We start from the raw sequence: 109873 nt of genomic DNA on the forward strand, positions 1-109873 counted from the left end.
AGATTTGGGTTAACAAAGATTCCTTTTATACCACTTAATGTTCGTCAGATAATCTGCACAAATAATTCTTTTAAAGAATTGTTGACAAGATATCCACAACCTTTTCGGGTTTGTGGGGTCCTGTTGAGTGTCCTATAATTCCAACCTTAAAAAAAATGAGATTCCTCTTTGATGTTGAAAAGAAAAATATTTGCCCCCTAAACCGCCCCCCCCCCCAAAAAAAAAGAAGTAAAATGAATACCCCCCCCCCCCTTGTATACAAAAAACCCACAGACAGACATACAAACAACCGCCACTACACCCCAACAAGCAAACCAGAACCATACTAACAAACTCAAAATAGGACCTATACTTGGTCTCGGAATTTAAGAAAAGGGGTTGGGGCTTCTTTGTTGTGCAGGTAAACCCGGTGTGGCGGTTTCAGTCTTCCGCCGTGTTCAGTTTTCCGGGTGACGTAGTCGGACATATCAAAACGCTGTTCGAACGGTTTTAGCTTTCCGGCGTGTTCAGTTTTCCGGGTGACCTGTCAGATACCGGCGCGAGTACCCTGGCGAGTACTGTAGTTCTCTCAGCAGTGACCCCCAAATTGTTTATATTACGATTCTTTTCTGTGTAGTCACATAATCTTGCCCCATCTTTACATGTATTCATTGGTACAACTTTAGGCAGGTCACACTCTGCTTGCATAAAAAACAACTCGTACGATCCACGCGTTTGCCGCTAGTTGTATTAAATGGTGTTAACTTGCAAAAAGTAAAAAGTACAAAATTTCTAGGCATTTATATTGACGAAAATCTTAACTGGAAGAGTCACGTTGATGTAGTGTCAAGCAAAATATCAAAAACCATCGGTATAATGAATCGCTTGAGGTTTTTCTTACCAAAGAATATCTTAATAACTCTTTACAACTCATTAGTCCTCCCATATTTAAATTACTCAATTCTCACTTGGGGTGGCTCTTCATCCTGTGATAAACTTCTTATTTTACAAAAACGAGCTGTTCGAATAATTTTCAACGCTCATTATCGGGACCATACCTCTCCTTTGTTTGCCGAACTGAAACTACTACACTTTAATGATCTCTATAACCTCAACCTTGGAAAATTCATGTACAGGTATATAAATAATTTGTTACCTTCCTGTTTTAGTTCATGTTTTACTCTCACTTCAGATGTGCATTCTTATAACACTAGAAGCAGCTCGAACAAGAACATTTATGTTAGTTTTAACAGAACGTCAATGTTTAAAAATGGCCTCGTTCAACGAGGTACACATTTTTGGAATAGTCTACCCACCCCTCTTAAAACATCATTAAGTTTATCTACATTCACCAAACAACTAAAAACACAACTGCTCCAATCATATTCTTAATCTGTAATGGAAAAATTGTCATTTAGCAATAGCTCAATTATGCTCCTATATGTCTGTCATTGTCCTTTTTTCGTTTGTCATTTGCCAGTCTGTGTTTGTCTGTCAAGGGTACGGGTACAAAAGCTTTGCTTCACCCTTTGCCCAATGTTGTTATGTGAATAATGTTTAAACTAAGCTTCGTTAAGTTAATATTGTTATAAATGATTATTTCGTCTTTTAAAATATGTTGTTATAATAGTGTTAACTTAATGGTGTATGTATTATGTATTATCATAACAATGTTGAAATAAATGTTCTATGATTGATTGATTGATTGACTCGTGGACGCCGCCATGACAGCTACCGGAGGGTAATGGATAACTCAATACGGCACTAAAAATGGACTACTTTCGCTTGCTGTGCGCAGGCATCGCATGACGTAATGCTACCGTATTTGGTCATTCGGAAAACTGAACACAGCGGAAAGTTGAAACCGCCACACCGGGGTGTATGGACTTGCTGGGGATTCTTAAATTGAGTTTAAGTTGGGATGCAAGCTTCTGTTGGCTTGATTGACAACATCTCATTTCATTGTATAATAATATAGCTTTTTATAGACAGGGCCTCAACTGTAATGTTCGATGAGTGGGCCCGATGACTGACGGATTTAGCCCAATTAGACTTGACACAGTCGCTTTTATCTCTGACGTCTTTGTTTTTAATTGAATCAGCAAGATTAAAAAATGGCACGTATAACTTAAAGGCAAAGATACCTTTGGTTTTTGAACCGTTCAATTTACCTATATGTTAATGTAGCCTAGATAGTACAAACAGCGTGAAAAGCATTAAATACCAAATCTGTGAACATTTGGACTCATTTGGTTGGGAATCGAAGTTTCAAGAAAATAATACAAGAACAAACATGTTGCACGTGCTTTCAGATCCTTAAAAGGGCTTCAGGCTTGAAGTTGTTGTTTATACTTGATCACAATGTTGTATACACCAACGGCTCCCCATTGCTCGTTACCAAGTAAGTTTTTATCCTAACAATTATTTTGAGTAATTACCAATAGTGTCAAGTGCCTTTAAGAAGGGTTTTCGGCAAAATTGTTTCGAGTTTCTCGAACATAGCCACGGGCTGCCATCTTTGTTTTACAGCCGTGCACCGCCATTGATTGCTATAGAGATCTAGCCCTTTGTCGCCAACTTGATACATTCTATCTGTCATGAATATTGATTAAGTATTTGCCTTATACAGTGTTACTGCGACACCTACAGTGCAAGCAAACACCCCATTAATAAAATGTCAATCATTAACACACATTCATTAACACATGTTATTAACACAGGGTTTCAAGGATGAGCGGTTTGTGGCGTTGGATTCAAGTTCTGGTGGTCAAGTCATTGGGGCGTGTGTTCGAATCCTGGTCGTGACACTTTTGTCATTTGAGCAATATGCATCACCATAGTTGCTTCTCTTCACCCATGGGTAAATGCGTACCTGTGAGGGGAGGTTGATGTTGTGAATGCAAAAGCCTTTGGAGCGCAACGGACGGCATGCCGCGGCAGCCCGGCGCTGTACTCCTCTATGAGCTGAGAAAGATAACAATAATGTCAGTGACTTCTGTGTATTCATGTGTTATGTTTATGCTTGTATGGAAATATAGTGTTGATTGAAAACGAAATGTTGATTGAAATCAACAATTTTACTTCGCAGCATACTAGTGCATTACCCAATCAACTCACTCTGCAGATTCGTAAAAACTCTTAATCTTAACGAATGGGCTATTAAAATTGTTTGAAATGTTTCGCTCTTAAAGCATTCATAGTTGGGTTCTCCAGTATGTAACTCTAGCTAAGTTTGAGAAACACACTGGTGAAAAGTAGTTTGTTATCCGAACTAAGGACCGCCGTTATAACCAAATTGTACAAAATTTGGATACAGCGACGTTCTCTCCATCTTTACAGAACATAGTGTTAAGAACTTTCACTCTGGCCTCAAAAGTTCATATAGCCGTTTGACCTTTTGATACTTGAGTGAAGTAGGCCTATAGAAGAAGTCAATACGTGATGTACTCGGCTTACATTTCTAGCAGTGCTACTCTGCGCTTACACCACATTCCATCAAGTCATTTCAACGGGCAAACAATTTTCCAGCCAGACCGCCATTTTCTAGAGTCAACACGGTCGCGTGTGAATTCTGTTACGCGAGACGATGAAGTGATTTACACAAGTAGGAATAAATGGTGTTTTCCTGGGGTGATGTGTTGACTATGGGCTTCTAGCAAAGCAGGGGAAATCAGTAAACATCCCGATGTAGGGACAAAGCTGCGAGTTTCTAGACACAATACACAGGCTCCGATTCGCTCCATTTACAGTGAAGTGTCACTCTAGATCTTAGAAACAACGCCAAGCTAGACCACCTACTTTACATCGAAACAGATCAGTGAGGGTCCGGGAAAAGGTGAACGCGCTTTAGCATTTTAATACAGAGGCCCTGAAGGGACAGGTAAAACATATTGAACAGGTTACACAAAAAGTCAACATTATTTCGTTTTGTGGAAATATTATTTCGTACCCCTCGAGATTTTATTTCGTCACTTGGCAATAATTGGTTGCTTTTGACGTACATAAAACTGCGGTAAAGAACTTTTGAAAATATTGAACCAAAGTTAAACGGAGGAAAGCAGTTTCAGACTGGGGGATGCGCAACATTAGTGGGATGACGTAAACCCGGAACGAGAATAAACCCTAATGGCCATGATCGAGTTGCGGCGGGAAAACACGAACTGGTTTGAAGTGCACGTGCATTTATATCGTCTGCTTTCATGCACCCTAAGAATCATTATATACTGTGCAAGTATCGGAGACTTGGCGTCAGTTCAATGGTCTAGCAAGATCGGGGGTTCCTTAAACTGGGATTCCTCTCCTTAACACACGAGTATCCCTCTCTGGTTTTGCAGATGACATTGATTTAAAGAGTGTCTTGGGCATGGAGAGACATCAAAGTGCCATTTTATATTGTGACTTTAACCATGCTCCCATCGATCAATGGAAGAGGCATTTGGTTGTTTGTTGCGTTCTCTAACGAATTACAGGAGGAAAGATATCCGTATCACACAAACATCTGATGAGATCCAGATAAGCCGCAGACTTGCCAAGTCCCTCCGAGCCAGGAGTCAATGTTGCGCCCTCTACTGGTGACTAATTCTAAACTAGTGTCGCCATTCAAGACGTACAACATGGGCGATATGAGACAGAACTACAAACGGGTCAGGTTCGACTCAGATTATGGGTTCCATTAAGCCTGAGTAAGGCTGACCATGAATAATGAGATTTTTACTTGGATTTGCGTGACTTGGACCAATTTCTTGGTAGATTTGACACAAAGTCAACTGGAATTTCTGGAAATAGAATTTTCTTCTTCAAACATTAGAGTAAATGTTTCTGAACAATAATTTTTCTTTTCAGTAATTGTTTTTAACGATTTATGATATGTTTAAAAAAATAAACAAAGTTGTGTGGGGGTGACTCCGCCTACCCCTTTTGTGACGTCAATCGAGGCAGACTTTGCCTCGATCGAGCATCAAACACACGTACGTGCAAGTACATTCAAGTCCTAGTCGTGAGTTTGTACGTTTCGAAAAAGGTTTTTTTCTTGCATTTTCCGGCAATGTCGACCACGTGTATTGTTGCTGGATGCAGCAAAACAACTAAATATGGGGTCAGTTTGCAAGTCTTTTCCAGCGCTGTGCAGCAAACACTACACATTTTGACATGAAGAGAAAAGTTCTTTTCTAAAACATGACGACATCCTTTCAACTTTGAGGGCACACTTTTAGCTTTCGCCAAGCGTCACTATCTGTGTTGGCACTGCATGTGAGTCATCGTGCCTCGATTGACGTCACGAACAGCGCCCTCTCGGGTCGGGCTTGTTTCAAATTTGTAAATAACATGGAAACTAATTATTTTAAAACAAAATTGTTTATTCATATTCCACTCATCAAAACACTTATTTAGTGACAAAAGCTTTATTTTGACAAAATACCACTTCCAGGTGACTTTAAGGGCCTACTGATAAAGGGGCCAGGCTTCACGGGACCCGATATAGGTAAATTCTGCCCCGGAATTCATTGATTGTATGTTATAAACTCTCCCTCTATTGTACCCAATCCCAGTGAACGATGGGGTACACACTGGACGGGAATATTGTGCTTTAAAAACTGTTCGAAAGTTTACTTGATATGCACATTGACTTAATAAACATTGTGAACCACGTGTCTCATAAGAATGATTCTCATTATCAAAAAGATGAACAAGAAAACAAAAACAAATCCAAACACATGTGTGAAATAAGTCAGTAATGTGTGGTCAGACGCGTCACCCCTCTGGGGGCTACAGACCCCCCTTAAATCACCATGGTTGTTGACTTCAAGAGCCTCGCTATTTCTCATGCCATTATTGCCTTCAAGAAAGGCTCCTGGGTAGGCCTGAATAGAGACCCTTGCAGCACTTAGGTCTGGATCAGCACCTGCTGAGTAGCCTACGTAAACCCTTTCAAGATTGTGTCAAGTGTTGGAAAGGGACATCCGGGCCGGGGTAATTTATGCATGGATTCGAGGCGATGAGCTCTGGCTATAATTATACAGTTTTAGGATTACGGTATATTTCAGTTTATGAGGCGAGGTGCGAGATTTGTCCCCAGCTTACACCGGGTTCTAGTGCAGGGTGATGTCACTGGATGCATTATGTATTATGGTTTGATGCCTCCTTGTTCTCCTATGGGAGATGCTGGCTTCTAATGAGGGGAATTATTGATGGCAAGATATTAAAAAGCCACGTCGGGACGATTCTGGAGGAGGATGTTGACAATATTTTATGAAAATCGCAGTGAGATTTTAAATGTTGGAATTGAGGACAGTTAGGAGGGAAAGAAAACCATTTCCAGGGATGTTGAGTTGATGGAAGTGTTGATGAGGTTTTCTTATCATATCATTCACCAGCAGAAATAAAGGGATAATGATAATGGAGATGTGAGGGATGTTGATGATTATTTACTGATGATATAGTCTTGTGTTGGCGCTGACTAAAGTGCCAACATCGGCAAACAACAACACATAAACCGTGGTGATAAATGATGTAATTTCTACTGCTATTGCTTGCTACCTAAAGAGTGCAGCCTCTGCTGAAACACAGTTCAACCTTTGCTGCCGTACATAATATCGCTGCTGCTGCTGCTCACAGTTTATGCTGCTGTTGCTGATACTATTTAGAATTGCCAGCATTGATGCTGTTGCAAGATGTGCTGCTGCTGCACTACGCTATAAGATGTTGCTGTTGTTTACTGATGCTATCCAAGCTGCTCTTGTTGAACCTTTCTTTTTGGCGCTGGTGCAACATGTGCTGCTGCTACGCTTTTTTAACTGTGATGTTCCTGTTGTATGCTACCTGCTCTTTTGTTTTGCTGCAACTCTTTTTTTTGTGCTGCTGAAAGACGTGCTGGCGCTACTTAAAGTTGGCAATGCTGCTACTTCTACTAATGCAGTGATGCTTGCTTTTGCTGATCCCCTGGTTTGGAAACACCCGGGTTGTGATAACTATGATGGAACGGGGTAGGGGTAGGGGTGGCGCGGAGTAACGGTGATGATCTATGACGACTTCAAGTCGATTTGCAACGTTCAACAAACCGAATCGCGAACTTTTGTCCTGATGATACTCAATAATCTCAAATGACGGTAACCAGTAACTTTAATGTCACGGTCTTCTAGGAAGTAAGAGCGTTTTGGCACGATGCTAAGGGGTTGTAAGGGCTTGGGGAGGGCTCCCTAAGGTACGGGCAATTAAGAAGTCTGTTTGTTGCATCAAGTGGAGCTCTGAGTCTCACAGGGGATCTTGCAAATGGAATAACGTCGGTTGCATAAAGGTGTGCCCTGCCATTACTCTGTCAGATACGTTGACAGAGAGGGGAGGGAGGGGGGGGGGGGTAGGAAAAATGGTTATTGAACTATAATATCAATGAGTGATTTGATCGTTGTGAGGTATCAATGTATAATATTTTGGTTATCACAATTTGTAGATAACAACGAAGTCCCAATTCAAGTCCCTTCCCACTAAGCAAATGTAGTAGTCCCTGCAGATCGCTGCTTTCGCCCAAGTAGTAGGCCCTAGTTAATAAATAAGCAGGACAGTTCAGTTCAGAAGTGAAGTCTCCTGAAATCCGAAAAAAATATACTCGGTGTATGGGGCTGGGATGGGGGGGGGGGGGGTCTGGAGGGGTGCGTTATGGCGGAGAACAAATAAAGAGAAGCATTATACTACGTACTTTTGCACTTCACCACTAGACTTTGTTTTTGAAGAATTCAAGCTGAGTTCTGTGAAATCCCAGGGGTTGAAAGTTTTTAACTCTGTCTAGAAGCACGCCTTATAAATTACATGAAGTGTTTGGGTCCAGAAAGTCTGACTCCTAAGACATGTCAGCCCTGTTATCTTCTCCTTCATAATGGCCAATAATTCCAGCTCAATGCTTTCATTTCGTCACATCTCGACCTATAATTGTGCGAATAATGTCCTCCTTTTTTTTTCAAGATGAACTTAACAATTTTAGCAAAGAAACAAGTCTGCAACGTATTTTATTTTAATGGGTCTGTGGTCACGCACTGGGCTTGTTTACGTCGACACTGAATCGGTTTCCAGTCATTGTTTTAAAGGCACTGGACACTTTTTTGTAATACTGAAAACAATTGTTAGCGTAAAAACAACGTTGGTAACGACCAATGGAGGGATGTTTATAGTTAAACGGCTCCCTCTGATTTTGAGAAAGATGGATCTTCTCACTCAAATAATAAAATACACCAGCTTTTAGCAGGCATCTGAAAGCAAACAAAGTAATGCAACAAAGATATTTTTCAGTTATTATTCTCTTGCAACCTCGATGACTGATTGAGCCAAAATTTTCAAAGGTTTGTTAATTAGTTTTATGCATGATGGGATACTTCAAGTAAAAATACTGGTATTTGATAACTATCAAAGGTTGACATGCCTTTAAGAGAATGTGGCAAATCACTCGCATTAAAGCTATGAGCCAAGATCTTTCTCTTCCTTTCTACTGTGGTGGAGGAGTGAGCCTGTGGGGGAGGAGGGGGGGGGGTGGCTTTTGATCTAGCACCCGACTTATGTCGATGTCAGAATAAGTTATGTACTCCCATGCTGGGATTTAGAGAAACCCGGTCCCCAGGGACAAATAACATAAGCTGAATTAAGAAGATTGATGATTTTTTACGGAAAACAAATGAGACACTGCTCTTTAGTTTGCCAACAAAATTCAAAGGCCTATATTATTCAATTAAAATGCCAGTTTTAGAATTCTTTCAATAAATGTTTTTGTTTGATTGAATAAAGCCTGTGTTTTTCAAATTAGGTCTGCAGGGGATTAACTATTCATTTTTTCAGTTACAAGAAACAGTTTGTACAACAGGCTCCCTTTGAAATAATTTGTTTTTTCAGTAGTAATTTTTAATAATAAGTGTTTCATATAAAGACAAAGTGTTTCCTATTGCGTTTCACTATCTCAATGTTTTTGCAGTAAAGATACTCCATAACAAAGAGCCGGCATTCAAATTCGGCCTGCGTTTTGTTTCAAGAGTTGTCGTCTGTATATCTGGCTTCGGAATATATCCATTGTGGCGATTAACATAAACTTGTTGTTGTGGTCTCTAAGGTAATTTTCTGGACATCAAAAGGAAATATACGTTTGGTAATACTCTTTGGTTCGAATCCCACCCGAGTAATACTAATATGCCTGTGATTTTTTCTCACAGAACTCGGAAAGTACTGAGTATTGGTGAAACCAAAGCTAAAGTATACAATCCCTTTAACAAAATGTAAAGACATATCACTGGACTTTTGCCTTCCGGATAATAATTGTGCTGGATGGCGGTCTATATGGAGGGCTATCTAGTCCCATTGTCTTCCTAAGTTGTCAACATCTTTGTTCTTTAGTGCCATCAGTCAGAAGACATTCAACCTGTTACAGCCATGTTTCCGGGGCTCACTGTCAAGTTTAAGAGACAACAAGGAAGTGGCAGGGGAGAAGTCACATTAAGGGGATGCGACTTTTCCTTCTTCAAAGATCAAGTTATAAACCACAAGGGAAAACTTACCCTGCTAGCTTCCTTTGATATTTGTTACTTGATGAACTCGTGGGCAAGGGTAGCCAGACATGCATAGAAACACAAACTTAATATTTATTGTCCGTGAGGTCTTCAGATTGGTTCTACTTGTTATTGACAGATAATTGATCTAAAAATATGGGCTTAAACACCAAAAACAAAAACCTGATACCATTGCAAGTAAAGATTGTGATGTCTCGAGCCAAAATAAAGCATTTCTCGCCAGTATGACATTTTCTGCCATAATTGATACTTTTTTGGTAAGATTGATGTAGGATTTTTGTGGAATTCAAGCTAAAAGACAAAACCCACGCACGCAATTCCGTATAAAAACACTCCACATAATGTTTCAAAATCTGCCTTCTCTCATGTCAATTAAAAAAAAAAAAAAAAAAAATCAAAAATAAACCAAACATCAAATTGCATGAAGAAGTCAAGTGCGTTTCTAGGAAACATGTTGTTTTTAAGTGTTCGTTTACGAGAAGACCATGCAAAATCTTGAAAAATCGACAAGGTGGGGGGTCAGCGATTTAAACTCAAATCTTGGCTATTTGATCCCCACCTGGGACCATAACACCTGGTGGAGCAGCTCGCTCAAAAATCTTCCAGTGGCCGAGTACGGGCACCAACTAGTTTCAGCGCAAAATTGACACTTCCAGGGAGTTAATTTGTAGTGTTTTTGTCGTACAGTTAGAGCCCCGTTAACTCCATTAAACTTTATCAATTTTTGTTGACTTATACATCAAAAGAAAGAGCTCATCGTCCTCTTCACGATGAAATTTTAAAAAAAATTGTGAAAATGTTCACTTTAGATATCTAGGCATTAGGAAAACACTTGACAGTTCTACTAAGGAAATAAGCCATCTACGCAGTTAACCACAACTTAATTAGTGCAGGGCTGAGTGTCAACAAACTTGGTCCAAATATAGTTTAGATATCCAACTACAATAATAAAAAATAAAAACATTGCCAGCTCTTCTTGATTTTGATTGCCAGGGTTCAACAAAGATGGAAAAGTTCATAAATATCTGTATCAAACCTACATACAGTCATGAGTAAAGTATTGCTTGCCCTTAATTCACGTCTGGAATAGGATGTTATTATAACATTAAACAAATACATCAACAAAGATGAAACATAAGTTTTTGCAAATTTTGTGTATTAAGGTGGATGGGAGAGTTTTGTTTGCAGCAACAACCGTGATATTATCGAAGTGGAACGTCCAGAACCGCCACCCAGCTAGCGCGAAGTACCGCAAGAGGGCGCCCCACATTGCATTGCAACCCCCCCCCCCCCCCCCCCCCCCAGTCGCGAGCGATGTCAACATGTCAGCCATGGATATGGCGGCTGTATCGCTGCAGTGTGATTTTTATAATCTTGAGCATTGCAAAGACATCGAGTGTGGTGTATATCCCTCTTATCCGCATGAGAGCAATACCGTGCATCTTCGTCAATGCACAAAAAACATACGAAGCCATTTGCAGAAGTGGAAAGTTGCTGCACATGATGTGAATGTCGAGTGGAAGTTGATCCTCCTGCGATGTGGGTTATTCGACGTTGATGCTTACCACATGTTCAGTGATAAGACAATATGCCCGGCACATCGGTACAAGTTAGGGTTGAGTTGGACATCAACAAGGAAATGCTGTCATCCACTCCATGAAGGGAAAGGCAAACCATATCGTGGTGCGAATAAAACAACTAGTCGTGAGGTGTTTGTTCGATGGGGTACCCTGATACCAGTCGGAACAGGTAAGAAAACAATTATAATGTGTATAAAAATAAATCAAACCCAATGCTTTCCATTGCATTTTTGTTTTCTATATGCGTAAAGTTAGATCTGATCAGCCTTTTGTTCTTCCTTTCTGGGTAATTTATGTACTTGAACATTGAACATTGATTACATCCCTTAACATGCAGTCGACTTGGTATCATTTATATTTAATATTGTCTAAAAGGGTTATATTAATACTGCTGGTTGCAGTTAAGTTGAGACAGCCCTGGATCACAGTTAATTCTCACTGTTTATTCGGGTTTCAGGTATCTGTAGAGGTTGTTTATCTAAGCACCCACTAGCAGTAGCAGTTACACAACGGACAGCGGAACAACTACCACCTGGTGATATGCCCTCTAATAAGGTGTGTGTGCTCCCTTCACTTAAAAAAACAGTACATGCATATATGTTTATGTTCTCTTGGTTTATCAACGTTTGTAACAAAATAAAAAAAAAACTCTTGACTTGTTGTTTTATAAACAGGAAGAGCAGCAGCGCACAGTCAGTGATTTCTCATTGCCGGCTGGTGGACTCCTATCTCTCCAGTCCACTGACACAGAGTGCACTCAAATTCAAGAGGTATAATTAAAGGGGGACCACAAATTGAACTCTTATAGCTGGCATTTCATTTATCATATGAATTATAACGGGTTATGAATTATAACGGGTTCTCCGTTACTTTATTGTTTGGATTCCGCAAACAGGACAAAGGCTACAACGGATTTGATAATTACAATAATTACAGATGATTTATTATATACATGTACCTGTGCTCAGCTCACAGGAGCCATCTTGTCAACACCGTGTATTCAATCCCACAATGCATTTGGCATTCATGGTGCGCCTAATGGGCAAGTACCTCTCAATAGCAAAGTATGAATACAAAGTGTCCGTTACAGAATTGTAAACACACTTCTTCATAAGCACATACTTGTTTCATCCTTGCTTTATGCAGCATATCTCACTGGATTTATTCAATTTCTCAAATTTTCAGCAAACGCGTGAGTCTTCATCAACTGATGACAATGTTACACAGGATCTGGGTGCATTTGACTCTTCTTGGGCTCCAACCCCCCGACCAAAGAATGTGGAGTTGCAATCCCTGAACTCTTTCCTTATCCAGAGTGGAAGGTCTTCTGTTGATGGACAACTTCGTCGACCATTAGAAGAAGCATCTGATAGTACCGTCCGTTATTATAGAAGAAAGGCAAAGGAAGCTTTTGGTTTAGTTCTCCATTGTTTGGCACCTGGTCAAGAAGATGAGCTTATGAAGACCACAGTTGGTGAAAAAGCTGCTGACTTATCACAAAGTGATCAAGATGTTGCGCAGTACCAGCTCTCTAGTTGTGTGCTATCAAGCTGCAGACAACTGGTGTACCAAACGACAGATTTTATCAATATTGGCCCACAACATGACAAAGCAAAGACTCATGGTAAGATATTATTTGAATTTCCTTTTATGCTATTTGATCCGTTTTGTCAAAGACTACATACAAAAAGTTTACAAAAGTTTGCCACCTTACTGCATAGTGGTCCTTTTTGTGATTGATTGTATTTTTCTTGAAACTTGATGTTTTTTGTTCCATTGTTACAGCAACTGATTCCGGGGCTCACCATCTACAGGATAGATGCAGCAAGAAAGCATGCTAAGGAAAGTGGTGGAGGGCAACCAGTAGAGTTGGAGCCAATAACAAGACTACAGAAGAGCAAGGTTGATCACTTTATTCAATTCATCTCACGCCCAGAGTTTGTTCAAGACGTTGCATTTGGGACCAGGAGACTGAAGCTCAGTCATGGAGAAAAGATTGAAATCCCAAATGTTGTTCGAACCGTCGTCGTGTCTCGTCTTGTTGATTTATATCAAGTTTACTGTCAAGAGATTGGAATCACTCCACTTGGTCGTAGCTCACTGTTCAGTATCACTCAGGTGAGAATTATGTGTTATTCAATCTTGCCAGTTGCATCAATTTTTTGTTAATTCTTTTGTTTATAGTATGGATCGATTATGTACAGCATCGATATGGTCAATGAGTTGCACATTGTAAAAGTGCAGTTTAATTCTTTCACAGGTGTGTGCTGCTGCCAATACCTGAAATCGGACTTCAAACTCCATTTTCAGGAAAACAATTCCTGTCCTGATCACTGTTGGACTTATGCACTGAGTCCTAAAGATTCTTGCAACCATCCTCATGACGTCCACTGTGAGGTATGTGACGACCTACGTCTTCTGCTAAATGAAGTTGAGTTCTCCATATCAAGTGTCGACACAAAGTACAAGTAAGTTTCTTAGGATGGGTTATGGAACCTCTCCGACATCAATTCTTAGAGAGTACAATTTGTGTGCACAATGGTTCATACTCATGACATTAATTTTATTGTGAGGATCTATGTTTTATTCCAGGTACCCATCACAGAAGGACGAAGTAGCATATGATTTTGAGTCCGCCAAGGACCGTATCATTGGTCTAAAAAATCATCTTGTGCGTACAATGGCTCAGGAAAAGTGCAAAGAGGATATTCTTTCGAACCTTACCTCTTCCCAAGCACTTTTGACTATGGATTGGGCAATGAAGTATTTGCCGAGACGATTTAGAGAAGCTCAACAAGATTGGTTTGGCAAGAAAGGGATATCCTGGCATGTGACGGTTGCTGTGATGAAATCTGGCAGTGAATTTGAGGTAAAAAGTTTGATCATGATACAAATCACTAAAAAGCCATAATTTGTCATTCACATTTTTATTTTATTTGTTTAATGACTCAGCAGATTTAACAAATAAAATACACAAAGACCTGTGCGAAAGAAGCACTCATGATGAATTGTGAATAATAACTTGTATAACCATGTGTTATCCTTGGTTCATCACTTGAAGGGAATGATACTTGTTACTTACACAGATGTGTGGTAAGCAACACATATACTTGGTGTTTTTTATGAGATGAAAAAGAAAAAGAAAAAAGCAACAACACATGCGTGTCACATGGGACTCATATTGTTCAAAAACCACCGACTTGACTGCATTTTTCTTTCACACATCGGTATACAACAAAAATTAGAAATACTTTATCTTGATGCAAATCTTACATCATTAAAATAACATTCATGTCTTTCTTGTTATCTTCAGATTTTGTGCTTCGTCCATCTAATCCAGCCATGTGTCCAGAATTGGTGGAGCGTACTGTTAGTACTAGAAGCCTCGTTGCTTGAGCTGAAACGAAGGCGTCCAAACATCACCGAAGTCTCTCTTAGGTCTGATAATGCAGGATGTTACCACTGTGCACCTCTTATCCTGTCTATGGCAGATCTTGCTAAAAAAGTGGACATCATCATTTCAAGGTATGATTTCTCTGAGGTACAGGCCGGTAAAGACATATGTGATCGTAAGATAGCACCGATGAAGGCCCATATGGAGCGGTACGTCAATGAAGGCAACGACGTACTCACTGCTGAAGACATGCACACTGCCTTAGAGTCATACAATGGTGTGAGAGGATGCTATGCATCTGTTCTGAAGATTGGAGACATGCCCTCTTCTGATGAAACTCTGAAATGGCCAGGTGTCACCAACTTTACCAATTTCTCCTTTGAGGAAGGTGGTGTGCGCTCCTGGCTCGCTTACAGCATTGGCAACCAATTCCATCCCTACGCTAAATTGATCAAGCAACCACCTGGACCACTGATCACCACTTACACAGTTGGACATTATACTGAGCCCAAAGTCTTGACGGGAGCAATTCGTCAACAAAGGGATGATGTTCAGTTCTCCTGTACAGAATCAAACTGTGTCAAAACTTTCCCCACCGATGAGCTCCTAACACATCATTTGGCAGCTGGACGGCATATGTTTCGTCCCCTTAAGGAATCTCGTCAGTGGGCTGAAAAGATTGGCGAGATGCAAGCTGGCCCTTCTTGTTCCAGTAAAGGTGTTGAGACTGTCGGTTTGGGAACAGCTTCGGCCTCTATGTCGCAGGCAATCCTTTCTGGCTGGGCTCGCAAGATTTCCAAGGCAAGGAAGAGGTTTTCACAGCAAGTGAAGGATTTTTTGCTAGCTCAGTTCATGATTGGCGCCAATACAGGAAAAAAGGAAAACCCAGAAACTGTGTCCCGGCGATTGAAAAGTCACTTTCACAGAGATGACTGCTTGACTACCCAACAGATAGCCAGCTATTTTTCACGTCTTGCTCTCCTACACAAATCTGGGACACTGCCATCAAAGAGCTGGACTGATGTGCAAAATAATGCTGTAGAATTGGTAGAAAGGCAGGTTCTCGTGGATGCTGTACTGAACCAGTGTGAGCTTTGAGGCATTTAAATGCATGATGCCATCGGACGCTTATCAAGTGTTCGTTTTTGATTAAACAGTCAGTACTACTCTTCCATTTTTTTATTTTTGTTAATCTCAAAATGTTGATGTTCCCAAACTACACCTAGCCAATTAGCTTTCTAATTGTCTCGTTACCATCAGGGCTGATTTTCACACCCCAAAAATCCATAATGGCCAGTACTGCTTTCAACTGTGATGCCGTTTGAGTATTATCTATGGTGTAATACTTGTACCACTCTATCTTGTGTGAAGGTAAAAACTAAAACATATTGAACATATTCCACTCATTATGTCAATAAATAAAACCATTGACACTTATTGTGTTATTATCTAAACTATAATAAAGTCCTGGTGTGTTTATTTTGTTATCTAATGTTTTCTAATTACCTTATTCTGAAGAGGATCTTGGCTTTGCAGTACTGCAAATGCCTGACAAGGACCAAATAACTTGCACTGATAGCTACTCATGTGATCATACAAATCAGAAAGGGTGAAAGGCTTGCAGGAAGGGGGATATAATTAAAATATGAATCAGGATTTGAGTATGACAAACTAAACAAAACATTTAAATATAAGGTCAGTGTCTGAATCCTGAGGAAATTGGTCATGTTTACCAAAAACACTTAATTAAGGATTCAAGGACCAACATAATTGTTTCATGTAGGGTGATGAGAGGTTTGCTTCATGTCCAATGCATCGAGACTACCGTTGAAAACAAACCACAACAGGTACCAGTTTAGAACGATGCAATGCTAAACCGCCATTATAAGGCAAAAACAGGCACCTGCCATTTCAAAAAAAAAACTGCTGGCAAATATTTTATTGATGCTACCTAAGGGCCATAATAAGACCTCTCTTTCACCCAAATGTCATTGCTCACAGACCTGCACTAATGACTCTACAGCGACTCAAAGATGTGACGCAAATTTGGGGGTACCCTTAAATGAAGAAGTACTGTTGCCTCTTAAGAGTCTTGGTTTTTCAAAATTTTGAGTTCTTGGTTTAGGTCAGGATACTAACTAAAGACCCTGCAAATTTCATTGCTCTACTGTATTCCACCTTTTAGCAGCAAGCGTTTAAACTTTTGTAGTCAAAAATCATCAAAAACGCAATTTTCCCACTAAAAAACACATTTTTGCTATTTTTTCTTCTAGGGAGGTCGGATTGGCCAAATATTGTGCACAGCCTCAAGGCTACCTATGACCCACCTACCACCAAAATTTCAGCCAAATCCGTTGACCCCCACCTTATCACTGTCTGCATGGTCCTCTCGTGGACAGGCTCTTAAGACTATAGCTGGAAATAATATGATTTGGTATTGAAAAGATTTAGAGATAGTTTCATTCTTGTCAAACCCCAGAGCATTTAAAATGTACATTTCTCATAGCAATTGGTCTTACCCTAGAAAAAAAAAGTAATTTGAAACTTCAATGGATCTACCACTATATGAACGAGAAGGCCTTCGCGTTCACTTCTTCGTCAGTTGATTTTGTTTTTGTCGAATCCATTTTGCATTTAAAGACACTGGATACTATTGGTTATTACTCAAAATAAGTATAAGCATACAGACTTTTACTTGGTTACGAGAGAATGGGGAGCTGTTGATAGCATAACACATTGTGAGAAACGGCTCCCTCTGAAGTGACGTAGTTTTTTTTAGAAAGATCTAACTTCTCACTCAATAATAGTAAAAGACTTCAGGCCTGAAGCCCTATTTTATTAGGTATCTGAAAGCGCACAAATTTGTGCAACAATGGCGTTATTTCATTTGTCTGAATAGTCCAATTCGATTAAAATGTACACAGATTTGTAATTTTAATTCTAATATGTTGGTATACACCATGTGAGGTTAATACTGGTCTTTGACATATTACTACCAATCGTATCCAGTACCTTTAAACTGCAACGCCACGTGAGTTGTTTTCCCTTTTTCTTCTGTACGTTGTGGTGGACTTACACTTCAATCATTCAATTGTAATGAAATGTTGATTAAAGATTACGGAACCCGACCATCGGACTTTAAGAGATAAATGTGAACGTTATTACGTTACCTTGTGGGTTCCCGTGGGATCTCGCGGGTTTGTAGCGGTTTCTCGCGTGGTTTGATTGGGGAACTTAGAGGCTATGACATATCGAAGCCCTTGATGCCATCATAGGCCCTTTTCGAATCCACTTCAGGCTCCGTCCTCTCGTCTAAAGCGCTGAGCACGTACGGAAAACACGCACAATAATGTCAAATAAACCGTGTGGGGCCAAGCTAGCCTGAGCTGAATCTGGAGCCGAAGCCGTGGTTTCGAAAAGGGCCATATTCGCGCACAACCGATTGCTCATTTGCCTGTTTTGCTCAAACATTTTACTGAACATCAGTTGGTTTCGGCAATGGGCTGTACTGCGACGTAGGACAAATTGCGAGAAGTTAAGACTTTCTGACCTTTAGACATTATAAGTTAGTCTAATAGATGAAAACGAGAACTTAATGATAGCACTTAAAGAGCTGAGAAAAACTGCATGAGCTTTCGTAGCAACTTCTTCATCAGATACTTTTATACGAAATGGTGATCTTTACTTGTTGATTTACACTGACTTGGCCCCCTATTTATTATCCACAGACCAGAACATCAAGTGGACGACATTTGAATGGTTTGTGGAATTTGAATGGCTAGTGGAATTTGAACCAATTTGAATTTGGGCCTACGCTGAAAACGACAAATGACAAATTGAACTAGGGGTAAGAACACATTTTGACTTCGAATCCACCTTCCTAATTTTCTTACCAAGTTCTTTCTTTTCAAAACAACAAAACAGTTGACGTCTCTACCTTTACCCGATAGCTAGAGACAGCTCTATCAGCCCGAGAGTTTAGAAGCGGGTACCGCAACGATTTAATATGTATATGTATATAACATTTGCATTGAAAATAAACAATAATAGTTGTTTTTTCCCTATAACCGATATGTGTAAGCAGTGTATTCTCGCTACTTTAAGGTGTTCTGGTCAAAACAAATCACAGGCATACTTCTCGTTGGAATTCGAACCCATGCACGAAATTTGGCCAATTCTAGCGCAGATGACTTACCAACGAGACCACCGAGATTGCCCGGTAGCTAGAGGCAGTTCGAATCCTATATTTTAGCAGTGGTAAACGCAAAGAGTTTATAGACGTGTTATTTACATCCGGAATTAAGAGTGTTATTGATTTCACTCTTCTAAATAAAACCACTTGTCGATCCATCATGCAGGCTTCATATAAACCGTACACAAATCTCTAAATCACATGAGAAGGAGTTGTCATTACAAACATGGCAAGAGGTATCCATTAAACATTGACATCAATCTGCGCTTCCAAATAACGTTGGAAATTACTGCTCTGAAGTAATTAGCGCCCTCCATCGACGATGCCTGCAATTCCATTAAAGGCCTATTTTTCAATTTTAAATGTTGACTTTCAATTTGAAGAAATGTTAACTCTTGATTTGTTACTCTTAAAGGGAAGGTTTACGCTTAGCCCTTAATATGACTGGCAATACAAATAATTTGGTTATCTGCCTACAGCAGCATCATTATTTTGAGTAATGTGGTTATGTAAAAAGATAACAGTTTCAATGCCATAAAAGGCACTGTACCGCAAGGTCATTTATCCGCTGGATTTGTACAACATAGACGTGTCCGCTGTCTCTAAAAGGAAAGTTTCCCATTAACTTATACGAACACGAGCCTTGTGTCCGTCGTATGAGAAATAATATTGTTGGACACACCAGACCACACCCTTGCGAATATTCATGGGCCTGCCCCTGGAATTGTATACAAATATTGAGTGGCTCAGAGTGAAATGGGAGGAATTTTACCGAGCGATAATATTCCTTCAATTCCACGAATTAAAGCCACTAAATATTTGTTTTATATAACTGACATGTAGATCCTTGTCATTTGATATATTTTAAAAGTGTAACATGAAAAATCACAAAAATTACTGACAACCAAAAATCATATAGCGCCGCGTAGCGGCAACAATGCACAAATCGGATCACAACCTTTTGCACAGGTGCAGTTTCTTTGTTTTGGCAGCGGCGCGGCGGCGCTGTACTGCTAAAAAAACATTGGGAACAAGGATGATCACTGTTGAATGGGAAATGCTATTCCCCATGGGCGAATAGGTATTTTTGATCGCCGGTAATGATGGGAGTATTAGTGAATGTCACGTGAAGTAAGTTCCACCAATCAAATGACAAGGATCTGTATGTCAGTTATATAATAACAAATAATAGAACCTCTGGAATACTGTGGGATTGCTACCAGTTATAGTTTATCCGTTGGTGTCCTATATTATGACTTATATATCGTGATAAACATTGCCAGTTGTCAAAGGGTAGGGTTTTATTGTAGGTTCAATATAATTCGCAACATTAAAACGTTCCATATAAGCAGGTCCCGATGCTCTTAAAATGCAACAGTAAGTAAATCCGGATATAGCTGAATGCTCATTTTGCGACCGGATCAATTTGGTTTGATTTATGACCATGTTGATTGGACAATGCTTTGAATCCTTTACGTCATAGTGACGCACACGGATGGAATTACGAGGCCAAAGCGTGTGACCATTCAACCATCACTGGGAACTATGTTGTGGCGACAGTTGATTCGATAATGGAAGGTAAATGGAACATTGAATTGCGACTTTCAATCACGCCCATTAATTAAATTGTTTTGGTAATGAAACTTTTGACCTTTAAAGGGACCATTTAAAATAAATTAAACATACACAGTGGAAGTCTCAAGCGCACTTTGAACTTTTTAAACAGTTGCTCTCTTTAAACTTTATCAAACGAGTCATTGTATTCCCCATATCAATTTATGTTAAATTAACCATTTCAGTGGTTACCCCGTAAGCTGGCACAAAGTCACCGAAAGATTATAAAACGTTGTTTTTTGTGCTTTTCGAAATACGTGACCACCAACTTGTAAGGGTTGTGCAGTATAGCATGCATTAAAGAGGATTCCATCGTTTCAACAAAGGGTATATCATGCCTTTAAGGTTCCCGACGATGAAACAAAACAACCCAAAGTAAAACAAACAAAAAAACGAAAAAAATTATCCTCGATCATTAGCCTAGTAGCCTAGATCTGCAAATATTTCCTGCCTAAATACATACAGATTAGGAACTGACATACAATACTGACTGCGTATCGCACCAATATTCATTAACCTTAATTGCTGTCGAAGGGGCTGGCAACACGGCGGGGCATGCTAACCCCGACATCGAGTATACGGAAAGTGGGGAGGAGAGATGAGGGGGGGGGGGATGTGAAAAATCACCGCCAAAGAACCCCCAGAATATTGACCAATATCAGAAACATCTCGTGATCATACTGTGCAATGACGATTTACCCTGTGGTATTAAACCGGTTTGTTATAATCCGCACTACATTTAGTCCCTCACGTTCCTTGGGGTTTCTTTGAACAATAAACACTGATGAGAGATTTCCGGACGCTTGTTTCTTCTTTAAACTCTTCTTATAAAACACAATCTGAAGCAATGGTGGGGCTATATATATCTAAATCAAGTCAATATTCTTTGAGCGTACCAATTACAAGTCGATGACGTATCTAAGGTGAATTCTGTTCTCTCAACTTTGTTCTTTTTATAAGATTCACTCTGCGAGCTTTGATAGAGCGGAGTAATTTAATACAGCGCACGGGCACTGCATTAAGACGAGTTTGAAATTGGCAAAATCCACCGTAGCTATTTGGAGGACTTTTTTAAAGAAAGCTTTGTAGTGGGGGTCTAAAAGAGCTCCCCGTTCAATGTTTTTTAAACGGTTAATAAGGCTTGCAGTTATTCAATTTCTGTTGATTTGCAGTATTGTAATTGTTTTTTTACTTGTGGAGAAAGCTTGTATGACTTGTTTTATGTGATGTGGACTGTATACTTTTTACAGCATACCGATTTACGTTTTGAATAAGTGTGATTGTTTGTACTTGACAAACGGTTTTATTAATGACGAGAATGAAACATTAGTGTTTACTCCTAAACCATCGGCTTGTTTTCTCAGTATTTTTGACTCACTGTTTCAAATATTTCTATGATAACTTTTTGACAAAATACTCATTTGGAGAGGAAAAAGGAAGTTAACATCTTCCGTTTTACTTTTTTACTGACATATTCGAGTAAAAAGCATTGGTTTAAACAAAATATAAAATTAAATGTAAGCATAGTTTAAGCTATTTTGTATAAATTTATCAAGTACAAACTTGAAAACTGGAGACTTCCATTTGCAATTAAATGAAAATCTTGCAAATACTGTTAAAGAAGGAAATATTCGGCTTGGTTCGTATTAGAAATATGGACGTCTTAAACCTACTTCTTAATATTGCCTACACACGTTTCACATTCTGGGTTCTTGTAGAATATCAAATGATCAGGTACAATCGTCATTTATGCTCATGGCAATCTTTTTATTGCGAATGGCATACAAAACAACAGCGCATGTTGAAAAACAAATCAAGTTGTAAAAGGCTCTCGTGGCACTCTGTGCGTGGTCTCGTCTCCAAGTCGCTTGCAAGCCACGAAGGCCTCGACAAAAAAGAAGAAGAAGCGGATGTTACAGTTTGACGTGGCGTCCGTCGACTAGCGGTTTAGAGCATTCACCGGACTCAACTTTGGTGTTTCTGAGATTCGAGTCCCAGTCGTGACACTTGTGTCGATGAACAAGATAAGTAATAATTTTTTGCTGCGTTTAAAAGCATACAAGACACACACCCGGACTGACGATCAAGATTTACGTTTTGCTGTTTTGAAGAAACAAAAATGAAAGGCTTTCTCGTTCATATTTTTGTTTACTAAGGAAGGTTACGGGAGGTGAAGGAATTGAGAGAGGTGGGGTTAAGTTGCGTTAAAAGGAAGCTTCTTTAGACAGAGTTAAAGCCATTGGACACTTTCGGTAAACGGTATTGTCCAAGGCCCACACTTCGTGTATCACAACTTATATAAAATAACAAACCTGTGAAAATTTAAGCTCAATCGGTCATCGGAGTCGGGAGAAAACAATGGGAAAACCCACCCTTGTTTCCGCACGTTTCGCCGTGTCATGACATGTGTTTAAAATAAATCCGTAATTCTCGCTATCGAGAATTGATATTGTTTTAATGTTTTCTCAAAAAGTAAAGCATTTCATGGATTAATATTTCAAGATAAGTCTTTCACCATTACCTTCTGTAAACCATGTCAATTATTTGTAAATCTGTGAACTTTTTATTTTTTGTCTGTACCGAAAGTGTATAATGGCTTTAATCGAAACAAGTAATTTGGATTCGAGAGGCCCCTCAATTGTATTGCGTTACAAACCTTTCTCAAGTATTTCAACACAGGGATATTTCTCTTTAGGATTTGTACTGCATGTATGTTTAACGAGTGAATAAGATAAACGTCAAGTATCCTTAGGTAATTACACATTCTGCACTTTGTCTGTAAGTAATATTTTGTTAAGAGCCATTTTTCCATTTATATCCTCGTCATGCGTCATCATTTCTATGTACTGTACGTTTAACTCCTACCTCAGACAATAAGTCAGCCAATTGTCCCCGTCGTTCATTCCACTCAGCTAATACGTATATGTCATCGGGCAGCCTTAAACGTGAGATGTGTGCCCAGAGAACAGAAAATCACTCTCCCGATAGCTAGTTAAAAACACCCGATGACCTCTATGTCTAACACGTCATTTGCATATTTAATGACTAGTTAAAACTGTTCCGATAGCGTTTCATTAAAAACAACCGAGGACCTCTGACACGTCATTTGCATATTTATGACGCGTGGCTTAGGATTGAAATGCGTCCCATATCGAGTTAAAAAAAACAACCAATAACCTTTGACATAATATTTGCATATTAATGACGCGTAGCTGAGGAGTGAAACGCGTTCCTCCTGAGGCGAGGTTCTGCGTTTCCACTGGAGATTGATGTCGTACATTGTTCAAAGAAGTTCATTATCATTAAACCAGCAGTGGACATTCTACTTTGCAACGTCTTCGGCTCGTTGTCTAACAAGGATAAGCTTTGGGTTAATAGTGATTCGTTTTGTGATGCACACTGTCACCTAGCCCATCAATGGATTGCCCCACACATGTTCTTTTTGTGTTTCTCGGGGAGGAGGTGATGGGCTCGTTATTTTGTCTCATGGATTTGACTTCTGATTTCAGCCTGAAGTAGTCAGTTCAGGTTTCGTATACGTCGTGTGGATATACGGGGTTTAAGTTACGCACATGACGGCGTTGCTCACATGTGGCGGAGGGTGTTTTACGGACTTCGAGTGTGTTCGATCTACATTCTAAAGGGTCGGTTGTCTTAGCTTGCACTGTAGGAGGGGGAAGGTATAGGTAAGTTGTCTCGCTCGGACATTGGAAATAAATGAGGGTTTTATTGGAGTACTTCCTTTTGTATATGATTATGGCTTCTTGACCATGGTGTCATGTTCGTACATCGTCAGGGACAAGGTGTTTAGTACTTTGTTGAACGTAAAGTCACAGTACAGTGTTAACATTCACACAAACAGAATATGCTTTACGCATGTCTGCTTAGCAGAAATGAGCAGAAATTGGGTTTCTTTTGAGGCAGGATGCAAGACACAAATTTAACATGTGGCATTGTTGTTTGGCTGGTAACCATACTGCGGTAAGGGTAAATTCTTGTGCGTAGCTACTTTTTTAAGCTTAAAAAACAGCTTTATAAAATTGGGCCCTGGTAGAAATGTACGCTGGAGATCATGTATGCTTGAAATAATAGTCTAGTCAATCTATGCAGAACAATATGACTTGACCTGGACACAGCTGCAACATAAATCATTTCTGTTGCAATAAGGTCAAACCACAGATTGACTAGACAAATAATTGATGTAGGGTGAGGGGTAGGATGTACTGCTGGTTATAGGAAAGAGGAGCAATGCAATTTGTACCTACTAACATAGTTTTCGGTGAATATTTTTACGTTCTATTGAAACTTGAAATTTTGACAAAGGGTCGAAGATTAAGAAACGCAATACTACAAACATTGACGACCAGTCAAGCTGAGCCAACATGGCGAGTCAGGTTTACACTGTGGTTTCTTTCCTGCCTTGCACCTTTATGGACCCTGGTTCGAATCCCGGACTGGAGTATTGCATGTGTATTGGTTTTCAGTCCCTACATGACTGCTAGGGCTTTCCCTTTGTGGTTTTCCTTACACCACTACAACTGAAAGTTGTCATTGTCTTCTTAAAAAGGTTTTGCTCTAGGATTCAGATTTGGACTTAGAACACAACATAGTGGAGTGTCGAGGCCGAGCGGTCTAGTTCACTGGACCCGAGCTCTCTTGTTGTCAGCTGCAGAGTGTGGGTTCAAATCCCGGCCATGACATTGTGCCCTTGATCAATGCACTTAACCGTAACTGCTTCCTGGAAAGTTTGGAAGGTAGTGCCCTCTGCTCTACCCACCCAAAGAGACGATACCCACGATATCCCTGCCTTTGCATCAATACGGACTGCGAAGGTGTTCATAGGCCCAAAGTAATTTTTTTGTTTACAATAAGTATGAACATAAATTATGAATAACATGTAACATATCCAGCTTTATATGAATGTATCGAGGAAGCGTGTGACTTCAAAATGGATGTCAAATCATGTTGATCGAACAGATAGTTAAAGCTTTCGGTCAGGGCCGGAAATCCCTGCGTGCGAGAAACCAAGCTTAAGTGATTCTCTTGTCTGGTAAAGAATGTATGCCGGAAAATCTGTGTTTTGCACGGCACGATGGGGTCGACGGGCTGAGCGTTCATGATATAGATCCTTGTTCATGCTTTACACTGGCAAACGTTTCCTTGAATGTTTTGAAATTGTCCTATGAGGTCAAATTGGTTGCTTTTATTTTTGAGGCTTGGTGATCCGAAACTCTTCTTTTTTTGCCTTTTTGGTGACAGTGTGGGAGGATAATTTGTTAAAAAGAAATACGTTGCTTTAGATCGGCCGAGTTGGTCTACAGAAAGCGTTTGTAATCGTTTGTTATAAAATGTATATGGTTAGAAAGATCTTTTAAAAGTAGAATACAATGATCCACACAAGTTTACCTCGAAATTACGTGGTTTTCCTTCTACTTTACGAACTAACCCGGTCGGCCATTTATTGGAGTAAACAAATTGACTCCCACAAATGGCCGACTGTGTTTGTCGACGAGGTAAAAAGAAAACAACGCAATTTCGAGTAATCTTTGTGTGGATCATTATATTCTACTTTTAAAGGCACCTGGAAGTAGATTTTGTTTTCTTCAAACATTATAGTATATGTTCCTGAACAATACAATCATTTTTTGAGTAATTGTTTTTGACGATTTAGGCCTATATGTTTAAAAAATTAAATAAAGTTGTGTGGCGGTGACTCCGCCTACCCATTTTGTGACGTCAATCGAGGAAGACTTTGCCTCGATCGAACATCGAACACACGTACGTGCAAGTACATTCAAGTCTAAGTCGTGAGTTTTGTTCTTGCATTTTTCCGGCAATGTCGACCGGGTGTATTGCTCCTGGATGCAGCAAAACAACTAAAGATGGTGTCAGTTTGCCAAGTTGTCCGGTCCGACGTCTTTTCCAGCGCTGTGCGGCCAACACTTCGAGCCGTCGTGCTTCGAGAATCCGGAATTCACAGCACATTTTGACATAAAGAGAAAAGTTCTTTTCTAAAACATGACGCCATCCCAATAGTTTTTCCAGCTAGTGGAGAAGTCGAAGAAGGTACCTGAAAGACGTAACGAACCTAAAGGAGCAATTGCCTAACGTGAACAAAATCAGGTATTGTTTCAACTTTGAGGACATGTTTTTAGCTTGCGCCAAGCGTCACTATGCTGTGTTGGCACTGCAATTCATCGCGCCTCGATTGACGTTACGGGTCGTTTTTTTTTTTTTTTTCCATGTTATTTGTCAATAACATGGAAATTAATTTTTGTAAACCTTAGTTAATTGTTTATTCATATTCCACAAAACACAAATTTTAGTGACAAAAAGCTTTATTTTGACAAAATACCACTTCCAGGTGACTTTCAAACATTTTTCTAATCATATGCATTTGATAACAAACGGTTACAAACGCTTTTCAAAGACCAACTCGACCGATCGAAGGGAACGTGTTCCTCTAATACTTCATAGCATGATTTCAGTATTTTGCTTAACACATGTAGGTTAAACTATATTCCTATTGTCTTAAAGGCTCTGGACACTTTTGGTAATTACTTTAAATGTATAAGCATACAAAGTTACCAGTAAATGAGGGAAGGAGAGCTGTTGATATTATAAAACATTGTGAGAAACGGCTCCCTCTTGAGTAACGCAGTTTTTAAGAAAGATGTGATTGCTCACATCACAAGACATCCCGATGCCCCTTTTCGGCATCTGAAAGCATACACAATTGACAAATTGAGCTCAAATGTCCACTATTTCCATTTTATTTTATACACGTATGTTGAGATACGTCAAGTGAGAAAACTGAGCTATGACAAATTACCAAACGTTTCCAGTGCCTCACTTGTCAGTTCATAATGGCATGCACATTCAAATAATTGGTATCCCAGCCCCAAGTGCGATGTGGGATGTGTGATTCATAATGTCTTGTGATTTGTTGTGAACATGAAACTAATTTAAAGCCATTGGACACTTTCGGTTAACAGTATTGTCCAAGGCCCACACTTCGTGTATCACAACTGCTGTATAAAATAACAAACCTGTGGAAATTTAGGCTCAATCGGTCATCGGAGTCGGGAGAAAATAACGGGAAAACCCACCCTTGTTTCCGCACGTTTCGCCGTGTCATGACATGTGTTTTAAAACAATTCGTAATTCTCGTTATCGAGAATTGACATTGTTTTGATGTTTTCTCAAAAAGGAAAGAATTTCATGGAATAATATTTCAAGAGAAGTCTTTCACCATTACCTTCTGTAAACCCTGTAAGTTATTGGAAATTGTGAACTTTTTTTCTTTTTTTTTTCTTTACCAAAAGTGTCCAATGGCTTTAAACAATAACGTAGAGGTTTACATCATGAGCCCCAATGCCCCCCATATTGCTGTTGGCGACAGCCATGCTTATAGTGCCAGAGTGAGTCTCAAAAAGGCCTATACCCATCTCAGCTTATTTATGTAAATGACAAAGGTGTACAATATTGCTTCATAGTCACCAACAACGACAGAGCATACATGCCCGTGTTCTCTCTTGATGGAGTGGTCTCGGGCTCGTGTGGCCAATGTCTGATCGATGTCAACCACAATTTGAAGCTCAGCTACTCTGAGGAATTCGAGAGTCTAAACTAATCATAAGAATGGCGTCCAGAAGGACTTATACTAGGAGAGTACACTCTGGTGGGAATGCAACTTGTCCTAATTATGGACGTAATATCGGAGATAACAGTTAGAAAACTCCAAGGGGAATTAGCATTATTGCTTATTTTGATGATTTTTTTAACGAAGAACCAGGACTTCACATACTAAAAATTCAACACCGAAATAAGGTTTTGAAAATTGCGGGAAATTAAATCGAAAACTATATCCAGTGAACATCATGAGCTTTGTGCTCTCAGCTTTTAGGCCCCCTTTGTAGGGAAAATTCTCGCAAATTTGTCTCTTTTTAATATTTTTGTTATCAATGGACCTTATTTTAAGATGCTATTTACCAACTTAGCATGACAAGCATTATACTACATAATTGTCTCGACAAAATAACAAATATAACCGGAAGACAACTTTCTCGCTTCGAGATGTCGTCATGCCGAGATAAGATGATGAAATCCTACATTCAGGATGTCGACAAGCTGACATTTCTTTTAATGGAACGACGATAACCTACTTTCATAAAGTCGCATCCGAGATATCATCCCATGCATGAAATGTGGATTCTACGTTAATAATATAATCATCATCTTAGGAGGAGTAAATATCTCAACGAGTCGGATATACCTCAAATGCTCTGTACTTTACACAACTTTTTTGTTTAACCAATTGTAGAAATTTCATAGGTTTCGAATGATTCCTAATATCCAATCACCCTGGGGTATCAATTACATAGTAGAACAGTGATCAGCCAGCCCTTCAGTGGAAGTTTTGAAACTGTGCTCGTTTCTCGTATAGTCTAACAGTACAATGCTCCTGTAACCATCGCTAATAATATTCCCTAGTTGCGAGCTTCTATTTAGGGATCGACTACCTACAGTACGTGATGAACATAATTAACGGATTGTAGTGAGTGCAAGTACACGTCTTCACATCACGTAGCATTGGTGCTCACTGGGTCACTTTGTGTCCAGTGTGGCGTTCACCAGACTACCCACACGACTCTCACGTCACTTTGTGCCCAGTGTGGCGTGCACCAGACTACCCACACGGCGCTCTCTATGTGATATGCTGTAAACACCTATACCTCAAAGCCCTTTTCATACGACAACAATTTAGCAAGGGTCCCTTGCTTATTTTAAAAAAGGTTTCAAAATTGAACTTCAAGTGAAAGGACAACGATGTTTTACTGTCAGTAAAAGACAGCAAATGAGATTGGAGATTGGGGACGTTGGATAGTCCAAACATTGTTATCCGTTCACACAAGTGCTAGCTATGATATTTCACAACCATGCTAAAATTAAGCAAGGGACCCCTGCTTAATTGCTGTTGTGTGAAAGGGTTTTAGTCTCACGTCTCGGTCGATGACTATAAGACCTAGGCCATGGATGGCCAATTCGTGGCTGAGAATGATTAGTGATTTATAATTAGAATATATACAAACATGTTTGATGCCGTTGTCCGATGTAGTATTATTTCTAGCCTGAAAATCTGACGTCACACTTCGAGGCTCGTGAATTACGCCAGAGATTGGCCTCGAGCCAATGTCAAAATCTTTACCGTCACGTGGTATGGATGTACCGTTGATCTCGCATTCATTTTGCAGTCAAAATGTTCGTGTCGTTTACATACAAAACATCATTATACGGATGTACATAATGTACCGTTGTATCAATGATAACCGTTGGTTCTGTAAAACAAATACCTATCTTTATCCCTGTACATGAAGACAGGGGACCAGTCTAGGTGGACGCAAATTTACTTGGAAAATGGTTACTGTTAAGGATGTCGGGAAATAGGTATTCACACGTTGGTTATCTGCTGCCACCTAGCATTACGTGTTTGCATTATTATAGCCTTGTAACGTAAAAAGAGGACCGGCGTCCATGCTAGGATACATTACTATCACAACATCGAACCTTTAGATGATCTTTAGTAGGGAACATTGTGTTTAGGTCTGTCTACCTTAACATCTTGCTTAATTGGTTTTTTTTTCAATGAACTCAAGAGCAAAGTATGACAAGTTTTTTTCTCGTAATTCTGCATATGATTTTCACTTGCTGACGTATAGAGATGCACATTGAATTGTTCTCTTGACCCTTTCACCCCAGCCACCTCTTCCTTTTTTCGCGTAAGATTCGACCCTATCCATAATATTATTGTAAGCTCTCGTGTGTAATTCCAATGCCGATAATTATTGCTCATTCTTTGTATTCTTTGTACGTAAAAACAGGGCTCGATTGCAAAGTTGTTTTTACCTTGGTGTAAAAGGTCGTTACGCCGTGAAGCCTTCGTGCTTAATCAAATCTTGTGTGTACATTTCTCCATTACATTCTTGACAATAACTTTTGAGAATCAAAAACATTTCTCTACATATAAGAATGAACGGATAAAGAAAAAAAACACCGTTACAAAATTATTATAGCAATAACAATGATTTTATATTTGGGGCTGGCATCATTATTTATTCGTATTTTTTTGTATATGCATTTATATTTTTTATTGATTAATTTTTTGTTTACGTATACTTCTTCCTTTTTTCAGTCTTGACCGGGGATCTGTAAACAAGCCCTTTAGGGATATTGACGCAGCTTAACAGGTTGGACGATCTTTTTCCCGAAAAGAGTGCATGTAATCTGGGTTTGTACAAACAAATCTAAATAGTGTGCTTCATGTTGTCTCTGTTGAAATGTTTACTTACAACAAATTGATAGATAGGAATGATTGTTAGTGTATAATGTACGTTTTATGATGATTACACAGAAATGAATGATTGAGGGGTCAATAACGGGTTAATTTACCTCCTTTTTCATATTGATTATAACAAAGTTCTGGATTCTCCACTTAGTTGGTTATAGTGGTCAACCAGTGACCTATACAGTACATATCATGGGCTGATGACGATAACACCCGGCCCACGGTGCACGTTCCTTCCCCGTGCACCAATTTCATCCTACCTGTGGCACTTAGCTACCCGTACTCTCTAACAACATCGACGTGGGCAAAACTAAATCCCAGAGATTGCCAAATGATTTTAGAAAATGCTTTTAAAATCGACATCTGGATTTATTCAAACAAACCAGACGGAACTCGCTTCCTCTTTGGATGGCTCTCGGTTGTTTGGAAGGAACAAAGTTGATGTTTTGAACTCTGCTGGGACACAGTGATAGAAAGGAGGACTTAATGTGTTTATCATTGGATAGCTATGGGGCTGGTGCCATACTCAACGTCATTAAGTGGAACAAATCGAAGAGGTAGATTATTCGACTATTGCTTTGCGTAACCTGATCCTTGGACATGGGCGTAAAATTCTTCAAGTTCTCGCTGTGAAAAATACTTCAGTTATTTGCGCTTTTTATGGTTGATTTTTACTGCTAGACACTGTATTGATTTTGTTCACAACACAGAAGTCATAGTTCCCTTTAACGTGGTGGAAATATTGTGGTCAAACAAGTCACTGATCCCAATTTGCAAAATAGTTTTGCAGTAACTCGGTTGTGCGGCACCTAATTGTAGCCCGAGCCCTAAATGTAGCCAGGCTACATTTACGACTCGGGCTACATTTAGGTGCCGCACACTCGGTTTTCCAAATTAATTGTTAGAATAAAACTTACCTTGTATAACAAGCAATAGAGAGCCGATAATAGTATAACACGTTGTAAGAAACGGCTCCCTCTGAAATAACGTATAGTTTTTGAGAAAGAGGTAGTTTGAAACAACATAAAATGCAAACTAACTATTTAAATACATGCTGTATGAAAATTACCTGTATCAATTTGCTATACTTACAACACAGTGGTCATATAATCATGGGTAATTTATTGGATTTTGACCTAAATGTTCAGCTAATCCGAGGAGTTAGAGTCTCAATCAGTGTTATACGCTTTTAATGAAAATGCGATTTCCCATTTTGGTGAAAGACGGACCTCTGTGTCACTGTCATGCTTTTAAACGGTATGGACAAACGTGTATTATTGATTACTTTGCCATGAAACTCAGACGTAGCAGTCACGTACTGAGACTATCACTTCTAGATCTTGGATATTTATTTATGATTTTTTTGAGAGTAGGAGTGTATAACAACAATAATAATTATTGTGTTTTTGAATTTTTGTTGTACTGCATGGCAGGACTAGATATTGAGCTATCCGAACCTCAATCACAATAGATTCTTTTGTGACCTAAGATGACATACAATGGGGAATATCTCTAACATGCGTTTCATCGACAACACAAGTTGTTTATTTTACACTTCTGTAACAAAATGTAAATGATTTAATTAATTTTTCCATCTGTTAACTATTACGGGTGGATGTATGGTTGTAGATTGTATTGTGCTTTCCTTCTCTCTGAAGGACACAGTCGCGGGTTATAACCAGTCCTTGATTACTTCATGTGGGATCTATATAACTATTCGAGGTCTCTTTCCATTTTGATTAATACTTGTCTTGTGTATGAAAGAAACGGACGCAACGATAAGTTACCTGTGATAACGGGCGTAGGCAATTCATTCGCAAAATTGCGTTTCAAGACATCTGAGTAAAGAAAGTTTGACCAGTTTTTTTCCTGCCATTCGGGGGTCACGATATGAGGTTTTAACATTCTGCATGGGAATTGGAATAAAGAAGGTATACTATTTGAGTGAACAATTTGATTCAACCTCGAAAATATATTTCCAAACATGTCCATTTGATAACCAAACTGTTTTGTAGCCATAGCGTATCCATCCAAAGCTATGGTGTGTCTTGGCCAAGCGTTTAAGATCACTGGAATCAAAGCCTTTGGTATTTCTGATCAAGAGAGTGTGTGTTCGAGTCCCAGTCGTGACACCTGTGTCACTTAACGACACTTAACCTTTGCTTCGTCCTTTGGATGAGACGTAAGGCCCTAAGTCCCGTGTGATGTGTAACACAGTCACGTTAAATAACCCATTGCGCTTATCGAAAACCGAAGGGGTTCGCCCCGGTGTTCCTGGTTTGATTGGCTGCATATTGCGCCAGAGCACCTTGTATGTGGTACATGAAGAATATAAGCACAAAGAAGCTGCACCCCTTTAAGCGATCTGGACAATTTCATTCGAACTGATAATATACGTGATTTTAATTTGGATCCAGTAAACATAGTGCAGAATAATCTCGAGTTAGAATTCTCAAGGCTGTAGACTTTGAATGAATTACATGAAACTAATCAGCATATTATTATAAAACAACGTGCTATCTTTGACGGTTTGCCTGAACTTGAATGACCTTGAGTGCGTCTTCAGCAATATTTGAATTATTCTGCTTCAAACCTTACGTTGCACAACAACTCAAAAATGCGTCCCTTCTATTCTTTCTTTTGTCCCTGCGTGCCAGGCTACGTTCTACAATCGATAAACGACTTTGAACCTTGAAACTCACACTTTAAATTATGTTTCTCAAACGTATCCCTTGAAAATAACATGTTACTTTTATAGTCTAGGTGATTGGTGAAAAAAAAATGCTCAGAATGTGATAAAAGCATGAAACTTCCCACAAATGATCATAACAACATTCTCAACATTTTCAGGGGTGGAGCCACTGAGAATTGTATTCAGCATAGCAACGGTTGCTATGTTACATATTTCCCATAGCAACTAACACAAAACATGCCCAAAGGCAATTTGAAAATACAAATGTTAACTTTTTATTCATGTTTATCTTTACCCATCATGTTAACATCAATCTGTAGCAATTGGTAAATACAATAGGCTTAACATGGTTGCTAGGCAACATATTATCCTTAGCGACTAAGTTTTCCATAGCAACCAGCACAACAACTGCCCACAGACAAATTGAACTTAAATTTGTCATTTTCTTTTTTAAAACTTAACCTTACCTATTATGTTAACATCAATCTTGAGCGATTGGCAAATACAGAAGGCTTAACATGTTTGCTAGACAACACATTTTCCTTAGCAGGAACAATTGTTTTTTCAAAACAATTATTATGCATAAGCATTTTAAATATTTTCAAAAAAATTCCTTAGATGCTTACTTCACTCATGATAATTTTTTTTACTATAGATTGCTTCATTACTTTACTAGGCAACATGCACATGTTGGTATCAACCAGTCTAATAGCAGACATCATTCATGAGGAGACCACACCCTCCAATGATGGGTCACTGTTTTGAAGTTATTCAGGCAGCCGGCACTATGTCAACCCTAAGTCAGATTCAAGTCATAACTGCTTATCAGCCCCGTTCGTAAAGTACATTGCTAGTACATTGTCTATGAAGAGGCTGTGTGGTGAGGACTACATCTAGTTTGTCATTTGCTTGGGGACATCAACAGATGACTTTTAACCAAGTATTGGGTCATTGATTTTAAGATAGTGGTTGGTGGGAAACTCTCCGCGAGGCAGAAGTGGCAGCCCCTGACATTGTGGAACCGATCTTGAAGGTTTCCCATGTCTCCTGTACCCAACATGCCCAACAAGCCCACATGTCTTGAACTGAAACTACTTGTGTTGGTGCGTTCATTGTGTACGGCTGACTTGGAGTTGTACGACTCTTAACCACACCTATTGTCAGTCCACTATTAGGAGATATGTGTAACCTTGATAGGAACCATACTGATGCTGCCCAATAATTGAATTGACACAGGTGGATGTCGAAGCTCCATTGAAGGTCTAGTATAGCAGGGGCACAGGTCAGTCTTCCCAAGAGTGCATCATCTCTTAGCAAGCATGTATGTTGCATATTCCCAACCAGCTCCCTGCTCTCTTCTAGTCCAAGGAAAAAAGACACGTACCAAAGTACTGTCATATCAAGGCCTCTGTATCCTCCTGCACTCGTTTCTTCGGTCAACTCAAGATACACAATGCTGATGTTTCTCTCTGCCCCAACGTTGCATCCAGGGAGGGGTTCACCAACTTATAACATACTCGGTTTCTCGCCAACGTCTCAACAACATCAGACGTCTCAAGTGTCACCCTTAGTGTGCCTCATACATTACCATATAACCAACTGGCAGATCGTCAACACCATAATGACACTCAACTCAGTCAACCCGACATTCTTGTCAGTTTTGAGGAAGTCTCTCTCTTCACCAACATACCTACGTGAGAAGCACATTATCGCCAAACAACACTTCAAGCTGATGCCACAATGACTGACCGTACAAGCCTCATTCTTCAAGAAGTCGCCGATATTCTCATCACCTGCGTTTTTTTTATCAAGCTTCCGATTGAGGGACCAGTTGTACGAGCAAACCTATGGGACCGCCATGAGATCGAGCTATCCAAGGTCCTTGTGAATTTGTTCACGGAAGAGCTTGAACTATCGAGAACCAAGATCTTCGCACATCAGACAAGCCTCCCACCAGAATGACCATCACGCAAGCTCCAACGTGATATTCAGTCAAGGCTCAAGTCAAGACTTTCCACACATTACCCAACTTGATTCATGCACCACTTCATACACTCAAGGAAAAGCAAGACACAATACTGTTTTGTACTGCACTCACTGCCTATATGGGAAAGTATTTAACGGGGAGGCTGGTCACCTATCTACATATCTAGAATCAAAGAGCATCAATCACATGGCTTACTGTGACACATAAACAAAATAAGCAACCATCTAGCATTCACAAGAAGAAGATCATCTCATTGACTGGAAGCCAAGATCATTGTTTGCAACACAGTTCCAAAAACACTCCATTATCTTCATCAATGACATTTGCAGCAGCCGCAGACCACGTGCTGATAAACACCAGTGCAAATGAATCCAGCCAGTAGACAACTCCAAAGCATCAACGATCAACAGTCAACCAACAACTTGGGTACTTGGATACTTTCTGCCCAAACGTGTTTTACTTTGCTGTAGCTGCAATACCACTAGCATTCTAGCGTTCCTGAAGACGAGCAGAGCATACTGTTCCAAAGGTCGAGATCACACTGACTCGTTTCGGAGCCAAGCCCTTTTCACACTGCTCTATTCCCTGGGGTCTGCCCCAGGGATTAACGGCCGGTCTTTTCACACTATGGTTGTATTTCCTCAGGCTGCCCTAGTCTGTCTACAGCTGCAAATGGGCAAACCTTGGTGAAAAGACACCCCTGCTGCTCTGTTACAGGAAAAAGCCTTAATATCCCGGGGTATTCTTGAAACATGCAACCAGAACCACATTGAATACAAACACAGTGAAAGTGACATGGGGTCATCGTAGGGTAAAACAAGTCCCGGGGCATCCTGGGGCTGTTTCACACAGGGATAAGATAATTATTCAGTGTGAAGGGGCCAAAGGGCTATACACACACTGTTGTACCCTCAATTTCACTGTTTACTGTTATTTATTATCAAAATGTATTGTTTAACGTGCAAGCAGGAGAAATTGTGATGATGCTTAAAGCGTAGGCCTAAAGGAGACAACATTGTCAGTTGTTAGTTTCTTTTTGATACCTTTGATTAGTACGTAGCAACAATGTTTGGATTCCATGTAGGCTTAAGGTGTAAAATACCATTGCTCTCCTGGTATAAGGTAAACACTTCTTTTCAGTATTAGAATAAATGAGTTCAGTCAAAGTAAAACCTGTGTTCAGAGGCAGTCTTATAGGTGCACTCGGATGGTTGCTATGGTAAATATGTTACTAAGCAACTAAATACTTAAATTTTGGTTTTGTATTAACAATTATGAAAACCTTGAAAATTATTTTCCCTATTAATGATTCACTTCTCTGGACCAAGAGGCAATGTGAAATAGAAGCAACATTCTAACAAACAGTGGATAGACTATTTGTTCTGTTTATCCATTCCCTAGCAACAAAACAATTGTTTCTTTTGTTTTCTGGTGACACTTATAGTATTGTTTGTCTCCTGATGACCCTGATTGTCTTTAAAACATGTCCACTGAGAGCTCTGAATGTTCTGGAACATGGGACCAAGCTTTCCGGGTGCACTAGGGTGGCTAAGCGCCGTTGCTAGGGTAAATACGTTACCTTGCAACTGTTGCCAAGGAAAATGCATTTTCCAATGGCTCAGTATGGGTTCAGTATGGGTTAAGGAATACTTGTGCCAAGTTTCATACTTTTATCACTTTCTGAGCAATTCTTACAGTATTTTGCACCAATCGCCTAGACTATTATAAAATAAACAATGATAACTGTCATTCATTTTTTACTCAAACTAATTTTCATGCAACTCCTGGAATTTTTAAATTTTAACTTGTTATTTAATTTACTAAACAAAGACGCGTCATTTATCAATCTTGTTTAATTTTGACTGAACTCCTAAATCAAATGCATTGTTTAACCACTTTGTACACAACGGCAAGCTCAAGTTATGCCATTCCACATGGCCGAGAGGGGTGTCAATCAACAAAGGTCCCTCAGTGATTGGGGTAGGAGGAGGCAAATCAAATACAAAATGAACCCAAGTGGATGGAAATGCTCACATTAATGCTACCATCGCCTAACAATGATGGTTACCCGCTGGCTGTGGTAATTATATACTGACTGTCGTTGGGTAATTTAAGGAAAGCTTACGAGCTCATGACTTACCTGAGGGAAATTGGGTGGAAAAGATGATTAAGATATGTTATTAGTTTGTGTTGTCCTTTGGGAGCAAACCTTGTGATGAGGTTAACTTATATGTGTAAGTGGATAGAGACTGTCACCCCACAATCATTTGACGACGCTCCTCCCCCTTGAAGCACAAATTCTTAAGTTTTGAATTGATTGGTTTGATGATTGATATCCATATTTTGTGTTAACCTTCCGTTGTAGGGAAAGAGCCAGTTTATATTACCCATTAATTATTTTTTTCCAAAGTGCAATGTCCTATCGCTCAAATTTCTTGATATCGTAGAATGGACCATTCCACAATATAAGAGGGGGTCAAAAATCACCCCCTTATAAAAGCCAACCCCTTTTACAAAGTCACCCCCGTACAAGGTCACACCAGTACAAGGTCACCCCTTACAACGTCACCCCTTACAACGTCACCCCCTTACAAAAATCACCCCGATACAAAGTCACCCCATACAAAGTCACCCCCTTTAACTTGCCCTTTTTTAAGAGTTCTGAGAAGATTGATTGTGTCTTGATTGTTATATTAGTGTATTATACTTTAAAATTTAAGATTCATTGTATAGATAGTTGAACTATAATGCAAGACAGTCTCATACTTGTAATTGTATTCATCTGTGATGAGAACTAGTAACTCTACGGAAATGACCAATGACAAATTTAAATCGAAAGAAGGAATTTACACTGCAATGTTGGAAATACAACAGAAATATCTGTTCAAATACACATAAAAAAGCAAGTTTAAATTTTATTGTCAACCTAAACTTGGTATTGCCTTTTTTCTTTCTTGCAGAAGCAGCTGAACCTGTGGCTGCAGGAAATAAACCCGAGGCATCTTCCAGCTACGTGCTGAACAGCCAGGCTCTGGTATGAAATTTGGGTCATTAGGGAGACACTCAATACATTAATACTCATATTTATTTCTGAGCATTTTTGTTGACCATATATTAAAAAAAAAAAAAAAAAATGTTGTTAAGGTGAAAATACAGAGAGCAGCGTGTAGAGACTGGACAAGGAATAGCAGCTTTTGCTTTATACATGCCCAATGGTTGAGTGGAATAGTCTACATGTACGACTACTTCTACAACTGCTAATAACAATAATGAAATATGAATTATCAAATTCAAACAATGGGAGAGCGAAATTTACAGCCAGCATTCCAGAAACACTGAGGCTTTTCCTCTTTCCTGTTATTATTTTACAGTCAGTTGTATAACGCATCATGCTCAAATTGCGTTTACTGGATGACAAGTCCTTCTGAAATCGAACATTAACCACCACTGAGTTAAGGAGCCATGGGCGTTTACTGTAATCTGATAGATCACGATCATTGATCTCACTCTAGCAATCTGGTCACCGGAGGCACACAGCCGGAGCTATTACAGGGCGTTGTTCCTAACCCAGGGACTTCGGATCACAGCCACTGGCTGCGTGAAACCGTCTCCAGTGTTTGAATGGTTAGCCTCGTCACGGAGTTTCGGAACTGCTAAGCGAATGACTCTGCGAACAGCCGTATTCTGCCCTTACGATCACCATTCTCCGCTTACTGTACAACCGCCGAAATATTGCGCTAGCTGTGTAAGCGGATAATGCCCAGTAATGCGGAGTACGCACGCACACAAGCAAAACTTTCCTGTTAACCCATGCTTCGGGTAAGCGTGGAATTCCCTATTTCCGTAAATGCCGATTATTTGCTTACGCTAAGCAGAGCCATACAATTTGGCCCTGATCGCATCCAGACAACGTGCTTTTGGGTAGTCCCGCATGACAAGGCTGTACGAGGGTTATCGACCTCCGTCACGGCGGAGCGGCTACGGTTGGCAAGCTGCGTAACACGTTTTCTCGGAGTAACCACGTGCGCTGCATTTAAGGGAGGCAATTAACATTGGATGAGTGTTGACGCACCGGCTCCTTCAACTGGTTCAATGAGATGTCCCATCATCTGTTGACTTGATTTAAAGGGTTATCTCTTGTACATTAATGTAACCTCTAAAATGGGATTAGAACCCACGACCTTAGCCTTTCAAGAGTAGATGTCTTACCAACTTGACCACCAAGGTTAGTACCCAGTCTAGAGGCGGTTCAAATCCTTTGTTACAAACATAGTGTGATATACAATTAACCGTCACATAACTGCCCAATGCATATCCCCCCGATTTAAAATACTTGGTATGGTTATAACCCAAAGTGTTTAATGTCATTAGTTTTAAGAGTGATTACCAAAAGTAGACCTTCACTTTAAGAACTTATCACTAATCAACAGTGCAGCTCAGTCGTAAAACCACTCAGCCATCCCGTCACACGATTTTTCTTAAATGCTATAATTCATCAGACGCCTGACATAAAAGTCGCTCTTTAGTTATGTGGCCCCTGGGCTTGTTATTATCGTCAGCTTAATGGAATGGATGACCTGGGTTTTGAAATTAAAGCAAACTTGATGTATGTGAAGCATTGAACAATTCTTAAAGATGGGCTCCAACTCAAATTTAGTTGTGCGACCCTCACTTTAAAGACACAGGGGTGGATTTCACAAAGAGTTAAGATTAGTCTTATCTCGAGTTAGGACGAGTTACTCGTCCTAACTCTAGGACTAAGTTAGTTAGGGCTAGTCCTAACTCTTTGTGTAATCGACCCCTGGACACATTTGTAAGTTGTCCAAGACGTTTGTGAATCCCAACATGAATTTACAAATCTGTGAAAATTTTGACTCGATTGGTCATCGAGGTTGCAAAAGCAAAAACCCCCAAAAACCGCAATGTTGGATAAGTTTGTGTGCTTTCAGATGCATAATAAAAGGCTTCTGGACTGAAGTCTTTTACTACATGAGTGCTAGATTACGTCTTTCTGAAAACCTACGTTACCTCAGAGGGAGCCGTTTCTCACAATGTTTTGTACAATCAACAGCTCTCCATTGCTCGTCATCAAGCAGGTTTTTGTGCTAACAATTAGTTTTAGTTACATATTACCAATAGTGTCCGGTGCCTTTGAAAAAAGGGGCTCTGTCTCAAATTAAATTTTGCGATCACATTTTTCAAAAACTGAGAGTTCTGATGAAAGTGGGGAAACCAGGAAAGTGTTTACCCCACCTTAAAGGTAGAGTCTTAATTTTTTTTATAAATACTCCATAAATAAATGACCAGAATAATTGTGAAACATTGAGAACAACGTTTTCAACATAAATGCTGGCATAATAACATCAGAATGACACACTTTAGTACTTCATGGATTACATACACCGTGGGATAAGAAAGAGGTGGTAACGAGCTGAAAAGGTTCAGATGAAAAGGTTCTCTCGTAACTATCTCGCGAGAATGCTACTCTACGCGAGACTACTGCCCTTAATGAGAGCAGTAGTCTAGTGAGAGCAGCCCGGGCCCCAGTAGTCTCGCGTCGATTAGCCGCCTCGGTTTTACTGCGCCATAAACACCTGTATAGCGGGATGCATGTGGGCTCCCTACAAGTCCTTATTATTTTCTAACCTTGGTTTGCAAAATCTGGCGCTGTATCATCACAACAGCAAAGTCCCTAGTTTTCTGCGGGTTTAACCGTCCGTATGCACGTAATCATCGTTATAACGACGCGCAAGCTTTCATGGTTAATTATATACATTGATAGGGCTATATTTAGCCACATGCTCAGGGTCAATATGCATTCATTAGCACTTCATAAAGACACCAACAAAGAGACGTAAAATTGTCAATTTACTGGGTAGTTAGGCACGATTGATGATAGCGCAATGTCATTGCCGTGTAGTTGAACAACTCCCTAAGCTGATATGATACAGGTATAGAAGCAAAACGAACAGCACACACTTCACTGTTTGACCAATCTACCTGCAATAAAATAGAGTGTTTATTGGAACAAACTGTTACGGTGGTCAAGTATAGGTATTTTATTTTAATGTATGAAATGTAATTGAAATAATTATTGGGGTGGAAGGAGGCAACAGAGAGTTGTTATCCTTGAAAACAAATTAATAATGAAAATTAAACAAATGAATGAATACAAAAACTGTGTGCAAGGAAGTGTTGTTACTAATATTATGCTTAAAACAGTATCAACCTGGATTGGTGGTACACAATACACAGTTAAACGTTAACACAAAAGCAACTACAAAGTCTCCACTTTCTAAGCATATTCTGGGTGAGATGAATATTGGCCAGGCCTAAAGAAACCCAGTTCTGTGTCAATTCTGGCGCGGAAGTTTGTAGAGTGTATTTTTTTACATTTTCTGTTCCTCTGTTATTGTTGCTGAACACCCCTGTCGAGGCGATTAGATAATTCATGATAATAATTTCAGCATTTCTAAAATAGGCAGCATACGATTTTGTTGACACAACAGTTAAGCGCTCCCTGTTGTTATTTCAATACCCTGGAACCGTTAAGTGACTCAATAACGTGTGTACTTTGGGCAAACGATGGATCGATAACATTGACGATGGACAGCTCTTCACCAAACTGTGATTTCCCACAGCGCCTTTGCTGTATACAAATAACGGTCACCAACCGGCTATTTTCTTGAGTTTTTTCCTCATTAAAGCCTTTAAGTTTCAGATTCCCACAAATTTACCGGACAAGTTTAACTTTAGGGACTTTAATCAAGTACTTTCATACCTAAACATATCGAAGGTCAGTGTTGACGTGTCTCTGCGTCTTATAGGATATATTTACGTAACTTCTGTTTTCCATTCAGTAAATTCTTGTAGAGGAGTATTGTTGTAGTTGAGTGCAAATGCGCTTGGTCACGGACACTATGTGAAAATGCTGTGCAAACTGAAGTCAAGGTGCAAGAAAAAAAATGTGTGGTAGACTGTGCCGCGTGTCGTGGTATAACGGTCAAGCGCTTGAGTGTGGGTTCGAGTCACAGTCGTGACACTTGTGTCCTTTAAGCAAGACTCCAAACCATGAAGCTCCGTACTTCGAATGGGACGTAAATCCGTTGGTCACGTGTTTTGTAACGCGCGTACACTAACCTAGTGAACTTGTCGAAAAAAGAACGGGTTCGTCCTGCTGGTGTTCCTGGTTTGATTGGCCGAATATTGCGCCACAACATTCAAACGTAGCACCACATACCTTGCAATAAATACTATCCGGGCATTATTTTGTTAAGGCCATTGCTGAAGGATTGTTTCACCAAAATTAAATACATATTGTAGCTAATGCCAACGTGCTTCCAAAAATTACCACATAGCCAGTCACTGATCCTGTGGACCAAAGGGCTACAGTGTATTTCTACACAGATTATGGATTAGGGACGTACATTCTAAACCAACACGAAGAGTATTCGAATCCGTAAACATGAAAAATCCAGTATGTAAGCCTTGCCAATATGCTTGAAAGAAAATTAGTTATGTAGGTTATGCATTCGTCTACTATTGTTCTTGTATTTGTGAAGTAGAATAATACCACGAACATCCATAAATCTATAATCTTATTAATATTTTAGACTTGACAAATTTGCCTTGAGCTATTTATGCCATATTCAATCTAGTGTGCGATGTTTCCAATATACTTAAGTATATACTGTACTATAGCATCGTTGGTGAGTTGAACGTCAACATCATTAAATGCAGTTATTCCTTTGTTTGGAGAATTGCGTTCGACCGATTTGTGTGGATACTGAAGAAGTTTGCTGTTGGCAAAATGGGGCAACGGGGTAGCGTATTGACGTGTTATTCATGTTGTTGGTACAGTTGGTTGTAACCAGCTCATGCAGCTAAACAAAGTTCAGTTGACCTGGCTTCCAAGTGGTGTTGATACTTAACACAACGGCATGGGCCTAGTATATTAGAGAGGTTTCGCAGAGTCACCGATACTCTTACGTGAACGGATACGTCGTACGTCATCACTTTTTGAGGTCCATGTGACGTATAACCGTTGTACACAAATTAGAATAGTAGCACAACACGGGAATCTGTCGCCATATACGTAAGTAAACAAATATTTTGTCCATGTTTTTGTAGCGGATTGTTATTTTTTAAAGGAACACGTTGCCTTTGGATCGGTCGAGTTGGTCTTTGAAAAGCGTTTGTAACCGTTTGTTATAAAATGCGTATGATTAGAAAGATATTTTAAAAGTAGAATATAATGATCCACACAAGTATCACTCGAAATTGCGTGGTTTTCCTCTTACCTCGTCGACAAACACGGTTGGCCATTTATGGGAGTCAAATTTTTGACTCCCATAAATGGCCGACCGTGTTAGTTCGCAAAGTAAAAGGAAAACCACGCAAGTACAAGGCAAATATGTGTGGATCATTGTATTCTACTTTTAAAACATCTTTCCAACCATATGCATTTTATAACAAACGGTTCACAAACGCTTTTTATAGACCAACTCGTCCGATCCAAGGCAACGTGTTCCTTTAGTGTAGGCCTACCATGTTTTCACCATGTCTATTAGTGGTATCATACATGGATGTAGTTGAACATTTGTTAACCACCATGCTGACGAAACAGAGAAATGGCGATTGTCCATTGGTGCAGCCATTTGGTTATTATAACACCCCTTACAAGTATTCTCCCTGCTCATTGGTTTAGAGCGCGTCACATGACATGTCTTAGTTTTGCTAGACGACGGCCGTGTGATAGTGCGTCGGTTTGCCGTGCGCTAGTCCGAAGACTAGCACATGGCGTGCATTACCCAGACGCCCATTGCGTGTACGAGGATGATAAATTAATAGTCTGTAACCATTTCGGATTGCACGACACTACATGCAGCACAGTACAAGTTTTTTCCAGTCTGTATTCGCGTCGTCCGTGGATTGCAGCATGCAGGTCTGTAACTTAATAATAATAGTACAGTATTAAGAAATGTTTGGGGTGTTATAAAACAAATATTGACTGCTTTTACTCGTGCAATGGTTAAAACGATGACTCCCTCGGTGATCCCCGGAGCGTTCTATTTTCCCTCGGCTTCGCCTCGGGAAAATAGAACCGGCTTCGCCTCGGGAAAATAGAACGCTCCGGGGATCACCTCGGGAGTCATAGTTTTAACCATAGCACTCGAAACAGTCAACTATTGTGTACTAGCGCCCTCTTGAGCCTCAAGAAACAAAACTACACAGCTCACTTGACGCGGACGCGTACGGTTCGATATCTGTATGCCTATTCGTATCCTCGACTCTGCGAAACCTCTCTATTACTATTGCGAAAACCTGAATCATTATCGCCACCACCACGACTCGACTATCTCACAACGGCAGACCATTAACGACTTGACCACAAGTCTAGCATGGACCTTATGTTCTTACTATAAACATCCCGATGCACTCAAAGATGATGTTTGTCATCAAGGGCAGCATACTGAAGGCAATATGTCAAATTTGCACTTGACACAAATATGCGGCGGGTTTTTAACCATCTGGTAGCACTTGAAGATTGTGTAAACCATTTATATTCCCAACATTTATGGGCGAAACTATAGTGTCAAATAATGTTTTAAAAAGCTTTTAAAATATTTGTGTTCACAATGAAAGCAGGAAGGTTTGAAGGTGTGGCGAACTTGTAAGCACAGCTGTATGTACCGACCAACTTCGAATGAGAATGATTGACTTCTTGTAATATTAACCCAGTTCAATTAGTCAGACATTTTAAAGGTGCATATTGCCTTAGCCTGGGCGCTTGGAACAGTAAAAGGTTTGTTATGACATGAATTTGTATGGATCTTTATATTCTACCTTATAAAGTCCCTTTAAACATTACCACCTGAAGTTAATTTCCTAAAATAATGTATCAGTTGTTTTTGTTGTTGCTTTATTTCTATGTCACCTTATAGTTTCTACCCACTCCACTTGTAGCCCAAAAGCGTCGAATGAAAGCCAATTCGTCCCTTTAATCGCTTTTTAACAGCAATGTTCTTTTTGCAGTATTGGTCTGGATCCCTATAGCCCCACTCCCCTGTAGCCCAAAGCGCAGTACTAATGACAATGTGTTCCTTAATCCTTTATGAACTGCTGTACATTTCATAAAACAATGTACCAGCCATTTCCTTTTTCAATATTGGCTTGCTCCCTGTCGTTTCTAACACACTTTGTTCACACTTTGTCTTGTATCATGATTTACCTTCATATGTGACCATCCACCACCAATGGGCTGTAAGTTGTGGGCTCAATGCATTTTTGGAGAGAGTGTGTAATCAGCTTCAAAATGATACCATCCACATTTAAATCAGACTTTTCTTGACGAAGTTATGATTTCTCAAAGCCACCTACTTTTTTATTCAGATTTCTCAAAGATTTCTTGAAAACCCAAACAATTTAATAGGCTCTGCAATGTACAAGTGCAACTTTACAGCCTATTGGTGGTGGATGGTCACATATGGTCACAATTATGACCACTATAACTCTTCCCTATACATCCCCTCTCCCCTTGTCTATACGGACGCGCCTAACATTTTGCTTTCTTGGCTTACAAAATAACTCACACACGCAGAATGCCACTCCGCGCGAAAAAAAAATATTACTGAAGTGCACTCAAATATTCCAAGTATCTTAATAACATCATCTTTAAGCTCCAAGCTGACAGATCTTCCCCTTCAAACAATCCTAACACGCCCACTATCTCAAAGCCCCAAATAACACTTGATACGAAATTGTACTTATTATTGTACCATGTGTTCCCATTCTGATGTAGAGAGTGGATGGGATGTGATACAAGCCGCCCTTGGGCAGGAATTACACGCCGGATTCCTTTATTCCCAGGCTAGAATCTCTCTCCTAGGTAGAAACCTTTTGTGCATCTTCAACCGATACCCATTCATCTCTAAGGACTAACTGTCTATATTGACATTAGTGGGATGCGTGCTCGGCTACCATAGGAAGGCATGGCATGTCATAACACAGGGTTGTGACCATTCATTAAATTCTTCTGTGAAAGTTAACACATTGTCTGGATCGAAATACAAACCATTTAAAGGGGCACCATGCCTTTATTTATATTCGACCATATATTTTGTTTTAACGTGATAAACTTGGTTGGAAATACATTGAAGTCTAAACAATTTTATTCGTGGCCGAGTGGATCAGAGCACTTGTGTCCTTGAAACCTTAACCAATATTGTTGCGTCCTTCGGATGGGACATAGGCCTACAGCGAGTCCCGTGCGTTGTGTAATACACGTAGAGTAACTCAGTGCACTTTATCGGTCAGCGGCACATTGTAAACCCTTACACTGTGCTAAAGGATAAGGTCTAATAATTCAAACGTAGTCCTGCGTATACTGTGCTGAACATACTGTATGTTACAGCGCCAGAGGAGCGTCACTGAGTGACGGATATGCGCGTTTTACATTAAAGTAAACCACTGTTTTTATAACCCCTGATGTTGTTCGGCTTAATAACTTCATGAAGGAACACGTCGCTAGTTTGTTGAACCTCATTATTGGATTTGGAACAACAAAATGACCAATCTTGGTTTTCTTTAGAGGGGCTGCCAACTTCACAACAATGTTGGTGTTCTCGTGGATGGTTATTTAATCATAGGTCGTTTAAATCTTAAGAGCATTATTTTGAGGAGTTCCAATGCAGTAACTTTAAGCGTTCCAGTCGATGCAAAGTTTCGTTAGAGACAATTGCCCAATTAACCGTCGTTTAACGTGCGTCAAATTCTGCTCACGCAAATTAGCAAATCGCAATTATCTAAAAGGATTATAACTTAATAACTGGAGTGGCAGTGTGGATAGAATGTCGACATTTAATTAGAAGAGTTTCTAGCCCCGGGCAATTTTTTGCGTCATTAGTTTATAAAAGATGTACGCCCTAGTTAGACGGGAAAAAAATAAGAAAAACATCCAGATTTGTTTTGCATGCAAGATGCCAGACACACAAGGCCTGAAGGGCCACTTCAAGGTGTGGGCTACAATTAACAATTTTTTTCCTGGTGCCGTTGCCACCTTCTCCAGCTGAAACAGAGTTACCCTCGTTACATTCTTTTCGCATGAAGGCTTGGGTATCATCCATAAGAAGCCTGACTGGTAAAGCAAAGAGCACACCTCCCAACTTTTACGAAGCAATCATGGTTAAGTGTCTTGCTTGAAAACACAAATGTCACGACCGGGACTCGAACCCACACTCTGCTCGAATCCGGTGCTGGTAACCGCCCATCCAAAAAACTGAGCCAGCTATTGAAGCAGGTATAGTATACCACCGACTGACTGAAAATGTGCATGCTACAAAAGTGATGAATGAAAAAGAAAATTACACTATTGATTCTTTCAGCTCAGACCAACCCTTCGTTCAGCACACATGTCAACTGGATTTGGGAAGCAAGTTTTTTCTTCACCCAGAAATATCGCTCGTTCCAAAAAGAGGACAATAATGCACGGGGAAAAATTGAGGTCAATCTTGATCATCCGCATTCCGGAAAGATACCATACTGTGCCCTAGAAAAATCATAATGACAAAAATATGGAATTTTGGTTTACCAGGTCAGCTGTTGATGGGATGATGGCCATTGCGTGACAAAGTAAGACTATTGGCTAATTTTGTTGACTTGCATTCTTCTTGTTGTGCATGTTGTTGTTATTAAATTGTTCAGATAAAAATACAAAATAAGTAAATAAATGAATTCACATGATTTTCGTTGTAATAAAAAACATAAAAATAAATAATAGAAATGGTAAATTAACAGTAACTATTCATACATGCATACTTAACCCTTTGAAGAAAACAACTTCCCTAGAATATTTGCAAACACAAATTTGTGCTGTATTGTAAAGCGGTGCGTGTCTTTGACTGCCAGCAACTGGAATACCCTGCATACAATATTATTGTGTTTAATGTTTGTTGCAATCCAAACATCATTCCTTAATGAGATAAGCTGTTATAAACCCCCGCTTTGAAAAAAAAAAAATAACTATTAATAATTTTCGTTACTGGGGAAGGGCGGGTGGGAGAAAATAACTAAAAATATTTAACCAACTTTTTTTAAATATAAAACAGTGGAAACTTCATCTTCAAAACGAAAACATACCTCACATTCTTAAGATTCAACCCCAGCAACTTTGCCCATCTGCATTCGACATCCTTAAAAAATCTAGGATATATTTTGCCAATCTAAGATTGCAACCCTCACTGAATAAAGTGGGAAGTTAACATCAACACTGGTAGCATTGATGGAACATCTGTAAACGAAATAACGCAATTATGTCCCTGAGCTGAAAATTGCTTTCAGGGTAAACCGTTTTACAAACACACCTCTATATACCTCGGATTCAACGACTTGAAGAAATCAAAATTGTTTAACACAAGTCTGTGTACAAACAATTCTGTGTTTCAGATTTGCACCACTAATAGTGTACAAGAAGCAGCTATGGATAGTAAACTTTTCATATTGAGGTACTGAAGCGTTACTGGCAGTAACGTTTCTTAGGTTATTCAAACTACAGATTCTTTCTACTTTGTGGACATAATCGCTCCAGATTGCCGGCAATATCTCAAAAACGCACCAATTATTATTTTTTTTATAGAGTCGGTTTTTGGTGATGTATGTAAAACAACATAGGATTGCAACAATTTCCAATTACTAACTTCCGTTAAGGCCTACAGTGAAGAGTCTTGGAAGTGATGGTTTTATCTTTTCCTTAAAATGTTTTTCTCATCAAATTCCCGGGAGATGAAATCTCCTCGCCCACCAGATATTATCTGATGGTCACGACAGTTGGCTGTCACACTTTGACAACGCACGTACTTATTACCCAATTTCATTAGAGAATAAGAGCACACAGAATGATTGCTTTATAACAAATTAAAACGTCGTATCCGAAAAAGGGATATAGAGCACATGTACTAGAACATGGTGTTAAAGCCAGTGAACACTATTGGTAATTGTCACAGACTAGTCTTTTCATTTGGTGTATCTCAACATATGCATGAAATAACAAACCTGTGAAAATATGAGCACGATTGGTCGTCGGAGTTGCGAGATAACTATGAAAGGAAAAAACACCCTTGTCACACGTAGTTGTGTACTTTCGGATGCTTGAATTCGAGACCTCAAATTCTAAACTTGAGGTCTCGAAATCAAATTCGTGGAAAATTACCTTTTTCTCCAAAACTACGTCACTTCAGAGGGAGCCGTTTCTCACAATGTTTTATACTATCAACCTCTCCCCATTACTCTTTACCAAGTAAGGTTTGATGCCAATAATTATGTTGAGTAATTACCAATAGTGTCCACTGCCTTTAATGTTACAGTAGGCATACATCCACGTGAGTCTTAGTCGCACAACGTAGCAGCAATTTTGACAGCCCCTGTCTAATTTGTAACCCTTGTGATTATGTCTCACGATTTAACAATAAAATAAAAACACACAATCCAACGGTTCTCCAAACATAAGGTATACTTTGCCTTTAAACCTATTTGCTCGATACATGCTCCAATTATGAATATCTTGACTGCCGAAACCATCCTAAATCTGAAGGTTAAAGGTGACAGACATGAATCTGATTGGAAAACCGGGAACCAACTTGAACCTTTGGTTTGATTCCAACACAACATACATCCAGACGAAAAAGAAGAAAAAAACACGAAAAAAAAACGCAGCCACTACTCCGAGGGGATAGGGGTTACCGAGAAAATACCCCGGGTGCTAAGCTAAACACACACGGGTTGGAAACTCCCCGGTTCAGGCGTCGAGTCGTAAAGTCATGACTGTTCCTTGGTCGATTCTTAAAGTTTGCTTTCTACAGGAACTGGATCGCTTTGCAATGCACACATACGTCACAGACGTCTGGTTCCGCTGTGGACAATGCGTAACAGTACTGATTTGCATGTATACACCATCCAGCTCACAATATAAACTTTTTTAAAGAAATATCCCTAAATGATTTTTTTTGTTTTCTTATTTGCTCAACATTTTAATATACTGGCGCTGCAATGAAAAGCTTATTCCCCATAGGCCCCCATTAAGTAATGTATTCATACAAAAAAGTATTGGTATACTTTAAGACGGCTGACTAGATAAACGCCTACAATTTGAATTTATCACGAGGCTGTGTAACACTGTTTTTGTTGCGCCTTTATCAGTGTCTTAAATTATAAATGTTAATTTATTGACCTTGTGTAAACACATTAACAATATTGCTTCAAATGTGACATTATAATGACCCATGAAAGTGGATGGACACTGTTGTGTATTTACCTAACACTGTCATTTATCGCCTCATTGAATATCAATTTGGCACAACCTTGGGACCAGTGAACATGTAATGTAATGGTAAAATACATTGGGGTTTGATTGTACATAGAGCTAAGATTGATCTTACTCAGCCGTGTATCAATCTTATATTATGCTGTGCAAAGTGTGAAGTCACAACACAAACCACTAATATTATTATTAACAACTCATCACAAATCATCTCAACTTGAAGTGCCCACTTCCCTCCCACCCCGATGTTGTTAAACCTTGTCCGCTTGAATTGCATCCTTAAATACCAATAGTTGGCCCTTGGCGAATTCAAATCAATTCAATTCAATTCTGTCAGTTAAAAAAACTTTAATCATCCTTTGCAGGCAATTACAACAGTAGACCAGCTCAATATAAAAATATGAAAAGAAATATACAATATACAATAATTAAAAAATATAAAGATTACTTGACAAAATGACAAAGGAGATACGTACAAATGGTTGAAACCAAAGCAATTATATACAATAATATCTTGTGGTAGTTTGTTCCATTCTGCAAATGATCTTGGGAGGAAATACAATTTGGAACAGTCTTTGTTTGCAGAAGGCTTAATCAAGGCAGAAGTATTTCATTACTCTTCTCTACTAAAAACAATCCTAGCTTGTTTCCCAACACATCCACATTCCACAAATTTGTGTTGATTATGAAATAGTAATTAGCTTGTATGTGTGAGGGCAAACTGAATGATTGGTATCGAAGGTAACTGGGTCACTTATTAATAATAGACTGTAAATTTAATAAACACTAGATAGATCTGAGTGACATCTCACGGTCGGGTTTTCCGGGGACTGGAACCGGGACTGAAGTGGATGGGGTCAAGGTGGCGAGCTGGTATCGCCTTGACAAACAAACATGTCAATCTCCGGTTTATTTATCTAAACCTTTACAAAATAATTTCCCTGTAAACTCAGACTTAATGAGCATCTCAACAATCTTTGCTTACCATAATTACAAGAGTCTCTTTAAATGCTAAACATATCATTCTCTCACTCACACAAAATAAGCCCGCATTTCTAATATTACTAACTAATAATTAAATTTTGACAATATGGATGTTCTCAAATATACCGAAGAAAGATTCAACCACACGGTTGTTAAATAACACTGTTTTTTGCCAAGGCGTGTACATTGGTGTTATTTTATATGCACATGATTTTTCAGTTTAAATGCTATAATTTTGTGTTTTTCTTTTTTTTAACAACACATGTGCACGATAAACTTAACTTTCCTTCTTTACGTTGAGCTTAACAGAACAAAAAAAGGTAAACACAATGTACAGCGAACCACCATTCGAATACAATCAGCTATACTCTACATTGCAAGGTGGTTCATAGTAATGTAAATTCAATGCAACAGCCAATATAAACGTATTCAAGAACCGTTTATACAAAACAACATGCCTTTCAACAGTCCAGAGAGCTTGCTGCAGATCCCCTATAACTTCCAAAAGTCAAGTATGCCTAACGGGGCGCACATTCAAACATGCAAGACAGCGATGGGTACGAATAAAACTAGGCTCTTGACCTAAAAAAGCAGCCATATGAAGGAAAGCGTCTCCAATTATGAAACACTTGAGTTTGAGAGATTAAATAACTGACAAAGCATTATGGTTTTAGCTTGTTTGTAAATCCCAAGGCACTGACTTTCTCGTCCCCCGTCATGGGCGTTATCTGGTTCACATCCGCTGAAGGGGAATCAGGGGGCGGGCAATTTGGCGTGTCAGGGGGCAACCACTAGAGTATTCGAATGTTCAGCTTGTAATGGTTCTTAACTCCAGTTGAATTTGTTCGTTTTTGTACGAAAACTAAATTGCAAGAACCTTACATTGGAATTACAATTTCACTGGGCGATAAAAGGCAGTTACCGAATACAATTCCATTTCACAGCTTGTTGAATGTAGTAATCAAATCAATTAACCTTTTAATGGAAATCACCAATCATCAATCTGGCACCATTCACAATCTTTATCTTTGACACTACCGTTCGACCTGAGGAAGGACAAACTGCGCCTCGGCAATGAATTTTCCTCATCATAGGGTGGCGCTCAAGACGAAGTACGGTTACCTCGGGGGTATTTGTCGACTTTTGGGAAGCTTGGTGACGGCAGACTGACTAAGCAAATTAATTGTTCGTGGTCATGTGCGCTTGCTCAGAGAATTTACCTGGTAGGTTTGCTGCCACCTAGCGTTCCAAAGTTTCCAATTGCTTTTAATCTGAAAGCTCACGCTGTCCTAGCCCGAACAGCTGACGTCATACCTTTAGCCCACGTCCATAATAAACTTAGACCTCCCAGTGATTTTACGTTGCAATTGTCATGGAGGTTGGCAGTTGAATCCGACGTAACACAAAGCCAAGTCTTTATCCTTTCGAATAAAAATAGGGGGGGGGGACACACCAGTCTAACACTCTCATGAATCCAACATAATATTTCCGTCTGACTTCTTCATTATCATTATCATGCTTCAATTACTGACATCCGATCCTCAGTCGGCTCTTTTGGTTGCAAGAGATGGCCTTGACTTTGTGTTAAATTTACCCGGTATCACTTTTCTCTTGATGATATCCTTTTAGTTGAGGCTTGGTCGGCCTCGTCCCTATGTCCCGTCTGAGAGTAGATTGTTGTCAAGGCCTTCGTGTATTGGACAGCTTCGTGGGAGCTCCTATGCCAAGACACTGCAAGGGGAGATCACGTACCTAGAGTCCCCCTTCCAGTCGGTTGGGATCGCATCTTTATGAAGCTGTCCAACGTATCCAATATAAAACCCTCTGCTTCGTCTACAAATGCCTTAATGATCTGGGGCCAGCATATTTAAAATCGTGCTTGGTTTTGTACACACCGGGAAGAGTCGGCCTGCGGTCATCAAACGACACTATTCGTCTTGTCGAACACAAAATAACCCACAGATCTCTTGCTTCAGCTGCTGACAAATCCTTCTCTTCTGCCGCTCCTAAACTTTGGAATAGTCTCCCTCATCTGTGCGCTCTGCTGATTCACTTCATATTTTCAAGAAGCATCTGAAATCACACCTGTTCCCACAATGATTGTTTTGCTGTTTGGTTTAACTTGCATTTGTCTGCGTTTAATTGTTTCTCTGTTTCATCACAAACCGCTGTGGTCTTGATGAAATGGCGGTAAATACAACATTTTTGTATGTATGTATGTCCAAGCCACAAAGGCCATGATAAAAGGCAAGTCCGACGGTTGAGAGAGAATGATCTGGTAGTCCTTTAGAGATGGCATTCTCAGTAAAGGTGTCCTGTTTACCGGATGTACTCAAATAGTGTGAGAATTCGTATATTCATGAAGACCTCAAAAATTACTACTTCTTATTACGATTGCCATAAAGGCAGTGGACACTATTGGTAATTGTCAAAGACTAGCCTTCACAGTTGGTGTATCTCAACATATGCATAAAATAACAAACCTGTGAAAATTTGAGCTCAATCGGGTATCGAAGTTGCGAGATAATAATGAAAGAAAAACAACCCTTGCAACACGAAGTTGTGTGCGTCTAGATGGTTGATTTCGAGACCTCAAGTTCTAAACTTGAGGTCTCGAAATCAAATTCTTGGAAAATTACTTCTTTCTCGAAAACTATGGCACTTCAGAGGGAGCCGTTTCTCACGATGTTTTATACCACCAACCTCTCCCCATTACTCGTCATCAAGAAAGGTTTTATGCCAATATTATTTTGAGAACGTACCAATAGTGTCCACTGCCTTTAACAATCGACAGTACTTTAACAGTATGACCACACATTATTTCGTTGCCTTTGATACGGACATAATTATGGTTAATTACAGAGAAAATTGAGCTTTCATGATAAGAATATATAATCCATGCAATGTATAATAGCGTGTCGGTCAACCTTCATTTTCTCCACGCTTATAATTGTTTGCATTTTGTGCATTTAAACAACGTTCCAAATATTTGTTTTGAGCCAGGCGTTCTATTTTTAATTTAATATCAATTCGATAATATTCGCCGTTTTGTGACCCCAATTAGCAGACATCTTGAGTGAGTTTCGTCCGTGTGGTGACTTTGTACTATTTATACTTAAATTGGAAGGACACTATTCTCATTATCGCAATGCTGTTCGACATTAATGAATACAAGTTGAAGGCAAAGTATACATATTGGTGTTCGATTGAACATTTCATTGCAAAAGGTGGTCGCGTTGTAGAGATGTCACCGATATGTCCAGCCGTCGATTTCATCAAACTCTTCCTAACTTAGGATTAATCTTAGGATTTAGGATGAGTTGAGTCCCGTATCCAAATACGTATGATGCATTGGACCCGTCCTAAGCTAGGACGGGTTACTCGTCTCAACTCGAGTTAGGATTAAACCTAGAGTTTCGTGAAATCGGCTGCAGAGCGGTTATGTCTATACGCAGGAATAGTAGAATACCCTACCCCCCCCCCCCCCCGCAATTGGCATACACAAGAAGCGTTACTGCCAGAACACTTCTCAGATGAAAAAAAAAATGAGGGGGGGATAAGATATGATATTTTTGTGTACGGTAGCCATGATACCTCGAAGTGAAATGTTTCTCAAAAAATAAATAAATTTGCACTTGTTGTAGACTTCCCGAAATGTTTTTTTTTTGCCATTAATTTTAAGAGTGTTTCCACTAAACTTACACCTTAGCTTTAATACAATGTGCATGTGCGTGACTACATGCAGACTATCGAAGGAAAACCATCATAGCTCATTAACAAAACATGTTTGCTGTACCAAGATAGTATAATTATCATGTTATTTGGTCGAGAACTAATCACGCAATGTGCTACCGCAACGCGTGTATTTCACTCAGGGGAACATGGGCGATGCGCCCCGGGGAACCATTTACTCGATAGTAAACCATCGTTGCATGTTGCTATCGCCCTGTCCAAATTAGCCAAAATACGCTGGGCATTAGGTTGTTGATTTACGCTTGTCGCGTTCAAGTGTTCAAATTGTTCAACTAAAAAGCGAAATTTAATATTAAACAATGAATTGAAGAATTGAAATGTGTTTTACTTGATGTTTGTTTTCAACAAATTGAAGAAATATAATTGATGATGAAGCACAACACTGGTTATGTCAAACATTTAATCTGATAAGCGTTACTGTCAGTAACGCTTTTCATACTGTGCATTCCAAGTACGGATTATTCGTTTTAAGAACAAACACATTATGTTGTATATACCCTTTAAAGTTAACCCCATGGATAACAAACTATCACAAAGTAGTAGACCACTTGAAAACAAACAGACACAAAAATAGAAAGGAACATTTATTTATAGTCCTCGGCTGATATAGTCATGATGACCTTCAAGAATACATGATTTTGGTTCATGATTGTTCTCGGTCTAAGCAATTGAGGGCAAAGCACCAACTGTTCTATTAATATAATTGAACATCCGTTATCATTACCCAACAGGATGCATTGACGAAGGATCAAGGACCAAATCAGCTCTATCCAGGAACTTTGGTTGTAAATAATGTCTACCATACACCAAGTAAGTTTAAGTTTGAGTTTTTTTATCCATAGTTAAAGGGACGGTGCCGTGGACTTGGGCGATTTTGGGCTACGACATTAGTATGTTTTAGGAGATGTAAAATTTGAATCGATGATATTGGATATAATATTAATTTTTGTACCAGGTGCTATGATATTATAGGATTCGAGCTGCCTCTTACATGAAAATCTCGTGGTCTAGTTGGCATGACACAGCTCTAGAATTGCAAAAGTCATGGGTTCGAGGTTATACTGGACTTTGACAATGAATTGCTGCCAAGACCCACCTGCTAATGTATAAGCTTCCAATACTGATTATGTTTGAACTGCCGGAATCCACATGCACCTCCCCTGGGAGAAAACTGATTTCAACACATTGCATAAAAACATAAGGATTTTAAGAACAAGACAACCGACTGTCCCCTTCAGTGTTCCACACCCTACGTTGTCATACTCTAGCAAGAACGACATGCTGGTTATTTTTAGCTCAGGGTTGTTTTGTGACATGGACAGCATGTGGTATAATCTAATGCTGAAGTTCAGGGTCGCTGCACTTGCTCCCGGCATCCCGGTGGGGAATTGGGGTTCTGTACCCGATGGTTCACCAAACCATGATCAAACGGGACGTGGATGGTAATGCAGCCTTGCTTTCCAAACAACATGTGTCTGTGCTCAAGCAATCTTACAAAATCTGTTAAAGCCATTATACACTTTCTGTACATAAAAAAAATTTCACAGATTTACAAATAACTTACAGGGTTTACAGAAGGTAACGGTGAAACACTTCTCTTGAAATATTATTCCATGAAATGCTTTACTTTTTGAGAAAACATTAAATCAATATCAATTCTCGATAGCGAGAATTACGAATTTATTTTGAACACATGTTATTACACGGGGAAACGTGCGGAAACAAGAGTGGGTTTTCCCGTTATTTTCTCCCGACTCCGCTGCCGATTGAGCCTAAATTTTCACAGGTTTGTTATTTTATAATAAGTTGTAATACACGAAGTGTGGGCCTTAGACAATACCGTTTACCGAAAACGTCCAACGGCTTTAATGCAATGTATACTTTTGGTAACTGTCAAAGTCCAGTATAAACTCACGTGGTGTTTCATTAACGCATGCAAACATTAGCAAACCTTTAGGCTCATTTTGGTCGTCGAAGCTGCAACAAAATAAGGATTGAACGGCATGTCTGGAACTGTTCTAAAATTAAGCTGTTGGTTAAGCTTTTCTCTAAAACTACATTACTTGGAAGGGAACGTATCTCAACATGTTTGATACTTTAATTTTCGATGATATCTTGGAAAAAACGCGATCATCTTCAGAATGCATGCTTCTCAAGAACCGTCTGTCATTCTGTAACAAGTAATTTTGCTTTAAACATGTTCCAGCGGCGCTTTCAAACCGTAACTGCACCGAGTATGTTTCGCATAACAAGGGAGCGCAACAGAGAACCACCTGGCAGCACATTGTCGCTCAAGGCACCAGACCTGCGCACCGGCATAGACGGCCTTGATTTCAAATTCAATTGACCCCCTCGATCTCAATTCGACCCCCTCGATCGAGGTGGTCATGAATTGTATAATGCCACATCGACTGATTGAATAATCGTCAATATTTTGGGGACATCAACTATTGTGATCGGAATCAGACCTCGTTCTTTTTGCGGAAAGGGATGGAGCGTGGGGGGGGGGGTGTATAAGCTGGTAGGACTTCGACCGCACTGGCCTGTACAGTTTGGTTAGTTGTTTTTCGCCCAGAACTCTAGGCCAGCAACGTATTTTATGAAGTGTAAGTGCACATTGAAGGAAAAAAAAACAGAAAAAAAACAAACTAGCATCAACATGTAGGAGAATCTGTTTTACAGCTTCGAGTGTGCTTGTCTGGGTTCGGTACATCTTCGTGTCCCTACACTGTTTTTTGCTATTGTGAACTTTTGGGTCTCATGGTCTCATGAAAGGAGACGACTTGAATTACTAAATTCAGGTCAACCGGAAGTGGGACAATATCCCAAGAACTTCACAACCTATGTTCAAACCTTTTTTCAGTTATAGCCTAACAAACAATACAGTATCGGGCCAATGGTGGCATGTACCGGCGTCGAGTTTCGATACGGTGCCGTTAATTATGATAATGATATTGAGCCAGAATTGGGCCAGTGCTGGCCTTCTTCCGGTCAAGCGTCATGTCCTTGCTAGTAAAGTGCCCACACTGGGCCAATGTCGGTTTTATAGAGGCAAACTAAACTGCTCACAAAAAGTAAGGACTTTTTTTCAGTCCAGTATATTTGTTATTATTTAATACTCTATTTGTATATGGTATATATCATTGCAAAGCTGAAATGTTCCTCTTCAAAATGATACCAAACTTGAAATGATTACATGTTGCTGGACTTGACCACGTTAATGAGAATGAGACAAAGTCATAAATCAAATGTGCCAAAATTAGCAGTTTTGTGTTACCGTGTGAACAATTAAATTGACACTGTAATTGAAACAAGCAAGACAACTTACTGATCTTAATCCACTTTTGAGACAAGAAGTTTGGTATAGAGCAAGACAAATTACTGATCTTAATACACTTTATTGATACAAGAAGTTCAGTAACGAGCATGGTTGATCCGAAGGCGTTGATGGCAGCCTGACACCTTCTTCTCATGCTGCACAAAAGTCTTGTGATGCGCTGATGATGAGGGATGGCGTTCCATTCTTAAGGAACCTGGTTAGGTCAGCCACAGTTGATGTGTTGGTGGTTCTGGCGCGGACAGCGAGGCCAAGCTGGTCCCACAGATGTTCCATGGGACTCAGGTCTGGACTGTTAGCGGGCCAATCCATTCGGTGCACCCCAACATTGTTCAGGTAGTCAGTCACCAGTCGGGCTCGATGGGGGCGAGCGTTGTCATCTTGAAAGATGGCTTTTTGGTCCTAGAGTCTGCAAGTATGGGACTGCAATCGGCTGTATAGAATATCCTCTTGCAAATACCCATCAAACAATGGTTTTTCAAGAGATGAGGGTTAATTGTTTCTGATGAGCTCACTGGTGCAAATCTTTGTGTAAACCATTAATGAATGGTTCTGAAAAGCTTGATCGGTTTGATTATTGAGCATTACCTATTGACCATTCACAGACAACGGTCATTTTGGCACATTTGATTTGTGACTTTGCCTCATTGTTATTCGTGTAGCCAAGTTCAGCAACATGTAATCATTGCAACTGTGGTATAATTTTGAAGAGGAACAGTTCAGCTTTGCATTGATATATACCATATACAAAGAGAGTAATAAATAATAACAAATATACTGGATTGAAAAAAGTTTCCTTACTTTTTGTGAGCAGTTTATTTTAGTTAGGACGGAGGTTTGCCTGTCTTGGCCAATATTGGTTTTGTGCGGCACACCGTTTCGGCAATATGATGAACCTTTAATGGGCCAATGCTGGTTTTGTAGCGGTGCACCATTTTGGGAAAGTGGTAGAAAACCTGCAGTGGTCCAATACTGGTTTTGTGGCACACCATTTGGGAAAACAGGCAGAAAACCTCTCATTGAGCCAATACTGGTTTTGTAGCTGCACACCATTTTTGTCAAAATGGTGTCATTTAGAAAACCTTTTCGGGGCCAATCATGCCAATACTGGCCTCGGCAAAACGGTAAAGAAATATGTTCTAATTACTAAACCGACTTGACACTTAAAAAGGAATTAGCCCATGCAAGGTATTGAAGCTGGGGTAGATTTCACAAAGAGTTAAGACTAGTCTTATCTCGAGTTAGGAAGAGTTAATCGTCCTAACTTAGGACTAGCCTTACGTTTCTTATATCTCCAAGGACTATGTCCTAAGTTAGGACTAGGCCTAACTCTCTGTGAAATCGACCCCTGATGGTACCGGCATTTTGAGAAACCGAATACTATTAATAAAACAACATTCTAAAATGTATACCTCCTTTATTATTTTATTTGTTTTTACATAGCATTTTTAATTTGATTTATTCATTGCTGCTGTTTTTTCATTTTTTTCTGTTTGTGTTTATCATGGACAACTACACTTTATTGTAATGAACCTTTTTATTGCAAAGTAATTTCATTTAAGTTTAATATATTTGATATACTTTTTGCATTTTTTTTTTATTAATAAAAACTTACGAGTTAAAATGCTGGTTGAATTTTCGTCTGATGATGAAAGTTTTACTTTCTGTCATCTGTCTACTGGTTTGTTGGCGGCACACCATTTTGGCAAAATGGTAGAAAACCTCTATTGTGCCAACACTGGTTTTGTAGCTGCACCATAGACAATCTTTTCTGGGCCAATACTTTTTTTTTAGCGCCACGCCATTTTGACAAAATGGTATAGACAACTTTTCTCTGGGCCAAAACTGGTTTCGAAGTGGCACACCATTTTGGCAAATATGGTATAAAACAACTTTTTTGTGCCAATACTGATTTGGTACCGGCATTGAACCGACATTGGTCATAATATGCAATTTTCAAGGCAAAGTGTCAAAGCTGTGGCACAGGATGTCTTAATATTGTCGAAACAATTAAAAAATGACAAAGTAATGTAATTTGTTGAGATTTTTTTTGCTATAAAATACCCCAAAAATTGTAGATATTAATAAATCTTGATGTAATAATTTGGAATAACTGATTGCCCAATGTATGTATGTTATCTGAGTATAAAATGGTACTCTTCTAAAAATGTTTGGTAAGTCAGTCAACCCGCTGGTGAGTGTAATTTATTCCTCCCTGGTGGTGTGAACTAGAAAATAACAACAACTAATATCCACAATCTACACAGTCATAGGTTTTGAAGTAGGCCTGCACCGACCGGACGCAAAATTTGGATATCCCAAAATCCCATCACCGGTTGCAAAAGTTGACCGATTGCAAAAAGGCACCACCGATCCCTAAAGTTGACTGATTGCAAAAAGCCACCTCCGATCCCTTAAGTTGACCGATTGCAAAAAGCCATCACCGATCCCTAAAGTTGACCGATTGCAAAAAGCCACCACCGATCACTAAAGTTGACCGATTGCAAAAAGCCACCACCGATCACTAAAGTTGACCGCATGCAAAAAGCCATCACCTATCCCTGAAGTTGACCGATTGCAAATCACCGATCCCTAAAGTTGACCAACTGCAAAAAGCCACCACCGATCCCTAACGTTGACCGATTGCAAAAAGCCACCACCGATCACTAAAGTTGACCGATTGCAAAAAGCCACCACCGATCACTAAAGTTGATCACCGATCGCATAGGACCACCACCGATGACAAATTTGATCACCGGTTGCAAAAGACCATCACCGATGATTAAATGCCTCTTTGGCGTTCCATATAAAACGAGTGATTAGATAAGATACCCATAATACTAATAATTAAAATAAATAACAAAAAACAATTATGCAATTCCTTCACTCATTTATAAAGCTAAAACATGTTATTAGATAATCAAATGTATTATTTTTGAGACCCTTTGAACTTGTAAGAAAGGCATAACACACGTTCGTAGTTATTAACACGTGTACGAAATTACAAGCAAGACGGTACTCGGCGTTCTGAAATTAATAATGTAAATTTAGTATTACTATACAGTCCGCCGCAAACTATTTTACGATCCAGCCTGTGCTAATGTCTTCGTGTTTTTATATTATAATTTATGGTTGTTGATACTGCAGTACTATCTCCAGTTGATTAAAAATGTAACTGATAGGACAAAATATGACCCGTAAACGTGGTTTTGTTTCTTGCAGCTCACATGTGACCAACGTCCCCGAGCCTTGTGTTGTGGTCTGTGTACTGGAGAGAGTTGAACCACTTTAGAGAGTGACATGCCTGGTGCAACAGTTACTTCCACACTCTTACTGTCATATTGATGTGTTAATCGGTTTATTGGACAGTTATAGCCGACCGCAGGACTGTCCTCATCGGGCCAAGGGCACTGCACAACAACTACATGTATACACACAAGGGAAGCGTGACTGCTGAACTTTAAGTGAATAGTCTTTATCGCAGCCCCGTGGTTCGTTCTACTTCAGTCCGTGGCAGTCAACGGGTGTGTATACCACGCTCTTCCTAACTGCTGCGTCCAATTGGATTATTCCAGTACCGGGGACTAGCTAGCACTCGCATTTTCTAAAAAAGACTGACTTCAGGAACAACTGTGATCACTCGGTTTGGAATTACTGTAGACTATTTTGTACCAATCACTGAGGTCATCAAGTGCACTGGATCAGCTGAGCTGGCGTCTGCCAATGGAACACACATTGTTCAACGAATGACCAGCAGGTTGTTCATGTTTAGTTTGCGCCTGGTATGATGTTGAAAATTTGCTCCAAATCATCGTGAAAGTTCGTACCTTGAGAAGGTATAGCGTTAATGAACATTGAAATTGCACTTGTGGAAGGACTGGACATTTGTAAAGGATGGCAACGCACGTTCTAACCGTCTGGATTACCAGAACAACCTATTCGTTGGTAAGTCCACAATTATTATGTTTTTTTCTTAAAGGCACTGGACACCATGGTTGGTAGTTCCTTAGAATAATTGTTAGCATAAAAACCTATACTCGGTAATGAGCAACGGGGAGCTGTTGGTAGTGAAACACACGGCTCTCTCTGATGTAACGTAGGTTTTGAGAAAAAGGTAATTTCTCAACTAAATATCCAAATACTTCAGGCCTGATGGCTTTTATTTTGCATCTGAAAGCACACACCCACCTTGTGCACCAAATGGTGTTATTTCTGTCATGACTGTCTTGCAACTTCAAAGACCACTTCGAGTCATCATGTTCACAGATTTGTTCATGTTTGCATCATGTTTGGATACACCAAGTGAGAGTGGTCAATATAAAAATTACCGAAGGTGTCCAGTGCCTTTAATAGATTTATAGAAACCACTCATTCCACCTTTTGCAGATCCGTTGTTGCGTTTCTTTTTCGAACAGCACGAATGTGAAGGGCGCACTAGTTTAAATTTGTTTTAGCACATTTTTATATTGTACGCAACATTACCGTTTCCAGTTGCTCACGGGGTATTCGGTCCTCAAACTATACATACCGTGCCTGGAACCAACGTATAGTCTAGGGATAACCTCAAGTGCATGTTATAAAGTGAAGTCATGTTTGTGAAGTACCAGTGTGATCTTTTATTACGCACATATAACGAGTGCGGCTCCATCAAATACCGACATGTAACTGCATTTATCAGGTACAAAATGGTTACAATGTAAATCACATACCCTCAGTACTTAGTCAACAACCGTTCACAGGAAATTTTAAAAGAATTTTGTTTTGTTTTCTCCCATATATTGCCGTAGTTTCAGAGCATATTTTCATAACAAATTTGGGTCTGTATATTTTTTGATATTTTTTAGGGACAAATATCTCAGTGTAAATCACATACCATCACATAATTTGGTTTTACAACGGACGCAGGAAAGATAATTTCACTTTGTTTCCGTTAATTCATCACATCTAATTTTTGTCTAGGTTTGTTTGTTTTTATTTTATATTTATTTCATTTAACGGTTAGATACAAAGTACAACATTGCACATTGGTTAGGTAAAAACATAAGTAATAAACAACAATGAGCAATTAAAATACAGACAAAAAGAAACATATGGGGCCCGAAGGATTGCCTAACAGAAACACAGTTCCTGCCTAGAGGCTCTCCTCTCCAGCTTGCTCTACTATAAATTAAAAAATTAAAGGTACATAAATGTATAAATAATATAAAAAACAGCGATAATAATATACGCATAAAAATACTCGATGAGTATTTGTACGCGTACTAATTTTGTCAAATATTGTAATATGCAAGAAAGGATGAAGCAAAAATGAAATAAGCTTTTAAGTGGAAAGTAAATTGGAACAAAAATATATAAATAAAAATAGAAATAACCATGAGCCTGTGAGCAAAATGTTGCGAGTTGTTTACGAAAATCAAGTGGTCATGCTATGTACATGTGTTGCCAGGTGTTGATAAAGCTATCTACTACAAAAGAAACTGACTGGGTAAATTGAAATGATTTGAGCAAGGACAAGAGTGGGTTTTGAACCAACCCCAAGCGCGTTAATCCAGTGTTCGGAGGTTTTAATACTGACACGGTCAGTTTACACTTCTTAAGAAGATTAACTAGCATATAATACACACCATCAGTCTTGTGCTATTTATTAGGCCTATTGTGATAGATAGTGCCCGTGTTTTTTTTTCCCGGTAAGGAATAACAATCGTGCCTGTATCAATCGCTTGACTGTTTCGACGATAGTATGGTATTTGAGTGAACAAATAAACAAATTAATAACGCACATGGAATAAAGTTCAAAGTCGATATTGATAATATTATTGTTGCATGTCGTGGAATATAGATCATGTAAGCAGTAAATAGCAGCTAGGGACAAGAAAGTCAAGTTAGTTTGATATTGAACATTGTACACAGTGATTGTACATATCGATGATGCTTTTTACATATTGGATATTTCGCGTCCCCATTAATCAGCTATAGGCCTACTGCCAGCGACGTTACTCAGAAATTGCGTATTCATATGCAGAACCTTCGTGGCTTACTGCTCCAATTTCGGCACTAATCTCCAAACCACCTTTCGCGTGCTAGTTTTGTGGAATTATTATTTACAACTATGATTGAAACAAACAATGGGTTCCAATTACCAATCGTAAACAGTTCCTTCAAAGATTAACCGTTCACAATGACAGGAACTAAACTGGGTAAGGTCAACGTCGCACTGTTCCCACGAGGGACGAGTTAACATGTCTGCTTTACCAGTCACACTGTGAATGATAGATGATTCAATCTGTTGTGCCCATATTTTGGCGTACCCAGTGGCAGTAACAATATCCAAACCGGCCTGTTATAATTGACGCCATGACAGTCAGTTTACCTAGACCTATAAGGCAATTCCAAAACATGAGAAAGGATACTATAGTCAGATTTCACTGCTGTTAAGCTCCACAATTTGGAATGCACGGCATAAAGCTATTTGGACAAATAATTGGGCAAATCTTAAACTATAGTCTGGTCCCCTTCAATACTTTTTTTTAACAGTGTGTAATACCTAAGTTGTGTATGTTCTGTACCTTTTATATTTGTCATCTTGTATACACTGCATGCTGTGGGTTTGCTTTTGGTCAAAACCGTGACATGTGCTGTATGAACATTCTTGTGTCTATTGTTTTGAACACTTATGATTGAATATTTATATAAATTAAAATAGTCCAAATTTACAACATGTGGTGGTAAGATCTAGTTTATGCGAACACAATTACGTTGTGTTATTTGTACAGCCTGTAGTGTTAATTGTGATTCCCAGTCTCTTGGGTATCTAACATAATTATGTGACAACACCCTCAGGGAAAATAAGCGGTGGGTAGCCGCGTTAGTCAGGTAATTGCAAATAGGAAAATAAAACGTAGCACTTAAATGAAAACTTTTGAAACGAGCAATGGGGAGCTGTTGATATTATACAACAATGTGAGAAACGGCTCCCTCTGAAGTGTAAGTTGCTACGAAAGCTCATGCAGATATGTATTAATTGTTAGATAAAAGGCACTTGACACCTTTTTGAATTGTCAACCAGTATTTTCACTTTGTATTTTCCAACATATGCATAAAATAACAAATCTCTGAACATTTTGGTCATCGTAGTTGCAAGAGAATAATAAAAACATAAATACAAAAAAAAAAAAACACCCTTGTTGCACATATTATTTACTTTCAGCTGATGCAAAATAAAAAAGGCTTCAGGCCCGAAGTCTTTTAATATTTTTTAGTTTTAAAGTATTTTTTTTTTTCTCAAAAACTGCAATTACTTCTGATCTACTTCTGATGAAGTAGTTGTTTTGACGAAACCTCATGCATTTATGTATTACTTGGTCATTAAAGGCAGTGGACACTATTGGTAATTACTCAAAATATTTATGAACATAAAACCTTTCTTGGTGACAAGGAATGGGGAGAGGTTGATGGTATAAAACATTGTGAGAAACGGCTCCCTCTGAAGTGCCGTAGTTTTCGAGAAATTGTCCACGAATTTGATTTCGAGACCTCAGGTTTAGAACTTGAGGTCTTGAAATCAACCATCTAAACGCACACAACTTCGTGTGACAAGGGTGTTTTTTTCTTTCATTATTGTCTCGCAAGTTCGATGACCTATTGAGCTCAAATGTTCACTGGTTTGTTATTTTATGCATATGTTGAGATACACCAACTGTGAAGACTAGTCTTTGACAAATACCAATAGTGTCCACTGTCTTTAAAGTGCTGCCTTATTATTTGGAGCCTGTTAGTCTTTGCAACACCCACAGTGTAAATTTCAACGTCAAAGTTTGGAGTCTACTACACCGCAAAGTAGATTTTCAGAATGCGGAAGACTACTAAGTTCTTAAAAAAACTGTCCTGCTTATTATTATTAACCAATGAAATTGGATTGATTTGGGAACGGTGACCAAAATTAACACTTTCCCGTACCACCAGTGCAGTATCTTGCCCGGTAGAAAGGCTCAATAAAGTACAAGGTCACACTTATTGTAAACAGAGGTCATATGGGATATTTATAGGCGCAGCTCATTGTTAAATTGGTAAGGCCATGGAGGCCTATTAATAAACCATGCAATGAAATCTAACAATAGCCTATACCAGACACATGCTGTTATTTTGTTAATAGTCTTGTCCCCTTGGAAACTCAGAAATATACAGTATGAATATTGTGGTAGTTTTTCTTACAATAATTTTATGTGCCCTGTCTTCTCAATTTGTTTATTAACTAAATAACGGCATTTATACGAGAAAACTGTAATCAAACAGTTGTATAAGGCCGCTTGTTTTGTTTCATAAAAAGTAAATATTTATTACTGAGGGTCGAGGATATTAATAATCAACACTTTTGTTTGTATTATTCATTACATATTGACCATGTTGCTGTATGTCATCCTTGACATTGTTTGCATGATCAAACTCTACCATCGAGGTGTCTATTGCTGTTTGTGGTTTAGTGCACTGTTGGGTTCGAATATCTGACCGTTTTTTAAATTTATATTCTACGAAAAACGAATATTATAGTTGCTTGCTTACATTGTATGCACTGCTAAGTTCAAATAGGCTTAGCATGTGTCTATCTTTGAAACATGCTTACTCGAGAGTAAATATCTGTTTAGGTTTCATGCACTTTTTGCGTTCAATATGATCCTTTAAGAAGAAAAGAAGAACAAGTAAGCTTCACGAAATAATTCACTCGATAGAATTATAATCTTTTGGAAGGGCTTTATCTTTCTGGATGAAGGCCAATTCGAGAAGAAAAGTTAAGAGTTCGATATAACTCTGCTATATTATCTTCTATATTCTATATTAACATAAAAAGCAACCTTCAAGAAAAATACGCTGAATATAATATTGTTGTAGAACTACCATTTTGAATATAAGCCAGTTTGAAAAGACAAATTACACTTTTTGTGCACTTTTTGAGTTCGATATGACTCGTCTAGATTTGAAATGAAGCCACCCTCACAAACTAATATTATATTTTGTGTGTGTGTGTGTGTTTGCAGTGATGTGTATTAAGTCGATAATTAGATGTAATTGGTGGTTGATCTACCATGCTGTGTGCTCTCGTCATTTAAAACTTGTCTTTAAATCGGAGCATGTGGTAGTTGTCAATACACTGCTTTAGTAGGAAAGGTACAGAATGGTTGTTGATACATATCGAAACCCAAAAGAGAATAGGCATCAAAAAGGTGTTCAAATAACACCAATGATAGAAAGTGGTGTTATTTGAACATCCCGTGTAGTGTATAATGGTCTGTGATGACAGTCATTAAATCAATGTTCGAGTCTTCCACAATATTCCTTCAAAATAACAAGATATCTTTGGATGTACCACACTTATGTAATGAAACACCAACACTGGTTTCTGATTACGGATGTTTTGTTCAAAAGACCGGTAGAACACTTGTTCGTATTCTGACGATGTTTCCTTAGCACCTCGTTATTATGAAAGGTGCCACCCATCAGGGTTAGGCGGATGCCTTGGTGTATTCCCCTCCTTTTTGTGTCCGACATTCACCCAAATAAAAACTAGGTTATCATCAATCCAGCACGCCTTGACAGATGTGAGTCAATGTCCTGGAGTAAAGGAACTATAAGTAAGTCACGTGACTAGATCTTAGCCTACAAACCGGGATCATATATAATCGGATACAGTGTATTTTTTATTTAAAGCGGAGGTATAATACTTCTGGTATTATCTCTCTAAAAAATAACGTCAGTTTAATTTTTGGTAAGAAGTTTACCACAGCTTTCGATATAGTTAAAAGTATTTTAAGAATCATAAACAAATGGTAAACTCACCTCCTTGATACCATACGATATCAGTCTTTTCAATGAATGATCAGCCCGGACGGTAATTACATTCTGCTAAACTGTTCAGAATGTTGCTGTTTGTGTGTCATTAGTTTGAGCATGTATGCAAGGACCTTTTCCTCCATTGTAGGACCAAAAATTGTGACTTACTATTAAATCCCCAAACTGAATGAGGGTACAACACTTATGAAAGGCACTGTCCAGCGGAGAGAAAACAAACACAAGTACCAGATGGCTCAATTGGTAGGGGTCACAGTTTCAAGTCCCGCTGTAGTAATTGGTTTCTTCCTTGAGGTAAACATTTTTTTTTTTTACAATATAGTCGACATTACCTTTAATATGTTGCTTATGATTCATGGATATAAATACACTTTATCATTAAGGGAATGTCCGGTCGTGTATAAAGTTATAGCACCAAGGGAAACTATGTTGCATTTAGGAGCCGATGAATTGTTGTGGAACGACAACTCTTTTTCAATGTCACAATTTTAATGTTGTTGTTGTTGTTGTTGCTGTTTTAGCTGGACCAACTCTGGCCCGATAGTTTTTTTTTTATTTCACTAAATTTCACTAAACTCTGACAGTGGGATATCTACATAAGACTGGTTACCGGTCACACACTGTTTTAATCGTGTGGCGACATGCACTGCCGCACGTCGGCGTCGAGGGAACAAACTGTTCCTTGCTCTAAAGTGCGTATTAGTCGTTATTTCACCCTCGTAAATCTTCATAAAATACATCTTCTTTGATTTGTCGACGCCCCTTCTGGTCAATGACCGACTTTGATAGGGGCCAAGTACAGTATTGGAAAGCGTTCAACAGTATTACCTATCAAAAATGAGTGAGCCCTAAGTGAAGGCTTTGTCAAATAGTTTGACTATACAGTTTGTGATCGTCGAGATCTCGATTGTTGTAGATTTTTGATAGCCGAAAGTTTTTAAACGTTTACATACTTATTTCACTCTCATATTCGTTAGTTTATATATATTTTCCGATTGAGCTTAATCTAAATGACATAGTTGTGGGAAATTTGCTCTCGTATGGCGAAAGTCTTGGAATAGACGTAATGAACCCGACTAAGGGCTAGGTTTTTTTCTTCCAATTGACTCTGAAAAGTAGTTTCTGAGTATACATTGTTTTACCAACATGTATTTGTGTATCCTGTTTTTATCAAGGAAGACATTTCATGCTAAGCAAATTTTTGTGCTCAGCAGCTCTATGAAATTGGGCCCAGACTGTTTGCAAGCAAGACTCACTGAGCATCGCTTCGTGTTTGAAGAGATTTCGCCTCAGGGGTAGACTTTATGTATCGGGTACTTGCTCATTCTCTTGAAACATGTACAGTTATACAAATTTGTACCCGGTTCAAGTACCCGTTGTTGCTCGTATACTTGTTATAAAATACACTTGAATCACCGGTACATCAAAACTGTCTATGCTTGTGAAACGAAAACTTATACGAGCCGTTTTGGGCCCCGCCGTGATCTGGTTGTAAATGCACCCGTCTCCTGGCCCGTTGGCTCAGTGGCCCAGATTCACTCGATTGGCGATTCCCAGCTGTCTTTACGCATTTCGTCATGTCAATAGCCCTTCTGATGCTTGAATACCAGACAAATCAAAACCATTTACTCACATTCACCGTGCTTGGGGGGGGCTTCGTGAAGTGGTGTGGCGTCCAAGCTAGCAACCTGTAGTTTTGCTTGATCCCAAACAAACTGATGTGATTTCTAATTCGTTCCATGCAACGGATTCTTAAAAGGAAATTCCGAGCAATTGCCGAATGAATTAAGTTATCAATGTGGGCTGGTCGATTCTAAGACCAAGTCTTAGAAGGAATTCCTGTTTTGCCAGTAGTTAACATATTTATCAGCTCCTCAATAATCAACTACAACACTGTAGTTGGATCCGTTGTCCCCTCGCTGTTTACATCAGCAGCTGCTGTACGGTGTCATCAACGTTAATTACACTGTCTTGTTCAGACCATTGAGGAAGACAATTGTTTATCCATTGTCAGACATTGGTAATTGTGTGTTTTCACGCTCTCCCCATATTTCTGTATCACTTTAGGGAAGGAAAATTAGGTCATAACTGCACAGTAAAATAATAATATAATATAATAGTATCGAATTCTTAAAACTATATTTTGAGCGCTCGTCAATGCGCTGAGTATATATAAACTTGCAGAAAGATAGGTTATTGCAGAGATGATTTCTGAGACCAATTATGCTTTCTCTCTTAGGCCACTTCATCTGTTCTTTTGATTGGTTCTTGCTGAATTACTCGATGAGTTTCGTCAAAACTTACCATAATGCACGGGATGTGTCCCATCAGTACGCCTAGTTCTCCTATTACGATGCTTTTTATTTGTATTAGTTTTTTTTAAATTGAGCATTGGGATTTACCCTACAGGGAATGAACGTGGACAAGCTGTAGGCATTTCGGACGTTGATTACGTGCAAATTCGAGGGGTTGTTCTAAAACCCCCTCGACCCCCACGACCCACGACCCACGACCCTCCGACGTCCGCCCCGTGTTCGAAGAATGTCAAAATTCCGAATTCATAAAATGTCGCTTTACGGCCGAGTAAGAATTAAGTCCCCGATTTAGAATTCACAGTGTATGCTCCGCGACGCAACTTCCACGACTAGGCTTGACCTCAAGTCTGAGACTGCGGTTATATTTATCTGCATCAGCCACACAGAATTGGGAGTGTTTACTCTCCGCTTCCGCACGACAAGTGCACACCGATTGGGGACCCCAATTCTACCTCCATGGTTGGGTCTACAACCTTGAGCTCCGCTTAGAGCAACTAGTAGTACCATAGTACACCGGGAGCGATCGGCCGGAAATGGGTCTGCCTGATCATCACGTAATGAGTTGGTCGTAATCGTACTCGGGCGGTAAACGCAGGTTTCCAGTTGGGATAATAATCTCGGATCGGCCAAGAGATACACGTGGAAATGCCGCGGTTTTTTATCTGTACATCATCTCGGCAGCCAATCACGCGAAGTTTGCTTCGTGCATACTACGTGCCTCGTACGCTGTGTTGTGATGTACGAGGCATGGTAGTCGATGTCAGCATACAAAATTGTGTGCGTGATTGGCTGAGGTTGTGAATTGTGGCAATTTCGGTGTACAGAAAAAAAATCGCACAAAAGTCGATGGTCGAGGGGGTCGTGGGTCGTGGGTCGTGGGTCGTGGGGGTCGAGGGGGTCGAGGGGGTTTTAAAACAACCCAAATTCGAGGGAGGGTGGGGGGCAATCAAATGCGGACAATAGGAAATCAATTTTCGAAAACATTCCAATGCCATTGATTTAGGTACATTAACTGGATTACAATTGCCCTTTAACTGGAAGGTTTTCTTTGCTAGATGTACTGGTACCAATCAAACAATCGTATTATATGTACATTTATTTTTGATTGGTAATTATTTCTGGGTTTATGGTTATTGAAAGAGTTAACATATTGATTGGATTTTAACAAATATAATGTAGAGTGGTGGGGTTGAAAACGTGATTCAACTGGAGTTCAAAATCGAAAACCGGCTCTGATGATTCTGTATCTGAGTCAGACTGACGATAAAGTCAGACCTGGTGATAAAGGCTCGATACGAGCTAGTATCACACGGTGACGACCCTGCTTGTTTTAAACGGCAGTTTAAAAACTCGTCGCTACCCTTTTATTCTATTATTGAAACTGAATTTTGACCACATTTGACTTCGGGGTCAGACTTCACCTCTGAACCAAGATCACAAGTGCGAAGTTAAAATCTGCTCTGTCTTAAGTCAAGCTAATGAGTAAAGTCAGGGTATTTGAAAAAAAGATGAATATATGGCCAGACATATCAATTTGATTGATCCTAAAGGGGTATAGGAACCCCGATGCGCTTTGTATTGGAATCCGACCCAGTGTGTCCCAGATACCAAGTTGAGGTCAAACCATGGTCAACGTAGCAGACGTACCAAGGTCAGACTGATGATCAAATAATCCAGTCCAATATTAGTCATAGGTTGTAGGTTGTTGTCCATTTGACCTCGACCCCTGTACCCTAACCATTGGCGTTAAAAATTACAAAACGAGCCAAATTGCCACGTGGACATAAATAATGTTTCTTCTTATATGCCAGTATGAAACGATAGGCCCTAGGCCACAGTTATTAGGTTAATGTTGTTGTCACCTGGCATGTGTTGCTCGTTCTGTTGTATTTTCCCATGTCATTTGAAACCGGTCTTGTTCTGTATTGTTTTATTGCCATGCGTGAATGCCGAATAAATAATAATGGTAATTCTTCGTACTTTCCCAGGGTTCGACTCTAAAGGCAGTGGACACTATTGGTGTCAAAGACTAGCCTTCACAGTTGGTGTATCTCAACATATGCATAAAATAACAAACCTGTGAACATTTGAGCTCAATCGGTCATCGAACTTGCGAGATAATAATGAAAGAAAAAACACTCTTGTCACACGAAGTTGTGTGCGTTTAGATGGTTGATTTCGAGACCTCAAGTTCTAAATCTGAGCTCTCGAAATCAAATTCGTGGAAAATTACTTCTTTCTTGAAAACTACGGCACTTCAGAGGGAGCCGTTTCTCACAATGTTTTATACCATCAACCTCTCCCCATTACTCGTCACCAAGAAAGGTTTCATGCTAATAACTATTTTGAGTAATTACCAATAGTGTCCACTGCCTTTAAAAAGAGTAATGGCATAGTCTTATAATAAGTTAAGACAAGTTACTCGTCCTAACTTAGGACTAATCTTACGTTTTTACTAACTCCTAAAGAGTCAAACAAGACTAGTCATACGCTATGTCTATCATTGTGAAATTGCCCCCTGGCCATCGCAGTAGTAAATGGATGTAGGCAGAGTACAGAATGTCTGCAGATTTATGTAAAAAACACGTTTTCTAACGATCCCAGCTTTTAGCAAACTGCCCTGATGCATTAAGTGTATACCATTAGTATGAGATCTTAGAATTGGTGATGTTTTGCCCCACCCAGGTCTAGAACACCGTTATTTAAATTGACAGTAACCCATCGGTATTACATCGCAGTAGACAACGCGTCGTCTAGCTGTTGTCGAAACTAGATTTCAGAGCCAATAACGAGGTATTGTTTTTTCTCTCTCTCTAGTTGCAGAATAACGATAAATGACTGCATGATGCTGACTAAATCTCTCTTGAGTCATTCCACGTTTAACAAATGTCCTCTCAATATTAACTTAACCAAACACTACGGAGGTTGAGATCAAATCACCTGGCATCACGTTTAAAGGTACATGACACATTGGGTAATTGTCAAAGAGCAGTATTTCCATATGATCGAAGTTGAAAGAAAATGAGAAATGAAAAACCACCCTTTTTACACAAGTTTGTGTGCTTTCAGATGCTTAAGAAAACGCTTCAGGTGAAGTCATTTACCAGATGAGTGAGAAATAACCTCTTTCTCAAAACTATGTTACTTCATAGAAGGCCGTGTCTCACAATGTGTTCTACTATCAAATCAACAGCTTTTCATTGTTTGTTACAAGGTAAATTGTATGCTAACCATTACTTTGAGTTTGAGTAATTACCAATAGTTGTCAGCGCCTTTCACATTTCAGACAAACTGTTCGGTTTGAACCCAAGCTCGTGTCTGGACCTGTTAGTGAAGCTAATCACTCCATCAACCAAGGTATAGCTGATCGAAACGTCGAGATAACACAACACCATCTCAGCTTTTGATTAAAAAAGCAAACTTAGCCTTCCCCTCTCCGGAAATTCACTCATGTCAAATTAGTCAATTTGTAAATAACGGGGACGTGTGAAAGTTTTCCCAACAGTACTCAAATACAAGGCCTCGCTTAAAGGAACACGTTGCCTTGGATCGGTCGAGTTGGTCTTTGAAAAGCGTTCTGTAACCGGTTCTTATCAAATTGGTATGGTTAGAAAGATGTGTAAAAGTAGAATACAATGATCTACACGAACATGACTCGAAATTGCGTGGTTTTAGTTTTACCTCGTCGACAAACACGGTCGGCCATTTATGGGAGTCAACAATTTGACTCCCATAAATGGCCGACCGTGTTAGTTCGCGACGTGAAATGAAAACCGTGCACTTTTGAGTGATACTTGTGTGGATCACTATATTCTACTTTTAAAACATCTTTCTACCATATACATTTCATAACAAACGGTTTCAAACGATCCAAAGCAACGTGTTCCTTTAAGAATGTTATAACTCAAATTTGACTGGCTTAGTCTGCAAACACTCGTTTGGGAGGATTTAGAATGTAAACCGTTGAGGTGGGCAGTTGCTGCATCAAATCGGTCATTTAAAGGCACTGGACACTGTTGGTAATTGCTCAAAATAATTGTTAGCATGAAAACTTTTTTTTCTTTTTTAACGAGCAAAGGAGAAAGCAGTTGACAGTTTAAACATAGTGAGAAACGGCTCCCTCTGAAGGAACGTAGTTTTTGAGAAAGAATTAATTTCACAGTCAAATAATGGCGTACTTCAGGCTTGCTTTTAGTATGTCTGAAATCACGCAAAGCTGTGCAGCAAGGGTGTTTATTCATTCTCCTGCAACTTGATACATGGTCTTTGTTCTAACTCAAGCGCTTGCGTCTTGCATTTGTTCAACTAAGATTTATGATCCGCCATGGTCAACCACAAAAACTCTCAAGTTGTGAACAATTTATTGCCAATGCGTGGGAGAGTGTATTTCTAACTCCAAATCTGATCTGGTTCGTCTCGACAGTTTTAGGTCGTTGTTCCTTTTTGAGAGATTTGTGTTTTGAAGCTGTGAGGTTAACTTGTAGAGTTTCGGAACAAATTTGTAAACTGTCAGCTGTTGCAGTGAGTCAACCAGATCACAATTTATTACGAGCTGTAACACATTTAACCACTTAGCTAGGATTTTTATTTTCTTTTATTTATTTATTTTTTTTTTTTGGGGGGTGGGGTTGGATAAGAAGGGGGCTAGGAGAGTTTGGGCTGGGAGTGAATATTAACGAAATTGACAATAAAGTAAGTTTGATATTAAAATTTGACATTCACATAATGTTTGTACAGCGAATAATTCTCAAGTTTCCTTTTTATATTCATCATTTTCTTGACAATTACATAATTTTGTTTATACAGATAATGTCTACCTCGTTCATTTGAATAAGTCATCCCAATTCTCTCTAGCACAAGTTCCGATAAACTACACGTTTTGATTTTCCTGGGGTTTGCCTTGAATACAATTACAATCATCTCACACAAATTGCTATTAATTAATTGTGCTGGTATGAAGGCGCCCACATTGCATGCATGGGAAATGTTTATGTGTACACGAACGTATTGTGACTTTTGGACTTAAATCTCCTGGTCTGCCCCGGTATCGATTTAGTTCGGGGCTCCGTATCGAATGCACAGCTGGCTTTATAGGCGAATAATTTACACGGCGATGTGTTTGAACATGAAGCTTGCGGGTATCTACTAGCTACTATACTTCCTGTATGAACTGGATCGGCCCTGCAAGAAATCATGCAGAACGGCAATCATAAAAACATGTTAGGTACAGGCTAGTGCCAATAAGTGTAAACAAATGGGACGTAAGAACTTCTTTGATTACAATCAACCAAAATTACTGCAAACAATTCTGAATAAAATAAATTTGTGGAAAGGAAACACATCAATAATTAAACAATGTGTCTGACCGAAATGGTTTTGGTCCAACTCCCAGTTGTTACACTTGTGTAACTCGAGCAATATACTTTACCAAACCTGCTTTATCGTTAGTGTCCTAGTAGTTCACGTACAAGAACCCTGGACGCTTATTGTGGAACCGCTATGTCTTGTTCACACATCAAGCACCTTTGTTTACAGGTTTCCCACAGGCTTGAGGGCTACAATGATTACGATCACTCGTGCTGCTCTCACACTTGGGCGAATATCTTGCGAATACGAATGTTTACAATTCGCGATGAATTCGCCCAAAAGTTGCGATTTGACAGTGAATATGTTCTCTGTCGTCCTTCAACCTCTCTTTACCAATATCTTACGCATAATACGCACGCTTTACCAACAGTACCAATGGCTAACCAAATGCTTATGCAAATCGATGGCGAATTACCGTCTTCACAACAATAGCGTGCTTTCGCAAGACCACGGTTGGGACACAGGACGGTAAAAAGTTCTAACCGTGTTTTTTTCCCCCAGGGAAGATACAAACAACGTGTGCCTTATGGAGGAAAACTCCATGGCCTTACCGTCCCAATCGAAAGACGGAGTACGCTACATGTTAAAGACCTGCTTGAACGAAAATGTCAAGTCGTGAACTTTGCTGAATTCCACTTAAAATGTTTTCGATGAATAAGGAAATCGAGTCATATGATTATAAATAGGTTTCAATTGTGTAAAAAAAAACAATCATTTTGTATGCCCTTGTCCAGAGCTTTTCTGCGAGATTTGCGAAAAGCCCCGTTACGTAATCACTCTCAAAACGTCATAAGTAGATAAAGCCGCTTTGTTGCAGCGTATAACAAAGCAAACTCCCACAAATGACGTCAGCGGCATTGTCCTTTGACGCCCGCTCTCAACGGCAGAAGTGTTTTTAGTTTTTCAAAAAACCTTTAGGTAGGGGCCTGATTTTTGAATCGATAATTACGACAAGTTCAGAAGTGTACACATATCAAAATTACATTAAAATTGTGAACAAGTGCACTATAAACAAGTAAAAATACCATTTCTGTTGAAAACATTCCGCTCAGGTATAGCTGTTTAACGCATGGATATCGAATGGAGATGCAATACAAGTACACGTGTATAGAGGGCATTCTAGACACGCTTGGTTGGTTGCGTCCATGTGAGAAAGACGGTACATGTACAACACGTACATTAATGCTTAATGGCCTCATCTTTCCTGGGGGAAAAATACGCTATAAGGGATTACTGATTGTATATAATATAAATCAGTGTAAGGGAGCATGAAAATCGATCGACGCATGCGCCAAACTGAAGAAGTCTCCGTCGTGTAGAGATTGGTAACGCTATTTTGGTGAAACAACGTCCGGTCTAAACGACAACGCAGTGGTGTCGTTTGTACACGTTGCATGGTGTGGGTTCCTTGTGATAGACTTGATTCAAGCCCCGTTCTCGTGCGAGATTCTAAAAATCATATCCGACTTAAAAATGTAGCTATTATGGTCCCGAGAATGGCCAGGCACAGGGGGCTAGGTTGGGGGATGCTAACCTCGCAAAAGTTGTCTGATGTTTAGGCGATGGGACTGGAAATGAATAGGACCCTCACGGGACTGGGACTTGAATAAGTTCTATATCACCATGCGGTCCACAACATACAGGCCGGGAGCACTCGAGCGTGAGCATACAAACTACTGTGTTATGCTCTGTCCCGTCCTGGGTGCTCCGTGCCGAATGTCGAAAGCTCGCTAATCGCTGAATGTACGGAAGCGCTTCGTATTGCCGCTCTCAGAGGGGCGAATGTTCTTGCGTACATGACTTTGAACTGCGCGTAGAATTCGTCCAAAATGGCGGTTGGGTTGTGAATATTTTCATCTCGGTCTCACCCCTCGATCGTCCTTGGTCGGCCCTCTACTTACCAATATTTTACGAATATTACAAATGCTTACCAACGCTTGCCAATGCCTTTACGAACGTTGCAAACGCTTTCGCACGCTTAACCAACGTTACCAATGCTCACGGAATTCACGCCGAATGACCGTCTTCGCAACATTCGCTGGAATTGTTTAGAGATTGTCAAATATACCCTTCCGATAGCATATTCGCTAGCATATTCGCACTGTGAGAGCAGCATAAAGTGACCGATCTTCGTAAGGAGGTGGAGAATGACTTGTGAACGTCGTGAATTTGTGGCGAATGTTGCGAAGTTTGAGCGATTGTTAAATAATTCCATTCGTAAGCCCATTCGCTAGCATATTTTCCCTAGTATGACAGTAGCATTATGAGACGCCGTTCGATTTGTTGACAAGAAAATACATGATAATGTAGGAGGTGTTTGTAGTCAAAGAGTAATATGTTTACTTTCGGACAAGAACACTTAAAAGTTAAACTGGACCTTGGTTTACATGACGGCACCTGTGTGTTTGATAGCACAAAACGGTTGCAATTCAAAGCGGTCGCAGCTAAATTGCAAGTTGCACTGACTGAATTATTTGTGGTGTTTCACACCTGTTGTTTTTTACGACTGTTGACAATATGTGAATTAACGTTGAAAGAGAGTTAAGTTCTCATTCAATACAAAAATACGTTTTATTAGGCAACTGAAACCACACCAATTGCACAACACGGTTTTTTTCTTCGTCCATTCTTCCCTTGCATACTTCGATTAACAATTGAGCCAAAGTTGTTGGGATACACCAAGTGAGATCACTGGTTTTTGACAATTACCAAAGATGTCCATTGTCTTTAACATCTGTTGCTTTACTGTTGGCAATGTTTCCATCAATTTAATAAATTTATTTCTTGGGTGAATATATGAATAACGTAAAGCAGAGTGACAGGTATTCTAAGGTTAACGAAATATGGCTTTTCAAAGTATAGACAGCTGTTTAAAACACACGGCTGTATACCTGAGCGAGTGTGTATTTAACTATAGGCTATAATAATTTATTAACTGAATATGGTGTTTTAATGTCAACTTTTTTTAAAGAGTCATTTTCTAAGAGTCATTGGATTAGCAACCATACTTAATTTGATTTACTAAATGAAATGACTCTGGTAAGGTCGAAATGCAGGCCACTACATTGTGTCTTGCAAATATTACGAGGACCGGTTTAGTTGGTTTATTCAATTAAATTCAATGTGACGTTTATTCCATACTCTTTTTGGAAAATAATTCGGTATGAGATTGTAACTAACAGAAAGGTTAGAAGTGAACAACTAATTCATTGTTTTGTAGCGAATAATACTTTTGTAATTTGAGTATCGATTATTCATTTTCTAGAGCATTATTCTATAGTTCGTATTAATTGGTGTTTCAATACAGCTGAATAGTCAATGATCTTATTTTTTAATTTTTTTTTAATGGCAAAGTCCATACATAAATAGGCCTTCGGCACTCGTTGACAACACATGTTGTAAACACACGCTCTGTCCTATTTGTTTGCTATGCACTTCGTGCATTGGACAAATATTATATGGTCTTGTTAAAGTTTTGTTAATTTACTGATTACATTGCATTGGTCTAAAAGTAATAGCGATAACAATAATAATATCACCCAACATTGAGGACTCCGACTTAATATTACACAAGTTAAAGTCCAGAGACTGCGGTTCGGATGTGTTTCTTTATCGACTCATAAACAGAGATATGGTTAGCTTCGCATAGGTGGTTTTTTTTTTATCCCTGAGAGACATTGGCAAAAATATTATCTATTGGTTCATCTGAAAGCTAAATTACTGATAACAGTTTTCCAGAAAATGCTCGTCTTTAAAATACTTTTTGTTTTAAATTCGCTTTCGATAGAGGTGTCTGTGGAGTCAAGCAGCTAGGCATATTGGTTTTGTTCTCACTTTTAATTAGTAGAAATTTACAGATTATTTTCTCCCTAACAATAGTATTAAGCACCTTTAGGCGTAATGCTGTTTGTTTCTGTAACCAGGTTGGCTCAGTGGTTTCTATCACTGCCCTTCAATGTCACCTCTGTCGTCCCCGGGTGAATCCCACCCCAGACAAAACCTCGCAACTGGATTATGTCTTCCCTTAAGATAATTAAGGTTAACAAAGGCCAACATTTGTGGACACAAAACATGTGTACATTCTTTAAACTTAATCAGCGCATATTCTAGCTTAAACAGTTTCACTTCTGTCAGTTCAAGGATTTATCTGAGGGCCTACTTTTCTCAAATCCCTCGCCGGCAGATCAAATTTTAGCAAATAGTCCAGGAGCTTATGGTGATCCGTAGAAAATAAATGATTCGAAGATGCCACCTAGCCAGATACCTTCTTTAGGTCATACAAAACAAGAAAATACATGTTAGCAAAATTGAATATCTGGCAGATGGCGGCCATCTTTGATTTCAAAATGGCCACCATTTAAGTTATATTTTTCCTTCAACTTTGGCTGTGAATGTCATAAAACGGTGATTTTTGTGGCTAGAATTACATATAGCATTAAAAGGTACAACTGAATTGTTTCAGATGGCGGCAATCTTGGAATTCAAAATGGCCGCATTTTTATGTATTTGTTTCCATAACTTTGGCAATGTTGTTGTAAAATCCTGTTTTTTGGGTGACTAAGGTAACATTCGCAATGACTATCAAGCTATACAAGCTAGCATTAGTATAATAAATATATATATATAAGACCATAATAAACAAATATTGAATCTTTAAGTTAAGGCCGCCATTTTGAATTTCAAAATTGCCGCCTATCAAATGCATTTGTGCCTGTATCACGGTCTATGAGCCTCACAAAAACTTGGTGTTGGTGTCTATATCCATGTTTGCAGGGTTGAACCCAATTGGATGGTTATATTGGATCATTTGGTTTATAGAGCCATCTTTAATTTCAAAATGGCTTCCAATTAAATGTGCTTGTTCGACATATCTTGGTCTGTGGAGACGCATAGATGTAGGTATACTGGCAAGTTTTACTGTTCAACAAACCAAATAAAAACATATCCATCACAACTAACTATGAAAAACTAGCTTCAGATCTTGCCCAGAAGCGACAGGCCCTGGCTTGGTCTTGGCCAGTTACTGATATATCTGGGTCTGACCAGACTAACCGATTCCAAATTAGATCTGGGTCTGGTTTGGTTAAGCCATCCAGGTCAGATCTTGTTAGATATGTGCCAGGTCTGGCCATACCGGGTCAATTGATATCACATCTGGGCCAAGGTAGGCCAGGTCAATAAATCTTGATGTCAGACCTGTGCCAGGTTTGGCGACAATGTGTCAGATATTTCTAGATATGTGCCTGTTCTGGCCACACCAGCTCAGCTCATGGCAAGGTGTTTCCACCAAACCAGGTCATACGGCATCAGATTTGGCCAAAAGTGTGTTAGATCTATGCCAGGTCTTGCAACACCTGATCTGATGAATTCGGATCTTTGCAAGGTCTGGCCGAACCTACTCAAAGAATGGCAATATGTGATGGTTATACACCAATAATTAAAGGGGTGTTTTGGGCCAGGGTAAGATATGGCATTTGACTGGAAATGGCCAGAACATGAAGGCCTACATCATCCATATGGCTCATCGGGTGTACATCTAACGTCGTCAGGTTCTGATGTAGCCAGACCCAGGCCATCTGTTATTCTCTGATCTTGTGTTGCTACCATTGGCACAGATCTAACCTCAAGATTCTACTGCCCGGCCAAACCTGGCCCGAATTTAAAAATCTGACCAGGTGTGGCCATATCTGACATAGATCTAACAGTTGGACGTCCTGTTCTGGTCAAACCTGACCCAGATCTGCCATCAGATCAGGTGTTTTCAGACCTGGCACAAATCTTGTTAACATTACGGCCTGGCCACAACTGGCTCAGGTCTGATGCCATCTAAACGTGTGTGACATGGCCTGACACAGACCTTACATTCGGGTTACCTGGTCTTGCAGTACCATGCCAAGATCTGCCATTCTTTGGCATTCTGATCTTGGTCTGAGCTGGTCTGGCAACACATGGCCCAGGCCAAACATGGCCCAGATCTGACAGCAACTGATTCGGTGCGGTCAGGTCAGGCCAAGATATCATCAACTGGCCCTCATACCAAGATATATGTCAAACAATCACATTTAATTGGCAGCCATTTTGAAATTCAAAATGGCTCCTTAAGCCAAATGATCCTATATATATATTGTTCTTATTGGGTCCATTGATCTTTTTGAACCTGCAAACAATTGTGTATACCGACTCAAGTTTCTGTGAGACTCATAGACGATGATACGGGCAAAAATGCATTTGATGGCAATTTTGAAATTTGAAATAACCGCCTTACCCAAATGATTGTTTTAGTTGGTCTTATATATAATATTATTTATACTAATGCGAGCTTGTATAGCCCTATAGTCATTGCGAGTGTTACTTAAGTCACCAAAAACAGGTTTTACAGTTCATTACCAAATTAAGAGAAAAATATAAATAAAAAGGCGGCCATTTTGAATTCCAAGATGGCCACCATCTGAAACACTTCAGTTGTACCCTATATTGCTTTAGTTTAATGGCTAATGTAATTTTAGCCACACAAATTATGATTTGAAGACATTCACAGCCAAAGTTAAAGAAACATATAACTAAAATGGCGTCCATTTTGAAATCCAAGATGGCCGCCCTCTGCCACATCTGACATGTTGCCAACATGTTTGTTCTTGTTCCTGAGAGTCTAATTTAGGTATCTAGCTAGGTGGCATGTTCTAATCATTTATTTTCTACGGGACTTAATTTTTGGTCATAAGCTCCCCGACTAAAATTCTAGCAAATAATTATATTGTTACATAGATGTTTCAAATTGAAGTGTCATTTGTATTGCTTGGTCGCACGTACATGACTCTGTTTAGTTTCTCTGTAAATTTGGTTGTTGTTTTGTTGACTTATTTGTTTTGCTCATTTATTTATGTATTGATTGTTTGAAAGGCAGGAGTTCGTGGTATGTGTTTGTCGATTTAGTTTACGTGCCAACCACAGCGTGACCCAGACGTGTCGGTCACATGCACCTGGATGGCTTATGGCAGTCATCATTGAGAAAATAGAATCATCTGTTGCAAACTGTATACAAACCAAAATGACATGCGTGTAAAGTCAAAATCTTAATGGAGTGTACATATTGACACCATTCCGTGCAGTTTCTGCAACCTTTACCTTCTTCAAACTTTACCTTTTACTATGTGGTTGGGCACTTGCATGATGACATTCTTCTTCGTGAGCTGAGTAGTTAATTGTTGTCGGGGTATGTTAGCTTGGATTTTATCAAGTGCTTGTGTTACGTGGCAGCCATATTCTCTTCTAATGCCTGTTTGACGATCGCACATTCAGGTTCAATGCGATTTTAAGAGAGGAAACATGATAGTGCATTGGTTTGCCTTTTGGTTATAGCTCGTTGAAGACAATTCAGCATTGTTTGATTTGAAATGAATCGCTTGTGCAAATCTAGATTTAAAAACTTGTTGTAGAAATTAGCTTTTGTAAGACTGCTTGGACGTAAAATTGTTTATACCCTGTATACTATATGTTTTCTCATTTTTCTAGAATGGAGAATGGGTTCAAGTTTACTTGAAATCTGCTAAAATTTTTCCAACTATTATTAAAGGCAAACTATGCAGACGATATTCATGACTTTGCCACCGATATTTACTGAGTACATGTCCGGACGTGACTTGAATGTTTCGGTCCTTCAATGCCTATTTGTTTTTTACGGGTACCCCTACAACAACATCACGACATCAACATTTCTTTGTAGTGTAAACCAATTTCTAAATAAAAATGTTCCAACTATTACTAAAGGCAAACTATGCAGACGATATTCATGACTTTGCCACCGATATTTACTGAGGACATGAGCAGTCCGGACGTGACTTGAATGTTTCGGTCCTTCAATGCCTATACAACAACATCACGACATCAACATTTCTTTGTAGTGTAAACCAATTTCTAAATAAGCAAAGTTGTCAAACAATGTAATTCGAGAAAGACTCTGCTTGGGTAAAACTTCAAGCTATAAACTATCTTTTGGACATATCAAAGTTAATAAAAAAATAAAAAAATCCGTTAACAAAAAAAACACCCGAAAATAACAACATTTGTTCTCATGATTTAAATCAATGCTGAGAGAAAAAAAAAGTTAGGTTCTTGATGTCTCTGGAGTTGACTAAAGTACCCAAAAAATGTTAAAATTTATAGTCATTTATAAAGTTTCTGAACCCCCATTAGTGTTACCATGATCGGGAGGTTGAGTATTCTCGTCAGACCCCACACTGTTTGGGTAAGGTTGAAATTGACACAGAAGTAGTATAGAGTGGGTAAAATGCACCCGAATGTGGTGGAGGGCTGTGGCAACGCCACACTCGCAGTATAACGAGACGATTCGCTGGCAGTGATTTTTCTTAACCCTTCTAATCCTGGCTGACGTTGTTGTCCTCACATCACGACGTGCTAATTTGGTTTCAAGTAGCTTCTTGGAAGTAGTATATAGTGAGTAAAATGCACCCGAATGTGATGGTGGGTTGTGGCTGGAGGAGGGTGATTGGAAGGTGGTTTCCCCTCCATTCCGGGGTTGATATGGAGTGAGGGTTCCTCTCATCCTCCACCACACTCTAGACTACTCACAGACATTAAACTTTCTCATAAAGTGAATGTTTGAAATAAGTCACCTGCTTTTCACTAAACTCGAGAAGTCGACGGGTTGTGTATGGCCAACTGATGTCTTGTATGATGTATCCAACATATAATGAATGAACACTCCCTGTAATTAACTTTCCATGTTTAATGAAAAAGTGCATTCGTTAAGTATCTATAGTGTTGTTGGAAGAATGATTCTCTAAATAAATGACCCTCAGTGAGAATGTGTTTAATATCTTGTTGACATTGATGGATGAGTATTCACGGCTGGAGGCGATGGATGTTATAACTTTATTAGCCTTCTCGTAGCTGAGCTGCTGCTTTGAGTTCTATGTGGTGTTCTACATTGGTGTACACATCATTGATTAATGGCATCGTGGTATCATTAGACGACAGTGTCGTCTTCTCATTACATCAATCTCTATACACGAACAGAAGTTAAAGTAGATTCAACTGTACAAAGTGAAGTTTGTTTAATATTGGACATTAGGGATTCACACATAGCTTTGTACAGTGAATGTTGCTTATTCAATGTAAGAATGGAAACAAACCTGTAATTTCTTTTTACTCAATTGGTCATTCGAAATGTAAAAGAATTATGAAAGAAAAATTACCATTGTTGTCGATATCTTGACGTAATATCAATTTTTGAATTGTAATGGTGTTACGTTAACCCATTGGTTCACATAAGTACAGCTATGATATCATTTAGACAAGGCTCGTAGTGTTTTAACTGAACCGGTGCTCCTTTACCGATTGTTTTAACAATGCTCCATTTCAACAACTCAAACCACCCTGGAGTCTACCCAACAAAATATAGACCAGAGATAAGGGCTGATCGATCTCGGTAGGAGTGTCTAGTTGATACAGCTGTTACTCTCAACTCTAGAAGGGTCTACATAGTAATCATTGGAAGGTGTTTGATAGTACACACATGACGCTTAAAGGTATTGGACAGTTTAGGTATTTACTCAAATTATTGTCATATTAACTGTCAATGGTGTGGAACATTCCAAACGAGCTGCACTAATTGTAAAATGTGAACTGTGGCCAAATCATGTGACGCAGTACCATGTAAAAGAAGATTGCCATAGTCAATTCGAGAGAGGACTAAATATCTGGAAATGGGTTGATCGGCAGGGGCTAAAAACTGGTTTGCTCATTCTCATACTATATACTGATGTTTTATTGACATTTAATACCTTTGAAAGGGTCCACTTGTTGCTGCCATGGCAATATGAAAGCATTGTATTCTCGTAGTCGCTGGGGCCGTGTATGCCAAACTCGTTGCTTCATGAGATTGCCAAGGTTGATACGCTGATGTAATTAAGGTGACCCAGTTCATTCTTTCACACTGTATACAGGCAATTAATTAGTTTATTGCAATATCAAGCTCCAAGTTAACCACGAATAGCAAGTTCTAGAAAGTTTACGATTTAAAAAAATATTGAGAAGATTTATACAACCTTTTTGTAGTTATGCTGTTAAAGTTTATATTTTGGAGCATACAAACTGACATATTTTTGCATTACCACATTGCTAAACATGCATTACTATGGAAATCTGCTAAAGGCATCTTACAACAAACTATGTTCGTTTTCAGTGGCTACCAAACGTATACATTCCTTTTAAACTCCGTGTAAATTATGACAGATGCATCTAATTTCGAGGAAGCGACTAGCTTAAGCTGTACCCGACGTTACATTCACTTACTGAAACCCAGACTAGTTATTTTACATTCCCATTTGTAAATCAAAGTTAGAGCAAAACGATGAGTGATCTTCCTACCCTCCTTTCATTACAACACGTAGGCCCCTCCAATTGTTTTCCTGTATGTGATTCAATAAACAAAATGGCGAGATATCTGAGAGTGCCCAATAAATTTCATTTGGAGTGTCAGTGACAGTGTTCAGGGAAACCGGCAGAAATTGTTGTTGCGACTCCTGAAAAGGGAATCTAGTTAACTAAAACCTAGTCGAGGATAGATCTTCATTTGAAAAGAGTTGATATTGCCCTTTTTGATTGGGCGTGAGACACAAAATAATAGTCTGGTGTGCTGTTAAAGGTGTAACCGATGACTAACGGAACCAGACTTCTAAGCTTTCGCCTCCCTTGTGTGTTTACCGTTGCTAGGTAACGCCAAATTTGGCGGGTTGAGAACAGATCAATACAAATATAAACCACGACAAGAACTCGGTAGCTCTTTTAGAAACAGTAAACGGAGACAAAAATTACTGCGTTGTTTTCGATGCGGTGTTTTTCCGAGCGGAAAATTTGGTAAACGGTGAAAAGATACGTTAGGAGGAAAAAAAAAAAATTGTTTTGATTTGAATAATAATAAGGCTGCTGACCTACATTTTGTAAAAGAAAGTGAATACAAATAGACCTTGCGGCACCGTCGTTTTATTAATAAAAACCTGTCATAATACATCGGCTCAGAAACACGTTACCAAACGTAAACTATGATAAGTTGTTTTGGGTGTAATAATAGTTGATGTTAAAGGTGTGATTGGTAGACTGGAGTGGTGGTTAGTTACCTCTGAATGCGGAGGTTATTATTTCCCGTGGTTTGGTAAAAAGTGCCGGTTCAACGGACAGGTGTTAATACCTTTTGTAAATCAAGTTTTCGACCATGACATGAATCCCACTGTTCTTCTTCGCTTGCAGATATGTTGTCCTTTTGTTCATATGCAGACATGAGATATAGAACACAAATTGTGGAACAGTTTGGGGCTAACCCTTGTGTTTCTGTTTCACAAAGAAAGCAAGTTTCCTCATGCTTTGGGCTAACAGTAATTAAGTTCACTGAAGAGGCACACTTGGTTTCATTTTGAGAAATACATATTTCTTACTGGAAACAAGAAAATGTTCTTCTTTTGTGAAACCAATAACCTTACACAGTCCCACGCAGTGTTTAGCCCTAAAGTTGACAATAGCATCATAATAATCTATACATATTAAAGTGTATCTTCCAACAACAAAGTGAAATTTACATGCCTGACTTCGTCTAACTTGTTCCCTGTCTAGTCTTATGGTAATATTTTGTCACTAATTCAATTAAAACAGTTTGACAAATTAATAAATAACGCCAGATGTTTCAAGGATAGTGCCAGGGTAAAAATATGATCCAGTGACCGCATCTGGCAGCAAAGAAAAATAAACATTTCGCTAATATTACAATCGTGGAAAAACGCAGGTTAATCCCATTATGGACAACTGACCACCTAGGTTTCACTACTCATTTATATTCCTAAGAAGTTTTGTTTTATTGTATTATTCTCTGGCAACTTAGATGACAAGTTTAGTAACAATTTTCACAGATTCGTTATTTTATTTATTTGTTGGGACTCGGGAGACACCAAGTGAGAATACATGGCCCAATTTCAAAGAGCTGCTAAACACAAAAATGTGCTTAGCATGACATTTCTTCCTTGATAAAAGACAATATTACCAACCAAATTTCCACCTGATTTTCAGAATAAGCGAACAACAGCTGAATACCAATAACAAGCAATATATGCAACAAATTATAATGTTGTTGGTAATCCTGTTTTTACAAAGGAAGACATTTCATGCTAAGCAAATTTGTGTGCTTAGCAGCTCTATGAAATTAGGCCCTGGTCTTCGACAATGACCAAAGGTGTCCATAAGGTCACTTATGAGGATTCTTTTGATTCGTTACCAGAGGTGCATTAATACGTTTAAAGATGAACATACTGGTACGTAGGTAATCATCTTCATTTTGATGAATTGCACACGTTAGGCACAAAGTTCAGTTGAACTATAGTCATTGTCACAATACACCGCAGCTGCAGAGGGGGCAGCCATACACCAACTGTGCTATGTCGCACATTTCACACGCTCGGGTAATCTTGCAGAACATTTTCTTTCGAAGAACTCACTGGACCGTCAGCAATAGTGCTTCATTATAGCTACATGTAAACAGTTCATAAAAAGGGTAGGTGATGAGTTACTTGCTGTCAAAATTGAGTTCTGGAACCAACAGCTTTCGTTTCGGGCTAGTAATGAAGGATGTATCATTTGTAATATTTTATGACCTTTTATTTTAATAAAGGGTTTGAGTACTGTTTTTGTAAACACGAAACACTAACATCCATAGATTTACAATATACGTACAGTTTTTAAAGATAAAGTTAGTAGAAAGCTTCCCTTAAAATATTACTTGTTGAGTGGGTTGTTTTTCAAGAAGTGATTACAACATTTTCACGAAAAGCACCGCGGGTGACATTATTCTAGCAGTACAATCGATTTAAAGGGAAGGTACACGTTTTGTAATTACTCAAAACAAATATTAACTTAAAAACTGACTTGGCAACGAGCAATGGAGAGCTGTTGATAGTATAAAACATTGTGAGAAACGGCTCCCTCTGCAGTAGCATGTATTTTGAAATAGAGGTAATTTCTCACTAAAATAATAAAAGACTTCTAGCTAAAAGTCTTTTATTCCTATCCGAAAGCACACACATTCGTCCAACAAGGGTGTTTTTTCTTTCCTCATTTTCTTCCAACTCCGATGACCATTTGCGCTCACATTTTCACAGGTATGTTATTTTATGCATATGTTGAGATACACCAAGTGGGAACACTGGTCTTTGACATTACCAATAATGTACCTTCCCTTTTAAGCAACTCTCCTGAAAAACATTTGTCTTGTGATTTTCACCCTTTTTTCAGGGGCAACCCAGTTTGTGATCAACTGGAGCAACCGTAGCTTTTAATAGATCAATTGGGGACACGTTGGTGGGTGGAATGGCTGATCTCTTACGCATCTTGCCGATAAGGCTTAAGTCTGCAAATCATCTTGGCCCTGTTTTTCTTCATTTATGCAAACCAAATAGAGTCAATGTTAAACGTGCCTGACACTTCTGACTTGACAGTAATTTGTTTTTCTTCCTTCAAAACATTAAAATAGTTTAATTGATTGGTTGCGAAATTGATTCTATTTCAACCGAATCACTTGACGTTGTCAATTCGTTAGAGGAGATTGATAAACATATAGGAGAATTGATGAGACAAAGCAACTCTTTGAACAATTTAAAATATCATATCAAGGGTGATATCTTTCTGTCAAACAATTTAATAGCCACAAAGCTTTCTTTTGGTTATTGGCAGTTCGTGTACACACATCTAGGAATACATTGTTGTCGTTGTGTACATACTTTCTTTGAAGTTGTTTTCTTAACAAAGTATTTCGTATTGTAACCTTTCAATCTGTACGTAATTAGAGATTGCACGTATTTACCATATGGTGCAGAGGAAATATGTTTGTCTTGCTTGATGAATACAAAATACAACAGCCGTACATCCATTGATTATTTCCTACATAATAGGAAAGGTCAGTTTGATTGAAGGCGAGTTCCCTGAGTATGGCCTTTGTCCGAGTATTCTTTTTCATTATGCCTTTAGTGCACCTATATGGCATTTTTGTTCATTACCTTTACAGTCACCACGTATGGCCATATGCTTAGAAACGAAGAAAATGGTTGCTTATAAATAAAGTGGACAAAATAAACATTCAATCTGAAACTTCAAAGAATATGCAAATTCCCTGAAGCACTGGTTAAGGTTACGGAACATTTGATTTGTACTAATTTTTCAAACGCACTGCCTATTTACAAAGGCAAGTCTACAAACATTAAAAATAAATAAAAACAAACTCAGCTGTGAAAGTTTAGCTGGATACAGTGTTCACATGGAGAAAAAAGGCATTTACCAATTCAAAATACCCGCCAATTCAAAATAACAAAACGCAAGTTAGGGACCCTAAATCACACACTATGGTTTTATATAGCCTATCTCTCAAGTCAACAGCCATGCGATTGTCAATGATTTGAACAGCGCCATAATTTATTAACCATATACTTATTTATTAATACAGTTTTCCCATCTATCATCAATGTAGGATAGTCTTGTCTTACGGTATGGTATTTCAAATGGGTTAGGTTGGAAGACGATCTTTGTTCGTCTGTCAACAGACGGGTCAATGTCGACGAGTGGTGATAATGGATGAACGACCAGTGATTCTCAAATACGTCTTTCAACCAAGGACACTCAGACGAAAAGGAAATTAGGAGTTAATTAACTGCGATGCTGCTAGAAAGCAAATGGAGCGTTGGTAACGGTACGGAGTTATAGTTGAAGAAAAAAAATGCACATTATTTGGTTGCAAGAGAAAAACAAAAAAACACATTTGTTCACAAGTGTGTGCTTTAGGATACCTAAAAGGCTTCAGTCCAAAGTTTTTTAATATTTTGAGTGGGGCTTTATATCTTTCTCAAAAAATATATTACTACAATGTTTTATACTAACGACATCTCTGCATTGCTCGTTACGAAGTAAGTTGTTAGGTTTATAATTATTTTGAGTAACTACCAATACTGTCCAGTGTCTTTGAAGACTGACAAAATTGGTAACAGTGCTCAGTGCGTGATCCCTCGTACTTTTGTAATTATGAAGTTTCAAAATAATATGCGGCAAATAAAAGGGACGCCCACACACACCCGCATCATGGAAAATAACTTAAGAAACACCTCAGAAAATAATAATTCAATAAAAAATACCAGATAATTTGTTAAAGGGTATGTTATTAATTTCCAAGCATGGTTCAATGATGCTTGAGTGACTTTACACGTGGATCGCTGCCTCACCGCAAGGGGGCGTGACGAGCAACTATGAAGTCAAGGTGGTTCATTTGAAGTTGTTGGAAGGTCACATGGTTAACGAAAGGTAGATTGTGCCATACATTCGTAATTATTTGTTAATCTTGTGTATACCCCTTGCACCGGAGTTACACCTGGCTACATCCTGACACACAGACGTTGTCCATAGTTCGCATCAGTAGAACTGCCACGATTCTTTGCAAATTGAACAATATTATTACCTACTAATAACATTGTGTCCAACTCGTCTTTCTTGTCGCGGTTCGCCAAATGAGGGCGCCCTCTTCCCCTTCGAGGTATCGCTTCGAGATTACGGCCCCTACCGAAACAATCGAAACACACATATTGTGGTCCAATGAAAACGTCTGTTGACCTACAGGCGAGGGCGCCCCAGATAAAAATAAAATTGCATTGTGTGTATAAGAGTTATCGTGGAAGAGAAAACCAGACAGACACGAAATGATGTTGGTATTTTGGTAAACAACAGTCAACTACCGTCAATTGCCACGCCACACACAGTAAAACGAGACGATTCGCTGGTAGTGATTTGCTTGTCATAAATTCACTGTTCAGCAACCAAAAAACTAGTTCTTTATCTTAACCCTTCTAATCCTAGCTGAAGTTGTTGTCCTCACATCACGACATGCTAATTTGGGTTCAAGTAGCTACTCGGAAGTTATTAACGCTAGCGGCCGGAGGCAGACTCTTGCGTCAAAAAGGCGCGACAGACACTTCAATATGATTTCAGGCAACAAACACTAGACGGAAAATACATGTAGTTTGGGAGATTTCTGTGGACAACTTCTTAAAGTGCAATTTGTCTTCCAATTGATATAAATACAAAACTTTCTCCATGAGAAAAAAAACCGTCTGATGCAGTGCAAGCCCAGACTACACTAGCGGCATGATGGGTGCTGCGTTGAGATACCGAGTCTGGCCTAGATGAGGGCAATAAGATTTTAGTTACACTATGAGGTAGTAGGTTTTGAGGCATTGCATTGGTATAGGTTTCTATGTACATTGTTAGGGTTACAGTGACAGCTACTATGTTGTGTAGATTTTGTTCTTTAAGAATTCGTCTTATTCTACTGCCGCGGAGTAGATTTCATAATTTGAGAGATTCCTAATTAGGCCTGTAGTATTGAAAAGTTTGCTTAGTGATTACTTTTTGCGTAGATATAGGGAATCGGCTGGGCTGGGCCTAACACTTAGGTCCGGCCACAATAAGGCAAGCTTTGGGCTCAACGAAATGACATCTAGGTTGGGCTATAATTAGGTACAAGTTTGAACACAATTAGGTGTCGGCTACAAATTACGTGTACATTAATGATGTACTTCTTTTAGTTACAGGCTTGGGTTTGGTATGCATGCTTAGGTTTGGCTACAGGCTTAGGTTTGACCTACACTATTTAGGCAGGGACTTACTATGACACAAAGTTGAAACTTCCTTCTAGGTTTGCGCTACAAATGATGGCGTAGAATTAGGAAATGACTATAAGATACGTTGTTGTTGCTACACAATGGGTTCGGGTTAAAAATGCTGGCTACGTTTAGCTAGGGACTATATACGGTCATAGGTACATGGTTTTGAGCCTCAATAAGGTAAGGATTTTATAAGTTTAGTTTTTTTTAGCCATACACGGATGTGTGTTAGCACTGTATACTCAGTACTTTCTGAATGTAAGGACTACTTGTATGCACATGGTTAGGGCTACGTTTAGGCAAAAAAACACAAAAAAAAAACACAAACAATGCTGTAAAAGACTTATGTAATGACGTTGAGACGTATTTTGCACATTGCAGCCCTCCCCTCCCCACCACCTTAAGACAGTTTTTACCCGCGTTACACTGTGCATATTATGCAGACTTTTCGCCAACTAAATATTGTATAAGGAAGTTGTTTTCCGGGACTTGCCGTCTGGATTTGTATTTTTTTGTATTTGCACACATTTTGTTTCATTGCTGCCCTACATGTACTTAAACGATTTGCATGAAGTGATAAGTTTAAAACGTTTATTTTACGTCCGTTTTGTACAAACTACTTGTCCACCATGACTTCAACTACGTGCCCAAAATACCCCCTGCCAAATTTCGGCACCCATTACATGAGTTATTATTTTACCTCAGACTACTGATTCGTAATTTTCCGGGGGCTACGAGGCGTAAAGTGGTTCCCTAAAGACAGGTTAAAACAAGCAGATAAATTGCACTAACCAACTTCATACTTATCTCCCTTTCAAAGCACATTCGGTGCTGTTCAATATACCGTCCTCTAACCAAAAAGTTCAAATTATTAATAAACGTACCTACGTCCACAAACAAGTCCACTTCTGCAATACAGCAATGCATAGGTTACATAACTAACCAGTTTTTCATTCCCATGTGTTCATACCCACTGCTGCTTTAAATAGCCTACTCGCAAGCATTTATCATACTGACTGGCGCCTCTAAAAATCACTGACCTATTTTGAGATGATCTGCACTCTTGCCGTAGGGGGTGCACGGCATTATACACGGAGTCAAGTTAGAAAACCTTGTAACCGTGTGGCTCCTACAAAACTACCCCGTTCTTCACGTACAATGTCAAGTTCCCCAGGCCACATTTTGTCAACAATAAAATCCGTGCGATTAACCGATGTGTGGATTTGGTTACAGATGTAACGTCTACTTTCGAGAGGACCTCATGCACATACTTGCACTTTGCCTTCGAGGCATGACAGTATCGACTGATAATATTGCCAAAACCTAGAAGACCCAATCTTGCTATATGACAGGTGCAACTGCATGGAGAGGTTTTCTAATTTACAATGAGGTGTTCTGTCACAAACCTCACCGGTAATATAACCAATACTTTACGAATTGGTGCTTTACTCTTCAAAAATCGTTTTATACACATCGTGGCCCTGTTTCATGAGCACAAACATAATAGCCAAGCACAACAATGTCATGCTTATAAGAATATTAAGGTTATCAGCTTAATTACCATGTCGCATATACAGAAAGTTACTGGTATCACGCTTGTGTTTGCTTAGCAGAATACTGCTAAGCATCATTCCCTGTTAAGCAGCTCTAACGATCAACCATCATAATGTCTTAACAAGTACAGTGTTTGTGTCGACACTTTTGGCCTTGTGACAATTGCCAATCACCACTTATTTTAGACCCAAGTTTAAATTCTCCACAACATTAGATTTTCCATAAACCTTGACCTTGGCACAGAATTCAGTCACCGTTTCAGCGTGGTTAATCCATCATTGATTTTAATATAGCATCACTTTTAATATAGCTTGTCACATTTTAGTTTACACGGTGTTGCAACTATGCCATAATTCGGAAACCTTGGATAATAACATTTAATTGGAAAGAGCACCAATTTGTGTCGGTATTTATAAATAATGTGATGATAGAGCTTGATTATGACTGGATTGCACGTAATAACAACGGCATGCAGACTGTACTAATTCCAAAAAAGAGTGAGCATTGACCAACGTCCTTTTTTAAGCAGATGCTGTTGTGTTGTTTTTGTTGATGCTGTTGTCGTGTTGTTGTCCTTTATGCAAAAAGCCACCATGTTTGGACTACATGCATACAAACTAACCATTGTTTTACTGTTTGAAGATTGTTGTTATTGTCGTCGTCGTCGTCGTCCTTGTCGTTGTCGTTGTCGTTGTTGCTGTTATGGTTGCTTTTGTTGTTGATTTTGCTGTAGTTGTTTGTGTTGTGGTTGTTGCTGCTGATGGTGTTTATGTTTTTTTGTTGTTGTTCGTGTTGTTGTTGTTGTTGCTGTTGTTGTTGTTGTTGTTGTTGTTGTTGTTGTTGTTGTTGTTGTTGTTGTTGTATTATTGTTGGTATTGTTGTTTTTGTTGTCTCTGATATTGTTGGTGTTCTTGATCTATAGAAAAGCTGTATAGCACACTGCGAATCTCCTAGATCATTGGCATTGTGATAATGTATATTTGTTATTCTCCGCTATCCCAATATGCAAAAACTTCTATTCGACAAGTACCAGCTACTCCGCGCTACAGTAAGCCTATACGCAAGACTCCTGTTTATGAAACTCTACGCAATGAATGCTGAAATAAACATCTTTGAATGTTTTCTACAATCAGCCTTTCCCAACAATGGGCATATTAATAATAAGCCTACTCCACTTTTGTATTTCGATTTCATCGTACATACAAGTTCAACAACAGGAAACTGATTCTGAAGTATCTTGTAGCCTCTGTTGTTTAAATGATGCAATCTCTCTGCTATTGTTCCTAATGACGAGGAAGTTCTTCTATTACGTCTCAGTACTGATAGCATGTTATTCACATTAGGAAATTGTAACAAACATTCCCGGTGTCGCATGCAACGATGTCCTCTTTGCAATAATATCCGGAGGACATTATTGCATATGCAATAATGTCCGCCGGACGGTTTTGCATATGCAGTTTTGTCAGCCCCGTGCAAAACCGTCCTTGCAGTCAATTAAACGCCCATGTTGGTTGACGGAACACGCTCGCTATTTTTGCAAGCTAAGTGCATGTCATGAATGACATGGGAAAGGTTCGGCCGTTTGTGATTCGCTGTATTCGTAGGTTCATTTACAGTCATGTACATGTCCACCGGACGGTTTTATGCAAAAGTGTCCGGAGCGTGACAGTATTGCATGGCGGACACAATTGCATCTGACACCGGCTCACTGTGCTCAAGCTAAACTTTCATTGCAAAACTCATACATAGTCTTGCAAAACATAAAACAAAACATAATTAACCGAATAATATCATGTGTTGTTGTCTTCTCAATAAACTAACTGTTACCTTGTCCAAAAGTGTTTTCATGAAAGATTTATTCTATATAGAACCAGTGACCTTTTCTGCGAAATGTCGCATCTGTAGATAGTCATGATACTGACCAACTGTAGAATTATCCGTCTGTGAGTTTCTCATTTCAATCGAGTATTTGTAATCAAGAGACGATTAGAAAAACGTGCAACCTGTTTCTCGAACTCTGAGTTTTGCAAAGGAAATAATCTAGCTGTGTTCTAAATTATAGCATGGTTTTAGTGTTTAACGGAGAACAACCCAGTCTCTTTGCAATTCTCTTTGTTGCAATTTTAAATGGTTTGTTTCATATGTTTGTTTGCTTTGGGTGTTTTTTGCAGGTTTTCTCATAAGAAAGGTCAAAGAGAAGAAGTGCGGTTGTAGGCAGAGCATTTGGTATCCGAACGGTGAAGGACACTGGGTTGAAGCTAAACAATAAAAATAGAATACTCAGGATTTCCTGGTGGTTTCTTTCCCATCCAACCTCAAATCAAAGCCTTGCATGCTGATATTCAGGGCCTACCAATTTACAAGGGTTTCCCTTGCGCTTATCGTGCCTTCTGAAATGTTAGCAAACAGTAACAGTCAATATGTTTTTCAAGAACACGAGTCCCATGACCAGGGTTCGATTCCATATTCTGATGACATCACCACAATCGATATAATCAGAACTAGAGAACTCTGCCACGAGACCCCGAGTCGGTGGGAATTATAAGAATGATTATAACCATATTGCATCTTGTAACAGTTTTTTTTATTTTTATCACGGCCCATGTCGTTTACTTGTAGGGCGCCACCTGTTGAATGTAAACTGCCAATGAAGTCATTCCGCCGTAATATTTCGCAACATAAATGAGAGTGGTGTCGACAATGGAAATAGTTTTTATAATCCATTTTAATACCATACAAACTAAAGGTTTGTCTGTATCCCCAATCCATAGCATTCAGGAAATAGGTGCACGGTATAACTATGTTAATAAACTAATGAACAAAAATTTACAAAAAAAGTATGTTATCAATGAATAGCAATAACTATGTGTGTGTATGTAAATTAATTAAGGTAATAAAGCACTAACATAAAATAGCGGCACTCGGAAATTGCTGAAATTACATTAAAAGAAAAAATCACGAAAAACTGCATTGATAACAAAACAAATCAAATAAAATCAAATGTTTCTACCTGTTTACTGTTTTTTCATTTTCCCCCAAATTAAATCAATTTGGCTCAATACAACGGACGCTTTAGTTTCAAAGAAACAAAGCGAAACTATTATAGCCAACAAAAAACATCTACATCTAACAGTATTCCGACAAAAATCAAATTAACAAAAAACTAGAAGTAGATTAATTTGTTTACTTGTCTGGGAGATGCAGTCTGAGTGATTTTATCTCCTGAGCTCAAAACAACTTAACAACTTTGCTCAGAGCACACGCACGTTTTCAAATGCAGTGACTTAGATTTATTAACCGCTCGGAAATGTCAAAGCAATTACGTGTGCCAGTAAATTGCCAAACCTCTTCACCATTAAATACAAGAAACCCTATCAAAAGTTTGCCTACGCCTTCCTTTTTCTAGCTGAGGTTAAAAGCTGTTGTCCACAATACAAGCTTCTCCTTCGATTAAGGCCGCTTGGCAATAATTGTGTCAATGACCATTATTCTCCTATGCACACAATCACAAACTTATACAATGTTGGGTTCAATTGATCATCGAATATGCAAGAGAATAAAAAAATACAAAAGAACCTTGTTGTATTACTTATAAAAATAAAACGTTTTAATGAGCATTGGAGAGCTGCTGATTGTATACAACATTGTGGGAAACGGCTCCCTCTGAAGGAACATTGTTTTACAAAGGAGGTTTGATCTCTCATTCAAATATTAAAATTCTTCAAGCCCTTTGGAGCATCTTAAAACACACAAATTTGTAAAACAATGGTGTTTTTTCTTTCATTATTCTTTTACATTATTCGACGACCAATTGAGTCAAATGTTAACAGATTTGTTTTGGTATGATCTATTATGCTTGAAACACCTAATAAAACTGCAAATCTCCTTACGGAAGCTTCGACTTCTAGTACTTGTCCACATGCATGCATCTTCTCCATTAAAGAGGTCCTAATTTATGGTTGGACATGTTTTACATCAGTCGTGTTGAATTTGAAACTGCGTAACGGGTAAACAGTATTTGATGGGCTGGATATCAAAACAGCGTGAGGGGTAAACAGTGTTTATGTTGCGGTGCCAAACTTGTTTACCACATTGCAGACGAGTAGGACATCACCATTCTATGCTTAACTGTCGGGAAAGCAATAACCACTTTCAGCACTTAAGCAAGTCAGTAAATAAATCGTGACGTCATCAGTACATAGCGTCATCGACCGCCACAAAAGCACGCAAGTACACGCCGTGCACAACTCTCGGCCAATGACTGCCTTTTACTCGTGCACGTTTTTATCGAAGATGGCGGTCAATGACGTCACGTGAAATCCATCTATAGACATCGTAGCTTTAATGGTGTCTCCGAAACCATTCGTTCAAAATAAACAAGTCATTATGGCGTGTTACAGCATAGCGATTAAGAGCACTGGATCCAAGCTCCGGTGTTTCTTGTCAGCAGAGTAGGGGTTCGAGTTCTAGTCGTGACACTTGTGTCCTTTAAAAGCATAAAACTTACCATTATTGCTCTGTACAAGTTGGGAGGTAGTTCTTTCTGCTCTATCGGTCAAGTTTCAGATGAATGATACCCAAACCTACTACATTCGTATGGACTGTAAAGGGGGTTGCCCTGTTTCAGCCCCCGGAGTATGTGGCAATGGATCGTGTACGAATAGTTGATGGTAGCCCATACCTTAAAGTATCTTTCATGCCTTGTGTGTCTGGCGATTTGCACAAAAGAAAACAAAAGATGTCTTTGGCGGAACGCTGCAATAAAAACTATCAAATGAGATGGTTTCGTATTATCCAGTCCTTCATTTGCTCGTCTACATTCTAAATTGCGTCTTTATTAATTTGACGGCGGGTGTTTCAAGTCGTCTCCGGTTCTCGCACTCAAAAATCTACGGACTTTTATTAAAATCGGAATGAGTGACGCCGTGTTCTTGACCTATCTCAATCACCCCTATATAGTACCCGCTGCTAAAACATGTGAATCGAACTGCCTCTAGCTACCGGGCAATCTCGGTAGTCGACTTGGTTTGCCACTGCTCTGGAATTGCAAGGGTCGTGGGTTCGAATACCACCGAATATGCCTGTGATTTATTTTCACAGGACTCGGGAAAGTACTGAGTATACAGTGCTTTAACACATCGGTGGGGTTGGCTATTTTGAAACTACCCCTAGTCAAGTTGAACCGAAAATGGTTCAGGAGTAGCATCTATAGCGGGGTTCTGAACAAACACCCATTTGGGTTGAACGCTGATAATCTACTAATAAACACAACGCCTGTATGCAAGTTTTTTAATCTCAATTCTATGCCAATCCTCCAGAGAAATTCCGCAAATGTGGCTAAATATAGCAAATTAATAGTCCACAAGTACTTGTATTGAATTGTTTTCTATCAAGAGAAAGACATTATAATCGGCTGATCGGGCTGAATTGTTTTGTTTGCGTTTTGACATCTCAGTAAAGGCGGCCCAAGAGAGGGCATGTAATCGCAGTGCCGGATTTTTAACAAGACAACAATCAGTCAAGGTTAGTAATGAAGCGGTTTGTTTCAGCGAATGTGTGCTAAGCTGAAGTTGTGTAGTGCTGGGTGGCATGTAAATGTTTTAATCTAGGCCCGCAGTGTATAGTTCAGTCTTTGACATTATTTTGACTAATGTTTAATTGAGAATAACTGAACTAGCTGTTGCATATTGGTACCAACCAAAATGACCCAGAGGCATTAATGCAAAAACTGTGCTGTGGTCAAAACGTCAGGCCATTAGCTATTTTTCAATAATAATAATTCTTAGTTAACCCCATTGTTAATACGAGCCATTATCCTGCCGCACAGTAGCAATGGTAACTCAACTTCGCAGCATTAAGACTGAATACACATGTAGCTGTTACATGCGCCCGTCAAAGTTTCTAATTATAATAACTTTAAATATCAACTACCACTGTTGTTTACAATGGATTGATATGCAAAATAATGGCGTCAGAAAATGCCCTTTTCAAAATACAAGAGGTATCCCCATTTAGCGGTCGTTGACCATTGCATAAACTTCCCAAAAATGAACATACGAATAGTACAACCTGTGTGAGCTAAAAGCAGAATCTGAAGTAGTCACAGTGATTTTAAATCGACAGTTTGGAGGGTACGGACTCTGTCTTTAATAGGGTGTGAAGTGTTAGGGGTTGGTGGTAACACGTTGAGGTACGTTGCACTGCTGGTCAGCCAGGAGTTAAGTATAGCGCCTATTGCATCTATAATTGTCAACCTCGTTCCCATGCAGCTGTGTTTACCACCATGCACAAATTAATTTCTCTTGAAGTAAAACATGTTCTGCTTATGTATACAGCGTCTGATTTACCTGCTAAAGCAGATCAACATGACGCACAAAATGAATCAGTTTCTAATCAAAAAGCATCATTTGCCGTTCAACATTGGCATAAACTCTGCACACAATAAATGGAGTCTGATTTTGATTGCTATGCAGAACTGCTATATGTAATCTTAGTTTTGCCCGATATATTAATTTTAGATCATTTGTTGCATATATCCCTCTTCGGATATCCTTTTTTATTAACCACATGTTTTTACTCGTAAAGACGCGTGTATCACAGAGTGTCCGTCCAGGGACATCACCGATCGTCAGAAGTGCAATATCTATTGATTTCTAACAGTCCTTGGGCCTTACTCAGCCACTACCGTCGTGTTTCGAGTCCATCATCTGCTCAGTCGAGCGGCACGAGGGAAGGCTACGTCCATCTGGATCTGGCTCAGAGTAAAATAATAAAGATGGGCGATTGAAATTGGACGTGGGTGGTTTTTAGTTGATTAGTTTTTTTTGTTTATTTTGAATTTGTTTTGGAAGCTAGGTCACCCATGTGATATTTATAAAATTCAGGTTGGCTTGGTTTTCTGTCTTGCTGGTAAGTGGTGATTTTGGTCAAACACAATATTTTTTTTACAAAAATCATAATAATATAATCGGTTTTTATACCGCACTTTGCACACCCTTTTGTATCAATGCTAAGCTTCAGTTTTACTAGACAATGGTTTATACCAATGGACGTCCATTGATAGTTGAGTGTAAGCGCAGTATATCATCAACTCATTGCATAAATTTAGTGAGACCAAATCGACTTTGTAGACAAGTGTATGCGTTTCTCTTGGATACCTTGGATACACACGGTCTACCGTTAATGGAATTTTAGGACGATACTGTCGTATGAAATTAAGTTCAATTAAATTCACTCCATTCTTTGTCCACGTCAAAGCTGATGCCATTTGCATCAACCGACCCCAACACATGAATAAAACCACAATTAAGTATTCACTGTACAATTATATGTAAATAATTCCATTGGTTTGCATATTATTGAAAACTGGAATAGATTCAATGTTTATAAATACTGAAGTGCAAGTTTTAGACCATAGTGGGTTCAGGGCCCAATTTCATGGCTATGCTTACCGTAAGCACAGAATCGGCGCTTACGGAAGCAGGGAATTATGTGCTGACGGCAAGCGTATTTCACGGGTTAGCGGCGAATTTTGGCTTGTGCGCGTGCGTACTAGGCATTCTACGCTTACAAGGCTCGCGCAGAAATTCGGCGCTAGCATGTCAAGCGGGGAATCGTGATCGTAAGCACAGAATTCGGCGGTAAGCAGAGCTATGAAATTGGGCTCAGGTGGCTTGTTTTGAAAATGCTCGCTATGATCTTCTTCCGCTCAAAAAGGTCAAAAAATCGACCCCAATTGATACTATCCATGAATAGGTTTTTTTCCTGACAGTCTTAATTAATAAAAACACGTATATGCGTATTTGTGTGATTTATACAGACTTGAATAGTCTTTGATTGTGAATCCTAGCTGTTATTGTTAAAGTCAATAATGTATACGTATACTGTTTTGAATACACGGGATTGGTAAAGATACCAAGCCAATTATTACATTTTTTTCCAGAATTTCTTTTCTCCTTAAATGAAGAGAAAGAGCCTTTGCTTATCTGGTTGATTCAATAAAAGTTTACATGCCAAAAATATATTAAATGAATACACACAAATTGTTTCAATATTCTGCTGCCTCACATTGCCTCAGATAACGGAACAAAAACAAACTGGCCACCAATCCACCCCAGCCACATTCTACAAAGTTTGGTGTGAAATTGACCGTTGCTCTGGAACTTTTGTATAAAATGTTATACCTCAATCTGTTTGCTGGGGGAATTATTACAAAACGGCAAAACTGCAGCATGCAAATTTAAATATTGAGAAACTTTCATTACAGAATGACAGAAAGATGTCGTGCCAGTCTGTGCTCTGAAACTGATGTCACTATTAAATACGACATGTTTTATCATTTTCGAGTAGTGCAGCTTGCGGCCCAAAATGTATCCCCGCCCCCGCCTTCCATTTACCACTAGTAGCCCGAGTCTTCAGCCAGGGACCTAAGTTAATTTTTCGGGTTGATTTTTGCTATCGACGCGCTCCAACGTAATGGTCCGGGCACTAACTCGTATCGATCGTAGACTCGCCCCCAGGCGGTTCTGGGAGTAGTGCATCCAACAGGGGAACAGTTGGTGGTTTGTTTGGTGTGCACAGGAGTTGAAAATCAACATGGTGATTGTTTAGTAGGTGTGCTAGGAATTTTTAAAGAGTAGAGTGGGGGTGGGGAAGACAAGAGACGACACTGCTTGACTGGGTAGAAGACATGCAACGAAGAGGGAACATCATACGTCAAGGTGTTAAGTCAAGGTGGGAATTTTTACTTTACAATTGCAAAACCGCTTCGTCGAACGGAAAATTTGTGGATTTATACGTGGTGTTTTGGTGATGTTTTTCATGTGATAACACAGCAGTCCCATCCTCTGCAAAAAACACACACAAACAAACGAAATTTATAAAATAATTATAAGTCTCGCTAACTTTGATATCTACATCCACTTAGAGCCATGGAATCGATTCTTTGCAACCGAACAACCACTTTGTTAAAATCGATTCATATATCGGTACATAAGGGCCAATGGGAACAGGGCGTTGCAGACTCAAATTGGTATCGATTACCGAGGCAGGCTCCTGAAATGCTGTGGTCGATGGAAAATATACCACTGCAAGAGTGGGAATGTGAGCCAATTTTGTCATAATATTTAAGTTTTCCCCTAGAAAAAAAACCATGTAACTTTAGACTGGTCACTTGTCGTCTTTAGGCCTAGAATATTTATGATATTAGTTCTGCAAAGGGAATATTTAGCCATGTGAAATTGAAAAACAAAAAAAAATAGGGAATGGCAAACCTCGAGATGTTCAAATCTTAACTACCCGCTTGTGCATGAAAGCAACTTTAACCCCTTTTCTAGTTACTCATATATTGAAGACAGTAAGGGAAACCGTTGCAATCATTTTCCCCTAACACTCTAGCACAGCCATTAAAGTTTTACGAGTCAGAAATTTTGCAAACTGGAAACCCATTCCAATACGAAGATTTTTTTGTTGGTATTTTAGTTAATTTTTGATTCTTCTTTGTTTCATTATTTATGTTTTTTTTATTTTTTATTATTTATTTATTTATTTATTTATTTATTATTTATATTTTATATATATATATATATTTTTTAAATTAAGTTATTATTTTTGTTGTATTATAAATTGTCTTGCTGGTAAGAGTTTTATACGCAGTATACCTTATGAATATATTAATTCTTTTGAAGATCGGTGCCAATGGGCTATTTTGATTCCAAAACGCGTGCTAGCTATCTTCCTACCAGATTACCCATTAGCCGATCGTTGATAATGTATTATTATAATAACATTCCATATGTTTTGAGAACCTCTTATTTAAGTTCCAGGGGAGAGCATGAACCTTTATTTTCCCTCTTGCGTGTGTAAGGCTGTTACTAAATATCAGTTTTGTTTTATTCAAGCCCCTTCTAAGGTTGCAAATTTACAAACCTACAAATCGTCTACTATATGTGCTGTTCCATGTTGTTGTTTGACGCCATAAATATTTGATTTATTTGTTTCGAAGTATGTTTAAATGTTTTGTATCATGTTTAAATTTACTGATTACATTATAATAAAAACAGTCGTGATACGGGTGTTCTATGGTGATCATACGACCAGCATGTGATGATTGATAAATCATATATACAATCATGACAGATACATCTTATCTTTAATGTCTATTTAAACCTCGACGTTCGCGAAGTCCATTTCAAGGAATTATGATGATTTCCTCAGGGTGATGGGATTTCAATATCCAGCCCTTTATCACCCTAGATATCTCCCTGAGTGACATTCATAAGAATTCAAAACAAAATGCCATTAAGATGTTTTGAGCGCCTCCATTCCCCGAAGCCGGCACATCAGTCGTCGACGCTCGACGATTTCTCCATCTTAAAAAAAACTTCTAACCTCGAAGAGATTTTATGCTTCGTCGACCTCGCATACCTTTGCGAACAAAGTCGATTCGTATTAAACATTAAAGATAATGGATATATTTAATAGTTTTGTGAATTGTGAAACAAGCTATTTATGCCGTAGAGTGTCTTATTGCTATTGCGATGACTGTACACGGTACATTACACTGTTTCCACTAATAGTGGCCATAAAACACGAGGAGAAAAAAACCCGTATACTACAAATAATATTAATACACTATTAATACTGTAATTAATCAATATTGTCGATGTAAATTGGTCTATCCAAGTGAAGAACTCTCTTTGCACATGCCGATTTTAGGTTTTGTTTCTGGAAAGTACAGACAGACAACATTATCGAACTGTCTAAGAATGTTTTATGGTTGTCATGTTTCGCTTAATTATCTGAAAAAACGTTCATATCCTTCACTGTAACTTAAAGTGTTATTTGTGCAAATACAGCACTAGCTTGCTACAACTTCTTCTTATATCTCATTAAGATGATGGGATGTTTTTGTGTAGTGTATACATTTCTGTCATGAAAAATTCATAATGTTGTGGTTGTCTGTTACTTTGTTTGGATTAACTGCAATGAATGGCGCTGTATAACTGGTATAGAATGGGAACGATATAAACAATATTACTATTGATTAAAAAAAAAAAAAAAAAAAAAAAAAAAAGCGACAACTAAATTAAAAAACAAAATTCAAATAAATTAAAATTACATTAAAGATTCAAAACTAGTTCATGGTGAAAATTGCCCGCTCGACCGAAACAATGTTAATGAAATAGCTACATGTTTATTGTTGAATTAAAATCTAATCTTTTAACCAGAACTTAATCCATTAGGAATTCATTATTGATTGAGACCTTCCCCTTAATGGCTTCAAATTTTCCCTGTCAATTTGTTTATTTAACTGTCACGTAAATTAATTTTCTTTGAGAGCTTTTTGATGAATACTATGCAACTGTTTGCAGAGACCGCATTATTGATCTAAATTGATCTAACTTTTGTTCAGCAACATTGATGGCTTGGGCCGTTGCTATAGAAATAAAAATAGCTCTGTGTTGCCATGACTTTGGGGATATTCTTTATTATGTATACATTAAAACGAAAAATGTTTCCTTCAACACAATCAAAACACGGTGTGGACTTGAGTAATGTTCAAACACACACGTAACCGAATAGAAATATACTTTTTTATAAGCTATGAACCTTAACACAAATAGTAACACATGGAATCTAATATGTGTTTAGTTTGAGTGTTAGACATCGAACCATAACCGTAAGTATTAAACTGTTAATGGTTTCCATATCTTGCACAACAAATTATAATTTACTAGAAATAAATCGGCCATAATAGTCACTTAATCCAATTCGATATCAAAACTGGTATGAGGGGAAAATGTGTCCAAGTCTTTGTCTGTCACGCAGAAATTTGCAACAGCATTATGCTTTCTCCGTGCATGTTGGCTAGCATGTTAATTACATCATTTGGATTTCTATTGTTGAAATATGTGGCATCCATTTTGTCATATAATACTCATTGTTTTTTTTTTTAATTGTATGTTAAATTACCATTGTCAACATAGAAAAGAAATGCGCATTACATTGAAACGAATTAAATTACTTTGTATGCCACAGATATACACATTGCTAGCTATCCGGAGCACCGCATTGCCTCAACCCCCAACCGAAACCCGATAGTATGGTGCTCAACCTAAACCTTGTTCCCAAGCAAGATAATCCTTGAAATTAAATGAACGGGGGGAGTTTCGCTTGTTGTGTTTCCACGCCTGTCTAAAGTGTTCATGAGGGGAAAGCATGACCACAAATTCAATTCGTTTGTATATTTTACAAGATTTTCCGGCTAATGATAGCAGATGATTAAAGTTCATTTATGTATCAAGTTGGGTACCTTTTGTTGATTCACTCATTTTTGAACACGCAGAATTTCTCCGTGTTCAAAATGAATGATTCAACTCAACACAACAGTGAACGTTTTCTGCGTTAAATTGTCTAACAAATGACTCATAATTTCCACAAAGTTTTCTTTTACTTTTTTTTGTAGACACTTGCGACAAATTATGAATCAACTATCATGAAGTGTTGAACGGTCAATTCAACGGATTTTATTTTGCTTAAATATGCGTTAATATTTGCAAATCTCTGACTGCAATGCAACTCTCCAAATGGAATGACCTCAATTGTTTTGTTTAAATACAAACAAACAATCAAACTTACTATACCCTATTGAAAATAAATATCTCAAAATGTTAATATACTTCTCAACGTTTAAAGATCAAAATCACTGAATAGATTTGTTCAAAAGAGTGAATTCCGTTTATCTGTAACTTCAACGGTTATTATTATTACTTATTTTTGGGGGCAAGATGTTTTCAGGGAGGGGTGGGGGCAAGAACCCCCACCTATACACGCACCTGTTGAACGCACACATTGTAATGGGAACATTATTGTGATTATTTACTGTAATAATGTAATAACTATACAAATTATGTAGTGACTGAATCAGCTGAATTTGTCCAACAATCATTCCTTCAAACATCACTAGAGACCCTCCCGGGTTATTTTAGTTTATACTTTGTCTATATACGAAGAGTGAAGCCACCACATCACTGTATTTCGATTTGCATAAATTTCCACCGTGCCCACACTCTGATGTCAGTAGTACAGTAATAGAAAGAGCACGGCAAATGCATCGTGACACGTTATCCAAGCCGGGCACATCGTTTGGTGATTCATTATTGAAGATACACGCTGAGAGCAAAGGGTTGGAGATACGCTGCCGTCAGAGGAGTGCTTTGCATCTCTCTATTTCTTCAGACACCCCAAGCGACAGCCAAACCGCGCTGTACAGAAACGCTAGGCGTTATTAGAACCGTACCCCCTTCTCACGAGACTTGTTCCACATTGACACTTGTTGGTGCCGAAGTTTTAATTTCGTCAGGAATTCAATAAATATCAGGTAAGATTGGAAGTTTTCGTTGTAATGTTCGCGTTGTGTTTAGTGATGCTGGTCATGTGTTACGTAGTCATACCTTTTGTTAAAAAAAAAGAAAATCGTAAACTTTTTTTTGCGGACAAAAAATCATAAGTTAATAAATAAATAAATTTATCACACAATCAGCACTCATTTATATGGCGCCAAAATCAACATAACTTGTTTGGAGCTGCTAGTGACAGTAGCATGGAATTATCTGACTTACAAATGGTGAACAATGTAACATTATTTTTAGCAGTTTCTTGAAAATTTAAAATAGCCGGAGCATCCTTGATGCGGTTATAAAGAGTGTTCCAAATGTTGTAATGTTTGAGCGGGATCTATCTTGTTGATTATGTCGAATAATCTGAAGATATTAAGGACGGAAAGTTTTTTTTATTATTAAAATACCCCGTGTGGACATTGTATGTCATTATTGAAGACTTGAGTGTTCTTGGTTAGACTGGAGCGCAAACGATTTTGCACAATATTCCTCAAACCATTAGTAACATGTATATTTATTAAATTGCATTTAAGGGATCTGTTAAAGGAACAAAACGAAATTAGTAAAAACATATAATTATTTATATTGATGTCAGAACTGTCATTATTTGATGAGAAATAAATACAACTAATTTCCAGTTTGGAGTTCATCGCTTAGTAAACAGGTTTGTCGGTTTATGAATGGTTGATTAAATGAAGTTATTACACTGCCAGCAAATCTTTAGTTGGAAAAAAACAATGATGTTGAGTTCCTCTAACGGTTCGTTGCATTATATAAACAACAGGTGGCCTACATTCATGTATAGGTGTCTATTACAGTGCATGCTGTAAGCAAACACCTTTGCCAAAATCGTTAGGTCGTTGATGCGAGAGGAGGAAACATGATGAAGAGATGAAGATGTTACAGATATGTAAGCACGTCTTCAGATGTCCTGGAAAATCGCGAACTTATACTCTGTGATAATGCAAAATCGATACCCCACATCGCACGCGAAAATGACAGTCCAGGTGCAAATGCTACCATTTTGCTACATCAAGGGCAATATTCTGTAGTTCACCTTACTAAATTAGAATGAAATGAGATACACTGGACACATTTAGTTAGTTGTCGAAGACCAGTATTCACACTTGGTGTACCCTGACACATCTGCATAACATAACAAATCTGTACACAAATGACTCAATCGGTCATCGAAGTTGCAAACGAAAACTGAACGAAAAATACCCTTGTTGCAAAATATTTCTACGCTCTCAGTTAAATAAGCCTTCAGATCTGAAGTATCTTAATAATTTGTGTGAGAAATTACTTTTGTTCAAAAAAAAAAAAAAAAAAAAAAAAAAACACGTTACATAAGATCGAGCGGTTTCTCACTATGGTTTATACTTTCAAAATCTCTCCATAGCTCAATACCAAGTAAGTTGTTATGCTAAAAATCATTTTGATTTTCTACTAGAAGTTTTTATGCAGTGCCTTAAAGCCAGTGGACACTTTCGGTATAGAAAAACAAAAGTTTACAGATTTATAAATAATTTACAGGGTTTACAGAAGCTAATGGTGAAAGACTTCTCTTGAAATATTATTCCATGAAATGCTTTACTTTTTGAGAAAACATTAAAACAATATCAATTCACGATAGCGAGAAGTACGGATTTATTTTAAACGCATGTCATGACACGGCGCAACGTGCAGAAACAAGAGTGGGTTTTCCCGTTATTTTCTCCCGACTCCGATGACCGATTGAGCCTAAATTTTCACTGGTTTGTTATTTTTATACATAAGTTGCGGTACACGAAGTGTGGGACTTGAACAATACTGTTTACCGAAAGTGTCCAGTGGCTTTAAGTTTTGTTATGTTGCGTTTGCAATGTTAATTTACATTTGTGTAAAAACCTCTCCAGACGAAGATGTTTTATGCTCGAGTGTTTTGTGTGAATACAATGATCTCAGCACTCCGTGGTGCATTGATATGCCACTTTTTC

General features: G+C 38.9%; 1 protein-coding gene and 1 long non-coding RNA gene across 3 annotated transcripts; both read left to right on the top strand.

The window, feature by feature from the left end:
• Positions 1-10843: 10843 nt before the first annotated feature.
• Positions 10844-15148, top strand: LOC117300261. Its single transcript, XM_033783992.1, has 8 exons — positions 10844-11270; positions 11559-11656; positions 11776-11871; positions 12287-12725; positions 12887-13219; positions 13362-13569; positions 13694-13970; positions 14415-15148. The coding sequence occupies exons 1-5, from the start codon at positions 10844-10846 to the stop codon at positions 12940-12942; spliced, it is 1116 nt and encodes a 371-aa protein (XP_033639883.1). The 3' UTR covers positions 12943-13219; positions 13362-13569; positions 13694-13970; positions 14415-15148.
• Positions 15149-18230: 3082 nt separating this feature from the next.
• On the top strand, positions 18231-62654 carry LOC117300233. 2 transcript variants are annotated; one of them, XR_004520151.1, is made up of 4 exons: positions 18231-18342; positions 38286-38359; positions 56107-56185; positions 61935-62654. It is a non-coding gene; the product is annotated as an uncharacterized LOC117300233 (long non-coding RNA). The 2 variants fall into 2 exon arrangements; XR_004520150.1 differs by lacking the exon at positions 18231-18342 and adding an exon at positions 23642-23987.
• Positions 62655-109873: the final 47219 nt, after the last annotated feature.

The sequence above is a fragment of the Asterias rubens genome, chromosome 15 (genome assembly GCF_902459465.1).
Source record: "Asterias rubens chromosome 15, eAstRub1.3, whole genome shotgun sequence".
NCBI classification, from domain to species: domain Eukaryota; kingdom Metazoa; phylum Echinodermata; class Asteroidea; order Forcipulatida; family Asteriidae; genus Asterias; species Asterias rubens.

Coding starts and splice junctions, on each gene's coding strand:
- LOC117300261 (XM_033783992.1), top strand. CDS start 10,844: ATGTCAGCCATGGATATGGCGGCTGTATCGCTGCAGTGTGATTTTTAT. Junction 11,657..11,775: donor GTGATATGCCCTCTAATAAG/GTGTGTGTGCTC, acceptor TTTTATAAACAG/GAAGAGCAGCAGCGCACAGT. Junction 11,872..12,286: donor AGTGCACTCAAATTCAAGAG/GTATAATTAAAG, acceptor TCAAATTTTCAG/CAAACGCGTGAGTCTTCATC.